Below are 144,179 nucleotides of genomic sequence, written 5' to 3' on the forward strand. Positions count from 1 at the left end.
GTCTCTCTTACTATCTCCCTCTTTTCTCTTAATTTCTTTGTCTCTATTCAAAATATAAAATTAAATATTTAAAAATAGAAAGCAAGAAAATAAGGGCTGGGTAGTAGCACACCTGGTTGAGTACACATGTCACATCGTGCAAGGACTGGGGTTCAAGGGTTCAAGGCCCCATTCCTTACTGGCAGGGGCAAAGTTTTGCAAATGGTGAAGTAGAGCTGCAGGTGTTTCTCTCTCTCTCCCTCTCTCTCCCCCTTCCTCTTAATTTCCAGCTGTTTCTATCCAATAAATAAATAAAGATAATTTTTAAAAATTTTAAAGAAAATATATAGCTTTTAATCAAGTCTATGTAAAAACTAAATGAATTAGACAGATGTATAAGGCAAACATTTAGTTTGAGAAGATAACATAAAAATTAATATTTACAGCAGAAGGTAGAAACTAATAAAGATGAAATCTTAATAAAAGATAATGACTAATGAATAGTAAAAAAATAGACAATTTCTCATTAAGAAAAATGAATTTAAACATAATTCAATTGCCTACAATAATAAAAATACAACTATATATGGAAAATTTTCTAAGATTTTATAAAAATATTGACATGATATATAAAATTTCATTCAATTTATACCAGACTTTAAAATAGAAAGTCTCAACCAGATTAACCTCTAAAAGATAATAACTAAAATTAATTTCAAGGTTTAAGTTTACACAAATTTACAGTTTCAGGGTTAATATTTTATCTGAATACTATTTATCAATACATGGAATATTTTGTGATTTATGGTGACTAAAACAAAATAATAGTACAAGAATTGTAAACTCACTTTCTATAACTTGATGGAAACTCTCCTAGCTACCTGGGCTGCTGTGACCGGCTCTGAAAACCTGTCAGCAGGACCGTGTTATTGCTCTAGGGGACACAGGTCTTTTGGCTTCCCAGGCTTCTAGAGGCTGCCAGCAAGCCCTTGCTTCTGGCCCATACTGTATTCAAAGTCAGAAATGACTGGTACAGTTTTTCAATGTATTGCTTTGCTCCATCTTTTATACTCTCTGAAATTAAATAAATAAATAAACAAACCTCTTCCCTGTAAAATCACATATGTGCAAAGTTCTGGCACTGGAAAAAAAAGTTACTTGATTAACAACCTTAATTCCACTGCCAGATACAGAAAGATTATTTTACTGCATGTAACAATATAAGTTGAGTACATGGTATATATAATACATGGTTGTATTATACCCTGCACTGGATAAGAGTGACAGTTTTTTTAAAATTAATTTATTTATTCATGAGAGAGATAGGAGAGAAAGAACCAGACATCACTATGGCACATGTGCTGCCGGGGACTGAGGGACCTCATGATTGAGGATTCAATGCTTTATCCACTGTGCCACCTCCCAGACCACAAGAGTGAGAGTTTTTAAGCCAGAGGATATAGACGTTCTGCCACTTTGGCTTTTAGCTCTAAAACCTCAAGTTAGCACTGGGATTTGTAAATTGGTTTGCTTCTAAAACCAGGTTAACAGTAGTGCTGGGTACCTAGAAAGGTTGAGAGGATCAAATGAGTTTTTTGGGATAATTCAAAGCCTGGACATAGCAATATCCAGAGGAAATAGTTCATCTGGTAGATCCTGATGCTTCATGTGTTCTAGTGTGTTTTGATCTCTCTGTCTCTCTTGGTCTCTCTTCTCTCTCTTTCTATCATTTTCAGGAACTTGCTTTCTCTTACATGACTTAAATAGTAAGTGCATCTTTAACTTCTAAAACTAAACCTCTGGCAATAATAAATTATCATGCTCAATATATGTTTTATTTTATTTAGTTTACTTACAAAACCACTTTAGAAAAATGTTACCTTCATTGTTCAGGTGAAGAAAATATGGCTTAAAGCAGACACATACTTTCACATATGTTATACAGTATGTTAGTTAAGAAAGCAGGATTTAAGTCCTAAGCAATTAAACACATAAACTTAAATTCTGAACCCTGAAGGTAGCATTACTTAAGTGATTGTATTGTTGCATATACTAGATTTAAAAAACAACATTACTCATCTATATTCTGCTTAAAATATGATATGATATTGAAATTCACTGCCTAAATAAGAGATTTTGTGGGTTTGAGACTCAGAGCCAGCTGATGGAGTCAACAAGAAGGAACTTTATTAATGACAGGAGCTGAGACTGAGTCTCTCTGAAAGCATCCAGTCCAGCTGCAGTTCTGTTTGATTTAAGTCAGGGCTGGGCAAAGCAAATGTTACAAACCAGCAAGTAAGATAGAAATACAAAAGCAGGGAATCTGGCGGTAGCCCAGAGGGTTAAGCTTATATGTCGCCAAGCACAAGGACCAGCGTAAGGATCCCAGTTCAAACCCCCAGCTCCCCACCTGCAGGGTATTCGCTTCACAGGTGGTGAAGCAGGTCTGCAGGTGTCTCTCTTTCTCTCCCCCTCTCTGTCTTCCCCTCCTCTTTCCGTTTCTCTCTGTCTTATCCAACAATGACAATATCAATAACAACAACAACAATAACTACAACAATAAAACAAGGGCAACAAAAGGGAATAAATAAATATTAAAATAAAGAAATACAAAAGCAAAATGTGGCAGTTAACCTTGCCACTACTAATGCAACTAAACACATTCTACTTACTTGTTGCTACTGCTCATTGAGGTTTAGCCTGAGCTCCTTGGTCTCAATTATTTGTTTTCACTTCCTTGACCTTCTTCTTCTTCTTTAATATATATATATATATATATTATTATATATATATATATACAATTAATATATATAATTTTCCTTTTGTTGCCCATTTTCTTTTTATTTTATTGTTGTTGTAGTTATCATTGTTGTTGTCATTGTTAGGACAGAGAGAAATGGAGAGAGATGGGGAAGACAGAGAGGGCTAAAGAAAGATAGACACCTGCAGACCTGCTTCACTGCCTGTGAAGTTACTTCCTTGCAGGTGGGGAGCTAGAGGCTTGAACCGGGATCCTTATGCTGGTCCTTGTGCTTTGTACCACGTGAGTTTAACCACTGCTCAACTCCATTCCTTGACCTTTTGATTAACTGCACAGACTCTAATTCCTGTACATACATACTCATCCCTCTGCACATTCTCAGTCTTTCTATACATCCTCAGTCTTGCTATTCTTTGTCAGACCCAATATCCATTGGTTTTATTTTTTTTTATTTTAATAATAATATCACTTTCAAGGGCCAGGTGGTGGTGCACCTGGTTAAGTGCACTTTGTATGCTACAACATACAAAGATCCAGCTTCTGGGACCCTAATTGGGGAGTCCTGAGATTCCCAAACAGACATGATGGGCCTAGACCTTGAATAAATTCCTCTCTCCATTGTTACCGGTCATCTCTATCAAGAACAACACATTAGACCCCTTTGTGGCCTCCCATAGGACCTTGCCCTCAACTTGGATCAACAGTGTTAGAAAGTGTTCCATCTTCCAAAGGGAGGATGGGCAACATACTCTATGCTCCACCTGAGGAAGATGGGTCCTAAAATTGAGCCAGCTTGGAATGTTCGTATTCATGACCACAGAATGTGAGCTCAGATCTACAGGGATGCAGAGGTTACATAGGCTCCTAAGCTGAATATGGGCCCCAGATCACGTCAAATCGATGGAGTTTACAATCAATAAAATTACGCCTTTCCCATATTAGGGAGCTACCCTCTTCCCTGATCCAGCTTTGTAGTCCTCTTTCCAGCCGTCATCTCCCCAGACAATAACTTGGATCCAACTGCATATCAGATTTCAGGCTCAGGGGAAAAAAGAAAAAAAAACAAACTAGTATAGCCACAAGCCCTTTGGAACTTAACTAAGATATGCCTAGTAGCTATCTACAAAAATGGAGGACCCCTCAACTCTTCAACTGCACTATTCCAGTCCTTAGGTCCATGACTGGTCAACATTTTTTTTGGCTTTGTATGTTAACTCTCTTTTCAACCACCAGGTTCCAGATGTTAGCATGATACCGATCAGACTTCTTCCCTGGACAGACAACCCCACCAGTGTGTCCTGGAGCTCCGCTTCCCCAGAGCCCTTCCTCACTAGGGAAAGAGAGAGACAGGCTGGGAGTATAGATCTACCTGTCAATGCCCATGTTCAATGTGGAAGCAACTACGGAAGTCAGAACTTCAACTTTCTGCATCCCACAATGACCTTAGGTCCATATTCCCAGAGAGTTAAAGAATAGGAAAGCTATCAGGGGAGGGGAAAGGATACAGAATTCTGATGGTGGAAATTGTGGAATTGTATGTAGTTGTACCCCTCTTATCCTATGGTTTAGTCAATGTTTCCTTTTTATGAATAAAAAATTTAAAAAAAAGATCCATTTTCAAGCCCCCTGGATCCTACCTACAGGGGGAAAGCTTCACTAGTGGTGAAGTAGAGGTATGGTGTCTCTCCATTTCTTGCCATCTCTATCTCCCCACTTTCCTCTTAATTCCTCTCTGTCTCTATACAAATAAATAAAATATTTAAATAGTAATAATAATACCATCTTCAGAATTTAGCTGCTGCAATTATCAAAATAGATATGAAGAGAGACAGATCTGACTACCTGAGACTAACATATACTTGAGTCCAGGCAATAGAATGTGAGGTGAGGGATTTATTTAAATTTTATAAATAAATAAATAAATAAATAAATAAATAAATAAGGGGGTGGGCAGTAGCAAAGCGGGTTAAGTGCACCTGGTGCAAAGCGCAAGGACCAGCATAAGGATCCCGGTTCAAGACCTTGGCTCCCTACCTGCAGGGGAGTCACTTCATAGGCAGAGAAGCAGGTCTGCAGGTGTCTATCTTTCTCTACCCCTCTCTGTCTTCCTCTCCCCTCTCCATTTCTCACTGTCCTATCCAACAACGACATCAATAGCAACAACAATAATACATATGACAATAAAACAAGGGCAACAAAGGGGAAAATAAATAAAAATAAAATTAATTAAAAAGTTACCTTCCTGGAGAAAAATAGATGTTTCCTCTGGATTTATCACTTCTGGCTTACTGAAATATTTAGCTATGGAGTCTCCTGGAACATTTAAATAAAGTAACATCTGGGCACTCAGATCAATTTAACTGCTAGCTTCCTGTCCCTGGAGTGTTGTCATGTGTAGGGTTTCTCTGGAAATAAACGATTTTAAGTGTTACTCTCAGCTTGATGTGACTGTTCCACTTGCAATTGTGCAAGAAGTCTAGAAGTAGCTTCTAGAAGATTGTTGTAGAAGTTGAACTGCTTCTAGAGGTGTCAAGCAGTGGGCCAGGTGGTGGTATACCTGGCTAAGTGCACACACTACAGTGTGCAAGGACCACTGTTCAAGTCCCTTGCCTCCACCTGCATGGGAAAAGCTTCATGAGTGATGAAGCAGGGTTGCAGGTGTCTCTCTCTCCCTCTCTATCACCCCTTCCCTCTCAATTTATCTCTGTCTCTATCCAAAAATAAATAAAGATAATAACATTAACAACAACAATAATAATTAGTAGTTTAAAAAAGAAGTGATTCTACCCAGTGTTACTACTAGGCCCCTTGAATTGATTCTTAAAGTTCATTTTATGATTTTTTAATGAGTGGCCTGTAAAGAAAAAAATCTGTAGTGTCAGCAGATAAGCTCGGAAGATAACAGGAAATTGCTAAATCAGACTGAGCTCACTAGAATTTTCAACATGGAAAGGGAAGACAAGACAGAGTCTGTCTGATTTAAAGTAGATATCCCCTTCCCCATTTATAGGAAAATGATAAGGCTCCAAGTAATTTAAAGCATCCCTGTGGTCACAAGACCTCTTGCACTATTGACAGGAGGCAACAAAAAAGAGATGTCAGTGCAGGAACATAAAAATGTGCTAAATCCTATCCTCAGAAGTACTGCAATACAGCCTTGGCTTGAGTGGACTCAGATTGTTTCAATGTACTGTACACATGTCTCCATAGTGGCAGGGGTAGAAAACGTTATCTGGGGAGTCAGGCAGTTAAACATAGGTGGCACAAAGCACAGGGACCAGAGTAAGGATATTAGTTCTAGCCCCCTGCTCCCCACCTGCAGGGGAGTCGCATCACAGGTGGTGAAGCAGGTCTGCAGGTGTTTATATTTCTCTCCCTTTCTCTGTCTTCCCCTCCTCTCTCCACTTCTTTCTGTTCTATCCAACAATAATGACATGCATAACAACAACAATAATAACTACAACAGTAAAGCAACAATGGCAACAAAAGGGAATAAATAAAAGAAAAGAAAAGAAAAGAAAAGAAAAGAAAAGAAAAGAAAACTTTATCTGGGGTAGGAGCTACCTTACTTAGTAGAGTATTCCCAGTCAAAGCCCTGAAAACCTGAGTATGAACCTCAGCACAGACAGTGCACAAGAAAAGTTTCATGAGTGGGGGAGCAGTGCTATGATATCTCTTATTCTTTTTCTTTCTCTCACCCCCTCTCTGTCTCTCACCCTCTAAAATGAATGAATGAATGAATGAATGAGAGTACATCTGGATCAGAGAAATAGTGCAGACAGAGCATTGGTAAAAATCATGGTTAAAAAACATAAGGAAGCAAAACAAAAAAAAAACTTCATTTTTTATTTTTCATTAGTGATTTAATAATGATTAATGAGAGTGTAAAATAATGGGTACAATTCCATACAGTTCCCACCAACAGAGTTCTGTGTCCCATTCCCTCCATTGGAAGCTTCTGTATTCTTTAACCCTATGGGATGACAGAACAACATTATTTATGGGGTACAGAAGGTGGGAGTTCTGGCTTCTGTAATTGCATTGACAGGTGGATCCATACCCCCAGCCTGTTTCTGTCCTTCCCTAGTGGGGCAGGGCTCTGGAGAGAGTGGTTCCAGAACACACTGGTGAGGTCATCTGCATAGGGAAGTCAGATTGGCATCATAGTAACATCAGCAACTTGGTGGCTAAGTAATCAGATATAAAACAGCTCAGACTTATTTATATTTATCACAGAAACTTGTGAAAAACACACAAACAAACAAAGAAAAAACACTCTCTTAAGGCAAACAACAGAAGCTGAAAATCAGTCCATCTTTACCACCAGAGGCATCTGTTGCTATGTTTCATATTGGTTTGTTCCCCTTCCCCCCAACTCTGAGAGTACTGGTTTGGCCCTTGCTAGTTTCGCGCCCCTTTTTCTCCACGCCCCCTATGCTAAGGACGTCCAGAGTCCCAGCAGCAGCCGCAGAGGAAGAATGATAGGGAAGCACATGGTGTGGTGATTTGCCTGTTCGTGAATAAAGTTTAAACTGCAGCTTCTCAGCCCAGCCGTGTGTCCGCGAGTCTCTGTCTCTGTCTACCTCCGCAATGCTAGCCGGGCCTGCTGGAGCCTCCGAACCTTAACAACAAATGGCTCCCACATGGACCTGACCTGCGCATCTCTCAGATAAGTGAAGACAATTTGGCTACCTATGTACTATGGCCTTTTCTTCTGCTTGTGAAGAGATCTCCAAAGGCCTCTGCCCATTCTTCACGAGACTGTTTCACTATTTCTGGAACATTTATCTCTGGACCACTCTGTGGTTTCCGCCCAGCACCAGCCTGCAAGAGCCCAATGCCAGCCCGGGTGAGCCGGCTTTCCGCCAAGTGGTGCGGGGCATTGGGTGTGGGATCCCTCCACGCTGCTCGGCTGCTGGGAACAGGGCAGCAGACATGGCAGGGCCATGGGGCAGGGCTGCGGCGGCCTATCCTGGCGGCCACCCCGTGGCACCTCGGCCTGCACCTTCTGCGTGGCTGGCCTGCCCGCCCTCGTGCTATGAAGTCTGGACAGATCCTGGACCCCCTGGAGACCGCGGGCTCCCTGCCGAAACTGGGCCGCCTGGCCGAGATCTCCAGCTTAGGTCTGAAGGCAGACAAGCTACAATACGCAGCGATTCATCCAGAGATCGCAACCTGCGAATCCTAGAAGTGAAGTTGCCCAAGAGGCCACCGTTGGACAACGCACTCCCCAAACAGCTAAGACAGTACAGATCTAAATTCGTGTTTAAAATGCCATGTCTTCGTAACAAAAGTTTCTCTCCTTGTGTATTAAAGACCATGTGTATGTGTGTGTTTAAAGTTTGGTAAACAGTAACTTTAAGGTTAAAAATGTAACTTTAAGGCTAAATTCTTACCAGGCAAAGTTAAATGAAAAAGGTTTTCAACGTAATTCTCATAAAGATAAAATTAACTTATGTTTAAAGTCTGAGGTAAAAATTAGTTAACAATATATTTTAACTGAGTTGGTCTAAAAAAAAAAACCTGTGCACACCTAAGGTGTGTCTCCATCTTGAATGGGTGTAACAAAAGGTTAAAAAGATGTTGTTGATATGTAAAACTCTCAAATTCCTTCTCAATTAGAAACGTTAGATTGTGCTATGGTTATGCTAATAATTCTCATGCCTGAGGCTTTTTTCTTTCTATGGTTCATGTTTGGCTTTCCACATTTTATTGTTTGAACTTTAAATAGCCTTAGAATCGTGCTGGAAGGGACTTCCAATTGTGATAGAGTTATCAATTGTGGTAAACTTCTATCTTGCTACAAGTTATGGCTGACATTCCCCATCGAGACAGTTGTATAACAATTCACCCCCTGGCAATTCTTCGATGGACATCTTCTTTGGACTTCTATTGGACTCACTGGTACACCTCGGACACTTTGCCCAAAACTAGCAGTTTCCCTTATGCTGCTGGGTTTCTCAAAGACTGGCAGCCATGCCTTGGGACTCTAGGCCTCACCCTCCCCCCATGCTAGAAAATGCTCGTCGAGGCAAGTACGTCCCCAGAGGCAGGAAATTTTTTTTTAAGTTGATAAAGTTTTGCCCACAGAGGCAAAAAATGGCCCCCTCAGGCCTTCCTTTGGCAGCACACTGGTTCTTGTTACTCGCTTACATGTTTCTCCATGTTTGTGCCAGTTTCTTTTTTGAAAATGCCTGTACGATATAGGTTTCTGTTCACCCCACACCCCTGATACTGTGGTCATTTAGTTAAAAACAGAAGGGGGAATTTTTGCTATGTTTCATATTGGTTTGTTCCCCTTCCCCCCAACTCTGAGAGAATTGGTTTGGCCCTTGCTAGTTTCATGCCCCTTTTTCTCCCCACCCCCTATGCTAAGGACGTCCAGAGTCCCAGCAGCAGCCGCAGAGGAAGAATGATAGGGAAGCACATGGTGTGGTGATTTGCCTGTTCGTGAATAAAGTTTAAACTGCAGTTTCTCAGCCCAGCCGTGTGTCCGCGAGTCTCTGTCTCTGTCTACCGCCGCAGCTCTGAACTCTGTCAGATTCTTTATAAAACCTTTGAAGGCTCACAGCAATGCTACAAATTAATTGACTGCTCCTATTTCACATAATTTGAAACCACAGTGTTACTAGGACTACTTTTCTCCATCCCCACCCGCTGCTTCAAAGCCATGCTGTCCTGTTGAACATAACTAGTTCATTCCTCCCTATCCAACCTTCAAACAATCATTGCCTTCTTAAACCCATTTTTATATTTAATAATCATTGAATGACTATTTAGTACATGATTAAACATGGTTTACCCAGAATTCATGTGGCAGTCTTCTTGCTTCATCATTGTTCCAGTAACATTCTCCCATTAATTTCTGTCTGAATTTATGCATCATTTGTGTGTGTGTGTGTGTGTGTGTGTGTGTGTGTGTGTGTGTGTGTTGTAATTTATGGTTGTCCTATCTCCTCCACAATAGAATTAAGAATCTGCTGTTCCACTAAGTACGTAACTCAGTGCTATGTATTCAGTTCTTCTTCTAGCGTTTGCCTGTGTATTCAGTGATTGGAACGAAATAAGTATTAATGAAATAACTGAGGACTGGAAGGATGAGTGAAAGAGTGTGTTTGGTAAGTCCTAAAAACTGAGATAAATGAAGTTAAATTATCGTTAATTCTGTAATTGTCTCTCACTACTACCAGCTGGTATACAGCAGTTCCCAAATGCCCAAACTATATAAACCCAGGAAATTTTAAATTAAAGGTCACCATCTGGAATGAGAGTCACACAGACTTAGCTCCAAAACACTGATTTAGGGATAACTACTATATTCCAAGGATCTTCACTAGTATTTGGTATTTATTTGGTTTACAGAGAAGTAAAAGTTACCATTGGAGACTTACCGAAGGTCAACAGCTCCATCTTGATTCAAGATGGCATCAACCCTACAATCTCATCCTGATCATACATAAATTTATGTATAAGGCAAATATGGACAAACTTTTAAAAAAGGGATGCAATGAATTAAAATTCTACCTTGTTGTGTTAAACATTTATAATGAGTATGCAAGTAAGGAGAATTAAATCATGGAATGAACTAAAAATATATGATCCTTGGGACAACAAAATAAAACACAAGAGTATGCTGCTTTTTCATGTGAAGGACCTGGGTTTGAGCCTAATGCCAACTGAAGCAAGCTTAGCTGCAGTGGTTTCCTTGTTTATTCAGTCTCTGTAGCTTTCTCTTTTTTATTATCTTTATTTATTTGTTGGATAGAGACAGCCAGAAATTGATAGGGAAAGGGGAGATATAGAGGAAGAAAGACAAAGAGACCTGGGTCCTTGTGCATTGTAACATGTGCACATAGCCAGAGGCCCCAGAACCCACCCTCCTCTAAACCTTTCTCTATCTGAGTCAGCCCAGAATAGTGAAACCTCAGATATGAAAAGAGAATAGATACATGAGACTTGTGTTACCCAATAATACCAAAACACTCAATGATTCCACATAACTACATATGCATTATTCATAGTGTCATCTAATATAAAGAGTTATTTTATTGACTTTGTTAATGCTCATATTAACAGTCAAATTTAGTATGGCAGGTACTGGCCTACATACCATTCAAAAAGAGAAAGAATCAATTTCAGAGATACTAGGGAATTTTATGATTTGTCAAGAAGGTGTGTGTGTGCATGCACACACGTGCCTGTATCTGCATGCATGAGGACAGAGTCAGGGTCTCTCACAGGCATGGTTTTATTATTTCTGACCAGACCTTTTCATTCACAGCAACCTAGAGAGAGGGAGAGATATAATGGCACTGGGGTTTCTGCTGGTCTCATGTAACATGGTGCTGGAGCTTGAACTCAGGCCATGCTGTAGAGTAAGGCATATACTGTGGAGTAAGGCCTGCTATCTGAATATTTGTCAAAAACTAACCAAATGCTCACCCAATGCCAAGTAATGAGCAAAACAGATATATTCTCTTTTACCCTGAATGAGAAAAACACACTAACTCATGACATAAAGATTTGCAAAAATATTATTACTAGAGTTCTTTTTTAAATTTATCTTTATTTATTGAATAAAGGAAGCCAGAAATCAAGAGGTTATGGGGATATAAAGGTAGAGAGAGACAGAGAGCCACCTGATACCCTACTTCACCATTCTCAAGCTTTCTCTCTGCAGGTGAGTATTAGGGGCTTGAACCTTGGTCCTTGCACACTGTAATATGTACACTTAACCAAGTGAACTACTGCCCAGCGCCTGCACTGAAGTTCTTATAGTTGTGGTAAAGCAAGATTGCCTGTATTCAGGGAAGCCCATCTTAAGGTAGTGAGATTTGAATTTAAATCTGAATAATAAGGAAAAATTAGCCAGGAAAGGGAGAATAAAATAATTTTTGTATTACAAGCAGAGAAACCAGCAAGTATTAGCAGTCTAACAGAAAAAAGAAAGCTGGTAGCAGAATTTAAATTTTCTCTATTATAATCCAAACCTATGCAATAAAGGGAAATGGTTGGAAATAATTTATCTGAAGCAAATAAGGCAATGAATCAAGGGGTTGGGTTGTTTTCTATATTATTTATAATACAAGCCTGACTACTGCAACAAATATAAAATAACAGCAGAAAACAAAGCACTGTAGTAGCTGTGCACTTAGATGCCTGTTGTTAGAGTTCGGAAGCTCCAGTAGGTAGACAAGTTTGTCTACAAGTTTGGAAATGCTGTCTCTGTTGCCTTTTTCAATGGATTTGCGTTAGAAGAGTCTCTCTCACAGTCCATATGTGGAGTGTTTCCCCTAACAAAATAATGTGAAAACATGCAAACAAAAACCAAACTGAATTTCTGACTCCCTGCTTTTCCATACCTTATACAGCATACATAAATTAAAAGTAAGAAATATCTATTAAAACTTGGTAAAAAAAAAAAAGAAGTATTTCTTGAGAAAGTGGTTGTTTTTATTTATTTAATGGTCCTATGTTTTTCGCTTAGATTCCTATATTTTTATGGCATCATGAGAACAATGATACACAGCTTCATTCAATCCATGAGGATAGGCCCATGTAGTTTTAAATTGGTCCCAATGGAACCAATAATAGAGTCACTGGGGAATATGTTACCAAGATCCAGAAAAGTTTTTCTTTAGACATAGATATAATTCTAAATCAATTTGTTTGTTTCCAACAGGCTTAGTAAGACTATCAAGGGGTATGTACAATATATATATATATATATATATATATATATATATATATATATATATATTCCATCGTATGTTTTTTTTATACACATACGTATATATATAAATTCCTTTTTTTTTCTTAACTGCTCCAGGGTTATCTCTGTGGGGCTAGGTGCCTGAATTATATATCCATGGTTCCTAGAGTCCATTTTTTCTTTTTCTTTTTAATTTTTAAAATAATTATTTTTATATTTTACCTATTTATTATTGGATAGGGTCAGAGAGGAGGGCAAAGACAGAGACACCTGCAGCCCTGCTTTACCACTCATGGAGTCTTGCCTCTGAGGTGTGGAGCAGGGACTTGAACCTGGGCCCTTGAGCACTGTAATGTGTGAGCTTAGCCAGGTGCACCACCACCTGGCCCTAATTTATTTATTAGATATTTATTTATTAGATATGATAGAGAGAAATTGAGAGAAGACAAGGAGACAGAGGGAGGGAGAGAAAGATAGACACCTGTAGACCTTTACCACTTGTGAAGCTTCCCCCTGCAGGTGGGGAATGGGGGCTCAGCACAGGTCCTTGCTCTTGGTAATATGTGCATTTAACCAAGTGCACAACTGCCTGGCCCCTATGCATTAATTTCTATCAATTTATTGGGGATTTAATGGTTTACAGTATGGTTGTTGATATGAGTACAGTTTCTCATATCCCCATGATAAGATGTTTACAGAAAACTCATTATGCATATTAAAATTTTGCATAAATTAATGGTAATGCAAATATCAATAATGGTGTCTATAGACAGACTTAAAGATAATTTAATGTCTATATTTATCATATTCAATATACACACTCAAAGTGAGATTGGAAGTAATGCTTGTGTGGATACATATAAATACAGACTTATGTAAATAAAGATATAGGGTAAAGATGAGTTTATGTCATGCACAAAATTAACATAAGCACACTAAGCACTATTAATTTATTACAGATATACATTTTGCTGTTTTAGAGGGTCATTATCTATTCAGTATTCTCTTAGTTGTCCATACTTGTAAAATATATCAACTGTCAAATGGGAATTTCAACCTTTGAAAAAGACGGTTGAAATAATCTACAGTTAAAGTGGCAAATATGAAAACATTTTAGCAAAATTTGGACACATAAACCCAAGTATAATTATTCTAAAGGTGTAGGAATCTCCATCCTGGTTGACTTCTGTGGTCAATATTTTAAACATTTACAATGTGCAACCATACATTGCTAAAAGTGATAGCATTTCCTTTTCTCTCCAGAAAAATTAATGATTTTTCAAAATTGAAATCAAAAGAAACTACTTAAACAGCAAGTTTCAGATTTAGTTCTGCAACAATGATTTTTTTTTGGCAGATATTTTCTTGCAAAGGATGACAGCAATCCAATAAACAGTTCCCAAAGTGATGTCTGTTTATGGGAATGACTCTGTGTTCCATAGAGAAAAAAAAAGTCTTGGTATTGGTGACTTTAGAATTAAGGACAATAAAGGAAAGCACAAGATGAAACTTGGACTGGATGTGGTGTACTGTACCAAAACAAAGGACTCTTTGATAGGAGGGAGAAGGATGAGATGGAGAGGTATGGGATCCTGGTGGATGATGGTAGAAAAGAATCTTTGCTGAAGGAAAGAGTATCTTGCAGACATCTATTATGGGGAGATGAGAGGCCGTGTCAGCAACTGTATTGTAAGCCATTAACCTCCCCCCACCAATAATGTGGGGAAAAGACATCTTGTCTGGTTCTCTGATCAAAGCTAGTGCTCAGGACTGATATGCACTGCAAGAGGCAAGTACACATAACACAAACAGTAATAGAACTAAATTTTGCTAAGTAACTCTGATATACTGCTGGTAAAGAAGGAAATTCACTATGAATTCAATGAATTGACTGTTTTTCAACTGTAAATATCACTCAAATGAATCACAGCACAGGAGAAAAGAGAAGAGGAAAGTCTTGTAAGAAACTGACCAGGAGGATAAAGACCTACAAACTAATACTCCAGACTCAGGGAAAAATGACAGCTTAGTATTCATCACAGATTATATTTTATTTAAAGATGTATTTATTTATTTATAAAAGAGAGGAAATGAGAGAGCCCACACAAGCACATATGATGCCTGGGATTGAACTTGGGACTTTGTACTTGAAAGTCAAATGTTTTCTCCACTGTGCCACCTTTCCAACTGCACAAATTTATGATAAATTAAAAGTATATGTTTGAAAATTGGTAATTTAAAAATGGAAAATACATAAATCAGCAATATTATTTTACTACAAATCAGAAAACTGATTTGAATACCCAAAGTTATAATTTCCTCCTTTTCAAGGCAAAAATCAAAGCTTCCTTAAAACTAAATAACATGATTTGTATAATTGGAGAGGCAAATTGTCTAAATTTAAAAATCATTTATTTATTTATTTTATAGAGACAGAGAAAAAGTGGGAGGGAAGTGGGGGTTGAGAGGGAAAGAAGAGGAAGTAGAAGAGATAAACAAAGGGGTTTTGTGTGGGAAGAAGCTAGGATGTTTATTTTAGGTATGTTCCAATGGGCCCATGATTAATAATATTTGTCTGAGCCTGCTAACTTGCAGGTGGACTAAAAGTACTGTCTGGGAAAATGGTGTCAGAGTTGAAAATTATTATCACTCTTCCCACATGGTACTGGATAAAACAAATCTAAGGCCAGCATACACAGACACCTTTACCTCTATTATTATCTCAATCTATATCTCTCTATATGATAAAAGTTATGTCCTCTGGAAAAAAAAGATGGGAGAATTGTTATTGACTATATTTGGATGTCATCTCTTATATATGCAGACCACAGAAAGGTTAACAAAAGTAATTTTCAGTCATCTTTCACCTGACAAAGAATAGATCCCTGCTTTTACTTATCACATGTCATCAAACAATCAAAAATTGAAATCTAATTCTTAAACACTTCAGTTTCCAATAAGAAAGCCATATTCAGGCTAGAATGACAATTTGAACTATCTGGGAGGTGGCACAGTAGGTAAAGTATTGGATTTTCTTGTTTAAATTTTTGTTATTATCTTTTATTTATTTATTTATTGGATAGAGAAAGCCAGAAATTGAGAGGAGGAGGGAAGTTAGAGAGGGAGACAGAAAGATTCCTGCAGACCTGCTTCACCACTTGCAAAGCTTTTCCCCTGCAGGTGGGGACCAAGAGCTCAAACCCGGGTCCTTGTGCACTGTAGCATGTGCGCTCAACCAGGTGTGCCACCACCCAGGCCTAAAGCATTGGACTTTCAAGCATTAGTTCCAGAGGTGAATTTCCAGCAGCACATGTACCAGAGTAATGCTTTGATTCTCTTTCCCTCTCTCCTCCTGTCTCTCTTATTAATAAATACATAAATATTAAAGCACAAGGTTAAACACATAGAACAGATGTGGAAAAGCAGAATTAGAGAGGCAGCAGCAGTCATATATGTTGTATAAAGACAGAGAGAAATTGAGAGAGAAGTAAAGATAGAAAAGGAGACAGACAGACACCTGCAGTTCTGCTTCACCATTCCTGAAGCATTTCCCTGCAGGTGGGGACCAAGGGCTTGAACTCAGATCCTTATGTATAGTTGTGTGATTTGAATAAGCTGTACATGTACTTTTTCTGGGTTATACTATTACATTGGTGCTAGGAGAAGAATCTGTGTGGTCATCTTATCATTAGACAATCATGTTCAAGTTCAAGGCTCACAGCAATAGAGAAAGCATGTGTCAAAGATTTATTCAATTCATAAGAGGAAACCAGTAAAATAGCAGCCCTGGTTTGGATTTTATACTTTTTCTTATATAAATTAAGGCACTGTATCTAAAGCAAATTTTATTGGTGAAAGTCACATGGGCAATAAAGGTGACAGGTGGGAATAAAATCTAGGACAAAGTCTCATTTCACTACACAGTCTCCCTAGTGAGGTCATTCAATTTTTGAGGAACTTATTAAATAGGCTTTTGGGCACTTAACAGGGATCATAAGGCCTATAGCTCCTCAGCTCTGCTCTTGAATAACTTTGTTGTACAGTTATGTCTTTTCTTGTTATCTGTTTTCAAAATAGCACTTTTCCACAAGTTACTCTGATAAGAAATATTGTAGGTTTTTTTTTGTAGCATTTGGAATAGCAAAAAGTATTGCAACTAATTGTACGTAGTGCACACTAGTGTTGCTTGGATCTAGTCAACACCTAATGTCATATATTCCTCAATAAAATTCTTTCTCATTTTATATAAGATCAGTGCCTGCTGTCTTCAGAGTTTGAGGTATTCTGATAGTCTATGTATTATACAAACTTGTTAAGGATTAATGAAATGACTTGGTAAACTATGGAGTATCTATATATTGTTCAGGATGACATGTGTACACAGTGTCTTTAGTATAATTATCAATAATTCCTTATGCATACAAATAGTTATATGAATGGCAAATCGTGTATATAATAATATAATAAACATATTTTTTTCTGTACCTAGGTGCTAGCTTTATTGTGTATTACTATTGCACAATAGTAGATAAAAAATCTACTGTGAGCCATGGACACAGCAATGATTTCTATATAAAGACCCTTGTCCCCAAGAAAAAAGATTTGACTTGTCTTACCAGGAAGAGAGGCCTGACCAACAGCACACCACTGACCAGTAATGACCACCACAAAAGGCAGTGAAGATGGAATTTATAAATCAATTTTATTTTTTGTGAACAATAATTCTAACATTCAACAACTCCATCTCTCTGAATCTTGCACATGCCCAAGTTATAACTCACTCCTTTTTCTGTCCACATTTTAGAAATGCAGGGTTCACAAGTAGACCTCTTTACTAGCTTGTCCATAACTTATGTGTGTGGAAACAACATGGAAAGAACAAGTGGAGATATTAGTTATTAGTACTCTGGACTGGAATGAAAAAAGGACTTTCTGTAGCTCTTGGAAAGGTTCTTTGGTTGTACTTTGTGTGGGAGTCTTGATTGTATGTATTTATTTATTTATTGCTCCCATTGTTATTGCTGGGGTTTGGTGCCTGCTAAGTGACCCCATCATTCTTGGCAGTCATTTTTTTCCCTTATTCCTTATTTACTTGTTTACTTATTTATTTTTAATGGAGAGTAAGACATACAGATATAGAGTGAGACCTGCAGCACTGTTCCACCACTCACAAAGCTCCCCCAACAGGTAGGAAATGGAACATGAACCTAGTTCCTTGTGCATGGTGAAATGTGATCTCCATGGGATTTTTTTTTTTTTTTTGCTGTTGTTATTTTAAAATGGAATTGTGAAAGAAAATATATCTGAATAATGCCATCTCTCTAGATAGGTGAATACATTTTTTAATTGGTTTAACAGTCATTGACAAGATTGTGTGATAAGAGGGGATTGAATTCCATACAATTCAGTTCCCACCACCAGAGTTCTATATCTCATCCTCTTCATTAGAAGTTTCCCTATTCTTTACCCCTCTGGGAGTATGAACCAAAGATCTCTATGGCAAGCAGAAGGCCTGGCTTCTGTAATTGCTTCTCTGCTGGGCTTGGGTGTTGACAGGTGGATCCATATCCCCATTCTGTTTCTTGTTGGTAGGATTCTTGAAAGGTGTGGTTCCAGGGCACAATGGTGAGATCATCTGTCCAGGGATATCAGGGTAGAAGCATAGTAGTATCTGCAACTTGGTGACTGAAAGGTAGTAAGATATAAAGCAGGTAATATTGTTTAATAAACGGAAACCCAAAGGTAGGAATAGAATAGATGAAACCAGGAGTTTTTGTGTGGGAAGAAGCTAAGGAGTCTATTTTTGGAATGTTCCAAGGGGCATTTTTTATCCTGACATAACTCTAGCACAAACTTAGAGAATTACCTCTAATGACATAGTGCCACAGATATCAACACTTGTGTTTTCTACTCAAGACCACTGTGGATTTAATAGCAGAGCGATAATAAAGAAATAAAGTATTAAGAGGACACATCAGAGTCCAATTTAAGAGCACAAACTGTGCAATCAAACTACTGGTTTCCTTGGTGCACAGAAAGCTAAGCAAAATCTCTTAAGTATTTGCTTACTTTGGCTAATGTTGTTGAATGCTAAACACACACACACACACACACACACACACACACATACACACACCCACACACAATCTGGGGCCAGGCAGTGGCACACCTCTTTAAGCACACATACGACAGTGAGCAAGAACCTGGGTGCAAGCTCCTGGTCCCGACCAGCAGGGCAAAAGCTTCACAAATGGTGGATCAAGGCTGCAATTCTATCTATCATCTATCTATCTATCTATCTATCTATCTATCTATCTATCTACCTATCTATCATCTATCTATCTTCTAACTATATTTTGGTGAATCAGGGCTGCAGGTCTATCATTTATCTATGTATCTATCTACCATCTATCATCATTATCTATCTATCATCTATCAATTATATATATATCAATCTCCATTTCCTCTCTCAATTTCTTTGTGCCTCTATCCAATAATAAATAAATAATTAAATGTTATCTAAAAGAAGAATCTGGAAATTGGGCAAATTGTATAGCCTCTATTCTGCTAAACAGAGCCTTCCCTGCTGATGCTCAATGTAGTGAAAGATTTGAACCCCTTGGAAACTCACTGCTATTCTTGGAGGCTGAAGTGAACTTGGTCCCACAAGTGTCTCTGTTCATTTATACAGTGCTTGAGCCATAAAATGAGTTACAATATGAAGATCTTGCTTCAGTGATCCATACCCCCGACATACTCAGCCTTTTGACTAGGGATATATCAAACCTCTTTATTTTACTCCAGAGAAGCCAGTCAAGGAAGGAAAACAGGCTATAAAATAGACGACTGCCTTTTGAATTGAACAAACAACCTTCTTTGCTGCTTGGCATTACCCTATGCTCATAGCCAGGTCACTTCCAAATATAGGAGAACACTTTCTTCTCTGTTCCAAAGTCTAGTTCATGATGAAACCCAGATTCTTCAAACAGAGTCAAACTTCACACTGTTGGTATGCGTCTAGTTCTGCTTCTGGGATCCCTTCTGTTACATTGCTTGGCGTTGTGGTCTATTTACATGGTCATTATGTTACATTGGTTTGGTCTCACTCCCCCTGCCTCTGGGAGATTTTGGTTTAGTCCTTGCTAGTTTTGCGCTTCTTCCTTCTCCCTGCCCCCTTTTTCCTAAGGTTCTTCCTTGGTTCTGGACATGGTGGCCGGAGGAGAGAGATGGAGGACAAGTCATGTAATGATTAGGTTGTTGGACTGCTGGCCCGCTCGTGAATAAAGATTAAACTGCATTCTCAGATTAGCCACGAGTTTATGGTCGTCTCTGTCTCCTGCCTGTGAAGCTAGCCTCGGAGAAAACAACATAATGGCGCTCTGAACAGGGACAAGAATCTCGGCTCCACACACATGCAACAGACCAAAGAAGATCAGATAAGTAAAACCACAATGGCCTGCCTTTCTACTTATCGAGAGGTTTATAAAAGCCTCTACTCTTTCTTCATGAGACAGTTTCTCCATCTCTGGAACATTTTGTTATGGGCCACACTTTGGTTTCCTCCCATGGCCAGCCCGCTGGAGCCTACCCGCCTCCAAGGGACGCAGGGCTTTGGCCGCGGGCTCCCTCTATGTTGCTCAGCAGCAGGGAGCAGGGCAGCAGACATGGCAGGCAGAACTGCAGCCCATCCTTGCCACCGCCCTAGGGTGCCTCAGCCTGCGCCTTCTGCATGGCCGGCCTGCCCGCCCTCCTGCTATGAAGTCTGGAGAGATCCTGGACCACCCAGAGACCGTGGGCTCCCTGCTGGGACTGGGCCCCCTGGCCGAGATCCCCAGCTCAGCTCTGAAGGCAGAGGAGCTAGAATACACAGCTGCTGGACAACGCACCCCCCGAACAACTAAGACAGTACAGATCTAAACTCGTGTTTAAAATGACATGTCTTCACAGCAAAAGTTTTTCTCCTTGTGTATTGAAGACCATGTTTATGTGTGTGTTTGAAGTTTGTTAAACATTAACTTTAAGGTTAGAAATGTAAATTTAAGGCTACATTCTTACCAGGCAAAGTTAAATGAAAAAGGTTATCAGCATAATTCTCATAAAGGTAAAATTAACTTACATTTAAAGTCTGAGGTAAAAATTAGTTAAAAATCAATATATTTTAACTAGGTTGGTCTAAAAAACCTGTGCACACCTAGGGTGTGTCTCTACCTTGTATGGGAGTAACAAAGGGTAAAAAAAAAAAAAGACGTTGTTGATATGTGAAGCTCTCAAGTACCTTCTCAACTAGGAATGATGGATTGCACAATGGTTATGCTAATGATTCTCATGCCTGAGGCTCTAGCAGTGGTTCTTTGCCTTACTACATTTTATTGAGCTTAAATTGGTTAAGCAGCCTTAAAATGAAACAAAAAAGACCTTCCAAATTTATGAAGATTCTTAAACCAATTATAATCATTGAGTTACCAATTATAGTAAACTTCTAACTTGTTACACGTTTTATTTTTTTCACAAGTAAGTAAATTGCAGCTGTCAAGTTTTCTACAAAAAAGTGGAATTCCAGTGGCTGACCTTCCTCATGCAACGTTCCACCCCCTGGCATTCTTCCGTGGACATCTGCTTTGGACTAGCACTTCTATCAGACTCACTGGTACACCTCCTGGACATTTTGGACAACTTTATAGCAGCTTCCCTTTATGCTGCTGGGTTTCTCAAAGACTGACTGCAGCCAGCTGCCTTAGGACTCTATAGGTCATACCCCCTCCAGGCTAGGTAATGCCCACAGGGGCAAGAAATATCTGTTGAGGCAAGAGAAGCCCACAGAGGCAAGACATGTCCTTTAGCTTGATAAGAGAAGCCCACAGAGGCAAGAAACACCCCCCTCAGGCCTTCCTTTGGCATCACACTGATTCTTGTTGCTTGCTTACTTGTTCCTCCATGTTTGTGCCAGTTTCTTTTTTGAAAATGCCTGTACGATATAGGTTTCTGTTCACCCCACACTCCTGATACTATGGTCAATTAGTTAAAAAGAAAAGAGGGAATTGTTGTTATGCTTCTAGTTCTTCTTCTGGGATCCCTTCTGTTACATTGCTTGACATTGTGGTCTATTTACATGGTCATTCTCTTACATTGGTTTGGTCTCACTCCCCCTGCCTCCGGGGGATTTTAGTTTAGTTCTTGCTAGTTCTTTGCTTCTTCCTTCTCCCCGCCCCCTATCTGATATAATTCCTTGGTTCTGGACACTGTGGCCAGAGGAGAGAGATGTAGGAGCCCATTGTGTTGTGATTAGGTTGATGGACTGTTTGCCTACTCCTGCATAAAGATTAAACTGTGTTCTCAGCTCAGCCATGAGTTTCTGGTCATCTGTCTCCTGCCACGAAGCTGGTCCGGCATACTGGCGCCCTGAACATAACGACATATGGCGCCCAACGTGGGCTGGTCTTCCAAAATTCAGAATACACATTAAATTACACAGGATTCCTAGAATCCCAGAAATTGGGATTATCTGTGTAAATAATGTGGTGATGGGGCAGGATGAGGAGGACTTATACTTTCGATAACTAGCACCTCAGATTAGTGGTGAATTTAAATTACTGGCAGGATAAAGGTAAATTATTGGATATATGTATGCCCCGTGACACAGAAAGAAGAGTTTTGGGGGCAGGTGGTGAGTACACATGTTACAGTGCACAAGGACCCAGGTTTAAGCCCCCAATTCCCACCTGCAGGAGGAAAGTCCTTTGCTTTGTTGTAATATGCCACACCCCATTCAAGTCTCATCTTGTATTTTCCTTTTCTGTCCTTGATTCTTAAGTTCTGCCTGTAAATTAAACCACCTGGTATTTATCCTCTATTTTGGCATATCTCACTTAGCTTGATCCCTGCAAGAGAAAAGCTGCGATTTATAAATCCCTTCTTCATCATCCTTTGCTGTGTTCATTCCTGTGTGCTATTGGTCAGGGTGTTTGTTTATCTTGGTTAGACAAGTCAAGTCTAATTTCTCAAGGATGAAGCTCTTTATAGATGTTATTGTCCTGTCCAGGACTCACAGTAGACTTTTTATCTAGCATCTATTATGTTGACAAAAAATGGATCCTCTTCTTTTTGTCTCCAGTTGTAAGCAATCAGTATTGAAGCATTTATGAATATGCTAAACTTGTGGTGCACATGGAGAACCTTCCACATGGTTAATACAAAGGGTTGAACTATCAAGTTCATCAATGGAAATTATGAATCTTACCTAAGACACACTTTACTAATAAGTCATTTATATAATATGACATCAAATACAATTGCATTATTTATATAGAGGGAGTTCCAGCTCATCTAAGACAACATCTAAAAAAAAAAAAACAAGCTTTTCCCATTCTTATATATTACTGATAATTTTTAGGTTTCAAGAGAAATATTCTAAACTACATACAAAGGAGTATAATTTCCAAACAAAACCCATTTATTTTGGGACTACAATTGTATTTGATTCATTCAGTACACATAGAGAATCATATGTTTGACTTTTCACTTTCCAACTAGCTGGATGATGTAAATCCATAAATATAGGTGTATTTATAAGTGATCTAGACAGCCCAAGGTATCTCATGCTAAAAAGCACTTTAGATAGAGATATCTCTATCCCTCTGCCAGCAAAATACGTTAGCATGTCTCCGAGGACATCTGGTCAAGGTCAAGTAGGTGTCTCTCCTATGTAGAAATGACATAAGTAGTAGGTTACCAGACTACATTCACCCTATCTTTCCAGAGGAAGAATTTGATGTGGTATGAGATAATATCAAATAAATGTCTTGCAAGTTAAGAGACTCTTATCTTCAAATGATGTACATTAAAAAATTATATTTATTTATTTTCCCTTTTGTCGCCCTTGTTTTTTATTGTTGTTGTAGTTATTAATGTTGTTGTTATTGATTTCATTGCTGTTAGGACAGAGAGAAATGGAGAAAGGAGGGGAAGACAGAGAGAGAGAGAGATAGATAGAAATGACTCCCCTGAACATGGGGAGCAGGGGGCCTCAAATCAGGATCCTTACACTGGTCCTTGCACTTCAAGAAATGATGTACATTTAACTGTGAAGAGGAAAGAGACATGGAAATGTTCTAATAAATAGCAAGCACTGGCTTCTTACCACCACCCCAGTTGTACTGAGAAACAATGATCATACCTCATGACAGAAGATTAAGGAGTAGAATATTGGTTGATTGGAAATTGTGAACTGATTATCGCATTAGGATCACCTAACATCCATCTTCTCTTCCAGTGTAATAAAAGGGGGAAAGTAAAGGGGAAACCCCTACAATTTTCTCTTCCTGATAACTCTTAGAATTTATTATCCTGGCAACTTCTCCATACCAGTGTTTGCCATAGTCATCATTTGTACTCTTTGGTGTTTATTACTGGTTGTTGTTGTGTGTGGGTCAGGGTTTTCTTCTTGATAAGACAAATCAAATCTTATTTCTCAAAGACAAGGACCTTGTCTGCTTACAGATAGTTACCATGGCCGTGTAGTAATTTGACAATGTAAATTCTGGAGTTTTAGTAATGATTTTTATAGGAGAGGACCTGTGGGTCTAAAGCAAGAATAGCAACAAATATAAGTAAGAAAAATTTGTTTTAGGGAATAAAGCCAGAGATAATGCAGAGCAAACATGGACAATTAATAGGTATGAGAGTATAGAGTAGTAAGAGATTAAAAGACAGACAGGCTGTCCAATGTTGAGAAGTTTGTTATCAGAAAAAAAAAAAGTCAGAAGTTAAACAAACTCTGGATCAATCAGTGAGACCAGATGTATACTAGCATGAATTGCCCCTCTTTGAAGACAAAAATTCAACACGACACTTTTGGTCCACCTGCATATGAGCTGTCATTCTTATGCAAAAATTAATAAAGTCAAAAGCCCCTTAAAATATACCTAAAATAGACCTACTAGCTTTTTCCAAAAGGCAGACCCCAAATCTCATCTCCTCTATTCTTACCATTAGGTTCCTGATTATTAAGCAATCTGTTTTGCTTTGTATCTTAATGTTTTAGTCACTAAGTTTCAGATGCTACTAAGACACCAACCTTACTTCCCTGGGCAGATAACCTCACCAACATGTCCTAGAACCCCAACTCTCCAAAGCCCTACCCCACGAAGGAAAGATAGAAATAGGCTGGGGGTATGGATCAACCTGCTAACACCCATGTTTGGTGGGGAAGCAGTTACGGAAGCCAGATCTTCCACCTTCTGCACCCCATAATGATCCTAGGTCCATACTCCCATAAGGACAAAGAATAGGAAATCAGGAGTCGTGCTATAGCACAGCGGGCTAAGCACAGGTGGCACCAAGCGCAGGGACCAGCGTAAAGATACTGGTTCAAACCCCTGGTTCCCCACCTTCCGGGGAGTTGCTTCACAGGTGGTGAAGCAGGTCTGCAGGTGTCTGTCTTTCTCACCCCCTTTCTGTCTCTCCTCTTCTCTACATTTGTCTCTGCCCTATCCAACAACAATGACATCAGTAACAACAACAATAAAACAAGGGTAACAAAAGGGAATAAATAAATAAAATAAAAACAAAATATATTTTTTAAAAATAGGAAATATTTCAATGTAGGGGATAGGATACAGAACTCTGTTGGTGGGAATTGTACTACTTATATCCTATAGTCTTGCCAATCTTTATTAAATCAATAATAAAAAAAAGTATGGCACCAAATTAGGCAGGAAAGACAGACTTCAAGCCTATCATGAAGATGTTACATCAGAGTCACACTGTGGGAGACAAGAAGAACTTGTAGATTTCTGGAAGTAAAGGAAGTTTTACTGGCTGAGAGACTAGTGAGGTCATCAGGAAAAATATGCTGAGAATATGTTTCAAGAAATGAGTTATAAAATATAGGGTGATTCTGGAAATTAAGTCCAAGTAGAAAGATCAACTTGGGGGCAACCCATTAATGACGGGTCCCTGAAGAAGCCAATGAAGTACAGATGACACCCTAGAATGTCATTGGGAACTGAATATGCAGGCTCTCAGCTTTGCCAGTTAATACAGAAAAGTGATAATTGAGTTTATACTCAAAGATACAAATTTCTAATCTACAGAAATGGGTTTAAAAGCATAAAGGACAATACTTAACCCTGAGAGATGTATATTTATGATATCCTTAAAGGAAGAAGTCATAGGAAAACATAAAATTTATCTCTGAGCACTGCTATCTATACAATGTGAATATATATTGGTAAGTTTTGTTATAGATCTGATTTACATATAAAATACAAAATCAGGAGTCCTGAGATTCCCAAACAGACATGATGGGCGTAGACCTCGATTAAATTCCTCTCCCCAATATTACCAGTAATCTCTATCAGGAACAATACAATAGGTCCCTTTGTGGACCCCATAGGACCTATTAATTGGATCAACAATGGTAGAGAGTGTTCCATCCACCTGAGGAACATGAGTTCTGAAATTGTGGCAGCTTAGAATGTTCCTACCCATGACCATAGAATATGAGCTTGGATCTACATGGATACAGAGGTCACATAGGCTCCCAAGCTGATTACAGGTCCCAAATCAGATCAAGTCGAGGAGGTTTACAATCAACAATATTTATACTCCTTTCCCATATTTGGAAGCTACTCTTTTCCCTGATCCAGCTTTTCCCTGATCATTTTTCCAGCGATGACATCATCTCCCCAGACAATAACTTGGATCCACCTGCATATGAGATTTCCTTTTTATAAATAATTTTTTTTTAATTTTTTATTTAAGAAAGGATTAGTGAACAAAAGCATAAGGTAGGAGGGGTACAACTCCACACAATTCCCACCACCCAATCCCCATAACCCACCCCCTCCCATGGTAGCTTTCCCATTCTCTATCCCTCTGGGAGCATGGACCCAGGGTCGTTGAGGGTTGCAGAAGGTAGAAGGTCTGGCTTCTGTAATTGCTTCCCCGCTGAACATGGGCGTTGACTGGTCGGTCCATACCCCCAGTCTGCCTCTCTCTTTCCCTAGTAGGGTGTGACTCTGGGGAAGCTGAGCTCCAGGACACATTGGTGGGGTCTTCAATCCAGGGAAGCCTAGCCAGCATCCTGGTGGCATCTGGAACCTGGTGATTGAAAAGAGAGTTAACATATGAAGCCAAACAATTTGTTGAGCAATCATGGATCCCAAGCTTGGAATAGTGGAGAGGAAGTGTTAGGGAGGTACTCACTGCAAACTCTAGTGTAGTCCTGCTTTCAGGTATATATTTTGCAGTAGTTTATGGATACGTGTACACATAAGCTCTCTCTCACAGAAACTGGTGTATATCTAGGTTATGGGACTTTGTTAGAAAGTGAACTACCTGAGATGAAATTAGAGTGTACTATTAAAGGAAAGGTCTCACCCGAGTAATGAAGCTGAAGGGTTGTCATTCCACACGTGAAGTCTCTGGATACATTCTGATGTGAAGCATGTTGAGGTAGCAATCGTTGCGTTGGTTAGGTTGTGATCGGCAGATGCAATGTTATTTGGTTTGGATTGGGAGATGCATACGGGAAAGTGGGGCCTATCCAAGGGTTCCAGGACTGGGGGAAGTCGGGGCTCTATAGTGAAGATGTGAGGTTCCTGTTGTCTTAGGGTTCAAAAAGACAATCAATAGTTAATATTATCATCACATTATTTGTTAATTGGGTTAACTTTGAAAAGTCCCTTTGTTATGGTTTGCTGGACAGTACCCAGTATCTTGTATATAGCTGTGCTATTGGAAGCTTCTAATCTACTTGGTCTAGGCTTTTGAGAGAGTCCGCATATCAAATACATAGCCTATATATTAAAAAGATTCAGATTGTCTTTTGAGAAACTTTAAGACATACAATTGATTTCCCCCTCTCATATTAATTAGCTACTGATTTATATGTCTACATTTTGCTAGGAGTGTACATAAACACCATTCCCACCACCAAAGGACTGTGACCCATCCCTCCCGCCCACTCCCACCCCCCACTGGCCCAGGAACCTACATGCCTACCCCTCACCACTGGGTTTTTACTTTGGTGCCCTACTTACAATTTGATCAGGTCCTGCTTTTAGTTTCCCTTTCAGATCTTCTTAGTCAGCTTCTGTTGATGAGTGGGATCATCCCATACTCATCTTTATCTTTCTGACTTAGTTCACTTAACATAATTCCTTCTAGCTCTGTCCAAGATGGGTCAGAGAAGGTGGGTTCATTGTTCTTGATAGCTGCATAGTATTCCATTGTGTATATATACCACAGCTTTCTCAGCCACTCATCTGGTGTCGGGCACCTGGGTTGCTTCCAGGTTTTAGCTATTATGAATTGTGCTGCTATGAACATAGGAGTACACACCTCTTTTTGGTTGGGTGTTATGGAGTCCTTGGGGTATAACCCCAGGAGAGGAATTATTGGGTCATATGGAAGGTCCATGTCTAGCCTTCTGAGAGTTGTCCAGACTGCTCTCCACAGAGGCTGTACCAATTTACATTCCCACCAGCAATGTAAAAGGGTTCCTCTGTCCCCACATCCTCTCCAGCATTTGTTGCTGCTGTCCTTTTTGATGTATGCCATTCTTACAGGAGTGAGGTGGTATCTTAGTGTTGTCTTGATTTGCATTTCTCTGATAATCAGTGACCTAGAGCAGTTTTTCATATGTTTGTTAGCCTTTTGGATCTCCTCTGTGGTGAATGTTTTGTTCATATCCTCTGCCCATTTTTGGATGGGGTCATTTGCTTTTTTGGTGCTAAGTTTGCTGAGCTCTTTATATATTTTGGTGATTAGTTTCTTGTCTGATGTCTGGCATGTGAAGATCTTCTCCCATTCTGTGAGGGGTCTCTCTGTTTGTTTAATAGTTTCTTTGGATGTGCAGAAGCTTTTCAATTTGATGTAGTCCCATTGGTTTGTTTCTGCTTTAGTCTTCCTTGCAATTGGGTTTGATTCATCAAAGATGTCCTTGAGGTGTATGTGGGAAAGTGTTTTACCAATGTTTTCCTCTAAGTATTTGATTGTTTCTGGTCTGACATCTAGGTCTTTGATCCATTTGGAGTTGATTTTTGTTTCTGGTGAGATAAAGTGGTTCAATTTCATTCTTCTGCATGTTTCAACCCAGTTTTCCCAGCACCATTTATTGAACAGAGCCTCCTTTTTCCATTTAATCCTTTGGGCCCCCTTATCAAAGATTAGATGCCCATAGGTGTTGGGATTTACTTCTGGGCTTTCAATTCTGTTCCACTGGTCTGTATGCCTATTTTTGTTCCAGTACCATGCTGTTTTGATGATGATGGCTTTATAATATAGTTTAAGGTCTGGGAGTGTGATGCCTCCATTTCTGTTTCTTTTCCTTAAGATGGTTTTGGCAATTCTAGGTGTTTTCAGGTTCCAGATAAATGATTGTAGTGTTTGTTCTATTCTCTTAAAGAAGCCTGGTGGAACTTTGATGGGTATTGCATTAAATTTGTATATGGCTCTGGGGAGAATATTCATTTTGATGATATTTATTCTTCCAATCCATGAGCATGGGATATCTTTCCATTTGTTGGTATCAGTTTCTATCTCCTTGAGTAGCGACTCATAGTTTTCAGTATACAAGTCTTTCACTTCTTTGGTCAACTTTATTCCTAGGTAATTGATTGATTTTGCTGAAACAGTAAGTGGGAGTGATTTCTGGATGTCTTCTTCTTCAGATTTAGTGTTTGCATAAAGAAATGCCACTGATTTTTGTACATTGATTTTGTAGCCTGATACCTTGCTATATTGCCTAACAACTTCCAGTAATTTTCTACTGGATTCTTTAGGTCTTTCTATATATACTATCATATCATCTGCAAATAGTGAGAGCTTGACTTTTCCCCTTCCAATCTGTATCCCTTTGATTTCTTTCTCTTGCCTGATTGCTATGGTAAGAACTTCCAATACTATGTTGAAGAGTAACGGTGACAGTGGACAGCCCTGTCTAGTCCCCGATCTGAGGGGGAATGCTTTCAGCTTCTCTCCATTGAGTATGATGTTGGCTGTAGGTTTGCTATATATAGACTCCACTATCTTGAGGAATTTCCCATCTATTCCCATTTTCTGTAGAGTTTTGAGCTTGAATGGGTGTTGGATTTTGTCAAAGGCTTTCACTGCATCTATTGAGATAATCATGTGGTTTTGGGCTTTGCTTTTATTGATGTGATGAATGACATTGATTGATTTACGGATGTTGAACCAGCCTTGCATTCCTGGGATGAATCCCACTTGGTCATGATGAACAATCTTTTTGATGTGTTGCTGTATCCGGTTGGCCAAGATCTTGTTTAATATTTTGGCATCTATGTTCATCAGAGATATTGATCTGTAGTTTTCCTTTTTTGTTCTGTCCCTATCAGCTTTTGGTATCAGGGTGATGTTGGCTTCATAAAAGGTGGAAGGGAGTAGTCCTGTTTCTTCAATCTTATGGAATAGCTTAAGAAGTATGGGTATTAACTGTTTCCTGAAAGTTTTGTAGAATTCATTTGTGAAGCCATCTGGTCCAGGACTTTTGTTGTTGTGGAGATTCTTAATAACGGTTTCAATTTCTTTGTCTGTGATTGGTGCATTTATATTTTGTAGTTCTTCTTGGTTCAGTTTTGGAAGTGCATAGGTTTCTAGGAATTGTTCCATTTCTTCCAGATTCTTTAGCTTGGTGGCATATAGTTCTTTATAGAAGTTTCGCAGAATTCTCTGGATTTCTGTGGTGTCAGTTGTTATATCTCCTGCATCGTTTACAATTCTATTAATTTGAGTCTTCTCTCTTTTTTGTTTGGTGAGTCTGGCTAGGGGTTTGTCAATTTTGTTTAATCTTTCAAAGAACCAACATTTGGCTTCATTGATCTTTTGTATGGTTCTTTTATTTTCGATGTTGTTTATTTCTGCTCTAACTTTAGTGATTTCTGTCCTTCTGGATGCTTTAGGGTTCCTTTGTTCCTCTTCCTCTAAGTCCTTGAGGTGTGTAGTAATGTCGTTCATTTGGGCTTCTTCTTGGTGTTTAATATGTGATTCTATGGCTATAAGTTTCCCTCTCAGTACTGCTTTCGCTGTGTCCCAAATATTTTGATAGGTTGTGTCTTCATTTTCATTAGTTTCCAGGAACATTTGAATTCTGTTTGAGTGAGTCTCTGACCCAGTGGTTCTTAAGGAGCATGTTGTTTAGTTTCCAAATTCTATGTCTTTTAATAATTTTCCGTTTGTTGTTAAAAGTTAGTTTTACTCCACTGTGGTCTGAGAAGATACTTGGGATGATTTAAATGCTCTTGAATTTATTGATGCTGTCTTTGTGGCCTAACATGTGGTCTATCCTTGAGTATGTGTTGTGTGGATTTGAAAAGAAGGTGTATTCCAGTTTTTTGGGGTGGAGGAGTCTGAAAATGTCCAAGAGGTCTAGTCTGTCAATCTCTTCATTCAATTCTCTTGTATCTTTATTGGTTTTCTGCTTTGTTGATCTGTCTAAGTGTGAGATTGGGGTATTGAAGTCTTCCACTATTATTGTATTACTATTGATGTATTTTTGAAATTCTTTCAATAGGTGTTTAATGTATTTAGATGGTCCCTCGTTGGGTGCATAGATGTTAATAATTGTTAAGTCTTCTTGGCTGATTGATCCTCTAATCATTATGTAATGTCCTTGCCTATCTTTTACTACTTTATTTAATTTAAAATCTATCATTTCTGAGATGAGAATGGCTGTTCCTGCCCTTTTTGTGGACCGTTAGCCTGTATGATAGTTTTCCATCCTTTCACTTTAAGTCTGTGTTTATCTTGTGACAGATGGGATTCTTGCATGCAGCATATGGTTGGGTTATGTTTTCTGATCCATCCCCCCACCCTGTGCCTTTTGATGGGTGAGTTTAAGCCATTGACATTTATTGATATTATGGATTTAATGTATTGTAGTGCCATTGTTCTAAAAAACAATTTGTTTACTCTGATATATTACAAGTATTATAGTGATGTTCTTGTTTATAAGAGGTCTTTTAGTACCTCTTTCAGGGCCGGCTTGGTGATAGTTGCCTCCTTTAACTGTTGTTTGTCTAAGAAGGTTTTGATCCCTCCATCTAGCTTGAATGAAAGTCTAGCAGGATATATTATCCTTGGTTGAAACCCTTTTTCATTCAGGGCTCGATAGATATCTTGCCACTCCCTTCTGGCTTTTAGAGTTTGGGTTGAGAAATCTGAAGAAAGTCTTATGGGTTTTCCCCTGTATGTGACTTTTTGTTTCTCTCTTGCAGCCTTTAGGATCCTTTCTTTATCCTTACTTCTTCTCATTGTGACTATGATGTGTCTTGGTGTCTTCAGGTCTGGGATGATTCTGTTTGGTACTCTCTGGGCCTCTTGCACCTTGATATCCTTTCTGTTATTCAGGTCTGGGAAATTTTCTTGTATTATTTCCTCTAGAATGTTTGCTTCCCCTTCCTCTCTTTCTTCCTCTGGCAGGCCAATTATATGAATGTTACTTCTTTTGAGATCATCCCATATGTCTCTGTTGTTGTTTTCAGTGTCTCTCAATCTCTTTTTAAGCTCTTTCACCTCTTTCTTAGTTTTCTCTAACTCATCCTCTGTCTGACTAATTCTGTTTTCTGCTTCTGTTAGTCTGCTTTCCCTTGCCTCAGCTTCTTTCTTCATTACAGCTATTTCAGCTTTCAGTTCTCTAATTGTCTCAAGATAATCAGTATTTTCCTTGGGGGTCTCAACTGTTGTTTCCCTAATACTGCCATTCCTTTCCTCCAATGTTGTTTTCATTTCTGTGATTAATAAGTTTATTATTGCTTGCATACTTTTCTTATCTATGGTTACTTCTGACTGATTTGTGGTTTCTTCTGGGCTCTTGTCTTCATTCATTGGGTTAGCAGTTTTATTTGTTTTTAATCTACCCATTTTTTTTTATTTATGTGTTTCTCTCTCTCTCTCTTTTTTTTTTAATGCTCTGTTGTTCCTCAGTTGTTGTGTTTTGAGCACAAGTAACACTGTACTAAATACCTTTATGACAATTGCACTCACCAACCTCCGGAATTACATTAGCAACTGAAGTAAGTATTGAAGGAGTTTAATCGTTACCAGTTAGCCAAAAAATTTCTCCAGTCTGTGAAAAAATAGTAACCAAATCCCAGTGAAGAAAGAGAAAAGAAAGAGAGGATAGCAAGAATAGACAGTTATGCAAATCTACTATCCAGTGTATATTCTAGGGGTAACAAGAGTGTAAAGGGAACTAGAGCAGAGATACACACATAGAGAGTCCACTCTGGGTCAGATTTCTTCCCCAAAGTAATTCACAAATTCAGAAAGGCAAAGAAGAAAGAAGTGTATGACAAGATAAAAATAAATAAATAAATAAATAAATAAATAAATAAAAAAGAGATAGAGAGAGATAAGAGATAGAAAAGGGAGAAGATAAGAAGAAGGGTTGTAATTAAAGAGCAGTGCGAGGAACTTCCCAAATGTGTATCAGTGAGTCTAAAAAAAAAAAAAAAAAAAACCCTGTTTGGTGGTATGGGGTATCCTGCTAGTAGCTGATCCCAGGCACTGCTTTTGGGGGGGTGGGGGAGGGGCGGCGGGAAGGATGCATGCTTGAATATTAAAAGGAAGAAAAAAGATTTTTTTTTCCCTATTCTAATTCTTAACCCAAATTAACTTATGGACTCCTCCTTGGTGTCACCGCTATGGCCCCTTATTGGCTGGCCTGCTAAAGGCAGAAAATCCTATTGTTTACACGAGATGTGTCCGGAGCTCAAAGGCTAGCCGCTTCTCAGTCCGCCATCTTCCGGGAAACCCCCCCCCCTCCAGACTTTTTTAAAGGATTTCTCAAAAATGAAAACTAGCTCCAAGTCCTTTGATCCGATGAAAGCTCTACTCAAGAAGTCTTTGGATCTGCTCTCAGGGTCGCGGTGGACCTTGGAGACTCCCAAGAGAAAGCCCCCGAGCTAAAGTGCTCTCTCCGGATCCTCTGCCCGCCGCGCTCTGCAACCGGCGGAGGAGCCGGCTTCCTGGGCGGGCGGAGGACAATGCCCGGCGCACTCGCCTTGCCCGGCGCCCTGGGAATTCTGGAACCCCGCTAGTCCGTGTCACCTTTACTCTAATTCTTAACCCAAATTAAATTGTACTCACTTTTTGGTGTCACCCCTTATTAACTGGCCTGCTAAAGGCAGAAAATCCTACTGTTGCCGACGATGCGATCACAGCGCTAGCTGTTAGCGACTTCTCAGTCCGCCATTTTCCTCTCCCTCCCTATAAATAATTTTTTAAAGTCATTTCTAATTACTTAAGGACATAAGTCTTAGTGAAGGATGGGGGGAGGGGATACAATAAAGGCACTGTGCCCAAATTCCTTTATCTCCTATTCTTTTTCTATAATTTTCTTGGGGAGGTTTAATAGTTTCTAGTATAATGTTGACACGTGGGTAGAATTTCTTATCTTGTTGTAATAGGTGTCTGTATAACATGCTGTCCTCCCTCCCCTCAGTATTTTTCTTTGGTGCAGTACATCAAACACAGTCCAAGTTTTACTTTGTGTTTTCCCTTTCTGTCCATTCATTTTCTATTTTGCAGTTGCAGCTATATTAAGATATTATTTACTTGTTATATAATTTTTCATTTAAAATGTGCAAGTCAGCATTATTAAATTTAGATAGGTTCACTTATCATCAGTCGATTTTACATTTTCATCACCTCAGAAAGTTCTAAATAATTTGTTATGCTTTATATCTATCCTTTCTTAAATTCTGCCTGCGAATGAGATCTGACTCATTCTTGACTGTTGACTTATTTAATATGATTGTTCAAGCTCCATTCAAATTGAGGTGAAGGAGATTATGATATCATTTTTAATGGCTTAATAGCATTTCATTGTGAATATAAAATGCAATTATTTGTAGTCACTAATCCATGTTCATACTAGCACAATTTATAACAGTCCACTTTACTTTCATCTGAAAGTGACAGAATGGAAATATATGACAAAAAATAACCAACATGCTGGGAGCCGGATAGTGGCACAATGGGTTAAGCACACATGGCACGAAGCACAAGGACAGGCCTAAGGATCCTGGTTTGAGCCCCCAGCTCCCCACCTGCAGGGGGGCTGCTTCACAAGTAAAGCAGGTTTGCAGGTGTCTATCTTTCTCTACCCCTCTCTGTCTTCCCCTCTTCTCTAGATTTCTCTCTGTCCTATCCAACAAAAATGGCAGCAATAACAATAGTAAGGTCAATTCTTCTTCTTCTAGCGTTTGCCCTTCTTCCGTAGCCAGTCAACAGCATCAGGTTGAGCCTGATGTAAAGTTTCGTGACCTCCTTTGAATCTGGAGAGGTGGCAGTCGTTGACTATGTGGGTCATAGTCTGTCTGTAGCCACAGGGGCAGTTCGGGTCATCTCTGGCTCCCCAGCGATGGAACATAGCGGCGCACTGGCCATGGCCTGTTCGATAGCGATTGAGGAGGGCCCAATCATAACGTGCTAGGTCAAAGCCGGGTTGACGCTTGCAGGGGTCTGTGATGAGGTGTTTGTTCTTTACCTCAGCTGACTGCCAGCTCTGTTTCCAAGAGACTGGAACAGAGAAGTTCAGTGTAGGCGTAGGGGACCAGACTGGGTGATGAGACGTCAAGCATTGGACAGGGTGGGCGAAGATATCCGTGTATATTGGCAGGTCCGGTCAAGCGTAGACATGGGAAATGAACTTAGATGATGCCGCATCCCGACGAATATCTGGCGGGGCGATGTTGCTAAGAACTGGCAGCCATGGGACCAGGGTGGAACGGATGGTTCCAGAAATTATCCTGATGGAGGAATATAATTTGGAATCGACCAAGTGGACGTGGGGGCTAAGGAACCATACTGGGGCACAGTATTCTGCAGTGGAATAGCATAATGCCAGAGATGATGATCGTAGTGTGGAAGCGCTCGCGCCCCATGAGGAGCTGGCCAGTCTTGCAATGATGTTATTCCTTGCGCCCACCTTTGCTGCAGTTTTTATGAGATATTTGTGAAATGACAGAGTGCGATCGAGAGTAACGCCAAGATAGACTGGCTGGACTTCATGCCGGATTCTCATACCGCCAAGCTGCACATTAAGCTCACGCGAGGCCGAGGCATGGTGTAGATGGAAAACAGATGATACCGTTTTTGCAGTGCTAGGGATTAGTCACCATTTTTTACAGTAATCAGATATCAGAGACATGTCTTTCGTGAGTGTTTCCTCGAGGATGTCGAACTTTGATGCCTGAGTTGCACAGCAGATGTCATCGGCGTAGATGAATAGGTCAATAAACAGGGGTAACAAAAGAGAAGATGAATAAGGTCAATAAACAGGGGTAACAAAAGAGATGAATAAGGTCAATAAACAGGGGTAACAAAAGAGAAAAAAATAACCAACATGCAAATCTTAAATTTAAAGTCCTCCAGGATTGATATCCATTTAACTTAAGAAAAGATTAACATTAAAACATTTAATTTGGGGATGGATATTCCAAAACCATAGATTATATATAAGGATAAAGAGGCAAAATACTTCTTAATATGGTCTTTTGAAATGCATCCTGAGATTTCACAACAATAGCTATTGAAGCAAAAGCAAAACTAAACAAATTGATTGTGTCAAACTTAAAAGCTTCTGCATACGTACAGCTAGTCCAAGAATTCTATATGGGGGAGACCAGAAGGAACTCAGGTGCCATTGGGAACCATTGGGATGATGATGGTGGAGGAAGACTTTACTTGGGGGTGGGCATGGTACATAGACACCTATTAAGTGCACACATTACCCAGGTTCACGCTCCTGGAACTCCTGGTCCCCTCCTGCAGAGGGAAAGCTTCACAAGTGGTGAATCAGGGCTGCAGATGTTTCTTTGTTTCTCTCCTTCTCTATCTCCCTCCTCTCAATTTCTCTCTGCCTCTATCCAATAATAAATACAAATATTTTTTTAAAAACTGTCCTCATGTGACAACTCTCTTGCCAATCATTATCTTCCCCTCAGTGATGTAAGTTGAATATTTCCATAAGTTTCTGCACAGGAAAATAGAGTTTTTTTAAAAAGAGGTTTGAAAAAAATCATTGCCAACAGATCCATTATACGAGTTATGACAAAATATAAAGCACATTAAAATTAAAAAAAAAAAACTGACCGTAAGCCAGAGCTGAGCAGTACTCTAGTAAAATCAACCAATCAATCCATCCATCAATCAATCAATAAAAACAAGAGAGATAGCTCACCAGAGAGTGTCACATCCCTAGCCGTGATCACAGTCCAGGAAAATGTTAAGTAGATTGATGTATGTTAAGCAGATTAGTGAAGACATAGCTATCTGTGGATATTGTTTCAAAATTTGTCTCTATGAGTTCTTCTTTCTTTACAATGTTTGTCTGCCTTGAGTTAAGAATTTTTTTCTTTTTCTTTTTTTATTTTTCTGTCTGCATGGTTATTGCTGGTGCTTGATACTGGCATTATGAATCCATTGCTATTGGAGGCCATTTTTTCCATTTAATTTAATAGACTGGGAGAATTTGAGAAAGGAAAGGGAGAGAGAAAGACAAACACCTGCAGATCTGCTTCACTGCTTGTGAAGTTACCCCCATGCAGATGGGGTGTTAGGGGCTCGAACAAGGATCCTTGAGTCGCCCTTGCGCTTAGTACTATGTGGGCTTAACCCTGTCCCCCAAGATTATTTATTTTTTATTTAGATTATTTTTTAAAGCAGAGACAATCAATAGAAGCTCCTGGGATAGGGAATCACTGTAAACTGACAGGAAGATGTATGTAGAACCAGTAGGTAAATATGGAATTAGTATTTGTGTTCACTTCAGAAGCTAATCTTGACACCATAGAAAATTTTATTTAACAAGACTGCTTCTGTGCACTGTATGTCTTCTTCAAAGGAACATCTGTGTACATCTGATATTAGAACAGTTCACCTTTCATATTTTCTCATAAAACATTCACACTGAATTTTTATCACCGTTATTGTTTCTATTTAAACTCAAGCAGAAGTATATCAAAATAAAGAATTCTTATATAAGGAAAAGACATAGTCACAGAACATGCAACTAAAACAGAAATGCATATAATAATAAGTTAATTTTTCTGTTTGCCAGATGATATAATTCTGACAGGATATACAAGCAATGCATAAATGTATATAACCAGGATAAGTTAAATTATTCATGTGTGTCAGGAAGCATCTCTATAAAGTTTTTAAAAGTGGGAATTTATTTAAGAGTGTTGCAAATGTGGTTGTATATTACTAGAGGATATTAAAGACTTGAGAAATCAATAGATAAGCTGAAGGAGGACATGCTAGGTTGAGTTTCTTGATTCACTACTCTAAACATGCTAGGGAGTTGGTATGGAAAGGAATTTTAGGTTACAAACTGCCATTTCAGACAGTGACAGAGATAGGAATGAAGACTTTATATTTATCTAAAGAAGACAGATGGGTTATTGATATAACTCCCTTGGATGGCATTCTACTTTGGTATGTATGCAACCTAAGTTCAAGACCAAACACATACAAGGAAGAGATGATTCTGTGGTCTCTTTCATTCTCCCTTTACCTGTCTCCCTTTTCTGGTTCTATTGAGAAGAAGGAGGAGGGAGAAGATGAGGTGGTGTTTGAGGAGGAGGGAGAGGGAGAGGAGAAGGAGAAAAAGAAAGAGGAGAAGGAAGAGGAGGAGGAGGAGGAGGACAATACATGCGCTAACTAGATTGCTTTAAGTGTATAGGCCAAAGAATGAAATATCCACCTACAGAAATAAGCCATAATAATTTCATTTTAAATGAGAAAAAGAAAGGTGAGAACATGTTATGATGTTTGTGAGGGTATGAAAGACATAAGATTGCAGAAGAGGGGAACCTGATAGTTCACGAAAATATATTCTATCCCTGAGTTCCAATTATGAATGAGATCATTAGGAATTAGTTCTCCAATTTCTGGCTTGTTCCATTCAACATGTTTCCTTCAAGTTCTGTCCAGGATATGACAAAGGATATGACTGTCATTTTTACAATTACACAGTCTTCCACTGTGTACATATGCTGCAACTTTCTTAGCTACTTACCTGTTGTTGGTTATCTCAGTTGCTTCCAAGTTTGGGCTATTACAAGTTGTGTTGCTTAAAAAAAAAAAATTCTACCTTGTTGGAGACCTAAGTCTCCATAGTAGAACAAGATGAAGATTTAGTTAGGGGTGAAAGGTACTGATGGCTATCTTGGAGAAATGTGGAAATGTACCCTGAGACAGAAAAAAAAAATTCTGTAATTCAGTATTTCCCAAATAAAGTGTTACTGGTGTTAAAAAGATTCTACCTAATTACAATGTTATAAAATGATCATTATATTAAAAGAATGTTAGAATGTTTTAAAATGTTAACTATATATATACATATACATATGAAAAACATGATTGCATGCACTCAAAAACCTAAATTTGTAACTTAATGAAGAGCAGTATGTCTCATTTGATATTTCAAATATAAATGTTAAGAATCATTAATTTGATAATTAGCCAATTTTGCAAGATATTTTTTCTCATTCAACATATGTGTATTTACACATAAAGGTTGCAGTGATTTCAATTAGTCTTCTAGTTGACTGTTTCTGCATTTCCTTGGTAAGATTTAATTAATTTTTAGTAAATTGCTAAGAAGCACTTGTTAAGACATAGTAGGTATTACAGACTCACTGAATATTAATTTCTCATGATTTGAGCTATTAATATGTTATTTCAGCAAGGTTTCTAGACAGCTAATTAAAAATATTGAACAAGACAGTTTACTGTGAAGCACTTAAGAAATAAAAGACAAGCTACCAAAAACCACAAAAGAGTAAAGAAAATACACCTCAATCATGACAGCAACACACAAGTCTTTGTTACATCTAATAAATGTGGATTTTTACATATCATTCTAGTTTCTAATTCTGTAGGGAGCTATCAGTCACTGTGTGGATTTCATCATAACATGGTTGCTGGTATAACTGTACATCCTATGTTCTGATCAAATAAAAAATAACTAGTGTCACCACAGAAACAGAATGTGTTAAGAGATATGACTTAATTACTTTGCACATCCATTTACACTTTCTTATTATGTTCAATCATAATTTTCAAAATATCAGTCTCAATATCATATTAACTGCTTTTAGAACAAAATATGTGCCAACTACTTATCTTTGGGGGGGCTTTATGTCATTAGTATCATTGAAAACTGTGATTATGTTGTAAAAAAAAAGTTCCAGTCAAGGGGTCCGGCAGTAGCGCAGTGGGTTAAGCGCATATGGTGCAAAGCGCAATGACCAGCTGAAGTATCCTGGTTCGAGCCCCCCAGCTTCCCACCTGCAGGGGAGTTGCTTCACAGGAGGTGAAGCAGGTGTTTGTCTTTCTCTCTGTCTTCCCCTCCTACCTCCATTTCTCTGTGCTATCCAACAATGATGACATCAATAACAATGACAACAATAAAACAATAAGGGCAACAGAAGGGGAAATATATAAATAAATAAATAAATAAATAAATAAATAAATAAGTCAGTCAATAGACAAAGAAATTGATAATATTTGGGTTAATTCAGAACATATTTTTGTGTAATCCCAAAGAGCATGATTCAGCTAGAATAGAGAGCTAGAGAATATGAGGATACATGTTCATAAATTACTATTGATAAAGCAAAATTATCTTCATTTTACAGGAGTGTATGGGCTACTTTATGAGTTTGTATCAATTATACTTCAGGAATGTAGTAAAAGAAAAAGTACTAGCCACAATTTAACAAATACCTATTTCACTGGCACAGAAAAGGCTAAAAGTGATAATGTATTTTAAATTATGCTATTCAATTCATGATTCAGCATAGTTTTACATTAGATAACTTATATTATTGGTATTATTTATTTATTTACTTATTTGTTTATTTTTATTTACTTAAATTTTAAAAAATATTTATTTTCCCTTTTGTTGCCTTTGTTTTTTATTGTTGTAGTTATTATTATTGTTGTTATTGATGTCTTTATAGTTGGATAGGACAGAGAGAAATGGAGAAAGGAGGAAAAGACAAAGAGGGGGAGAGAAAGATAGACACCTCCAGACCTCTTCACCGCTTGTGAAGCAACTCCTCTGCAGGTGGGGAGCCGGGGGCTTGAATCAGGCTCCTTACATGGGTCCTTGCGCTTCGCACCATGTGTGCTTAACCTGCTGCACTACCACCCAACCCCCTATTTTTAACATTTTTATAGATGTCAGAGTAGATAAATACTGTATTGTTTTCTGAATTCATCAGTTCACCACCCTATCACCATTCTCACTCTGTCACCTTCACGTTATATTCCCTAATGTATGAGTCCAGCAATTATTAAAGTCTAATGCAAACAGAATAATTCTATGGCATACAATAGTTATTTTCCTTTGGTTTATTTGAAATAATCAAGTAAATTTTAGAGGTAGATTTTAAATTTAATTTTTAAAAAATTTTTATTTATAAAATGGAAATATGATAAGACCATAGGATAAGAGGGGTGAGGGGTACAATTCCACACAATTTTCACCATCAGATCTCCATACCCCATCCCCTCCCCTGATAGCTTTCCTATTCTTTAGGCCTCTGGGAGTATGGACCCACGGTCACTATGTGGTGCAGAAGGTGAAAGGTCTGGCTTCTATAATTGCTTCCTTGGTGAACATGGGCATTGGCAAGTTGATCCACACTCCCAGCCTCCATCTCTCTCTCTCTCTCTCTCTCTCTCTCTCTCTCTCTGTGTCTCTTTCTATTTCTCTCTTTCTCTATCTGCCACTAGTGAGAAGAGCTCTGGGGAAGCAGGGCTCCAGGATATATTAGTGGGGATGTCTACCCAGGGAAGTCAGATTGGCATCATGGTAGCCTCTGGAACCTGGTGGCTGAAAAAGAGTTAAGATAGAAAGCAGAACAAATTGTTGGCTAATCATGAACCTAAAAGCTGGAATGCTGTGGATGAAGATTTGGGGTCTCTGTTTTGGAAAAAGCTTGTAGATATATTTTAGGTATCATGTGGCCCATAACCCAACAAGTTTTTGTCTGCACCTGGCATCTAATATGCAGTTGGACCCAAGTTATTGTCTGGGGGGATGGTGTCATAGTTGGAAAAGGACCAAAAAGCTGGATCAGGGAAGAGAGCTACCTAAATATGAGTAAATTATATAAATATTGTTAACTGTAAACCCCATCAGTTTGATCTGGGGGCCATAGTCAGCACAGAAGCCTATATAACCTCTGCATCCCTATAGGTCTGAGTTCACATCCCATGGTTATGGCTAGGAACATTCCAGGCTACACCAATTTCAGGACCCATCATACTCTGGTTATAGGTAGAATATGCTATTCAACATCCCTTCAGAAAATGGAACATTCCATTACCATTGTTGATCCATGTTGTTGGGTGTCCTCCAGCCAGCTGAGAAGTGGCAGCAACACTGGGAAGCAGGAACCTGCGTGAAGGGTGAGGCGCAGAGGAAAGGACCAAACTCCAGGAGGGCTTCAGAGAAACAGCTCATTTATTGCTCATATACAGGGTTAGATATACTGATCACCATCCAATAGGAACATAGGGGAAGTATGTAGGACCCAATGAAGAAAGTGTGTTAACTTCACACCATGTTAATTTCTTCCAGGTGCACCTTATTCATATTCTTAGGTTATACCTGCTTCTCATATCCATGTTGGGCTCAAAGGCAAGTTACCAGCCTATAAGGACCCAAGTTATGGCCTTGTAAAGGGAGGTTATGCATCTGTCACGCAGATAGGGGCCCACAGATGGGTCCATTATGTTGCTCCTGATGGAGATGACCTGCTGCAGTGTTGAGAGGGATCTGTTGGAGTTCTAGGCCTATCATGTCTGTGTGGGAATCCCAGGAAACCCTGACTAGGGCCCCAGGTGATGGGGTGGCCTGGTGGTGACTAAAGAGTCATCATTAAAGTATGTCAGTCTCTTGCCCTTATTCAACTTTTGTAGTCTTTACTTTGACAAGGATAGCTTTGGAGTGATTAAGGGACATGTAATAGAAAGTAGGTGAGCAGAGTATCTAGGTCAAAGTAGAAACTATTTCATTAGGTACTTTATGGTGTCTTTTTAGGTGTTTCTGCTTGCTTGCTACATTTATTGACTCACTGTAAACTACTTTGCACTTTTGCTTTAAGGTATATGTTTTCCCCCAAAGTCTGGTTATATGTACATATGCCCTATCTCATGAGCCCTGGTTTATACCTTCTAGCTCCAGCCAGGATGGTTCAGAGAAGATGGGTTCATTGTTCTTCATAGCTACATAGTATTCTATTGTGTATATATACTACAGCTTTCTCAGCCGTTCATCTGTTGTTGGGAAACCTGGTTTGCTTCCAGGTTTTAGCTATTACAAATTGTGCTGCTGTGAACATGGGTGTACACATATATTTTTGATTGGGTGTTGTGGAGACCTTAGGATACATCCCTAGGAAAGAAATTACTAGGTCACATGGGAGGCCTATTTCTAGCCTTGTGAGCTTTCTCCAGACTGCTATCAACAGAGGTTGGACCAATTTACATTCCCACCAGCAGTGTAGTACTTTTGTCCCCACAACCTCTCTATCATTTGTTGCTGTTGTCATTTTTGATGTATGACATTCTCACAGGGGTGAGGTTATATCTCAATATTGTCTTTATTTGCATTTTTCTGACTATCAGTGACCTGGAACAATTTTCATATGTTTGTTGGCCTTTTGTATCTCTTCTGTAGTAAATATTCTGTTCAGATCCTCTGCCAAATTTTACATGGGTTCCTGCCCTCACTCTATATTCCCAGGGCTTAAGCAGCTGCTTTTCAGGGAGAAAGTCAAGAGTTGTAATCATGCTGCCATCTTGGCTCTGCCCCTCAGGTGGAGATCTGTTTGTGTTGGGGGATGCTTTATCCTGAGTCCCTGCATTTGGCAATATGTGTGCTCAGCCAGGTGCACCACCGCCCAGACCCCAAAACTTTCATGTTTCTTAACTATTGTATTAATCAGGGTTCTATAGAGAAACAAAAATAAAGTTTTTGGAGTGTATATGTGTGTGTGCATGTATGAGGGTATATATTTATAATGATTAGCTTACACAAGGAAGGAGATACATTTTTTTTTCAAATTGAAAATGTAGAACAGCAGGTTGAGGATTGAGAAAGACTTGTGGTCCAAGTTCAAAAGCAGTTGGCTGGCAGACTTAATTCTTGCTAGGGGCAATTTCAGTATAAGTTTTATTAAGACCTTCACCAGACATATGAGACCAACCTACATCAAGGAGAGTTACTCAGAATCCATAGATTTATATGTTCATTTCACTCACAAACACCTTCATGATTCCCAGAATCCTGTTTGACTTGTGTGATCCAAGCAAACTGGCCCAGACCAATGAACACAGAAAATATGGTTATTTCACAGAAGTTTTTCTAATGTTGATTTTACAAATATATTCATCTAGCTCTTTTCTTTCATTTTTAAAGAAAGTATGTGTTTTCAATACTTGCAGTAAGAAGCAGGAAAGTATGTGGGAAGTAACAGGCAAGTTTATTTAGAGGAAATGTAAAATACATCAGCTTACTAGTTTCAAAATAGTGCTTTTAGAAGTATAGAAAATGTATAAATGAATAACAATCAAAGATGTCAATATTTTTCTGTCTTCTCTTTTAATTTTGTAGTTGGTTTATTTCTAGAAATTGGTCTGAAGCATACGATTGATATAAAAAATTTGTATGAAATCCAAATGTACATTCCTAACACAAAGAACAGAAAACATATTTGAAAATGTAACTGGACATTTAGTTGAGAATTTTAAACAAAATAGAATACAGTATAAAAATTATATAAATTGGGGCAGGATAAATCAAGATGGTGGCTTGAAGACAACACCTGGCAGGATTTTCAGGCCAGTAGGAGAGAAACTGTAGAGAAAGGGACAAAGAGGAATCACTCTGGAATATTATAACTCAGTTATAAATTGGCAAAATGGTACTGAATAGGACAAACACAGTGGGTGCCACCAAGTTGCAGGTGCTACCATGATGCCAGTCTGAAGGAACCCAACCTCCCCAGAGCCCTACCCACTAGGGAAAGATAGAAACAGGCTGGTAGTATGGATTGACCTGCCACCACCCATGTATAGCAGAGAAGAAATTACAGAAACCAGTCCTTCCACTTTATATACCCCATAAAGAATTTTGGTCCATACTCCCAGAGGGATATAGAAGATGGAAACTTCTAATGGAGGGGATGGAACACTGAACTCGAGTGGTGAAAAATGAATTGTATAGAATTGTAACCTTTATACCCCCCAATCTTGTCAATCATTATTAAATCACTAATAGAATAAAAATATATAAAATTATCCTCTGTGAAATTACATGATGTTACATATGCGTATTGATAGAATCTTTAGTATAGACTATGTGATTGGTTGATATATTAATTCATTTTTATGTCTTGGGGGCTTCACTGTTATGGGATGACTTATTAAGACACAGAGAAACAGACAGATGGAGAGAGGAAAAGAGATTATAACATCAAAGCTTCTTAAAATGCAGTGAGGGTAGGCCTTGAACTAGGTTCCAATTTATCAGAACACTGGTACATTATCTAGGGAAGCCCTCTGACTGATACTAAATTCCATTTAAAATATTTCAATAGAGATTTTTTTTCATAAGAGTCAGAGAGGAAAGAGAGAGTGAAAAATGGAGGGAGGGAGATGCCAGGCTAGCAAAGGAAGAGAGATGGCCCAGGAACCGAGCTGCTGGTGGCAGGTTGTTCAAAATCTTTATTCATCTGAGCATCCCAGAGTCACGTGGTAGCACAGAGGGTTAAGTACACATGGTGCAAAGTGCAAAGGCTGGCATAAGGATCTCTGTCTGAGTGCCCCCGCTCTTCACTCTTCAAGGACAGAAAATGGAAATGGCAAGTCTAAAACAGAAGTGACTTGACAATACCATACATGGTTAGGAAAGGGATGGAGAAAGGTAAAAGGGGGCTGGGAAAGGTACAAACTTCCTTAGCAACTGTTGTGAGGGGTTTAACTGGTAGGATTAAGAATACCCTGCAGGCAGGGAGGGTCTTGAGGGTACAAAGAAAATATATCAAATGAACAGAATAGGGAGAAGACCTTAAGTCATTTGTAAGACAAAGCAGAAAATTGATATGTAGATAATAAGAGAGTGGGCCATGTACCAAGGAATGCAGTGTGAAGCAGGGGAGCTGGCTTAATGTTTTAAGGAATGCTGAGCCTCTGGGGGCAGACAAATGCAAGTCTCTGGAGACAGGGAGTAAGCTAACAGAGAGGCAGAGAACTGAGGTCAATACCTCTCCCAAGCTCGACCTCAGAGAGAGAGAGTCTGACAGTTCACAGTTTTTCAATAGGAAAAGCTTTACCACTCTCAACCTGGTTCTTATAGCAGGGAGGGATGGAAGAAAGGAGAGTAAGGGGGGAAGAGAGTGAGGGAGAGAGGTGGAGATAGATATGAGAAAAAGAGGTGGAGATAAAGAGACAGATGAGAGAGAGAGAGAGAGAGAGAGAGAGAGAGAGAGAGAGAGAGGCCAAAGAACTACTCATACATGTAGTACTGGGGATCAAACTCGGAGTCTCAGGCATATTAATTCTGAATTCTACCAGCAGAACTACTGTCTACTTGCTGAAGAATTGATTTCTTTCTTTATCTTTTTTTTTTTTAGTTTTTAAGATTTATTTATTTTTTAAAATCATATGAGTTTAATTTTAGAGATAAAAGCTTGAACTCCACTAAAGAACAAGTGATGCTGGGGACTGGCCAAGAAACTTAAATATGACAGGTGTGCTCTACCAGCTAAGCTCTTCCCTGGTGATGGGTGTTTTTATTATTATTATTATTATTATTATTATTATTATTATTATTATTATTACTATTCAGAAATTAATGGTTTATAGTAAATACGGTTGTTGACACATGTGCAAAATATCTCAATTTTCTGCATGATATCCCCCCCAGCCTAGATCCTCCCCCATCATCATGCAACAGGTCCTGAAAGTACCACTCTCCCTTCAGAGTCTTTTACTTTGGTGCAATATCTCTAACCCAGTTCAAGTTCTCCTTTGTATTTCTGTTTATGTCCTTATTTTTCAACTTTTGTCTATGAGTGAAATTATCCCACATTCATCTTACTCTTTCTGGCTGATCTCACTTCAGTTGGTTCCTTCCAGCTCCATCTGAGATGAGGTAAAGAATGTGAATTCTTTGTTTATAATAGCTGAGTAGTATTCCATTAAGTTTATATTTCACAGCTTTCTCAGCCACTCATCTGTTGTTGGACACCTGGGTTGCTTCCAGGTTTTAGCTATTACACATTGTGCTGCTATGGACATGGGTATACACAGATCTTTTAGTTGGGAGTGTTTGGTTTCTTGGGAATTGCAGGGTCATAGGATAGGTCCATTTTTAACCTTCTAAGTGTACTCCAGACTGCTCTCCACAGGGCTTGAAACAATTTTATATTGCCATAAACAGTGCAGGAGGGTCCCTTTAACCCCCATAGCCTCTCCAGCATTTGTTACTACTATCTCTTCTGATGCATGACATTGAGGAATTAATTTCTAATTGTATCTCCTTTGAGTAGAAGGGAAAACATATCCCTGGCATTTAGTCATTAATGCCATTGTTATTTCTCCAAACTTTCTCCTTTCACACTTTTAAACAAAACAATAAATTAGATGTGGGGTTTTACTATGGACACAGGTAATTTATCAAAGAACTTAGTTGTGCTTTCATGTTGTTGAATCCAAAATGTTTACCCTGTTAAGAAGTGAAAATAAAATCTCTATTATTCACGGCATGGTGACCATAGCAACTAAATTTATTTTGTGATCCCTATAAGCATAACTGACTAGGAACTATTAGCCCAAGGTCAAGCTTTAGTCTTCTCTGAAAAGTAAACAATGAATCTTTTTGAAGCATTCCAACAGGAAAACAATTATTTCCAGTGAAAGGACATATGTATAGGACATGTACATTAGATCAGATGCCAAGATTCAAAGCTGATAGTGGCTTCTGCCTTTAGCCTAAATAGCCTTGAATTAATGTTTCAGGACATTCTAAGTGGACTTGACATCAGAAAACCACATATATATATATATATATATATTACTCTTGCTGGAAGACTTATGATGATAGATAACTTTTGATTCTGTCTATTCCTAAGGAAACAGCCTTCCAAAGTTTTATGGATACCCAAATCTCATGCAACATTTGACTTAGCACTTCGCTATTTCCCACTAGAGACACATGCCCCACTCAGCAACTAGTGTCAAAAACAGCAGAAGGTCTTTAGAGACTGAAACTTAACACTATCCTGCACTCACTGTTGGTATTCCGTAAGTATCTGATACATGAAACAAACCGAATCTGCCTGGTTTTTGAATAATAAATTAGATTATCTTATGTGTGTAATTATTTTTAAATCATATTAAATTTATTGGTGAACTATATATTAGGTATACTGACAAAATTTTTGATAGCTGATGTAGTGTTTATTTATTTTAGCATGTAAAACAGAAGAAAGGGAAAGTTAATGGGACTTCTGGGAGGTGTGACCATGGAATAACTGGGACCAAATTGCCCCTCCTCCCCAAACAACAAATAAAGACAACAAGAGACACAACTAAAGTCATAGTCTACAGCTGAAAATTCTGCAGCCTCAGGTGGATGCTCATGTGTGGTTGGAGAGAAAAGGGATGTGGACTGAAGAACAAATAGTCAGATCAGAGCTCTTGGAAGTGCAGGGGCTCAATTGCCCTATTTTGGCAACTTCACTTTAAGAGCATCAAGCAAGTAACATTGTTCCTAGTGCCTAAAAACAAACAAATAACAAAAAAAAAAAAAAAAAAACGGACATATACAAATCTCAGTAAATTCAGCAACAAAAACCCAAATTACCCCATCCATTAATGGGGAGAGGATATAAACAGAATACTTACCAAAGATGATATCCAAAAGGCCAACAGACATATGAAATAATGCTCTGAGTCATTTATTGTCAGGGAAATACAAAACAAACAAACAAAATCAATGAACTAACACTTCACTCCTATGAGAATGTCATACATCAGAAAGGATAATAACAAATTACAGTACAAGAGGTTAAAAACTCATCACAGAAACCTATCCACACAAAATGACAGGTAGAGACAAATGGACAAAGGATCAACAATTTAAGACAAACTCACAACAAAAATCAGAATGGATGTAAGTAAACTATATATATTAAGTATCACCCTAAATGTGAATGGCCTAAATTTATTCATAGTAGCTAAATGGATTAAAGATAAAGATACATCTATTATATGTCTTCAGGAAATACACATCCAAAGGAAAAACAAAACAAAGAAAGAAAAAAACAGAGACTTAATGTACAAAGCTGAAGCAGATATTCTAAGATAATAATTCAGAAAAAAAATGGCTGTAACAGCTACTCTGTTCTAAGACAAAATAGACTTTCAAGTAAAGAAAGGAAACAGACAGAGGGGAACACTGCAGAATGGTCAAAGGATTAATCCAGTAAGAAGGCATAGCCATTAAAAATATAATGCCCCAAACTTAGGTGCTACCAAATATATAAAAGAAATACTAACTGAACTTAAGGGAGACATTTTTAGCAACAAATTAATTAAAAGTAAGAGATTTTAACACAACACTTACAGCAAGAGACGGATCATCTGGACAAAAAAATCAATAGGGATAGCAGTCTTAAATGAAACCACAGATGAAATGGACTATATATAACATTCCATCCCAGAAATAAAGGAATACACATTCTTCTGAAGTACACATAGAACATTCACAAGTATTGACCATATACTGGGGCACAGGCAGCCTATAAATATGTAAATGCTAAAATTATAAAATGCATCTTCTCAGACCATGATGGTATGAAGCTCAAAATCAATCACAAAAAGAATAAAAAAAACTGCCCCCAAATCTAGAGACTACTACATACTTCTGAATAATACATGGGTCATTGAAGAGAACAAAAAAAAAATAAGAATTATGTCAATACCAGTAAAAATGAAGAAACCAGCTATCAGATTCTATGGGATGCAGCAAAACCAGTCCTGAGAGGGAAGTTCATAGCAATACATACCCATATTAATAAAGAAGATAAATCATTAGTAAACCATCTAACAACCCAACTGAGCCAATTAGAAATGGATCAACAAAGAGACCCAACAGTCAGCAGGAAACAGGAAATGATTAAAATTAGAGCAGAAATCAATGAAATGGAAAACAAAACAAAACAAAAAAGCCTTAAAAATATTAGTGAAACCAAGAGCTGCTTTTTGAAAGTATAAATAAAATAGATAAACCACTAGCTACACTCACTAGAGAAATGAAAGAGAAAAAGCTATGGTAAGATCACTCAGAAATGAAAGAGGAGATATTACAATAGATGAAGTAGAGACACAAAGGATCATGCAATACTATTATAGACACCTCTACGGAAATTTGACAACTTAGAAGAAATGAACATATTTTTAGAGTTATACCTACCGCCAACCTTGACACATGAGGAAGTAGATAAACTTAACAGGCCAACCAATTGTACAGAAATTGAAACAGCAATCAAAAGCCTCCCCAAGAACAAAAGCCCAGGTCCAGATCCAGATGGATAAACTAAAGAATATGTAACATTCAGAGCACTAACACCTAAACTCCTCAAACTCTGCTATAAAATAGAAGAGGGAACAGTCCAAAACACAGTCTATGAACCTATTTTATGACCTCTTGGAGGCAAAGTCAGGACTTGCAGAGGGAACACTAGCAACACAGAAGATTTACTTACTTTCCTATATTTACATAGACTCTGAGCATCTTTGTCCATGTTTATACCAGAAGTGGGGAATTGTTGGGACATGAACACAATTAGCGTGGCTGACTTCAGCCTAATGAGCATACTATGGATTTAGACAAACCCACGAAGTATTGTGGATGTATAGAAAGTTATTGATGTGTGTGTCTGGCAGAAATCAGTCTCCTTCCCTGCTGACTTTGCCTGCTCTCTTTCTCCCCTGGACCTGAACACACATAGCCAAGTACTGGTAAATAGCTGAAAGACTCACAACTCCCTGCCATCATGACTAGCTGATCTTTTCCCCTTTGCTTATTTTGCTGCCACCATTTTTATGTATGTAAATAGCCTGCAATGTAAAAATCCTCTTGTTTGTTAAACCCCAGCCAAAACCTGAGTGAAACTTTTAATTTTTAATTGCTATAATGCACCAGGATCTCAAAGCACCCCTTTCCCCAGCTCTTGCCATCCTTCCCAAAGTTCTTTGCTTTGATGCAATACACCAAGGGTCTGTTATCTTTTCTTCTTTTATTGCTTAGTACCTGCAAAATAACTTCTGTTCCCAGAGATCTTCCCTCCTCCTCTTCCTCCCTCTCCTCCTCTTCCTCCGCCCTCCTCCACTGTATTTTTCTTTTTCCTTCTTTGTTTTAACATAAACTCTGAAGGAAATAGGAGATAGAGAGGGAAAGAGAGAAATACCTGTATTACAGATTCACTACTCTTTAAACTCCTTCCCACTTCCCAGCAGGTAGGGTTGGAAGTTTTAACCTTGGTCCTTACACATGCCTACTAGTGCAGTTTACCCACTGTGCCACCACCCTCAATGTCTAGTTTTCTAACAGTCAGATCTATTTGCACTGCTATGGGGAGTCAGTGTGTGAGGCCATATCAAAAGGTATAGACATAGGAAGAGCTGAGTCAATCATAAAAATGGAATACATTGTAAAAAATAATGAAGCAAATGTATAACTTCAAAAAATTTTGTTTTTTCCCCCACATGGGTACAACATTTTTGTTTTATTTTGCAAATAGTGGTGAATAGGACAAGAGTACGTAGAAGAATTTGGTATCACCCACAAAGAGAATGAAAATCATAATAAAAATGAAAATAACCTGACTTAGTATCCAGGACTGGTGTACAAAGTGCTGTTTTTCTTAAAAATTTTTTTTCTTCTTCTCCATCTTGATCCCAGTGTAAACATTTATAAGCTATTAAGTGCCTGAGTGAGTTGAAATCTAACCCAATCCAGATTATCCTTGCCAATGGATGAGGAAATAATAGCCAGCTGGCCAAATACATTGGAGATAGAAATAAATTAGGATTCTGAAACTCCCTCACAGTTTCTGAAAATCAATTTCAGAATGAAACGGAGCATCTGTCCAGATGGCATTTAGATAATTAATAATGCCACAAATCATTATTTTTTTATGGGAAGAAAAAGTTTACTGCAATCCAACATTAATTATTCAGTAAACACTGCAATTTCAGAACAGCAAACCATAAACCAAACACTGTCATCATTCACTTTTGTTTAATAATATTTTTCAGTGTATTTATATATTCAATTTTTAAAATTTTTTTTATATTTTTATATTACAGAATTACATGTCAACAGAGGTTTGAATCCACACCATTCCCACTACCAGAGTTCTGAATCATCACTCTTCCCCACTGCCATCCACCACTGTTCCCCTAAAGTTTTAGACATGGGCCAACCATCTTCTCTACAACTATTTATCCACATTTATACATAATTGCCCCTTCTTTTTCTGATTCACTCCTCTCTTTCCCTCTAAGCCACTCGTGACATCATAACTACCCCGTGTTTTCCTCTCCTTTTCTTCTCTCAATCTGAGTGCTGATGGAGCTGGAGTGCAGAGTCCTCTTATCTTCATCCTATCACTTCTTCCCTGCTAGGAGTATGGATCAAGGTTGTTTTAGGGGAGCAGAAAATGGGAGTTCTGGCTTCTGTAGCTGCTTCTCCACTGGGCATGGTCATTGACAGATTGATCCATATCCCCAGCCTGACTGATTCCATCTTTCCCTAGTGGACCAGAGCTCCCGAGATTTGAGGGTCCAGGACACATCTGCCCAGAGAGTCATGGTCGCGTCTGTAACTTGGTGTCTGGAAGGTGGCATAGTCTAAGGCTGTGGAGTTTTTTCAGCTGTAGATTATGTGTCCAATTTGCTCTCTTGTTGTGTACAATAGTTGTATTGGGGGAGTGGGAGAGGGGGGAGAGCGAAGGTCTGATTGTAATTATTCCATAAACCTCGCCTCCCGGAACAATTTCTTTATGCGTCATTTGCTTCATGGCAATATTGATGCCACCATAATAGTATAATTGCAAGAAATATTCAATGAATATTTTATGGCATTTGAAAACTGGATATATGATACATACCTTCTGTCCAAAGGCTATTAGGTACATTCTCAAGAAACTATCCATTACAAAATGATCAGTATGATATAAATTGTTTCTGTGGATTAGAAGACATTTTTATATGAAGTAAAAGAAAGTGTTTTTGTATCCATTTCTTTGTAAAAAAAAATGTGCAAAGCTAGTTCAGCATAACTTGTCTGTGTGATAAAAAACTTTTTTTTTCAAATTAGAGGTGTTTCAGAAAATCTCATTCTAACTTGATCAAATCACAATTCACAATTAATTGATCATCTTTTAGCCTAAATTTTTATTAAAACCACACATTCAAATATGCTGACTCACCTACAACTACTTGAAATTTTTAACATAATTACTTTTTTTAAAAATTTCATAGTATATTTAGTCATTAATTTGGAAATACTTTTTCTAAGTACTTCACAGAATATTATGACAATGTCCACATTTTCTACTTTCTTTTCCAGAGTAAATATTCTTGTAGTTTTGGGGATAAATAAAAAGATCATTTAAGAGAAATAATTTTTATGAAAAAGAAATGACAATTTAAATAAAACAGTGTTTTCTGAAATATGTGTGCATGTGTTAGTTTCAAGTCTTTTTTTAGCACTTCCAAGTCCTTTTCAATTCTTATATTAGATTTTTCACAGAGTCTTAGTGTTTAATCTCTGATGCATTGTCCTCTCATAACTAACATAGAATCATTTGTGAGGTGAATGTGATAACCACTACACTACGGAAACCAGATACATAGAATGATTTGTAAAGCTAATATTTGCTCTACAAAAACTTAACAAATTCACATTATATACTTGAGATTTAGTTTCTACTTTTAATATTCACAGTGAGTAATGGACATAAGCTAAGTAGTCTGCATAAATTTACGCAATTATTGTACATTGAATTACAAAAATTGGCTTTTGTTTTAAGGTTGTTGATTCTTATTTATTTATTTGTTTGTTTATTCATTGCCTTTTGTTGTTTTATTGTTGTAGTTATTATTATTGTTGTTATTGATGTTGTCATTGTTGGATAGGACAGAGAGAAAATGGAGAGAGGAGGGGAAGACAGAGAGAGGGAGAGAAAGATAGACACCTGCAGACCTGCTTCACCACTTGTGAAGTGACTACCCTGCAGCTGGGCAGCTGGTGGCTGGAACCAGGCTCCTTACGCCAGTCCTTAAGATTTGTACCACTTACGCTTAACCTCTGTGTTACCACCCGACTCCCAAGGTTGTTGGGTTGTTGATCCTTTCCCCATTTGCTTCTATATTTATTTTGTATGTGTGGATTTTTATGGTGTTGTCCTCACTAATTTTACTTGTACTTTCTGTTGCTCTCTGTTCCTTGTTTCACACTGTGATTATCCTTGTAATAACAAACATATTGTGTCATTTAAGTATTAGACATATTAGTACTGTTCTTTCTATTAATTCCTCCTTTCCTATTCTTTCTTATTTCTGTTGTGTTCTTAGTTCTATTTTGTTGATGTTCACTTCACTTAAACATGTAATCCTTTGTTTCTTCTTTTCCCATAGGACTCCTTTCAGTAATGCCTGCAAGTTGTGGTTGACATTGGCAAATTCCTTTATTTAGATTATTTGAAAAGACTTTTATTTCCCCGTACATTTAAAGGAAAAATTTGCAGGATTGAGATTATGTGGCCAGAAGTTCTTATCTTTTAATATTTTATTTATTTATTCCATTTGTATGTTACAAGGTTGTGTGTTTAAAATGTATAGTTAAATAGGTCATTCCACTCTCTTCTTGCCTCTTGGGTTTGTGAAAAGAAGTATGATGAGAGTCTGTTAACTTTACCTTTGTATGTCACTTCTTTCCTTTCCCTAGCAGCTTGTGAAATTCTTTCATTATTCTTGATTTTGGGTAGTTTCACTATGATATGTCTTAATATTGGTATTTTTTAATTTAGATTCCTGAGTATACACTCTATTTCCAGGAAGTTTATGTTCTGAGGATTGCCTAGGTGTATTGCCTCTCAGCTGTATTTTCCATAAATATAGCTTCTGTTTCTTTCACATGCACATTTCTTTCACAGGTATGCCACCACCTGGCCCCATGTTTCCTAACTTCTTACTAAAATATTCTATCAACTCTACAATATGCTTCTCAATACTGTGATTAGTCTCTTGGAGAGACCCCATAATATAATCTTTCTCTGATAGTTACTCTGTATCTAAGTTTTCCTGGAGTCCTTCTGTTTCATTTCTGTCTTTTTGAGTAGTCATGCTCTGCATTGAGGCCGGTTCTCTTCTGCACATAAGCCAGCAATTGTGGAGGAGGGGGAGACTGGCAACTCTGGGGAGCTGGGGATACTGCTGATGAGAGTGAGCATGAATAGTAAAAGAGAGATTCAGGGAGACATCTTGTTTATTGGGTGTACAAGCAAGCAGATACACTCAAGGGGTTAGGGAAGAAAAGAGGTCATTTACTAATCATTAAGCCACACTCAATACAGGGTTAAGTCTTCGATTTGGTCATTACAGGGAAATTAGTTGCCTTAATAATCATGAAGCCACACACAATATAGGGCTAAGTCTTTGATATGATCATTGCTGGGAAGTTACTGTATAAGTTCTGGTCATGAGCTCACCATGCATAGGCAGGCTTCTCTCTAAAGGTCAATCATCACGAGCACCTCAGGGAAGGGGGGAGGGAGGGCAGTTAAGCAAAACCAGGATGTTTGTGGTGGGTTTCAGTTGGCTGTAACTTATGTCCTTTTTTCAAAGGGAATGAGGAAGCATGTGCAAGAAAGTCCTTGGTCTGGAATTTTCCATCATTAACCATGGGGTCAAGTGGGGACCTTCCTACTACCCCTCCTATGAGAATGGGGCTCTGGGTCAACCCTCTCAGAATCTCATGGATATAATGACCAAGTTTTCCAGACAGTAGGCCTCTCCCACAGGCTCCCCCTTTTTTTTCTTAAATGTAAAATGTAGGGGTGGGTGTGACAGTGGAAAATACCTAGAGCTTGGAATCAATGTAGGGCTACTGAGGATCTGTGGGCAGGGGTTGTAAGGGTAGACAAGAACTTGATTAACAACTACTCTGGTCATCTCTCTAATGCAAAGCTGGATGAACTTAAGTAAGAAGGGGGATAGGAGAAAGAACAAACAAATCAAAGTCAGGGGTCAGACAAGAGGGAGAACCCAAGTGGTCAGTGGGCCTTGTAGCCAGGAGGAGGAGGTGGGGGAGTAGCTGCTGTGAAGGTCCTCACTAAGTTTGGTCAGAGTCTGAATATTTTGTTCTACCAGTCCAGACTCATTTACATAAAAACAGCATGTGCAAGTAAGTCCCTGGTCTGGAATTTTCCATCACCAGCCATGGGATTGAGTGGGGACCTCTCCACCGCCCCTCCTGTGAGAAGAGGGCTCAGGGTTAACCCTCTCAGACTCTCATGGAGATAATGGCCAGGTTTTCCAGACAGTGGGCCTCTCCCCACAGTCCTGAAGTTTGTTTTTGCTATTTATCTGTTGTTTGTGCATTTATTGTGCTGGTTAGTACTGAGTCAATAGCTTGTTTATATTAGATGGTGGGGGTGGGATTAGGGTTATATTTCTTGTTATTCCCTTGAGCTAGTTGTGTGTGAAGAAGTAGAACTCAGTTTACTATTTGGCTGTCAGCTGCCACCTATTACCTTTTAGCTGCTAGCTGCCACAGATTACCTTCTGAATGTCTGTTTTAGTTTAGGGAGGCAGAACAGACTGGTCTTGCAAATTCCTTGCTACTGTGGTATGAAACTACCACCAGTACAGCAGATTCTCAACCCCAAGGTCATGGCCCAAAGCTCAGAGGTTTCCCCCCTCACAGTCAGCATCCTTCTTCATTTCTGTGTTTCAATTCTAATCCACTGGTCTGTTTGTCTATTTTAATCCCAGTACCAGGTATCTTTGATTACAGTGGGCCTGTAGTATAGTTTCAGATCAGGAAGTGTGATTCCTCCATCATATGTGTTCATTTTTCTCAAGATTGTTTGACAATCCTAGAGATTTTCTGGTTCTAGATAAATTTTTGTAGGTTTTGTTCAATTATTTTAAAGAAATATGGTGGTACCTTGATGAGAATGCCATTAAGTCTGTATTTAGAGATAGGTAAATTGGGCATTTTGATGATTTTTAACTCTTCCAACACATGAGCATGGGATATATTTCCATTTCTTGGTATATATTTCTATTTCCTTAAATAGTGACTTACAAATTTTAATGTACAAGTCTTTCATTTAACTTTTTAACTTTTTTCTTAATATCTGATTCTTTTTTGCTGCTATAGTAAAAGAAATTGATGTCCCCATGTCTTCTAGTTGTTTATCTAGAGGAATACCATGGAATTTTGTATGGTGTTTTTATAGCCTATCACTTTGCAATATTGCTCAATAATTTCCAGGAGTTCTCTCCTGGAATTTTTTTTTAGGATTGTCTTTATATATTGTTATATTATCTGCAAGGAGTTATAATTTTACTTCCACTCTTCCAACCTATACCCTCGTAATTACTTTCTCTTCCCTAATTGGAATGGCTATACTTCCAAGTCTATATTGAATAGCCATGGTGATAATGGGCAGCCCTGGATTTTGTCTGATCTAAAAGGGAAAGCTATCATTTTCTCACTGTTGAGTTTGATATTGGCTGTAGGTTTGCTGTCTCATTTGAGGAATTTCATAGATATATATTACAAAAAACCCTGCTCTTTTCAAAATCATACATAATTTTTATGATGAGGTAAAACTGTTTAATGTTTTTGGAAGTCATTTATACTTTATTGCCAGTAGGGTTATTGCTAGGCTCAGTAGGTACCAACACTAAAAAGCCTCTACTCCTGGTGACTATCTTTACCTTTTTTTCTTTCTATTATATTTGACAGGACATAAAAATTAAGAGGGAAGTGGAAGACAGAAAGAGATAGAGAAAGACATCTATAGACATTCCTATCCTCTTGTGAAGCATCCAGCTTGCAGGTGTGGAATGGGGACTCAAAGCCAGGCTCTTACTCATAGTAATTTGTGTGCTCAACCTGGTGCACCACCAGTCATGAAGTCACTTACATTTTAAGAAATATAAATGAATTATAAAACTAACAAATGAGAAAAGGTTGCACGGAAAACTTTCTATTTTGACACTTTATATCCCAGTAAAGTAATATATTTCTCCCTGCCCTATCAATTATAGTGATCATATTCTTTGTTTATTAGTAGATAACTAAAGTATCTGAAGAATAAAAAAGATAGCTTCACTTAGAGAATAATTATTTTTCTGTTAAAATCAATATAAGAAAAACCATCAGAACAAATGTAATTATTATTAGTGTGCAATACACATAATAATTTTAATAAATATATCAAAGTATTAATTGTTGTTAAAATAATAAAGCTACATTGACATGTGTATTTGAAATGTTTTTCATGTTTCATAGCATTGGAGTAGGCAAGCAAAACAAAACACTCCTAAAATACTTCACTGTTTGCCCACAGATTGTTAATCCTGTGTAGTCTCCAAATTATACTTAGAAATGTGAATTTATTATTATTATTAGAGTTCTGTAGAAATAAATATGTACAGAGAAGCATTTATTTCATTTGTCACTTTGGAATAATGATTTTCAAGTTTCTATGTGATCATGCTTACTTTTTAATACTGGAATTAATAATGTATTTGAAGAAATTAAAAATAACATATACCACTTAATAAATGTATGTGGCTTTTTTTTTTCATTTAATAATGTGGGCCTATGTGAAAGCTTGTAGAGCTTAGGGAAGCTCCCCCCACCCTCGGATGGAGGTCTGGAAAGACATGCCACTTGTTAGCTTCTCTCCTTATAGAGATGAACCAAGAGGGAAAAATCTCCCAGACTCAGTTTCTCCTTGTTAGTCTCTCAAGTTCACAGAAATCCTACAGGCCTCGTACAGTTTTCTCTGCTGACAGGCCAAGTGGTTGCCTGCTTTAAGGTTCACTCAAAGTTCATGATAGTCACTCAAAGTTCACACATCCATTTCACCTTCTCATCACAAAGGAGAACACACTCTCTATCATACACCCCTAACACCAGATGGTGAAAAGCCTCAAAATCTTGTTTCCTAGTTTCCTTTGTATCTATGATTCACATCAAGTTTTGTTTTTTTCTTTCTCTACCTCACATTACTGGTTTAACCCTATGCTTCTCTTTAATGCCTTTGGAGAATTAACCCACCTGCATCATGGAGAATAATTGTCTTGACCTTTATGTATCGCATCAATTCTTGTCATACCAGCCCCCTACCATAGGGACAAGCTGACCTTTAATTTCTGATGTGTTTGAAAAATGTTCTATGTTTAACTTTCTATATAAACCCAAACCCACTTTCAAATAAATGAGTGTTTGTACCAGAATACTCCCAATGTCTCCTGTCTAGATCTCTGGGCCCCTTAGAGCCAGAGAGGGAGAGTCGGTGACTTGCCTCCTGGCTGGATTCACTCCAACATCTGGCTCCCAGTGTGGCATAATATGACATAAATACTACTGATTGATAATGCAGTGATGTAAATCTATGCTTAAGTTATAAAACTGTGTGCTAATAGCCATTGATTTGTCTCCTGTCAGCATGCTCTTATCATTTGACCACATCTCTTGTTTACATGTATGTGTAATCATAAGAACCATAAGAACTAGATTAGAATCAAGTCAGTTGATTCTAATCTAGTTTTCTTTCCTAACAGTGTGCTGCTCTGATTTGTATAATAGTGTCTATATTAGTTGTAATAATATCTGAAAATGGTAACGACTAAACACAGAAAACTAGTGCCTAGATTGTGGATGCTCAAATCTGCCTCAATTTGAATATTGTATTTGGCATCATGAACTATTTACAGAAATGCACTTTTGAGCATTATGCTGAAAATTAGAAGACAAAAAAGTCCCCATTTGTCATACACTTTTCTTGAAGGGGTGATCCAATGGGCTCATTTACAAATAGAAGAAAGCACTCAACAAATAATTATGAATTTGAAATTTTAGATACTAGTACACTTTTGATAGATTAGTTAAGTGCTTTCTGTAGACTGGCCTACCACCAAAACTCAAGATGGCTACATTAGTAAATTGATTAGCAAGAAAAAAAAAAGAACTCTAAAAAAATATTTTCTATAGAATAAGGTATTTCAGAAGAATGCCAGAATCTCTCATATACCTATCTGTCTCTCTCTGTACACACACACATGCACACACACACACACACACACACACACACACACACACAGAGTTAATATATTGTTTCCACAAGTTTAGCAAGATGTAGTATGGCATAAACATTTTAATTGATTGGTAATTTATAATCTAAATATTACCTATGAAATAAATGTGCTAATATGGTAAGACTTTTAAGTGAACATATGGACCATATGTTATGCTATTTTTCTAAATACTCAAGAGTTCTTACTAATATTGATGAAAAGAGGAAATACAGTAAGATGTCACAGGATCTTTTGAGTATGATAGCAGACCAAGAGTCCATTAAAAGTACCAAAAAGAAAGACATGGAGTTTCCAAATGTTATTTAGTAACAATTTTCATAACATGCCATTTCACCCACCCACCCCTTTTTTTTTTACAATTTGTTTTTTTCCCTCTTAAGATTATCACTAAAGTTGAATGTCATCATGATTCCATTTGTGGCTGTCATTTTTTTCTTTCCTTTGATATGAAGTGAGAGACATAGAGACAGGGATAGAAAGAGATAAAGGGAGAAAGATACCCCACATCACTACTCACCTTTTCATGAAAATCTCTCCCCTACAGGAACTGCCATGTGGTAGCCTGGGTCTTGAACCCAGGTCCATGCACAAGATGTCAAGTTTTATGTTCCATTGGGTAAGTCACCTGCTGACATTTTTTCCAATTTCTTATGTAAATATTGTGTCATAACAGCCAATTAAAAGCCTCAATTAAAAATGTCAAAAGTTTCCCCAAACTTTTAAGTAAGCTCTTGAAATGATTAAAATCAGCTCAAAAATGTAAAAATAAATAAATAAATAATGAGGGTACTTCTCAATGTAAAACATGGCGGTCTCCTGTCTGCAGTGACGTGTTGCCTGTGTTACCATGTAATTCTAGATAGATAGGGTAGAAGTCTGCATTAGCTGATGGCAAGTACCAAGCAACTTAAAAATAGAGGGTGGGTGGAGCACTTAAGCAGACTTTACCTTTCTCAACAACCTGGGTTAGAGCCCTTGCTCCCCACCAGTGTGGAGATGGTTTAACAAGTACTGTAGGAGGTGTCTTTTCCTCTCAAATTATTTCTGTAAAATAGAATAGAATAGAATAGAATAGAATAGAATAGAATAGAATAGAATAGAATAGAATAGAATAGAATAGAATAGAATAGAATAGAATAGAAAAATAAAATATGGGGGATATAACATAAAGGTGACACAAAAGACTCTCATGCTTGAGGCGTGTGAAGTCTCATTCTCAAACCTCAGCACCACCATAAACCTGAACTGAGCAAGGCTCTGGTCAATCTCTCTGTATCTTGCCTTTTGTATCTCTTTCATTAAGATGAATGAATGAGTGAATGAATGAATGAGTGAATGAAACACATAAGTGCCTGGTAATAGTTCCCTGCCAGCATGTTAGACTCCCATGCCTGGGGAACCCATCTTATCTCCAACGATGTATGTGCTAGGTGGTGCTCTGGAATCTCTCTCTCTCTCTCTCATCTCATATGATGCAAATACATATTTTAAAATAAAATAACTTAAATAGGTAATTCTACCGGTAGTTATAAGAAAAAAAAAATTTAATAAATGCCAAACACTGACATAGAGTGTTCCAAAATATGGTTTTCATGACCTTTATCTTTGTAAAATTTCACATGTTGATTGTACTTTCTCTAACTGAACTTTAAAAACTCAAAGCTAAATGCTTTTGTGAATCTAAGTTAGCTAAAAAACATTGACATAGGGTGTAAGTAGATAGCATAATGGCTATGCAGAGATTACAGTGCCTGAGACTACAAAGTGCCAGATTCAATTCCATTTCATTACCATAAGCCAGAGCTTATCAATGCTCTGGTAAAAACAAAGAACATTGACATATGTGTGTGTGTGTGTGTGTGTGTGTGTGTGTGTGTGTGTGTGTATCACACAATTAAAAGGGCTGAAAACAATTTAAAAATGTAAGTGGGGGACCAGTCAGTAACACACCTGGTTAAGCACACATGCTGTCATGCACAAGGACCTGTGTTCAAGCCCCCAGTCTCCAACTGCAGGGGGAAAGCTTTGGCAGTGGTGAAGCAAGGCTGCCAGTGTCTCTCTGTCTCTTTCCCTCTCTCTTTTTTAGAAATACATTTTATAATTTTTATTTATTTATTGGATAGGGATAGCCAGAAATTGACAGGGAAGGGGGTGATAAAGAAGAAGAGAGACAGAGACACCCCTGCAGCCCCAATTCACCATTCACAAATATTTCCCCCTGAAGGTGGGGACTAGGGCTCCAACCCACCTCCTTGCACACTATAACATGTGCACTCAACCAGGTGTGCCACCACTCGTCCCCCCATCTCTTTCTCTCTCTCTGTCTCCCCTCCCTTTCTCGATTTCTCTGTCTCTACCCATTAATAAAAAGTAAAAATAAAATAAACTATTTTCACACCTTTTAGGACCTGACCCAGAATCTTAAAGCGAGAGTTATAACTGACATGGGAAAGTGTCACTTAACTGTTTATACTGAAAATATATATTGCTGAGAAATAGTATTGAGCTATTGAGCGAGAAGTTTATCCAGTATCACTTTATAACCTATACTAAACTTTATGATTGCAGCTGTCATATTTCTAGAGGTCTGAAACACTGTTGACTAAGCTAGCCAAGAGTATTCTGGATGAGGGAAACGGGTAGGATATTGACATTTCACTGTTACTATTTCCTCAGAGAAAATTATGGAGCGTACGTGGTATTTATAGAAGAGTGACAATATATAGGTTACCATTTCATGGAACTTATAATTCGAGGCCATCCTAAAACATGTCTCTAGGGTTTCTACCCTTCTTGCGTGCTTTGACACTATTAAGGACAAAATTACAAACTGGAGATAAGGCAAGCTTCCCAAGTAATCCAAATTACATCTCATCTTTCTCAGATATCTCCTTTCAATCTGATTTCCACTCACCTAAAGTGAAAATAATAATAATGATAAAAAAAAACCAATGTGATGATGCACTTTATCTTAGATTGCTTTTGCTGTTGGAGCACTGAAGAGTTTGGTGTCTTTGCTGTGGAAATTCTTTGTCTGGACATAGAAGAAGGCAGCATGATTTTCACAGAGACTGTCCCTTTGTGTTAGTTGTAAAGTGAATAATTTCTACAAAAGGCAGCTGCTTTTAATGGACTTCTGCTAAATAACAGAAAGTTTGCAAGGGTATTATTATGCAATCATTTTAAAAAGTTACTGGGAGGGGCCAGGTGGTGGTCTTCTTCTTCTAGCATTTGCCCTTCTTCCGTAGCCAGTCAACAGCGTCAGGTGGTGGTGAACCTGGTTGAATGCATACATTACAATGCACAAGGACCTGGGTTCAGGCTCCTAGTCCCCACATACAGGGGAGAAGCTTCAAGAATGGTGAAACAAGGCTGCAGGTGTCTCTTTGACTCTCCCTCTCTATCTCCCTTTCCCCTTTCAATTTCTCTCTGTCTCTCTCCAATATTAAAGATTTAAAAATAATTACATTATTAATTAATTTTTTAAAAGTTACTGGGAATGTTCATTCCAGTTCATGAGGGAAAAAGTATAGTTTTTTATTTCTAAAATTTATATTTATTTATTTATTTATTTATTTATTTATTTATTAATGAGAAACTTAGGAAGAGAGAGAAAGAACCAGGCATCACTCTGGTACATGTGCTGCCGGGGAATGCACTTAAGACATCATGTTTGAGAGTCCGATGCTTTATCCACTGTGCCACCTCCTGGCCCACCTAAAATTTATATATTTGAAAACTCTGCTATAAAATATGATGGAAAGTCTGCATCATGAGCTTTTCATTATTTTTTCCATAGGACAGTGGCTTCATCTGAGTGGGTCACGGACTATAGATAGCTCACATGTATTCTTGCGAACTGTGTAAGCACTGGGTTGCTGTAGCATTAATATTTCTATTACCATAGCATTTATGCTTCAGATTCTGATATGAATTAATAAACTATTAATTGCAGCTCTCTAGAAGCTCCTCTAAAAGGTCACATTCATTTTGTTGAATTTTTTGGCTATTTTATTTTTATTTATAAAAAGGAAACTTTGACAAAACCATAGGATAAAAGGGGTACAACTCCACACAGTTCCCACCACCAGAACTCCTTATCTCATATCCTCCCCTGGTAGCTTTCCTATTCTTTATCCCTCTGGGAGTATGGACCCAAGGTCATTGTGGGATGCAGAAGGTGGAAAGTCTGGCTTCTGTAATTTCTTCCCCGCTGAACATGGGCGTTGACCGGTAGATCCATACTCCCAGCCTGCCTCTCTCTTTCCCTAGTGGGGTGGGGCTCTTTTTTTTTTTTGTATTATAAAAGGGCCCATGTGGACTGGATAGGCAGCATAAAGGTTATGCAAACAGACTTTCATGCCTTAGGCATCAAAGGTTCTAGCTTGAATCCCTAGTATCACCATAAGTTAGAACTGAGCAGTGAGCAGTGCTCTGTTTTTTGTTTTTTAAAGAACAGTTATACTGATGATGAAGTGAATAATATTTCATATTATGTACTATTCATATGTGATACACCACACAGTTGTTTATATGTAACATTATAATGTACTGTATTTTAGAACTATATGAACACTTCAAAGTAAATTCTCCCAAATGTTTTCCATATCTCCCTTATGCATTAAGGTCATACTTCACCATGACTTTATCCTCTAGAGATGCATCTCATGGCATGGAGCTCATTGCAAGATAGACTATGCACATATTTTATTATTTTTAAGTCCCAGAATTCTTCTCTGAGTTGCATTCCTAGCATCCCATTTTATAAAGACCACAAAGCATGGGGCCTTAGTAACATAGGCAGAACTCAAGAAGTGACAGTCAGCTTTTCATCTTTAGAAACAGCTATGCATATATTTTATCCAAATATCAAAGAATATGCTTTTGGAAGAGGAAATGTGATGTGATAGTGTAGGCATAAATGGATGCACATAAAACCTCTATGCATTCACAATGTCTAGACAATAATAGCAAAGCACAGTTTCCACAATATTATTCAACACATGAGTAAACAGATTATAGAGAATATTTCCTTTGATATTCTCAGTCTTTCCAATTCTGACTCACTGGGTCCTTGTTTTATGTTGTTGTTGTTGTTTGTTTTGTTGTTTCTTTTTTACTCCAGGGTTATTGCTGGGGCTCTGTGCTGGCACTATGAATCCATTGTTCCTGGAGGCCAGATAGAGAGGGATAGAAAGACACCTGTAGACTTGCTTCACCACTTGTGAAGTGACCCTTCAAGTGGGGAACTTGAAGGACTATGTGCATTTAACCCAGTGCATCACTGCCCAGCCCCATGGGTCCTGCTGTTTTTGAAGTCAGTGCTTGCACTAGTCAAGTGTCTCAGTATGAGTCACTTAAAGATCTCTGAAAGGATTAAAGATATTATGACCATGGGTAACAGAAATAATACAAACTTCCCCCATGCCATTGTTTTTTTCTCTTCTTTTAGTTGTACCCCTAATATCTTGTATTTTTGTAAATCAATATTATATCACTAATAACATTCAAAAAAAGCAGAGAGAAAACAAACAAACAAACAAACAAAAAAACCCCAACCCTGACACTTCCTCCAATGTGTTGGGGGTAGAGCTCAAGCCTGGATCTCCTGTAAGGCAAAGCAGTGCACTATCCATTTGAGTCATTTCACTGACCCCAAACCAAATATTCTTTCCATCTCACTGCTGCTTCCATCTTCCCTGTAGGTATGAAAAACAGCCTAGTCACGAACACAGTGCTTTTCTTTCATGAGCAGGGAGTTAGTAAGCTCAGAATTTTTTAAAATACTATTGGTTTCCCACCTGCAGGGGGAAAGCTTTGTGAGTGGTGAAGCAGGGCTGCAGGTATCTTTCTGTCTCTCTGTCTTTATCCCTATCTTCCCCTTCCATCTAGATTTCTGGCCATCTCTATAGAATAAATAAAAATAATGTAATAAAAAATCAATAAACAAAATGCTTTTTTTTAGTTTCCTGTCAGAAGTAGTGTGAACCTTTGGGATAGACATAGAGATCCTAGATCTATTATCATGGTCTTGAGGTGCTGACTGGGTGCATTGGGTACTTTCAGCATTTAGTCATATCACTCCAAATAAGAACCTCCACTTTCTCCAAGAATAATTAAGACAAAAAATTGTATCCCTCCCAAGTCAGACTTGCCCCATTATTTCTAGACTTAGATTCAACCATAGTTGAAATTATTCTGTAGACACAGGGACATGACCTCTCTGTCTCTGACCGGTGTATGAGCTACTGCAAGAAGTAGGAGTGCCAGATTCTGTTCCCCTCTGGGAGTGAAATCTGATGTAGCCAGCTGATATTGTGGGGAATCACCTTGATTAAGTAAAGCTAATAATTAAAGACACCTGCTGTTTTAATTATCAAACTGAGGAAATAGCCATTAAATCGATCCATTCATTTATTTTTATCTTTCCTTATTAAGTCTTAGCTTCTTGGAATCATGTACATGGCCTGGGAGCTAACATAATGGTTCTGCAAAAGACTATCATGCCTGAGGCTCTGAGATCTCAGGTTTAATCCCCAGTTCTACCCTAAGCCAGAGCAGAACAGTGCTCTAGTCTCTGTCTCTCTATCTCTCTCATTAAAATAATGTAAATAAAATATACTTTTTAAAAGGGCTATGCCTGTATTAAATAACCAAGAAACATTAAAAGAATCAACACTGCTGATTTAAGGTAAATTAAAATAATAACATTGAGATAGCTATCAACTTGAATTGTGTAAGCGCACCAGTACTTAGATGCCTTAGTTCCACTTAGTGTTCCACCTAGCCTCTGGTGAATCCCCGTGTGTGGAGACTGACTACAGTTTCCTGAGGTTTCAGTAAGCCATGACTTTCTACTGATAAGGTTCAAGGAATCATGGGATGCTTCCTCACTGTTGTATCTAAAAACATGTCACCTCTTGGAACTGAGAGATGAATCATCATGTGGGGTGTAGGTACTGCCATACTCACAGCCCATGTTGAAGCTTAGGAACAACCTAGCTGTCCCATGACCTGAGATGAAGGTCTAGGGGAGGAGGAGAGATCCAGTGTTATGGTATCTATCTGTCTCTTTGTTTCCAAATGAAAAAATTGACCCAGAAGTAGTGAAATCCGACACATAGGAGGACCTAGACTTTCAAAACTAAAATAAACAATTATGTGTCACTCTACCAAAAATTATCTAGGCTTTCTACTGTTAGTCGGTAGTAGTTAGTTTCATTTACTTTTGTATTGGTATATTTATTGATAGGAAAAGTACAGGGATAAACATTGCCCCCCACCCCACATGTCCATATGACCCATGCCCTACCTCCAGGGAGTTTCAAAGTGTTTCAAACACTGTGGGAGTTTCAAAGTGTTGAATTTGCAAGTATTTGCATCACTATTTTAGAATGTGTATAATGTATGCTTTTATTCACTATTTTATTTTTACATGTGAATGTCTTGCTGCCCAGTACCATTTGTTTTTAAGAATATCTTTGCTTTGCTATATTGTTTTTGCTGTTAGTCATATTTATGTGGGTCTATTTCTAGTCTTTCTATCTGCTTTATTGATCTATCTGTCTAACTTTTTGTCAATACTACAATATCTTGATTCCTGTAGCCATAGCAAGACTTCAAGCTACCAACAGACAGCATCAATCCTCCCACTGTGTTTTTCTAGCTCAATAGTGGACAAGCCATTTCTGGGTTGTTACTTATCTTCTAATATAGCTATCATATCTTTGCTGTCATATCTTTACACAAGACATTATATCTTCTGTTTTCATGCTATTTATTGCAAGTGTTTAAGCGTCATTGTTATTTTCTTCTTGCTTTTTATATTACAAGGTAGAAACAGACACAGACACAGAGTTCAAACATCTCATAAATATCAAACTGAAGTATGTAGTAATGGTAACATAGAAGATGGTTGAGAGTAGAAGGGGTTTCCGGAAGATGGTGGACTGAGAAGCTGCTAGTGGCTTGAGCTCTGATCACATCTTCTGGAAACGGTAGGATTTTCTGCCTTTAGTAGGCCAGTCAATAAGGGGTCCTAGCGGTGACACCAAGGAGGTGACTATAACTTAATTTGGGTTAAAAATTAGAGTAGAGGTGGCGCGGACTAGCGGGCGGGCTGCTCCAGACTTCCCAGGCAGCGGCGGTCAAGGCAGGTGCGCCAAGCACTGTCCTCAGCCCGGGAAGGCGGCTCCTCCACCCGTTGCAGAGCGCTGCTGGGTGGCCAGCAGAGGACCGGGAGGGAGCACTGTATCTCGGGGGCTTTCTCTTGGGAGTCTCCAGGGACCACCGTGGCCCTGAGGGCGGATCCGAGGACATCCTTGAGTACAGCTCTCATTGGATCAAAGGACTTGGAGCTAGTTTTCATTTTTGAGAAATCCTTCAAACAAGCTTGGGGGGGGGGGGTTCCCGGAATATGGCAGACTGAGAAGCTACTAGTGGCTGAGCTCTGACCACATCTCCTGGAAATGGTAGGATTTTCTGCCTTTAGCAGGCCAGCCAATAAGGGGTCCTAGCAGTGACACTAAGGAGGTGACTATAACTTAATTTGGGTTAAGAATTAGAGTAGGGAAAAAAGGGGAAAAATTTTTTTTCTTCCTGTTAATTTTCAAGCATACCTCCTTCCCGCCCATCCCCCACATAACCAGTCCCTGGGGACCAGCTCCTAGCAGTGGAGGGGAGCTCCTTTTCTTTACCAAATTACTGCCCCACCAGGGAGTATCATTAATTCTAAGTCTATACCCTTCTGAAACCTCTGGCCCTTTTTCTTTCTAAGTAGCCAACCCCCCACCTCACCCCACATAGCTAATTAAATAATTAAAAATAAATTTAAAAAAACGCTTTCCTTTCACTGCCCTTTTATGACTGTTCTTTTTCTTATGTTTTTTCTTTTTTTCTCTCTCTCTCTCTCTCTTTTTTTTCTATTTCTCATTCTTGTCATCCCTTCTTCCTTAGTCCTACAGCTTCCAAAGTCACAGCCCCAAGCCCCCACACCAAGTGTGCTTTTTTGAATTCACTGATACAAATTTGGGAATTTCCTTTCACTGCTCTTTTTCTTATCTTTTCCCTTTTATCTCTCTCGTCTCTCTCTCTCTCTCTCTTTTTTTAATCTTGTCATACACTTCTTCCTTCTTCTTTGCCTTTCTGAATTTGTGAATTATTCTGGGGGAACAAATCGGACTCAGAGTGGACTCTCTATGTGTGTATCTCTGCTCTAGTTCCCTTTCCCCTCTTGTTACCCCTAGAATATACAGTGGATAGTAGATATGCATAACTTTCTATTCTTGCTATCCTTTCTTTCTTTTCTCTTTCTTCACTGGGATTTGTTTACTATTTTTTCACGGATTGGAGAAATTGTTTGGCTAACCGGTAACGATTAAACTACTTCAATACTTGCTTCAGTTGCTACTGTAATTCCCGAGCTTGGTGAGTGCAATTGTCATAAAGGTATTTAGTACAGTTTTACTTGTACTCAAGACACAACGACTGAGGAACAACAGAGCATAAAAAAAGGAAACACATAAATCAAAAAAATGGGTAGATCAAAAACAAATAAAACTGCTACTCCAATGAATGAAAACAAGAGCCCAGAAGAAACTACAAATCAGCCAGAAGTAACCATAGATAAGAAAAGTATGCAAACAATAATAAACTTATTAATCTCAGAAATGAAAACAACATTGGAGGAAAGGAATGGCAGTATTAGGGAAACAACAGTTGAGACCCCCAAGGAAAATACTGACTATCTTGAGGCAATAAGAGAACTGAAAGCAGAAATAGCTATAATGCAGAAAGAAGCTGAGGCAAGGGAAAGCAGACTAACAGAAGCAGAAAACAGAATTAGTCAGACAGAGGATGAGTTAAAGAAAACGAAGAAAGAGGTGAAAGAGCTTAAAGAGATTGAGAGACACTGAAAACAACAACAGAGACATATGGGATGATCACAAAAGAAGTAACATTCGTATAATTGGCTTGCTAGAGGAAGAAAGAGAGGAAGGGGAAGGAAACATTTTAGAGGAAATAATAGAAGAAAACTTCCCAGAACTGAAAAACAGAAGGACATCAAGATTCAAGAGGCCCAGAGAGTACCAAACAGAATCAACCCAGACCTGAAGACACTAAGACACATCATAGTCACAATGAGAAGAAGTAAGGATAAAGAAAGGATCCTAAAGGCTGCAAGAGAGAAACAAAAAGTAACATACAAGGGAAAACCCATAAGATTATCTGTAGACTTCTCCACTCAAACTCTAAGGCCAGAAGGGAGTGGCAAGATATCTATGGAGCCCAAATGAAAAAGAGTTTCAACCAAGGATAATATATCCTGCTAGACTTTCATTCAAACTAGATGGAGGGATCAAAACCTTCTTAGATAAACAACAGTTAAAGGAGGCAACCATCACCAAGCCGGCCCTGAAAGTGGTTCTGAAAGACCTCTTATAAACAAGAACATCATTATAATACTTGTAATATATCAGAGCAAACAATTTTTTTTGAACAATGGCACTACAATACATTAAATCCATAATATCAATAAATGTCAATGGCTTAAACTCACCCATCAAAAGGCACAGGGTGGGGGGATGGATCAGAAAACATAACCCAACCATATGCTGCTTGCAAGAATCCCATCTGTCACAATAAGATAAAAACAGACTTAAAGTGAAAGGGTGGAAAACTATCATACAGGCTAACGGAACACAAAAAAGGGCAGGAACAGCCATTCTCATCTCAGACACGATAGATTTTAAATTAAATAAAGTAATAAAAGATGGGCAAGGACATTACATAATGATTAGAGGATCAATCAGCCAAGAAGACTTAAAAATTATTAACATCTATGCACCCAATGATGGACCATCTAAATACATTAGCACCTACTGAAAGAATTTAAAAAATACATCAATAGTAATACAATAATAGTGGGAGACTTCAATACCCCACTCTCACACTTAGACAGATCAACAAAGCAGAGAACCAACAAAGATACAAGAGAATTGAATGAAGAGATTGACAGACTATACCTCTTGGACATTTTCAGACTCCTCCACCCCCCCAAAACTGGAATACACCTTCTTTTCAAATCCACTTAACACATAGTCAAGAATAGACCACATGTTAGGCCACAAAGACAGCATCAATAAATTCAAGAACATTGAAATCATCCCAAGTATCTTCTCAGACCACATTGGAGTAAAACTAACATTAAACAACAAAAAGAAAATTATTAAAAGACACAGAATTTGGAAACTAAACAACATGCTCCTTAAGAACCACTGGGTCAGAGACTCAGTCAAGCAGGAAATTCAAATTTTCCTATAAAAAAATGAAAATGAAGACACAACCTATCAAAATATTTGGGACACAGCGAAAGCAGTACTGAGAGGGAAACTTATAGCCATACAATCATATATTAAACACCAAGAAGAAGCTCAAATCAATGACCTTACTGCACACCTCAAGGACTTAGAGGAAGAGGAACAAAGGAACCCTAAAGCAACCAGAAGGACAGAAATCACTAAGGTTAAAGCAGAAATAAACAACATCAAAAATAAAAGAACCAAACAAAAGATCAATGAATCCAAATGTTGGTTCTTTGAAAGATTAAACAAAATTGACAAACCCCTAGCCAGACTCACCAAACAAAAAAGAGAAAAGACTCAAATTAATAGAATTGTAAACGATGGAGGAGATATCACAACTGACACCACAGAAATCCAGAGAATCCTGCGAAACTTCTATAAAGAACTATATGCCACCAAGCAAGAGAATCTGGAAGAAATGGAACAGTTCCTAGAAACATGTGCCCTTCCAAAACTGAACCAAGAAGAACTACAAAATCTGAATGCACCAATCACAGACAAATTGAAACAGTTATTAAGAATCTTCCCAACAACAAAAGTCCTGGACCAGATGGCTTCACAAATGAATTCTACAAATCTTTCAGGAAACAGTTAGTACCCATACTTCTTAAGGTTTTCCATAAGATTGAAGAAACAGGAATACTCCCTTCAACCTTCTATGAAGCCAACATGACCCTGATACCAAAAGCTGATAGGGACACAACAAAAAAGGAAAACTACAGACCAATATCTCTGATGAACATAGATGCCAAAATATTAAACAAGATCTTGGCCAACCGGATACAGCAACATATCAAAAAGATTGTTCATCATGACCAAGTGGGATTCATCCCAGGAATGCAAGGCTGGTTCAACATCAGTAAGTCAATCAATGTCATTCACCACATAAATAAAAGCAAAGACAAAAACCACATGATTATCTCAATAGAAGCAGAGAAAGCCTTTGACAAAATCCAACAACCATTCATGCTGAAAACTACAAAAAATGGGAATAGATGGGAACTTCCTCAAGATAATGGAGTCTCTATATAGCAAACCTACAGCCAACATCATACTCAATGGACAGAAGTTGAAAGCATTCCCCCTCAGATCGGGGACTAGACAGGTCTGTCCACTGTCACCGTTACTCTTCAACATAGTATTGGAAGTTCTTGCCATAGCAATCAGGCAAGAGAAAGAAATCAAAGGAATACAGATTGGAAGGGAGGAAGTCAAGCTCTCACTATTTGCAGATGATATGATAGTATACATAGGACGACCTAAAGAATCCAGCAGAAAATTACTGGAAGTTATTAGGCAATATAGCAAGGTATCAGGCTACAAAACCAATGTACAAAAATCAGTGGCATTTCTTTATGCAAACACTAAATCTGAAGAAGAAGACATCCAGAAATCACTCCCATTTACTGTTTCAGTAAAATCAATCAAATACCTAGGAATAAAGTTGACCAAATAAGTGAAAGACTTGTATGCTGAAAACTATGAGTCGCTACTCAAGGAAATAGAAACTGATACCAAGAAATGGAAATATATACCATGCTCATGGATTGGAAGAATAAATATCATCAAAATGAATATTCTACCCAGAGCCATATACAAATTTAATGCAATACCCATCAAAGTTCCACCAAGCTTCTTTAAGAGAATAGAACAAACACTACAATCATTTATCTGGAACCTGAAAACACCTAGAATTGCCAAAACCATCTTGAGGAAAAGAAACAGAAATGGAGGCATCACACTCCCAGACCTTAAACTATATTATAAAGCCATCATCATCAAAACATCATGGTACTGGAACAAAAATAGGCACACATACCAGTGGAACAGAATTGAAAGCCCAGAAATAAATCCCAACACCTATGGGCATCTAATTTTTGATAAGGGGCCCCAAGGGATTAAATGGAAAAATTGGGCTCTCTTCAATAAATGGTGCTGGGAAAACTGGGTTGTAACATGCAGAAGACTGAAATTGAATCACTTTCTCTCACCAGAAACAAAAATCAACTCCAAATGGATCAAAGACCTAGATGTCAGACCAGAAACAATCAAATACTTAGAGGAAAACATTGTTATAACACTTTCCCACCTACACCTCAAGGACTTCTTTGATGAATCAAACCCAATTGCAAGGAAGACTAAAGCAGAAGCTAACCAATTGGACTACATCAAATTGAAAAGCTTCTGCACATCCAAAGAAACTATTAAACAAACAGAGAGACCCCTCAAAGAATGGGAGAAGATCTTCACATGCCATACATCAGACAAGAAACTAATCACCAAAATATATAAAGAGCTCAGCAAACTTAGCACCAAAAAAGCAAATGACGCCATCCAAAAATGGGCAGAGGATATGAACAAAACATTCACTACAGAGGAGATCCAAAAGGCTAACAAACATATGAAAAACTGCTCTAGGTCACTGATTGTCAGAGAAATGCAAATTGAGACAACACTAATATACCACCTCACTCCTGTAAGAATGGCATACATCAAAAAGGACAGCAGCAACAAATGCTGGAGAGGATGTGGGGACAGAGGAACCCTTTTACATTGCTGGTGGGAATGTAAATTGGTACAGCCTCTGTGGAGAGCAGTCTGTTAAACTCTCAGAAGGCTAGACATGGACCTTCCATATGATCCAGTTATTCCTCTCCTGGGGTTATACCCCAAGGACTCCATAACACCCAACCAAAAAAAGGTATGTACTCCTATGTTCATAGCAGCACCATTCATAATAGCTAAAACCTGGAAGCAACCCAGGTTCCCAACATAGATGAGTGGCTGAGAAAGCTGTGGTATATATACACAATGGAATACTATGCAGCTATCAAGAACAATGAACCCACCTTCTCTGACCCATCTTGGACAGAGCTAGAAGGAATTATGTTAAGTGAGCTAAGTCAGAAAGATAAAGATGAGTATGGGATGATCCTACTCATCAACAGAAGTTGACTAAAAAGATCTGAAAGGGAAACTAAAAGCAGGACCTGATCAAATTGTAAGTAGGGCACCAAAGTAAAAACCCTGTGGTGAGGGGTAGACATTGCAGCTTCCTGGGCCAGTGGGGGGTGGGAGTGGGTGGGATTTTGGGTCACAGTCTTTTGGTGGTGGGAATGGTGTTTATGTATACTCCTAGCAAAATGTAGACATATAAATCAGTAGTTGATTAATATGAGAGGGGGAAAATCAATTGTCTGTCTCAAAGTTTCTCAAAACACAAACTGAATCTTTTTAATATATAGGCTGTGTATTTGATATGCGGGCTCTCTCAAAAGCCTAAACCAAGTAGATTAAAAGCATCCAATAACACAGCTATATACAAGATACTGGATACTGTACAACAAACCAAAACAAAATGACTTTTCAAAGTTAACCCAATTACCAAATAACATGATGATAACATTAACTATCGATTGTCTTTTTGAACCCTAAGACAGCAGGAACCTCACATCTCTACTATAGAGCCCCTACTTCCCCCAGTCCTGGAACCCTTGGATAGGGCCCACTTTCCCGTATGCGTCTCCCAATCCATACCAAATAATATTGCATCTGCCGATCACAACCTAACCAACGCAACGATTGCCACCTCAACATGCTTCACCTCAGACTGTGTCCAGAGACTTCACGAGTGGAATGACAGCCCTTCAGCTTCATTACTCGGGTGAGACCTTTCCTTTTATAGTACACTCTAATTTCATCTCAGGTTGTTCACTGTCTAACAAAGTCCCAAAACCTAGATATACACCAGTTTCTGTGGAAGAGAGCTTATGTTCACACGTATCCATAAACTACTGCAAAATATATACCTGAAAGCAGAAGTACACTAGAGTTTGCAGTGAGTACCCCCCTAACACTTCCTCTCCACTATTCCAAGCTTTGGGTCCATGATTGCTCAACAATTTGTTTGGCTTCTCATGTTAACTCTCTTTTCAATCACCAGGTTCCAGATGCCATCAGGATGCTGGCCAGGCTTCCCTAGACTGAAGACCCCACCAAGGTGTCCTGGAGCTCTGCTTCCCCAGAGACACACCCTACTAGGGAAAGAGAGAGGCAGACTGGGAGTATGGACTGACCAGTCAACGCCCATGTTCAGCGGGGAAGCAATTACAGAAGCCAGACCTTCTACCTTCTGCAACCCTCAATGACCCTGGGTCCATGCTCCCAGAGGGATAGAGAATGGGAAAGCTAGGAGGGGTCGGGGTCAGTTATGGAGATTGGGTGGTGGGAATTGTGTGGATTTCTACCCCTCCTACCTTATGGTTTTGTTAATTAATCCTTTCTTAAATAAAAAAAATAAAAATAAAAGAAGATGGTTGAATATAACCTGCTGTCTAAAACAGGTTAAACACTTAAGTAAGATGGAAAAAATAAAAGTTAAATTTAACCTTGCACCACCTGATTACTTTTGGCTATGTCAGTAAAACAATACTGATGACTGCCCAGGTATTTCGTGCTGAAAGAACACCATGGTTTATTAGCCACTGTTCATATTTCTGGTCATAAAGGTCACCTGTTGTTAGTCATTCAGTGATTTCATAGACTGCCTGTAATGTCGAAATCGTGCTTTCTGCTTTTTCCTTGTCTTCATCCACTAGTGTCATTAGAAAACCCAGTGCAATAAGGTAACTCTTGTTTCAGAAATTTTTATTAGTAATTTAATAATGATTAACAAGATTGTAAGATAACAGGGGTACAATTTCCACAGAGTTCCCACCATTAGAGTTCCATGTACCATCACCTCCATTGAAAGCGTCCCCATTCTTTATCCCTTTAGGAGGATCAACCAAAATTATTTATGGGGTTTAGAAGGTGGGAGTTTTGGCTTCTGTAGTTGCTTCTTTGCTGAGTATGGATGTTGGCAGGTAGATGCACACTCTCAGCTGTTTTTATATTTCCCTATTGGGGTAGATCTCTGGAGAGGTGAGGTTCCAGGACACACTGGTGAAGGCAGTTCTCTTTATCAGGCTTGACTTTCAGGACCTCATGGTTATGAAACAAACAAACAAACAAACAAACAAGCAAACAGAAACTTTAACTCTTAAACTGTTTTAAGTTTTCTACACCTTGTATTATATTCTGGTCCCATATCCAACCTTTTAAAAATGTCTCACTGTCTTTTCTTCTGCAGGTATATATTATTCAAATTTTAAATCTAGCAGGGGAGGGGCCAGACAGTGGTGCACCTGGCTAAGTGCACACATTACAGTGCACAAGGACCTGGATTCAAGCCCCTGGTCCCCACCTGCAGGGGCAGATCTTCACAAGTGGTGAAGTAGAGCTGCAGGCGTCTCTCCGTCTCTTTCCCTCACTATTGCCCCTCCCTTCTCAATTTCTCTCTGCCTATATATAATACAAATAAGTAAATGAAATTTAAATCTAACAGGAAAAACTTGTGTTCCATAAGAGTGCCATGTTGATAACTGACAGAAATTACTATTGTAGACAAAGTGGGCAGAGGAGGCAGCAGTTTTTGAGAACAAACATCATCGTAAAATGAGTTAGCATGTCATTAGATTTTAATTTGTTTTTGTTCTTTTGGGAGGCATGCAGTGGTGCACTTAGCTAAGTGCACACATTACAGTGTGCAAGGATGCGGGTTCAAATCTCTTGTCTCCATCTGCAGGGGAAAGCATCAAGAGTTGCGAAGAGTCGTGCAGATGTCTCTCTGTCTGTTCCCCACTCTGTCTCCCTTTTCAACTTTTGCCTTTATTCAATAATGAATGAGTAATAAATAGTTAAAAAATATTTTTCTTTGAGAAAGATAAAGGAAGAGAGAAGGAGGGAGGGAGGGAGAGAGAAGAAAGGGAGGAGTGTTCAGCTCTGGCTTATGGTGGTGCTGGAAATTGAACCTGGGGCCTCACAGTCTTAGGTGTGAAAGCCCTTTGCATAGCCATTATGCTGTCTCCCCAATTTATAGTAATTTTACAGTTTTTGAGCAGTTGGAAATCTTTAGCATAGGTTTCTCATAGAAGCATCTAGAGTGTTAAGATTATTGAATATTTTCTGATCTTATGTTTCATGTCTTTTTCAGGATATTATTACTTTTGTTGTTGTTGTTATTGATGTTGTCATTGTTAGATAGGGCAGAGAGAAATGGAGAGAGGAGGGCAAGACAGAGAGGGGGAGAGAAAGACAAACACCTGCAGACCTGCTTCACCACCTCTGAAGCGATGCCCCTGCAGGTAGGGAGACGGGGGCTCCAACCTGGATCCGTGAGCCTGTCCTTAAGCTTTGTGCCATGTGCACTTAACCCTCTGTGCTACAGCCTGACTCTCCAGGATATTATTACTTTTATACTAGGCCTTGGATTTTCTTTTCTTTTTTTTAAATTTTTTTTTATTTTTTATTTAAGAAAGGATTAACAAAACCATAGGGTAGGAGGGGTACAATTCCACACAATTCCCACCACCCAATCTCCATATCCCACCCCCTCCCCTAATAGCTTTCCCATTCTCTATCCCTCTGGGAGCATGGACCCAGGGTCATTGTGGGTTGCAGAAGGTAGAAGGTCTGGCTTCTGTAATTGCTTCCCCGCTGAACATGGGTGTTACTGGTCGGTCCATACTCCTAGTCTGCCTCTCTCTTTCCCTAGTAGAGTGTGTCTCTGGGGAAGCAGAGCTCCAGGACACCTTGGTGGGGTCTTCAGTCTAGGGAAGCCTGGCCGGCATCCTGATGGCATCTGGAACCTGGTGACTGAAAAGAGAATTAACATGAGAAGCCAAACAAATTGTTGAGCAATCATGGACCCAAAGCTTGGAATAGTGGAGAGGAAGTGTTAGGGGGATACTCACTGCAAACTTTAGTGTACTTCTACTTTCAGGTATATATTTTACATTAGTTTACGGATACGTGTGAACATATGCTCTCTCTCACAGAAACTGGTGTATATCTAGGTTTTGGGACTTTGTTAGAAAGTGAACCACCTGAGATGGAATTAGAGTATACTATCAAAGGAAAGGTCTCACCCGAGTAATGAAGCTGAAGGGTTGTCATTCCACTCGTGAAGTCTCTGGACACAGTCTGAAGTGAAGCATGTTGAGGTGGCAGTCGTTGTGTTGGTTAGGTTGTGATCGGCAGATGCAATATTATTTGATATGGATTGGGAGAGGCATACGGGAAAGTGGGCCCTATCCAAGGGTTCCAGGACTGGGGGAATTAGAGGCTCTATAGTGGAGATGTGAGGTTCCTGCTGTCTTAGGGTTCAAAAAGACAATAGATAGTTAATGTTATCATCACATTATTTGGTAATTGGGTTAACTTTGAAAAGTCCTTTTGTTAGGGTTTGCTGTACAATACCCAGTATCTTGTATATAGCTGTGCTATTGATTGCTTCTGATCTACTTCGTCTAGGCTTTTGAGAGAGTCTGCATATCAATTACACAGCCTATATATTGAATAGATTCAGTTTGAGTTTTGAAAAACTTTGAGACATACAATTAATTTTCCCCCTCTTGTATTAATTAACTAGTGACTTATATGACTACATTTTACTAGGAGTGTACATAAACACCATTCCCACCACCAAAAGACTGTGACCCATCCCTTCCACCCACTCCCACCCCCCACTGTCCCAGGAAGCTGCATGTCTACCCCTCACCACAGGGTTTTTACTTTGATGCCCTACTTACAATTTGGTCAGGTCCTGCTTTTAGTTTCCCTTTCAGATCTTCTTACTCAACTTCTGTTGATGAGTAGGATCATCCCATACTCATCTTTATCTTTCTGACTTAGCTCACTTAACATAATTCCTTCTAGCTCTGTCCAAGATGGGTCAGAGAAGGTGGGTTCATTGTTCTTGATAGCTGCATAGTATAGGTCTTGGATTTTAAAGCAGTATATTTTCCAGTGCTATGAATTCAGTTTTTTTTTTTAAATCTTTAACACAAGTACTATTAGATCTTGGAGATGATTTTCAGCAATCTACTCTTGCACTGCAGGAAAAACGAGAGAGAGAGAGAGAGGTGAAAGACTATTATTCTTTTTCTCCAGAGTCATAATAGATATTACAATAGTGAGATACTTGACCTTTCTACTTGAACTTTTTAGATATTCTGGTTTCCATACTCTCTCAATTTCTAGAGTTGTTTGTATAGTCGAGCACATGACTTGCCGCCAGTACCCTATCTTATCCTAAACAGTTGAAAGTATGAACACATGGGAACCCCCAGTAATAAGCAATTCTGGCCACTGCAGTGGTTCTCAGTAAAAGTATCCTTGTTGAATATGCCTGGCAAGTAATACAGTTCTAGAAGTCCATTCTAGAAGTCTAGTCCTGAAAACCTCCTTCTAGTCCCAGAGAGAAGTAGATTCTAGCCATTGGCATGGTGGGTATTAAGAGGATATGACACGAGGTTACTGCCCATTGAATCTGGATCAGATTCTATAGCCACAGAATTTAACAATGTCCCATTAGAGTTCAAAATAAAATGTTCCTAAGACTAGACTTCAGATTTTGGCATTTCTGACAACTGAAGATAAGTTTAGAGAGCAAGACTATATACAGAGCAGACTTCCTTCTCAAAGTTTAATTTTTTACTTTAAGAGATTGACCCTTCTATATCTCTGATGCCAGAAATAATATCATTCAGACTTACTTTTAGAACATATTTATTTACTTGCTTATTTATTTATCTTGGATAGAGACAGAAAAATTGAGAAGAAAGGGGAGATAGAGACACCTGCAGATCTACTTTAGCACTCAGGAAGCTTCTCTCCTGCAGGTGACTCAAAGTGACTTTTTAAAAATATTTTATTTTATTTATTTATTCCCTTTTGTTGCCCTTGTTGTTTTATTGTTGTAGTTATTATTGTTGTCATTGTTGGATAGGACAGAGAAAAACGGAGAGAGGAAGGGAAGACAGAGAGGGGGAGAGAAAGACAGACACCTGCAGACCTGCTTCACCGCCTGTGAAGCGACTCCCCTGCAGGTGGGGAGCCGGGGTTCGAACCGGGATCCTTATGCCGGTCCTTGTGCTTTGCGCCACCTGCGCTTAACCCGCTACACTACAGCCCGACTCCCAAAGTGACTTTTTTTAACCTCTACTCTGAAAAATTTTTTTTTTCACTTTTTGTTGATTCTATTGAAGAATGAAGATGAGGTGTCAGGTAGTGGTATACCAGGTTAAGCGTACATATTGTAGTGTTCAAGGATGCCGGTTCAGGCACCTGATTCCCACCTGCAGAGGAGAAGCTTCACAAGTGGTGAAGCAGGGCTGCAGATGTCTCTCTGTCTCTCTCCTTCTCTAACTCTCCCCCTCCTTCTCAATTTCTAGGATTCTATCCAATAATAAATAAATAAGTACATTTTATAAAAGAAAAAGCTGGGAATGAAAATGATAGCAACATGAAACATCCTTATGAGCTGTTGTCTTTCTTCTTGTTAAAGTCAGCCAGCTTAAAGGCATGTAAGGCTGCACCAATAAATAAAAAGAAAAAAAAACGTGTTTGATTATTGCGCATATTCTGTAAGGTGCAGCCTTACATGCGTTTACGTTTTTTTTTTTCTTCTTTATTGGTGAGACTAATGGTTTATAGACGACAGTAAAATACAATAGTACATGTGTAACAATTCTGTTTTCCACATAACACTCTAATCCTCCACCCAGGTCCTCCTCTGCCATCATGTTCTGGGAATTGAACACTTCCTCCTGCCCCAGAGTCTTGCAATACACCAAGCCAAATGTTTTAAACATTGCCTCTTTTTCATGGATTGTTGAAGAATTATAAGCTTTTGTTGCTACATAGATTTATTATGATTAATAATCATATATATTACCAAAGTACTACTCAGCTCTGGCTTATGATGTTTATAGGAATTGAACCTGAGATCTCTGGTGACTCAGGTATAAATGTGTCTCTGCATAGTCATTATGGAACATCCCCAGCCCATCCTGAACATGGGTTTTGGATCAATGCAGTCATACCGTAACTGTACTCAACTGTCTTGAGTGTATACTGAGATCTATCCACATGAAAAGGGAGATAGTAAACCCAAGATTAAACAGCTGCTGGTTTCAAGAGGCTGAGGAACACTGTCCATGTCTATAAGATTGTAAAATGAAGGGCAGCACAAGTGGTGTAAAGACCTACAGTTCCTTTCCCCAGCCTCCTGCTGCTTCTAATAAAGATTACCTGCTTAAACAGTGATCGACATCTGCAAGTTGCCATAGCTACAAGCCTGACTTTTAGGGAACTTCTGAAGAGTTGATTCTGTTAATTGCAAGGTCCTTAGCATTTCTGTCTCCATGTAATTCAGGCTAATGATTCCAAGTCTCCTGGAAGGCATTGCTTCCTTTTACTCCTCTACCTCTCAATGTGTAAAGAAAACAAGAAAGTCATGCTAGAAATACATGTGCCCTTCATGCTTTCCTCAGTTGTTTTTTCTCTTTGTTGACTGATGGAAGAAATAAAAAGATAAGTCACTTCCCAAGTGTGCAGTATTCCTAAATGAGAACAGCTCAGTGATGGTGTTCAATATTTAGGAAGATACTTTGCACTTCCAGTTTGCGTTTAGGAAACTTTATCATCTTGAAGACAGTTTTCTTGTGTTTATATTTCTTGCTTTCGTTTAACCTAAGTTTTTTGGTTTAGGTGGGAAATATTTGCCTCTAACTCACTTGCCCTTCTGGGAGTGATTATTATCAAGATTAAGTAAGAACACACATCATAACTTTTGTAACTTTCATTATTTTTATTATATTTATTTATTGGGTAGAGACAAGAGAAATTGAGAGGGGAGGAAGAGATAGAGAAGGGAAGAGACAGAGAGACACCTGCAGCCCTACTTCACCTCTGGTGTAATTGCCATCCTATAGGTGGGGAAAGGAGCTTGAATCTGGATCCCTGGCATTGTAACATGTGCACTCAACCAGGTAAACTATCACCTGGCTTCTCCCATTCTCTCTTTCTCTGTCTCTCTGTCTCTCTCTCTCCTCTTTCTCTTCATTCTTTCCCTCTTCATCCTTTCTTTCTCCCCCCTTCCTTCATTCCTTTCTTCCTTTTCATGGAATAAGAGTCTAATGCATGTGCAGTTTTACTGATTTTTTTTTTCTGATTTTTCAATTCAGAGACAAAGAGAGACAGGGAGAGGTAATATGCCTTTTCCTCTTATGAGAGCTTCCTCTAACACCAAAGTGCCTTCCCTGTGGTGCTAGGATTAGAGCCTGAGTTGCATGTGTGGCAAAAACACCAGCCAGACAAGCTAGCATGGTGACCTCTATAATGAACATTTAAATGGTGTGGATTTCTGGGTCCAAAAGATGTTCACTTGGAAAAAAAAATCCTGTTGGGGTCAGGTGGTGGTGCACCTGGTTGAGTGCACATGTTACAATGTGCAAGGACCCAGGTTCTAGCCCCTGGTCCCCACCTGCAGGGGGAAAGCTTTACAAGTGGTGAAGCACGGCTGCAGATGATTCTCTTTCTCTCTCCCTCTCTATCTCCCTCTACCCTCTTGACTACTGTCTCTATCTAATAAATAAAGATAATAAAAAATAAAAAATATAAAAAATCTCCAAGCTTTCTGAATAATTTCAGCACAACAATATTGTCAGTACCTGCTTTGGCTTCAGATGTGTCTCTGGTCTGCCTCCTAAATCTCTTTGTAAACAGAGATCACTCCAATCAGCCATGCCTGAGATCCAACACACCATTTGCTTAGCCATCTGTTAAATTTACATAACCAGTGTCCAAGCTGCTCCCTGGGGCACTACAACTTCATCAAGTGCTCTATTTACATAGCCTTGCATTCCCTGAGAACTGCCTCTGGCAATGGAGTCTGCATTGCTAAATCTATCAATTAACTCTAGTTGGTGGCCAATCCTTGGATAAAACTGGAAAGCCAGGTCAGAGAGGAAGACCTTAGTGGGAGCTCCTGGCACTTTTGTTTGTTTGTTTGGTTGTTTACTTATTAGTGATTAAATAATGATAGACAAGACTGTAGGATAAGAGTGCTACAATTCCATAAATGTTCCCACCATCAGAGTTCCCAGTCCCATCCCCACTATTGGAAGTTTCCTTATTCTTTATCCCTCTGGGATTATGGATAAGAATTCTTTATATGGAGTAGAAGGTGGAAATTCTGTAATTGCTTCTCCAGTAGATATGGATGATGGTAGGTGGATCCATACCCTCTAGCTTGTTTCTATCTTTCCCTAGTGGAGTAGGGCTCTGGAGAGGTGAGGTTCCTGGACACCTTGGTGATGTTGTCTACCTAGGAAGGTCAGAATGAAATTATAGTAGCATTTTCAACTTGTTGGATGAAAAACAGTAAGAGAAAAAGCAGGGCACGTTTTTTTAATAATCAGGAAACTAAAGGTAAAAATAGAGCTGATAGAACTAAGGGTCTTCCTGTGGGAAGAAGCTAGAAAGACTATTTTAGATATATTTCAGTACTTTAATAATTTTAATAATACTTTATTTTTAATATTTAATAATACTTTAATAATTTTTCCTGAGCTCAACAGCTAAAATGCTGTCATAATAATAAAACTATTGTCTGGTAAGATAGTGTCAGAGTTGAGAATAGGAATAGAAAGCTGGATCAGAGCAGAAAATATCTTCCAAATATGAGGAAAGTATGTAAATATGGTTAACTGTAAAACCCGTCAATCTGACCTAGGGCTGCACTTTTAAAATACTAATTTAAAATGCCCAAACTAGCTTATTCCTTTATTCATGCACTGGGTAGTTTGATCATTCTGGACAGTGTAACTGGTAAAGAGTTAGCTAAAGTAGTGACAAAGAAAGGGACAAGTGTAATTGTCTGTAGAGAACTTAAAAACTGTCTGAACACTAAGAGCAGGAGCTCTTCCATTGCAAGAGTGCCCATTTTATTTTCTTTGGGACTTGCTTACCAAGAAGGGAAACAGTGGAAATTCCCCTAGAAAAGTAAAGAACATGCTGGTTTCTCACTCACAGGAACATCTGGGCCATCTGGGCAGCTATAGATAACTCCTTTGAACTTGCAAGAGGGATGATGCAAAATGAATGTTTATGTGACAGTTTGAATTTGGAAGTTCCTGCTCAACTTTACTCACTCATTTTGCTTTTGTATGCCTGCTTTGCTGAGATAAAGACTGGAGTCATAGATAGAGATTAGAGTGTGTTTAGATAAAGATTAGGGTGGAATGTGCCCTTTGCTTTGCTCAAGATAAAGATTAGAATGTAATGAGCATCTGTTTTCCTTAGATAAAGACATCTGCTTGTGTAACCCCCCATCCCTTAAGACATCCTACTTATGTAACCCCCATTCCTTAAAAGTATAAAACTGAGGGTCTCAGAGTTGCCCAGGGGTTCCTAGCCCAGAGAGCAGTCCTACCTAGCAAACCTCTCAGCACTGAGATTCCCCATGTATGTATGTCTTGTGTGTCTGTGTGAATAAATTTTTGAACATAGTTACTCTGTCTGTGTCTGCCTTGGTTTTCTGTTGGGCTAAGTCAGTGGCTTCCTAAAAGCACTACTACAAGTCAAGCTATTTTATCACCAACAGTAGGCATGTTCAGTGATAAAACACATTCACAGACATCTCAAAAGGTGTGCTATCCATTCTCACTAAATTAATCAGTACACACATTGTTTAGTTATAGTTCTGCAGGCATCTCTATTTTTTTTTCTTTGTTTTCACTTCCAGGGGTATTGCTGGGGCTTGGTGCCAGGACTACAAATCCACTGTTCCTGGAGGATATTCTTTCCCTTTTGTTGCCCTTGTTGTTTATCATTGTTGTTATTATTATTGTTGTCATTGCTGGAATTGTTGGGTAAGGCAGAGAGAAATCCAGAGGAAAGGTGAAGACAGAGATGGGGAGAGAAAGATAGATATCTGCAGACCTGCTTCACTGCTTGTAACGCATCCTACCTGTAAGTAAGGAGTTGGGGCTTGAACCTGGGTCCTTGAGCTTCAGTAGTATGTGCACTTACCTGGGTGGCCACTGCCCATCCCCATCTGTACTTTTTATAAACATAGCATATAAATATATATATATATATATATATGTATATAATAACAACAGTAATAACTGTAACAACAAAAAAAAGCAAGGGTAAGAAAAGGGAAAATAAATAAAAAAATAAAACAAAAATTATAAAAAAATATATATGCATAGATACATGTAGAAAACAGTACTGTTCTAAAATTTTTTGCATGTGTATTCTTCCTGAAGGACTAACAGAAATACTGGCGGCTGTCACCCACCCCATCCTCACCCCAGAGCCCAGACTTTTATGCATATTTTCTTTGGACTAGTAAAGATGTATAAAGACAATGAACAAAGAATTACTGACTTCAGTGTTATTATTCTGTTTGACTATGTGGTGATTTTTTTTAAAGAATGAATAAATTTTTTTGTTAGTTTGTTTTTGTTATCTTTATTTACTTATCTGATACAGAAATAGAGAGGGAAGGAGGACACAGAGAGGAGAGAGACAGAGAGAACCTGAAGCCCTGATTCAACACTCACAAATCTTTCCCCCCTGCAGGTGGGGACTGGGGACTCGAACCCAGGTCCTTGAGCATTGTAACATGTAACCCTGTACTTCAGGGTCCTTTACTTTGGTGCAATACACTAAACCCAGTTTAAGTTCTACTTTGTGTTTTCCATTCTGTTATTATTTTTCACATTTGTCTATGAGTGAGATCGTCTCATATTCATCTTTCTCTTTCCAACTTATCTCTTACTCTCTGTCTTCCCCTCCTCTTTTCATTTCTCTCTGTCCTATCCAACAACGATGTCATCAGTAACAATAATAATAGTAACTACAGCAGTAAAACAAGGGCAACAAAAGGGAATAAACAAATAAATATTTTTAAAAACTATTCATTGATTGATTAAAGAAAAAGTGTTGGAGAACTGGAACATGTGATTTCACTATCAAACTCAGGACCTCATGCTTGAGTGTCCATCTTTATTCCCTGTGTCTCCTTCTGGACTCTGAGTAGTATCTGCACAATCCCATCCTCCGCACAATTATCCTATCATTTAGCATCTCTATTACTTTGATGCATTTGTCACAAACTGGACAGATATGATTAGCTGATTGTTACCTACAATTCATGGTTTTCATTGGGGTTCACTCTGTCATTAAAATTTCATGATTTTTCAAATGGAGAAACCGCCAGAAGGGAAGAAGGAAAGAAGGAAAGAACACTCCATGATTCCATCTGGACTTCCCGGGGAAGATGACCTCACCAATGTGTTCTGGAACCTCAACCTTCCAGAGCCCTATCCCAACAGGGAAAGATAAAGATCGACTGGGGGTATGCAACCACCTGCCAACATCCAGGTTCAGTGGAGAAGCAATAATAGAAGCCAGACTCCCACCTTCTCCAACTCATAAAGAATTTTGGTCCATACTCCCAAAGGGGAGAAATGATGGTGGTGGGGGGACTCTAACTCCATCAAAACCAAAAGAGAGAAAAGGAAAAAGGGAGGGACATCTGGATGTAGTACTAGGTGTATATATGACTTGGAAAGGAAAATAAGATGGGACTTTGCAAAAAAGTCAGATGTATGCAAATATAGACAGATGCTTGTAGAAATAATAATTAACCTATATCTACAACCTTGGGATAACTGCTTTATCTTCCAATGGAGGGATTGGGAATCCAGAACTCTCTTGGTGGGAATGGTGAGGAGTTGTACCACTGTTACGGGGTAATTTTGTAAATCAATATTAAATCATCTTGAGAAAGAGAGAGAGAGGAGAGGAGAGGAGAGGAGAGGAGAGGAGAGGAGAGGAGAGGAGAGGAGAGGAGAGGAGAGGAGAGGAGAGGAGAGGAGAGGAGAGGAGAGAAACACATCTGCTGCTACTAGCAGTAGTACTGAAGCCTCCTTAGAGCTTCGGAGGCTGGGCTAGAACCTGGGTCATATGAATGGCAACAGAGGTGCCCTCCCAGGTAAGCTATCTTGTCTGCTCTTTTATTTATTTATCCATTTATTTTTTGCCACCTGAACTTTTGGGGGGGTTCTTCACCAGTACAATTTCACCTTTCCTGGATTTTTTTTTCCCTCCAGACAGAGTGTGAGAAGCAGAGAAGAAAAGAAAAAAAATAGAGAGACACCAGAACACTGCATCACAGCTTGTGAAGTTCCTCTTTCTATGTTTCCCCCAGGAGATTGCTAGGGCCCTGAACCTAGATCCTCAGGCATGCTTCCCCTCTACCCCTGCAGTCTTTTAACTTTTTTTTTTTTGAAGGCAAAACCCCCTGTGTTGCTGAAGGGTTCCTCTTGTGTTGTAGTCCTCTGGCTGAGGCAGCTGGAAAGGGAACCAGCATCTTTGCTCCCCAGTGGGCTTGTGGATGCAGGGCTAGTGTTCTGGGCAAGACTTATAGCAGGTACAACTTCATGTGTGCTGTCTGTGGGGATACCTGACCCCAGGGCTTCCCAACCTCACCTCTACCTACAACCTGATGAGAATGGTGCTTTAGGTCATTAACATTATCCCACTATGGATTATATGTGTGTATATGTATATATATAACAAAGACTTTTAAAAAATTATTTATTTATTACTGGATAAAAGCAGAGAGAAATTGAGAAGGGAGGAGGAAATAAAAAGGGAGAGAGACAGAAAGACTCCTACAGCCTTATGTCACCACTTGTAAAGCTCTCCTCCTGCATGTGGGGTTCAGGGGCTTGAATCTGTGTCCTCATGCACTGTAATGTAATGTGCCTGGGCCTGGGGACAAATATTTTTTAATTGAGTTTAGTTCCACTTAATCTAATCTTTTTAAATACTTTCTTTTTATTCCTTCCATCTTTCCACCTTTCTTTCTCTCTTTCTTTCTTTCTTTCTTTCTTTCTTTCTTTCCTTCTTTCATTAGAAATAGAGAGGGAAGGGGGAGACTATGAAGAAGATTGAGAGACACCTGCATATCTGTCTCATCACTAGTGAAGCCTCCTCCCTGCAGGTGAGGAGCAGGGGCTTGAACCTGGATCCAATAGTCACGCATAAGTTCAGCTGGGTGTACCACCACTTACCCCCTACATTTAGTTTTTTAGTAATACATTAACTAATGGTACAGAAAAGCAGAGTAACACTCCAGGATATGTAGCAGAAGGTCAAAGTTGGGGTATCATGCTTACAGATCCTCTACTTGAGCCCCGTACCATCTCCCTAGTCAAATTCAAATATTTCATAGCATAAAATATGCAACTTATGATTTCAGTACATTTTCTTTTTTAATATGATGGGTTTTGTTTGCTTGCTTTTTGTTGATTTTTTTTTTCACAGCACTGCTCAGCCCTGGCTTGCAGTGGTGCTGGGAATTGAACCAGTGAACCAGAAACTTAGGCATTAAAGTCTTATTCCATAATCATTATGCTGTCTCTGAAGCCCTCACATAATATATTTTCAAGTTGCACACCCCCTCAAATGTGTATGGAATCTACAGAAACTCCAAAGTCACAGAGCTTCTGAAGTAAAAATATTTTCCTAGGGGTACTTTGTTTCAGAAGTATGGGCTCTCGCATCTATCAAGATACACAAAAACAAAACAAAATGAACCAAAAAGGAATTCCTTGAATTGGGTAAAAAGGACTCAAGAAAGAAGTGGCTGCAAAATAATAATGTTTTGATAGTTTTCAAGAAATTCTTTCTGATATCTATCCTCCTTCCTTATTTTTTTCTTATCAATAATAAAGAATGAGGGAGGCTGGGAGACAACATAGGTTCTTCAAAAGACTCTCATGCTTGAATCTCTGAGGTCCCAGGTTCAATCCCCAACACCTTTGTCAGCCAGAATTGAGCAGGGCTCTAAAATAAATAAAAGGAAAATAAGACATGTGGATGCAGCTCAAAAAGAGAACATGAAGTAAAAGTCAGCAGAGACAATGAAAACTTTACCCTTCTGGTAAGTGAGTGAACAAAGGCTCAGGGAACCATGCACAGAACACATGCACAGGACTGACCTTCCTCAGGCCAGCCTACTTTGCTGACCTTCCTCAGGCCAGCAAAGTAGGCTCCCCCCCCCCCCATCACTTCCCTCTCCTTCTCCCTCTCCCTCATCTTTTTTTCTCCCTTTCTTTCTCCCTCTTTTTCTTTTTCTCCCTCTCCTCCCTCTCTCCCTATTCTTCCTCTACCCTCCTCCCATGCCCTCCTTCTTTCCCCTTCTTTCTTCCCCTCTCCCTCCCCTTTCCTCTTCTGCTTCCATTCCCTCCCCTCTCTCTCCCCTTCTCCCTCCTCCTCCCCTCCCACTTCCTTTCTCCTCTTCACCCTCTCATTCTCTTTCTCCTTCTCTTACCTCCTTTCTCTCTCTCTCCCACCACCTTTCTCTCTTTCCTGGGAGTACTGCTTTCTCTAGAACAGAATTCTCTCTCTCTCTCTCTCTCTCCCTCCCTCATGAACTATCAGGCATACTGATATGCCTTTTCCCTTTATATTTATGATTAGCTAACATTCCCCAGGGAATGAATTACTCAAGATAATTTAAAAGAGAAAGTAGTGGTCTGAAACATGGAGCACTAAGGCTCACTCTAGATAAAATGAAGAAATTTTCAGTCATGAGGTCAATGAGGCAAGCTAATAGGGTACCCAGGGAGGAAGTGAAGATGGCATCAATAAACTCTATTTAGACTTGGGGCTGGGGAAATGAAAGAGACAAGCTCCAAGTGAGAGAAAGTGAAACAATCCATTAGTAAGAAAGGAATAAATCATCAGTTATAGGCAACCGAAAACACATCTTTTAGATGGTCAAGCTATTTAAAAATGTGAATTCTCATTGAGATCAAAACATCATAGTATAATAATTAACTGTCTTTTGCAATTTCCAAAATATTTCTTTTTCTTTTTACCACCAGAGTTAACACTGGAATTCCATGCCTGCAATTTCCTTTCTTTCCTAGAAGGTAAGAGACAAAGCCAGAGAGGAAGGAAGGGAGGAAGGGAGGGAGGGAGGGAGGGAGGGAGAGAGAGAGAGAGAGAGAGAGAGAGAGAGAGAGGGAGAAGGAGAGAGAGAGAGAGAGAGAGAGAGAGAGACCTGCTTTACCACTTTGAAGTTTACCACTTGTGGTGAAGACCCTGCATTTGAACCCTGGTCCTTATGCACAGTAACATGTGCTATTAACTGGGGAGACTCAGTCCCTCAAAAAATACTTTTGTAATGTTTTCAGACATTAATTATTTACTAGTTTGTTTTTTTTAACTTAGATCTTCAAGGCACCAGAGACTTTTGAAGGCTTATTTAATATGACCTTATTTAATATGTTTTATATAGTGATTGGAATATTGGTTGCACAGTATATATGACAAAGTATACCAACAGCCTCTGTAGGGAGTCTCATATAACATAAATTGTGGAAATATACTGAATGCCTCACTGCTCAGGCAGTACGTATTAACAGAAGATGGTGTGTAGTTTTTTAATACATTAAATTTTATCAGTCAAAATTGTCTAATTTTTCCTGCTGTTTCATTCTGCTATTTATTCAATAGAGTTCACTAATAGTTTATACTTTAATTGTGCAGAATGATTTTACTATCCTATATAATTACATGTGAAACCTGTATTTATAAAATAAAATGATCCTATGGAAGTAATGTAATATTTCACACACAGAAAATATTATGTAAAATTAAAGTGAAATTTCAGATATCAAAACTATCAGAAATTGATGCAAATATTTGAGAAATTCAGTTGATTAGCTTTGAGAGCTGTGTATGCCTTGAGGTGACTGCAGTTACCGTAGTGATCATGACCACCACATCATGTCACAAAAATCCCTTTTATTTATGTTTTATTTTTTTAGAAAACCTTTTATTTATTTTTAAAATGTTTATCTAACTACTTATTTTTGGATAGAGACAGAGTGAAATCAAGGGGGAAGGGAAATATAGAGGGGGGAGAGAGAGACAGAGAGAAACCTATAGCCCTGCTTCACTGCTTATGAAGCTTCCCTCCCTGCAGGTGGGGACCAGGATCTTGAGCCCAGGTCCTTGAACATAGTGACATGGGCACTCAACAAGGGGCACCACCATCTAAATAATTTTCTTCGTCATAATTCCTTTGGGATTTCTGAATGAATTTAAATATAACAATAGCTCATTCCTTTTAGATTGGCAAGTAATTTTCTTTTGCATGTGTACAGACTTATTTATTTGTCTACTTACCTGTTCCTTCTGTTTTGGCAATTCTAAGCAGTTTGGGGCTATTAAAATATGCATTGTGCATATAGGTATAGGCACATAAAGCCTTTCTATGAATGGATGCTTTCATTTATTTTGCTACATGTCTTGTAGGAGAATATCAAGGAAATACAATTAACATTCGAGAGAGAGTTTGAAGCTGTTTCCAAATTCCTGTACCATTTTACTTCCTCACTAGTAGTTTTACATCTTGCTGTGGACTCACTCTACTCTTACCTATTGTGGAATCTCACCATGGGTTTAAATGGCATTTTCCTAAATGACTAATGGTGCTGAACAACTTTGATAAACTTTTCTGTGATCCCCGCATCTGCATTCATAAGTGGTTTGTTGTACGCTTTACATTGGGTAGTTCTCCCCCGCCAAGAGAATTGGATCAGTCCAGTTGGGCCCACTTGGCCCCGCCCCTAAGAACCCCGCCAGAGTTGCGGAGTTGGAGAGTTGTAGATTTAGAGAGAGTGCCTGCGCCACCGCAAAGAGACAGCAGAGTTCTGTCTGGTGATTAGTTTGTCTTAGTTTATGAATCGTTGTTCCTGAATAAAGAAATACAGCTTCCCTGTCCAGCCATATGTCTCTGGTTGTCTCTGTTACCCGCCCGGCTGGAGCCTACGAAATTTTAACAACAGTGGTTCTTCAAAACTTTAGCGTAGGACTAATGGCTTATAGCTTGTCAGGTACGTAACTTGAATTTTTCTTTTTATATGCTTATCTTTCTAAGATCTTACCTTTGATGAAGTTTCATCTATAATATTTTATTTCTTGGATTGTATGCTAGAAGGCTATGGACAACACAGCTCAAGTTCACAAACATTTTCTCCTATAGATTTCCCCTCAAATGTTATTTTATTTTACTTTATTTTATTTTATTTCAGTTCTGGCTTATGGTGGTGCAGGCTACTGAACCTCGAACCTCAGAGCCTCAGAGAGTCTCTTTGTATAACCATATGCAATGTGCCCCTGCCCCCAATTTTGTTCTGATTATACACATAATTCATTTAGAGTTATATTTTGCAAGTGGTGATAATGATGGATCAAGATTTGTTTATGTATCCATCTACATTTAAGCATAGCATATTTACTATTTATATTGTTGTGTGCATAGGTGCATGTGGCCATATGTGTGTATATGCTGCATTTATGTACACCACAGGCACATTTATAGATGTAGCACATGTGCATATTGCATTGTTGACACTGTGTATAGTTATAGATGTATATCAGCATCTTCTGGAAGAAGTGTTTTCTTACCAAGAATTCCCTCTACACTTGGTCAAAAATAAACTCTTTATGTGTGGGTTCCTTCGTTGACACAGTATGGTTTCACTATTCCATTTGCTGACCACGGAAGGTTTGCATTCCTATTGTTTGTGCTCAGTGCACTTGTCAGTGTCTACAGAGCTTAGTGGGATGGTGATGGAGACATGACACTAGACATTGGTGCACTGACACCACCCATTTCACCAGGTGTTTGTCTTCCTTCTCTACTTGCTCTAGCCAGATTTTAGTGTACACATGCTTCTTTCACAGCTTTAGTCGTATTCATTCCCAATTATCTCAAGTATAAGTGTTTTCTTAAAAGCATCACTGCATTGGGGATACAGATGCTTTGTAGATACTTTTCCTGGTTAGATGAAAAAATGCACCAATGTGACATGAACTGGACTGTAAACATCAGTCCCACAATGAAGTGAAAATAATGCATTGCCTATGTGTTTACTTTTCATGGTTCATTGCTCTTATTTAGAATTTCTTTCTTTCTTTTTTATTTATTTTTCCCAAGGCATTACTTGGTTTTGACTATTGTTGCTTCCTGGGGTATGGTAATCCTTTGTACTACAGGCAAACTATTTTTTTTTTATGTGTTAACTTTACTGATATTTTCTATTTTATTTTCGAGGGGGGGTATCTCCAGCATTTCTCCATACTGGGCTGACTTTTTCAAATAGAACAGGAGAAGAGGAAAGAAAAGGATACAAAGGGAGATGGAGAAGGAGAGAGAGAAAGAGAAGGAAAGAGGAAGAAGGGGAAGAAAAGGGAGAGGGAGAAGAGGAGGGGGAGTGTGAGTGAGAGAGGCACTTCAAGACTGAACTGTTCTTTAATATGGTGAGAGTCAGATTCAAACACATGGCAAAGCAGTGAATTATCCAAGTCAGTTAGTTTGCTGACCTTAAATGCTGATGTATCATAAAACATGAACAAATTCATTTTGTATTTCTAATAACTATTCACATGTTTTATAGGATCTACATAATTGTTAAGGTTATCTGCAAATAAGATTTTGCTTCTTCCTTTCTAAAACTGATATTTAAACTTTATTTCCTTGTATATTACAGTATCTGGAAGTACAACATAGTGCTTCACATAATTTTGACAGAAGCCATCTTTTATTGATTCCTGAACTATGCAGAATACCACTGACTTTTCCCTAATGAGGATGTGAAGAGACAGAAATATGAAAGTTTTCTCTAGCTTTCCTTTATATGGTTGGGGAATTGCCCACATACCTGAGGGAGTTTATTAGTAGGAACATTGCATTTTATTAAATATAATGACAGTTACAGTTGCAATGGACCAGTTGTCTAAATAGCCAACATTTTTTATAGTTTCCCAAGTCAGAATCCCAATCTAAGCACATTTTATCACTTACTGAATCATAGGGGAAATGGTTATAGAATTTTGAATGCTATCATGAGTGAACATAAGTATTAACATTCTTCTTGTTGGATCCCTTAAATATAACCAGAATCTTAAGAAAAAGAGGCACTATAAATGACAAAAGAAACCACAGAGTTAGATATGGTCATTTTGAAGCACAACTATAAAAATATATCACAAAGATAACAATGCTAATAAGTACGACTATTTGGGCAAGTCTGTAAATAGATTTCATTGCACTGTTGGGATGCATTGGATCGACCTTCTCGTGGTGCATCCCGTGAGTACCCATTCATTGGGGAAACTGACGATCCTTCCTAGCCGACTGAATCCACATGGATCCCAGTTACTTTCAAAGCCAGCAACAAGCAACTCCTGACAGCTTTCAACCTGATGCTGTTGACTGGCTACGGAAGAAGGGCAAACACTAGAAGAAGAAGAAATTGCACGGCTGTTGATCCCATTGTAGTAAGTAAAACACTTTCAGAAACAACTGTTAGTACAACTAACTGATGTTTGGAGATATAGGTGTACTGTGTGTGTGTGTGTGTGCATAAATTTGTGTAAACCCAATTTGCAAAACAAAGCATGGCATATGATCATACTTTCTGTGGAGAAGGAATGATAAACTCATCTCAAAGAAATTATTATTCAAATTAGGCAGGAAAATAGCTCCCCTGGAGTGTGCATATTGTCAACCATGTGTCATGTTGTTGACTCCTTGACCCAGGTTTGAATTCTGCCCCCACCACATGGTATTGTAGTGCTGTTCCATTGCTGTCTCTGTCTCTTTCATCTATCTAAGAAAACTCACCTTGGGGAGTGAAATCCTAGGGATATCCAAAAAGTGTGTGTTTGGGGGGGGGGGTAACTAAGCAGGATATATTAGTCTAGGTTGTAGTCCTTTCTCATTTAGCACTCTAGCTGTCTTTTAGAATTCTCACTTTTAGAATTTCTGTTGAGAAATATGCAGAGAGTCTTATAAATTTACCTTTTTGTGTTACTCTTTGTTTTCTTCCTCTGGCTGCTTTCAGTATCTTTGATTTGGCTTTGTTAGTTTAATTATGATGTCAATTTTTCTCCTTCAAAGCAGTTTTTGTTTGTTTGTTTGCTTTTCCTGCTTCTTCAGACTTGTTAATTATTTCTTCCATCTGTCCTATTCTACTTTCAAACAAGTTTGTCAGTCCTGAGGTAATGTTTGTGTATTAACTTTTAGTCATGAAAACTACTCAAGAGTTCATAATGAGGACAAAGCCCATGCAAAGATCCAGATTTGAGACCCAGCACCCACATGCAGGGAGGGCACTTCACAATCAGTGAAGTAGGTCTTCATCTATCTATCTTTTTCTCTCCCTATCTACCCTACTCTTCTCTCAATTTCTCTCTGTCCTATGCAGTAAAATGTAAAAAAAAAAAAAAAAAAAAAAAGGCTACCAGAAGCAGAGGATTCATAGTGCTGGCATCAAGCTTCAGTGATAAACCTGGAGACAAAAAAAAAAAAAGATGTAGTGCCTACAACAAGGATAAGAAACTTTGCCAGATAAACATCTGATAGCTCTTAGTGCTAATTTGATACAAAATAAACATAATAAAATAATGCTTTCTAAGTGTTTTATTGGAATCACACTGAAATATCTGTGAGGAAAATCCTGCTCATCAGACATAAAATGACCTTGAGGTCTCTTGTCACTCAGATCCAAGGCTTTTTCTTCTTTTGATGCCAGTAGGGAAGTGTTAAAAAGGTGCCCATATTTTAGCATGTGACAAAATAAAATCAATCTGTAAAACTAATTGTTAAAAATCATATTTTTCATAACACAAGTGCTGGAGAGATTATGGGGCAAAAGATCCCTCCTGTACAGCTGGTGGGAATGTTAATTGGCCCAACCCCTGTGAAGAGCAGTCTGGTGAACTCTCACAAGGTTAGAAATGACCCTGCAATTCCTCTCCTAGGGATACATCCTAAGGAATCAAACACACTCATCTGAAAAAGATCACTGTACACCTTTGTTCATAGCAGCACAATTTGTAAAAGTCAAAACCTGTAAGCCCAGGTATCCAACAACAGATGAATAGCTGATCAAGTTGTGGTATATATACACAGTGGAATACTACTCAGCTATTAAAGATGGTGAATTCAACTTCTTCACCCCATCTTTGATGGAGCTTCAAGGAATCATGTGAAGTTAGATAATACAGAGAGTGAAGGATAAAAATAAGATGATCTCACTAATGGACAGAAGGTAGTAAATAGGAACAGAAATGGAAACACAAAATAAAACTTGATTGAGTTTGGTGTATTACACCAAAGTAAAAGACTGAGGAGAAACTGGGGTTTTCGATCCACTGCAGGAGGTGAGGGCACAGACACAGACCTTTAGTTGTGGGAGTGGTGTGAAATTAAACTTCTATTAATTTATAATCTTATAAATCACTATTAATTCAATATGTCAGGAAAATAGATTGAATATTTCATATCCTTTATATGTCTATATTTTATCTCTGAGTATATATTTCTTTATTCTAAGCAGTTAGTGTTTCTAGTTTGTGATCTGGTTGAATTCTCACACTGGTCTTCAATTGTTTAATCATTTCTAAAAGAAAAACTTTTTTTAATACTAAGTTACCTAATCCTTAGACCAATAAATCAAGATAATTTGGTCCTGTCAGTATCTAAGATATTGGTATTAGTAGGCATCATTGATGGCATAAAACATGGTGATTACAAGTATAGTAAAGTTTAACCATATGAATTTAAAAGAAAAACAAACTCTCAACTAACTTGGTAATAATAATTATGGCCTTTTTAAATTTTAATGCCATGAGAAAGTTTCCCCTATCCTTTTATTTTAATTTTTATTTGTAAAAAGGGAACACTGACAAAAAATATAGGATAAGAGGGGTACAAATTCACATAATTCCCACCACCAGAACTTTGTATCTCATCCCCTTCCTTGATACCTTTCCTATTCTTTAACCCTCTGGGAGTATGGACCCAGGGTTATTATGTGGTGCAGAAGGTGGAAGGTCTGGCGTCTGTAATTGCTTCCCCACTGAACATGGGTTTTGACAGGTTTATCCATACTCCCAGCCTAGTGGGGCATGGCTCTGGGGAAGCAGGGCCCCACCTCCCAGTTCCATATCCCATTAGGGAAAGTGTGGATCAACATGTCAATATCCATGTTCACCGGGGAAGAAATTACAGAAGACAGACCTCCCACCTTCTGCACCCCATAATGATCTTGGGTCCATACTCCTAGAGGGATAAAGAACAGAGTTCTAGTGGTGGGAATTGTGTGGCATTGTACCCCTCTTATCCTATGGTTTTTTCAATATTTCCATTTTATAAATAAAAATTTAAAAAGGAAGACACCATAAATTTTCATTTTCTAATCATATATTTATTACTTAGGTCTAGACACCATTCTATCCTACCCCCATTTCACTTCCCTCAATCACTCTGTCTATATAAGTAACTATACAAAAGAAAGTAAGATGTATCTGTTAATCTCTTCTGACAGCTTCAGCATTATTGTCACTTCTTGATAACCATTAGAAGAAACATTGTATACAATTGGCCAAGAGATAAACTGGCAAAAAATATTTGTCAATTAATGGACATTTATTGTCTCTATGACAAGCTTTATTAGAATCAGCAAATAAATGCAGTAAAAACTGAGGTTAACATAGATCTTACTAAAATTCTAGGTATATTTCCTCCCCAACTTGAGGCCAGACCCCATAAACCTAATACTGCTTTGGGTACACAAATTACATTTAGTACTTTAACAACTGTGAGAAAAATATAAGCTCATCAGATAAAGAAGAAACTACAAAAGTTGGATAAGGAAAAGAGACTCACAATTTAATGATAGCCTTGATTTTTTTTTTTGTTTTGTTATTTTTTTGTCAATACCAAATCAAATCATCATGTGGGGCCTAAGTTAGATATACAAATATATATATATATATATATATATATATATATATATATATATATATATTTATTAGTCAACTCATATCTGTGACCTTGGGAGAACTACTTCACTTCCAGTGGAGAAAATGGGGACACGGAACTCTGGTTGTCTGGAAAAGAGTGTAATTATACCCCTTTTATCTTATAATTTTCTAAATCAATATTAAATCACTAATTAAAAAAATTTTAAGCTGAGGCCCTAGTTGGGGAGTCCTGAGATTTCCAAACAGACAAGATGGTCCTAGATTTTGAATAAATCTCACTCTCCATTGTTACTGGTTATCTCTATTAGAAACAACACAATAGAGCCCTCCATGGGCCCCCATATGACCTTGCCCTCAACATGGATCAATCACAGTAGAGAATGTTCCATCTTTTGAAGGGAGGCCGGACAACATATTCTATCTTCCATTTGAGGAAGATGGGTTCTGTGGGAAATTGTGAGGCTGAAGTCGAACATGGTGTGGACCACTCGCTGGGACCACTCTCAAGTGCCTGGAAGTACAGTCACCCGTCAGTCTACCCTACCGGGGGTTTGAGGAGAACCTAATAGGTTTCAGTCCCCCTGTCAGTTTCTCTCCCCTACACAAAGACCCACCTCCCCTCTCTGTGCTAGCTGGAGGTTTCACTTCCTTGTTCCCCAAACTGACTCACCCAGTGGTTACTGGAAAGACCCTCACCATTTCTCTATCCCCTGCTATCTTGACCATATAAAGTATGAATAAGATGCTTCCCCCTACCACCCTTTAAAAGCTCTGCTCTGCCACACAATAAATGCACTATTCCTGCAATGGTGTCTTGAGTGATCTCTGACTCTGTCTCTTGCCCCCGGTCTCCAGAGAGAGAGATCTCAGCGTACTTATCCCTGCTGCCTCAGGTCTGACTCTCGCTAGCACCGTCTCTGGTGGCCAACATAATGGTCATGCTGGGTGATTCAGAACTGAGATAGGCTCCCTAAAGAAAACGTCCCATTGGGTTATGAAATTGAGGCAGTTTAGAATGTTCCTACTTATGACCACAGAATGTGAGCTCAGATCTACAGGGATGCAGAGGTCACATAAGCTCCTAAGCTGAATATGGGCCCCAGATCACATAAAATTGATGGGTTTACAGTAAAAAATATTTATACACCTTTCCCTGTTTGGGAGCTACTCTTTTCTCTGATCCAGATTTCTGGTTCTTTTCCCAGCCATGGCATCATCTTTGAAGACAATAACTTAGTTCCACCTGCATATCAGATGTCAGGCTCAGAAAAAAAGAAAACAAGCAAACACGAGTATAGTCATAGGCTCTTTGGAATATCACTAAAATAGGCCTACTAATGATCTACAAAACAGAGACCTCCAAATCTTCATCTGAACTAATCCAGCCTTTACGTTCATGATTAGTTAACAATTTGTTTGGCTTTATATATTTAACTATTTTTTCAGCCACTAAGTTCCAGATGCTACCATGATGCCAACTTCCCTGGGCAGACAATGCCACCAATGTGTCCTGGAGCCCTGCTTCCCCAGAACCCCATCCCACTAGTGAAAGAGAGAGACAGGCTGGGAGTATGGATTGACCTCTCATGGCCCAAGTTCAGCGGGGAAGCAATTACAGAAGCCAGACCTTCCACCTTCTGCACCTCATAATTTCCCTTGGTCCATACTCCCATAGGGATAAAGAATAGGAAAGCTATCAGGAGAGGGGATGGGCTACGGGGTTCTGGTGGTGGGAATTGTGTGGAGTTTTACCCTCTTATCCTATGGTTTTGTCAGTGTTTCCTTTTTATAAACAAAAATTATAAAAAAATCTTAAGTAATAGAATGACCTTTTTCCAATTATGTCAATAACAGCAATTGAAAATTTTATTCTTTAAAATGTTTCTACTTTATTAATATTAAATTTAATTTTACCAGAGTAGCACTGCCATAAATTTGGACATAAGTAAAGTGGTCTCAAGAGGCAATGACCAAATTCCACACCAGTGCAATGGAGCAAATTTGAGACAGATAGTAATACTCCCATTATATGATGACTACTGATAACTTCAATCCTGAACATACCTGAGTTGTGTGTTTTCTGTTATGTGAATATGTTTATTTATCTGCTTATGCTGGTAGCCTTCTCGTTACTGTGAGGATTGCAAGTCCTTGGCTAACAAGGAAAATTAAGCAACAGTAGGATGAAAGAAACAGAGGTCTTTGATCATACTATCAATTCACTATCTAGATTTCCAATTATACCAGATAAGAAATATTTTTATTGTTGATGGCATTTGAAATGATTTTTTGTGATATCCATCTCAGAATCCTGTATAAATAATTCATTTTCTTCTCTTTGTAAAACAAAATGAAAACATTTTTGATGACAGTAATATGTAGTTTTTAAAATTTATTTTACTTGTTCATTTAAAAATGGAAACATTAACAAAACCATAGCATAAGAGGGATAAACTCCACGCAATTCCCACCACCAGATCTCCGTATCCTATCCCCTCCCCTAATAGCTTTCCTATTCTTTATCGCTCTGGGAGTATGGACCCAAGAATATGTAGTTTTTAAGCAAACACTGGTACATTTTAATTAAGAATGCTTTCTGGTCCCGGAGAGCTAGCATAATTGGTATACCAAAAGACTCCTACTTCCTATACCGATGGTCCTAGGTTCAATCCCAGCACCACCATAAGTCACAGCTAAGCAGTGCTCTGGTAAAAATCAAAACAAGAAATCAGTATATAAATACTAAATAAATAAATATTAAAACTGAAAAATAATACCCTCTACTGCAATTTAAGTGACCTATTTAATAATAGAAGACTAATTCAGAACATCTATAAAATGAACTATGTAATTCTTAGATCTGTATGTTCTGTAAGTTAGAGTCCCTACTTTGTTACACTGCTGGTGGGATGCAGTCTGGTGCACCCAATTTGGAAGACTATATGTATAATTCTTAAACAAATAGAATAGAATTACCTTATGATGCTACAATATCACTCATAAGCAGCTGTCTGAAGGACATTCAGACACTAATTTGAAATAATATATGTACCTCGTGCTTATAGCTGCATTATTCAAAATAGCCAGAGTGGAAGCAACCATCATCAGATGACTGGCTAAAGAAGTTATGGAATATATACTCTACAGAATACTATACTGCAATCAAAAAAGATGATACTGTGTCAATAATGGAACAAAATGGATAGAACTGGAGGTGATTATGCTTAGGGAAATAAGAGTTGAAAGACAACTACTAGATGGTTTCACGGTATGTGTAACCTAGAGAACCAATAGACATGAACTTGCAGGACAAAACAAAACAAAAGAAACAAAAAATAAAACACAGAATCAAACTATCTTTAAGACCTTGTGAGAAGTATAGTGGCTATTTCTGAGAGGTGGGTGTACAGATCTCTGGTGTGGGTGTGGGATAAACCTATATACTGTAATCACACAATCTTGTAACCTATTATTAATTACACACATGCGTGCACATGCATGCAACATGCAAGTGTGTGCACATCACTGTACTCTTACAGTATCTATTGAATCTATGGTGTTTTGTTTTGTTTCATTTTTTATATTTATTGAACTTGTGCCTTGTCATGCACACAGCCCTGCGATAGTTGAGCACTAGAATGACATGAGAGCATTATGACACCAGGGTAAATTATGAAGATGAACTGTCTCTCTTTCTATGTCTATCTCTTTCTATGTCTTCATATCCCCCTGAAATAAAGTGATTGACTAAAAGCAGTTCCAGGACTTGAACTTATGCAATAAGCACAACAATGTAGGCACCCTGCCCAGTGAAATAATTCTCATATTACCAGTGTTCTTATTTTTTAAGCAATTAATTTGATGCTAGAAAAAAAAAAAGAAAGCTATTTGTCACATTAGTAATTGAGATAGCATTGTTTGCATACATACATACATATCGATTTATAAATAAGTAAACATCAGATTCATTTAGAAATACAATTTGCATTAATAAAAATATTGAAGAAAAATTAATATTTGTTTATTCTTCTTGCAGTGTTTAATCAACACTGCATCTCAGTTTACACAAGTGTTACTTCATTAAGGGGTTTTTGATTCAGAGAAAATCCCCATTACAAATAAATCATTAAGAATTATCTCATGGCCCAATACCCTACAAAACACACAATGATATTCAATTAAGTACTTGTGTTTATGGCAGATTGATAGAAAGCTTTGGATATATCAATTCCTAACAGATTAGATACTTTCTATAATGCTTATGAGAAGTAAAAAACACAATGTATTTATTTCTCATCTAATTAGTGTGCATAAACTTATTTTAGTACACATTTAAATTAGAGCTAATTGGTAGTTTAAATTTCTACCTAATATGAATTCAGGAAAATGTAGCATTAGATATCTATTAATTATCATGTTATATGCTGAACATTTATACATTTAAATGAAAATATAGTCATTTAAATGTTTTATTTTTACTTTATTATTTTATTATTTTATTCTTATCATTTTCCTTAAATTAGTTTATTATCTTTATTTAATTAATTGAATGGACACAGCCAGGAATTGAGAGAGTGGGGGAGATGGAGAAGGAGAAATACCTGTAGCCCTGCTTCACCACGTGTAGGTGGGGACCAGGGACTTGAACCTGAGTTCTTGTGCATTGTAACATGTGTGCTCAACCCGTTGCACCACCATCCGTCCCCCTTTTTCCTTTTTTTTTTTTTCCTCCAGAGTTATTGCTGGGCTCGGTGCCTGCACCACGAATCCACCGCTCCTGGAGTCCATTTCCCCCCCCTTTGCTGCCCCTGTTGTTGTAGCCTCGTTGTGGTTACCATCATTGCCATTGTTGTTCGTTGTTGTTGTTCGTTGTTGGATAGGACAGAATGAAATGGAGGAGGGGAAGACAGAGAGGGGGAGAGAAAGGTAGACACCTGCAGACCTGCTTCACCTCCTGTGAAGCGACTCCCATGCAGGTGGGGAGCCGGGGGGCTGGAACCGGGATCCTTAGCCGGTTCTTGCACTTTGTGTCACATGCGCTTAACCCACTGCGCCACTGCCCACCCCACCCCCCTTTTTCCTTTTTGATAGAGACAGAAAAAATTGATGGTGTGGGGTAGAGAGGAGGAGAGCCACCTGAAGCTCTACTTTACCACAATGATGATTCTTCTGTGCAAAGGTGGGTACTGGGTCTTGAACCTGGTTCTTTGTGCACAGTACCGTGTGAATTCCACAAGTTGTTTCACTACTTGGTACTTATTAATATTTTTAGATAGAGACAGAAGGCAGAATGAGAGAGAGAGAGAGAGAGAGAGTGGGTACTGGGTCTTGAACCTGGTTCTTTGTGCACAGTACGGTGTGAATTCCACAAGTTGTTTCACTACTTGGTACTTATTAATATTTTTAGATAGAGACAGAAGGCAGAATGAGAGAGAGAGAGAGAGAGAGTGTGTTATCACAGTACCAAGTTCCCTTCAACACAGTAGGGGCCACTGAACAGATGGCATATACAACAGAGCAGCACACTATTCAGGGAGTACTGTTCACCTTTGACTCATGCTGGTGCCAGGCATTGAACCTGAGAGCCCAGAGTCTAAGGCTTGAAGGTCTTTCACATAAACAGGATGTTCCTGACCCTATTTAGCTATTTTAAAAACTTTAGAAACATTTCCAGATAGTTCTTGTATTTTTACCTGTGAAAGTCATATTGTTCCTTTAATCACTCTGTAGAAATAAATATGGACTGCTTTGATAAGAAAAGATTGGTCTCAAGTCAAGAAAATCTATATTTACTTGGTGAAAATGAAACTATTATAAGCTAACTTACCTATATCTCTGAAACTCTCATTACTTCATTATTCAGTAAAAATGGGAGGGAAATGGCATGTTACAGTAAATCATAGGTTATTTTTTAAAAAGGCAATAGATTTGGAAATTAGGATATTTGCAGTTCTCATAAAGAAATTTCTTTATAATTTATGAATGAAATATTAAGTATTAAACACTTTTAATCTCAATCAAAAAGAACCTCTTTTACTAAAGTATTCATACTTTCAGTATTTTGTTTACTGAGTTCACAATGGCAAGAGGATTCTCTAATACAGAAAAGAGAGGAATCAATAAAGTAGTTTAACCTGTTCTAGTAATTTCTAAATTTTTGTTTTTAACAACAGACTAAATTCTTAATATCTCTGAGGATAAGTCATTTGCCTCTCTACAGTGACAATGTTATTATTTTAATCATTTTTTACTTATTATGATAGTAGATTACAAGACTAGAATTGTAGGGTATAGTTCTACACTACACCAACAACCAGAATTCTGTATCTCCACCCTCCCACCTCCCAGAGATAACCACCAGAATTCTCACAAGTCTTACAGTTTCCTTGTTTCTGTTTTGTTTGGATGTTTCCTGGCACATTCATGTAAATCAGATCTCTAGATTCTACATATGAGTGAAACCATCTTGTCTTTCACCACTTTACTTATTTAAGTAAACATAATACCCTCCAGTTTCATCCATTTTGTCCCAGAGGACACAATATCATCTTTTTTTTTTCTTTTATTGTAGAGTAGTATTCCATGGAGTATATAGAAATATACAGTGGTGTTTGGTTATGTGAGACTGTAATGACAGAATATTTTCTTCAATAGCATGCTAAGTATATATTAGCAACTGATATAAAAAACTTTTCACAACATGAAGCTTTCTCTTTACTGTATCAGTAATTATTGCAGAAGTGCTATAGAAAATATTAAATTCTGGGAACAAATATTGTCATACCCAGAAATGTAGTGGAATTTTATAAAAACTGATTATATGTTGGGAAATTGTGAGGAGCCTCACAAAGCACCCTGTATTCCTGATACTATGGCCTATCTACATAAAATCATTGTTTTTCCTGAAAGATCCCCACCCATTTCATTCCTTTGATCTATCTTCTTTCTATCCTCAAGACACTCCTTGCCTGCATGGTATGATTAAACCCACCAGTTAAAACCCTCGCAACAGTTGATAAGGAAGTTTCTACCTTCCCAGCCCCTTTTGCCTTTCTCCTCCCCTTTCCTAGCCATTTCCTTTTCCGACTTGCCACTTCTAGGTCTGCCCTTTAAAAGCCTTGGCTCTCTGATCAATAAAGATATTGCATTGTCTCACCATGAGTCTGTTCCTGAGTCATCTCCCTCGCGTCGCTGAGTGAGTAGCACCCAAGGCTTTCTTTTCTCCTGCTACTTTCTTTCTTTTTTTTTTTTAATGGAATTCTCATTATATTGTATTTCTTTGTTTTATGTTTTAATTTTTATTAATAATTTAATAATGAGTAACATGATTTTAAGATAACAGAGGTATAATTCCACAAAGTTCCCACTAACAGAGTTCCATATACCATCCCCTCCATTGGAAACTTACCTATTCTTTATCCTTCTGGGAGTATGGGACAAATTCTATATGGGGTGCAGAAGGTGGGAGGTCTGGCTTCTGTAATTGCTCCTCCACTGGACATGGACATTGACAGATAGACCCATAACCCCAGCTTGTTTCTATCTTTTCTTAGTGGGGTAGGGCTCTGAAGAGGTGAGGTACCAGAGTGTATTGCTGAGGTCATCTGCTCAGGGAAGTCAGGATGGTGTCATTGTAGTGTCTACAGTTTGGTGGCTGAAAGGCAGTAAGATACAAACAGGACAAAATATTTAATAAACAGGAACCAAACATAGAAATGGAGCAAATGAAACTAGGGATCTTCATGTGGGAAACTAGTAAGTCTATTCTAGGTATGTTCTAAGGTACACATGACTTCAGCAATTTTTGCCTGATCCTGATAGCTAACATGTAGGTAGACTAAAAGTTCTGGAAAGATGGTGTCAAAGTTGAGAATAGGACTAGAAAGCTGGAATAGGGCAAAGGGTAGCTCCCAAACTAGTGGAAAGTATATAAATAACATTAACTGTTTCTTTGATCTGACCTAAGGCCCATACCTATTCATATTTAGGCAGGAACCTGTGTAACTTCTGAGTCCCTGCCAGTCTGAGTTCACAGTTCATGGCCACAGCTGGGAGCATGCTAGGCTGGCTCATTTTAAGGATCAGGCTTCCTCAAGTAACACAGTAAATTGACCCAGCTGAATTTTCTTACTTAGAGTACTACGTTCAGATCCTTCATCATTAATATTCTTTTCTGATCCATGATACCAGTTAAGGGATATTTTGGTAGTACAGCCTCACTTAAATTTGCTATGATTAGTGCTGATGCATAATTTTGCACTACTTTATGGATGTAGGTGTGGGTGAGACAGGATTAGCATTCTTTTTTATTGAAATTATATATAGAGATGTATTTATGTATGATTTTTTTTTTTTGCCTCCAGGGTTAGTGCTGTGGCTTAGTGCCAACACTACAAATAAACTCCTCCTGGCATACTTTTTTTTCCCACTTTATTGAATAGGACAGTGAGAAATTGAGAGAGAAGGAGATAATAGAGAGGGAGAAAGATAAACACCTGCAGACTTGCTTCACCACTTATGAAGTGACCCTGCTGCAGGTCCTTGCATGTTCCTTACACTAGTACTATGTGCACTTAAACAGGTGCACCACTACACAGTTGCCGTAACATATCATTATAACATAATTTTCATGTCTGAAATCAATACACATATGCTACTCTAAATTAAATTGGCTACTCAAAGTTCAATTCGATTTTAGGGCAGGTTTCTCCACACAAACACTAAAAGCCAGAATGGAAAGATATATAGATATAGATATAGATGTTTTATATATATAATTTTATTATATATGTATATATATATATATATATATATATTTGCTCAATGAGAAAGACTTTCAACCAAGACAATTATATCTTACTAGACTGTCATTCAGACTAGACTGAGGCATAAAACTCTTGGACAAGCAAGAGTTGAAGGAATCTAATATCACCAAACCCTCCCTGCAATAAATTCTAAAAGATCTCCTATAAATGATAGCAACATCACAAAAAGCATGGCATATATCAGAGTACTCATAGAAGTTGTGAATCATAGCCATAACATATCTTAAATATATAATATCAATAAATGTCAGTGGCCTGAATTCACCCATTAATAGGCACAGAGTAGGAAGATAGATAAAAAAACACAACCCAACCACATGCTGTCTGCATGAATCCTACCAAACTCAAAAGACAAACAGACTGAAAGTAAAAGGATCCACAAAAATAAGGGGGGCAGGAACATTTATTTTCATATCTGAAATAGACTTTAAAATAAACAAAGTAATAAAAATAGGGATTGGGCATTATTTTATGCTCAGAGGATCAGTCAACCAAGAGGACACCACCTCCCAGATAATACCTTTGGCCCACTGGCATGTTAGCTGCCAGACACAGACAAAAACTGGTAAAGTCATGGGCCCCTTCGAATATGCCTAAAATAAACCAACTAGCTTTTTCCAAAATGTAGACCCCCAAATCTTATCTGCTATATTATTAAATTTAGGGTCCTAATGATTAAACATTTTGTTTTGCTTTGTATCTTAATTCTGTTTAGCCATCAAGCTGCAGATGCTACCATGAAGCTAATGTGACTTTCCTGGGCAGAAGACCTCACCAATACATCCTGGAACTCCACGTCTCCCACTAGGGAAAGGTAAGAGACAGGCTGAGAGTATGGATTGGCCACTGCTCATGTCCAGCAAAGAAGTAGTTACAAAAGCCAGACCTTCCACCTTCTGTACACCATAAAGATCTTTGGTCCATACTCACAGAGGGATAAAAAATAGGGAAGCTTCCAATGGGGAGATGGGTTGCAGAATTCTGGTGGTGGCAATTGTGTGGAATTGTGCCCCTCTTACCCTACAGTCTTTTCATTATTATTACATTACTACTACTACTACTACTACTACTACTACTACTACTACTACTACTACTACTACTAATGAAAGATCCCTCACCTTAACACATGAATATACAAGAGTTAGAGGATATAATGAGATAGTGCAAGGGAGACAGTATAATGGCCAAGCAAAAAAGCCTCAATAAATTGTGCTTCTAGTGAATTCTGATGTATTGCAACTAAAAATGAAGTAATTTTAAACATTAAAATCTCAAAAATACTTTATGTTAGTAGATTAGAAATTTTTTTATAATGAGTGAAATGTTATACTTTTCTTGTAAAGTCAGTTTTTGATAGATGAAGTAGGAGCTTTTTCTTTTTAGAATTAATGTTACATACATACTACATTTTCATGATGGGCATTTTTTTTCCTTTATTGGGGGAGTACTGTTTTACATTTTACATTTACATTTGACAGTAAATACAACATTATGTACATGCACAACACGTCTCAATTTTCCACATAACAATACAATCCCTACTAGGTCCACCGTCATCACTTTCCAGGACCTGTATTCTACCCTCATGGTGGGCTTTTTAATATACAGAAAGTCATTATAGTAATTCAATTTAAAACTATATATTCATATATGAATTTTAGTAATCATAAAGATCACAATAACCCAAACCAAAAAATTTTTATATATTTTTTGTTTATGAAGACATGTAAATCTAATACTATCTCTGTTGGCTTTCTGGCGGGGTGATCTCCAGGAGAAAGGTAACGGACCGGTTCTTTCTCGCTATTGCAATGGACAACACGAAGTAAAGACACTGGGGAAACTGCAGCATGCTCAGATCTCAGATCTCCTTTATTAGCAGGTAGGCAAAGGTTTAAATAGAAAACCAAACAAAAAACATTATTCAAATATGTCAGAAATTACAGGTTTCTTAAAGGTCAGCTTGCCCCTATGGTAGGGAGCTGGTATGACAAGAATTGATGCAGATACATAAAGTTCAAGATAATTAGTCTCCTGATGCAGGCATTTAATTACCCAAAGGTGTTTGAGGGGAGAATAGGGACTGAACCAGTTAAGGCAATATAGAAGACAAGGAAATTAAGGACATCAAAGGGCACTGCTAGGAGTGTGTGATAAGGTGTGTTCTCCTCTGTGATCAGATAGTGAGGTGAACTTTGAGTAAATGAACCTTAAAGCAGAGGCCATGTGGCCTGCATTAATGAAGAGAGGTCGTGAGGTTTCGTGGGCCTGAGAGTCAAGAAGGAAAGAACTAAGTCTGAGTTTCTCCCCTTTGCTCACCTCGGTTGAAAGAGACTCACAAGAGGGTACCTGCTCAGACCTCCATCCAAGGATGGGGCGTTCTCCCTAAGCTCTTTCAAGCTTACACGCAGCCCCACATATCTTCTGTTGATATTTTTCATAATTATAGAAGAAAATTTTATTAACAAGATGAGGCAGTATATACAAGGACATTAATATTTCAAAGAAAGAACATGTGAATAAAGAATGAACTTTTAAAGTTCGTAATAGTTGGAGTGAAATATCGATGATGTAGAGGTGTGCTCAATTATAGAAAGAGTTTCAACTTAAATTTCATTAAAAACTGAGTATGTTGGGAGTTGGGCGGTGGTGCAGCAGGTTAAGCTCACGTGGCGCAAAGCGCAAGGACTAGCTTAAGAATCCCAGTTCGAGCCCCTGGTTCCCCACCTGCAGGGGAGTTGCTTCACAAGTGGTGAAGCAGGTCTGCAGGTGTCTTTCTCTACCCCTCTCTGTCTTCCTCTCATCTCTCCATTTCTCTCTGTCCTATATAACAACAACAACATCAATAACAACATAATAACCACTACAATGTTAAAAAAACAAGGGCAACAAAAGGAAAAATAAATAAATAAATAAATAAAATATTTTTTTAAAAAACTGAGTATGTGTTGCAAAGTTTATTAATGAAACTGAGTTGAAGCCAGATAAATCTCTGAACAGTGTGAAGTTATTTTTAAAATTATGTTTATAAATCTAATCCACTGCATTGTGTATCAAATACAGATAGAGTTACACATAATTTGAGCTATAAATCCTTCTTCAGTTGAAGCAACTTTAGAGTTATAACAGATGCAATCATCACTTTCCTTCCATTAAAACACTGCAGCCAGATGCAAAATCAGAGTGAGAAATAAAGACAAAGACACAGAGAAAACTAATAGAAAGTATTCCTTAGATAGCTCAACAATGTATTATAGCTGGTGTGAAGCTGTTGTAACATACTTCACGGATAATTCTGCAAACAAAATCTGCCATTTGGTGATTGTAAAAGTATGCAGAATTGTCAAAGTAACAGGAATTTCAGGAGGACATGAAGGAGAAAATAGTGACAGAATTTTTTCAAACCTGTCAGAAGCAATAAGAAAGTCTAATTTACAATCATGTAATGTACATATGTCTTGGAAACGGCTCCCAAACTGACTTGCATTCTATGCTCTGTAGTAGCTATTCTGGAGTGAGCTACAATATTTCTTATACATACAAAAAATAAGATATTTTGGCAAATGGGAGTGGAATTATGTAGGTTAAAGTTCTAAGTATTGCCTATGGATAGGAAAACACAAATGTGCATATTTATAAACTGAAATTATATGATACTTCACATTCAGGCTAGCTCAGTTCATTCCCCAGTGTTCTTAAAAATTGTTTGGAGATACTATTTTTGAAAATATGTACAGAAAGCTGTCATGGAAATAGCTCAATGGGAAAGGCTATGTGGTGGCATACATGACTAAGTACGTGAGTCACCAGGATCAAAGATTCAGGTTTAAGCACCAAGTCCCCTGTTCCAGGAGGGAAACTTCATGAGCAGTGAAGCATTGCTACAGATGTCTCTCTACCTCTTTGTCTCTCTGTCTCCCTTTCTCCTCTCAGTTTCTTTCTGTCCTGTCAAATTAATTAAATAAATAAAATTAAAAAGCTAGAAATAGGACAACAGGTAGAGCACTAGACTTCATGGCTATGGTTCATATCTCCTTTCCCAAAATTCCATGTATCACTGATGTACTGTCTTCTCTCGCTTTCTCACTATCTCATGTAAGACTCAATCTCTCTTATGTAACAATAAGACACAGTTTTAAAATAGAAGCTCAGAAAAACATCACTAGTAAACTGACTAGCTTCATGGCATGATGCTACATCCTCTGCTTACACATAGCATTTAGTCACAAACACATTTGCAAGAAGTGGCAAGATGGAGAATTAGGGCTATGGATTTCTTTATTAAAATCATTTTCTAGGATGATTATTGTAAAAATTTTGAAAAAGGTTCTTTTGGGGGGGAGGTGTATCAAATTGGCAGATGTATTAAGTTCTTAAAAATCATGGTAAGGAAATCAATAAAGAAGGAAAAGACTTAAAACCACAAGCCACTAACACACAACATGAATTATTTTGGCAGGAAGTCCCTTCTCTAGTCATCATCTTCTAAGACATGAGGCTTCTGGGAAAAGCAGGAGACTCACTGAGAGACCAGGAACCAAGGGCAGCAAAACAGAGAGAAATTAACTCCAGTTCCTTCCTTAAATATCTTCAATTATTTTGTGTGTGACATCTGTCTCTGCTAATGACATCTGCAAATAACACCCACCCACGTGGCCCAGCCTTCCTCTTTGTTTACAGACAGAAAGAACATTGCATATTCCCAACAGGTGGTGAAAGGAGTTTTGCTTATTTTAGTAGCTCTATACTATCCCAGTAAATCTCTGTTGGATAATATAGCAGTGTTGTTTCACTGCATGCCATGATTTGATTCAATTATCTCAGAATAAAAATCACAGTAAAATTCACATTGCACATGTTTTTATACAATTCTTACATGATCCCTTCAGGACACAAAAGATTCAAGAAATGGTATTTTGGTATTGGGAAGAGAAGGAAAAAGATGTGGTTTTATTTTATTTTATTTTTATTTTAATCAGAGATACAGAGGGAGATAGATAGTTTAGATAGGTAGGCAGGTAGGAAGATAAGTGATAGGGAGATAGAAAGGGTGATAGGGAAATATAAATATAGATAGATAGATAGATAGATAGATAGTGAGAGAGAATCTAGAGTGCGTTTATGATGGTGTGAGGGACTGAACCTGGGACTTTGGAGCCTCAGGCATAAAAAATCTCTTCATATCACCATGATGCTATCTCCCCCACCCATAATGCAGTATTTTAAATCAAACGTATTGCACATCATACTTTAGTTAGTATTGATTGGTTTTAATTTCAACTGTAAGTGATAGATAGGAAAAAAACTTCATGTTAAATATTTTTCTTTTATTTTTAAATTAAGAAACTGTTGTTATTTATAGTTTGTTACAAGATTGTAAGATTGCAGTGTATATTTCTACACCACACCACACCAACCACTAGAGTTCAGTATCCCCACCCTCTCAACTTCAGATTAAATATTTTACAAATTATTAAATGACAAGCATTTTTACAAGATTTTAAAAATTATGTCACTCCATCTGCACCTAGTGCTCTTTATGGTGTTATGATATGTGTAGGGAAATAGAACATCAAAATATAATACATGGACCTTACCACCAGAAAATTCTGGGAGAGAACTAGATAAATGGAAAGAATTTAAATGTAACAATAAACTAATATCTAGCCTTTCAAGGGTTCTCCAGACTGCTTTCCAAAGGAGTTGGGCCCAATTTACAGTCCCACTAGCAGTGCAAGAGGGTTCTTTTGCCCATACAACCTCCTTAGCATTTGTTGTTATTGTCATTCCTTATGTAAGACATTCTCACAGGGGTGAAGTGGTATCTAATTGCTATCTGTATTTGTATTTCATTTATTACCCATGACTTTGAATAGTGTTTGATATGTCTGTTAACGCTGTGCTTCTCTTCTTTGGTAATATTCTGTCCATATCCTCTCCCCAGCTTTTGAATGGGGTCATATTTTTTTTTGTCTCTGATTTTGGTGAGTTCCTTGTATATTTTTGTTATTAACTTCTTGTCTGATATATGGCTTGTAAAGATTTCCCATTCTGTAAGGAGTTTTTCTGTTTGGGTGGTAGCTTCTTTTGCTTTGCAGAAGTTTTTCAGTTTGATGTAATACTACTCTGGTTTTTTTTTTTATTTCTTTGTTTTTGTTTTCCTTGAGAGAACAAACACATTCATCCAAAGAGATGTAGTAACACCTATGTTTATAACAGCTCAAGTTGTAATAGCCCAAGCTTGTAGGCAATGTAGGTGTCCAACAATAGATGAGTGGCTGAGAAAGTTGTGGTGTATATACACAATGGAATAATACTCAGCTATTAAGAATGTTAAATTACCTTCTCCCCCTTTATGGGATGGAGCTCAAAAGGATTATGCTAAGTGAGATAAGTCAAAAAGAGAAGGATGACTATGGGATAACCTCACTCATGGATAGAACTTAAATAAGTTTTCTGCACTTTTCTGCATGCTGCTCTCAATCCAAATCAAATAATATTGCATCTGCGGATCGCAACCTAATCAACACAATGAGTGCCACCCCAGCATGCTTAACTTCAGACTGTGACCAGAGACTTCAGGTGTGGAATGACAGCCCTTCAGCTTCATCACTCAGGTGAGACCTTTCCTTTCATAGTATTCTATAATTCCATTCCAGGTGGTTCACTCCGTAATAAAGTCCCCAAGCCTAGATATAGTCCAGGTCCCCTGAGATAGAGCATAGGTTCACCCATGCCCATAAACTAGGGGAAAAATATATACCTGAAAGCAGAAGTACACAAGAGCATGCAGGGAATACCTCCCAACACTTCATCTGTACTATTCCAGTCTTTAGGTCCATCATTGTTCAACAGTTTGTTTGGCTTTGTATGTTAACTCTCTTTTCAGCCCCCAGGTTCCGGATGCCAACAAGATGCTGACCAGACTTCCCTGGACAGAGGACCCCATCAATGTATACTGGAGTTCCACTTCCTCAGAGCCCCACCCTACTAGGGAAAGAGAGGCAGACTGGGAGTATGGATTGACCAGTCAATGCCCATGTTCAGCGGGGAAGCAATTACAGAAGCCAGACCTTCCACCCTCTGCAACCCACAACAACCCTGGATCCATATTCCCAGAGAGATAGAGAATGGGAAGGCTATCAGGGGAGGGGGTGGGATATGGAGATCAGGTTATGGGAATTGTGCGGAATTGCACCCCTCTTATTCTATGGTTTTGTTAGTGTTTCTTTTCTTAAATAAAAAAAAAGAACTTAAGAAATAAGAACAAAAATGGGAAACAGAAAGTAAAACTTGAACTTATTTGATGTATTACACCAAAGCAAAATAGTGGGGAGGAAGGAATGGCAGGAAGTGGTGGGATTAGGATCTCTTTGAGTTCCTGGCACATGATATAGCTGAAAAGTTCCTATGTTTGGGGAAAGACTGCTTTGCAGACACTTATTGTGGCAAAATGAGAAATTGTACCTATGTGCCAACCACTGTACTGTAAACCATTAACCTACCAATAAAAAAGTAAAAATAAAGTAGTCTATTGAACCTAAGAAAATGATCTGATGTATAATAATCATGGTTCTTTTTCTAAGCACCTAGTAATTCCCTGGCCATCCCCAACTGTACCTGTCAAAATAATTGCAATTCGCGTATCTATAGCCAGTTGCTATCTAAGACTATGACTAACCATGACTCCTCAAGATTTGTTCCAGTCCCAGAAATCCAGTACAAGTTTTTGTTAAATATATTTTCAACATTAATGTGCTGAGGGAAGAAGAATTGACTAATGGGAAGAGGTAGAGGAGCTTATGTGAAGAGATAACATACAGCACAAACTCTGAGGGATCAAAGCTTGAAAATATGAAAATGTATTTCAACTAAAGAAATGACATGGATCAGCTGATAAGTGTGCTGTTAATATGTGTTGGTTATAGCCAAGACTGTAATTCAAATAAGTTCTACTTTCATAATGACATAGAATGTTAGCAGTCTTGGAGAAGATATGGATCATATTTCAAAGGTCTATTCTAATAACTGAATCAGAAGCTCAAGCCACTTTGAAATGGAGAAACCATTTAATTTACTTTTACTTTTATTTTATTAGTGATTTAATATTGATTTATAGAATTATAAGATAACAAGGGTACAACTCTACACTGTTGATACCACCAGAGTTCTGTGTCCCCATCCCCTCCATTGGAAACTGCAGTAGTTCTCCCAAGGTTATAGATATGGGTTGATTATTATTTCTGCAACTATCTATTTATATCTTCAAATATTTGTCCATTTTTGTCTATGCTACCATCTGCTCTTCATTTCAAAGTCATGCATACATCTATTTGTACATCCATGTGTTCCTCCTTTTGCCCTTTTCTCTCTCCTAGGTTCTTATGGAGTTAGAGTTAAAAGCCCTCTGGTCATCTTCCCCCAATCACTTCTCCCCCACTGGGAGTATGTACCAAAATAGAAAGAAATATAATTTATATGTATGTATCAATTTAGTAGGGGGGTATTAATGGTTTATAGTAGAGTTGTTGATACAACTTCTCATCTCACCCTGATCAGAGTCTGCAAAACACTCTCATCCCCCATACTTAAGTTCTTTTTCACAACCACACACCTGGACCTCATCCTCATTCCCACCTCCTTTCCCAGGGTCCTTTGATGTAATATGCCAAACCCAGTGAAAGTTTTATTTTGTGTTTTTCCTTTCTGTCCTAGTTTCTTAAGTTCCATCTATGAGTGAGATCCTTTAGTTTTTCAAGAGAAATCAGGTGCAGGATGTGGCATGCCTGGCTAAGTACACACATTATAGTGCACAAGGACCCAGGATCAACTCCCTGGCCCCCACCTGCAGAAGGAAAGCTTCACAAGTGGTGAAGCCCCCCTTTCATTCCCCCCTCTCCTCTACATTTCTCTATGTCTATATACAACAGTAAATAAATTAATTTTTAAAAGTCTAAATATTTTAACACTTGCTTATAACTGTAGTAAAATATTTCTCTACTAAGTCGCTGTCATGTACCACTATAAAGTAATTCTTCCTACCTTCTCCATTTAATCCTTACAACATCCCAGCATAATTCTAAGAGATAATTCACTTACATTTAACATTCAGTTAGCTGAAACTCTACTTTGAAAAGCTGAAATCCCTCCCAATGTCCCCTGACTACAATATGTATTCTGAGTTTGCCCTCAAGCATTCAGCATTTGAAATATTCTTCTTGTATTATCAAAGCAATTCCAAAACCCAATTAAAAAGAAAATCAAGCAATTAAGAGGAAAGCATGTTTTTGACACATGGCAGACATAGTATTTGGATGCACAGTTACCTCTAATTAAAGCGGCATCCAGAGAACTTCACGAATTGCCATTTTTATTTATTAACTGAACTCACTATTCTTGCTCTATGAAAATCAATGTCTGAAGGTATCTTTGTTCATTTCCTAATTAATTTGTACGGGATCATTACAATCATCTCTTTGAAAAAAATACACGAGAATATGTTTTTACCTTGCTTATAAAAGTGTAAGATCAATTTATTGAAATAAGATAAAATGTTCTTGATATAAAATTATTTCTTATATGCATGAATTATACATTGAATATCTACCAAGGTGACATTATTTTCATCAAATTTTAGTTTCTTCAAGTTTTAGTACTCCTCAGTGATAAAAGAAAAAAAAAACAACTGAAGGGTGAATTAGCTCATGCTTTGGTAAAGGATATTTTGACATTCAAACTGAATAGATACTACCAAAATTATATACTTCACAATCAATAAATATATTGGCAGAAGGGAAGAAAGAAACCGCTGCACTGAAGCTTCCTTCAATGTGCTGAGGAATAAGCTTAAACCCGAGTCTCACATGGGGCAAAGCAGCACACTTTCCAAATGAGTTATCTTGCTGGGCTAAGAATTCAATACCTTGACATCTCAAAATTGGCAAGTTGATAAGAGAAAAAAGATTTTGGTTACTGATATCTTGTTGTTTCACATTATATGGAGGAAAATGTTGAAATTTTTATCATCTTTCTTTACTGGATAGAGATAGCCAGAAATTAAGAGGGAAGGGGGAGATAGAGAGGGAGAGAGATATATAGAGACACCTGAAACACTGTTTTACCACTGGCAGAGATTTGCTCCTGTAGGTGGGGAGTGGGGCCTCAAAACCAGGTCTTTGTAGCATGTGTGTTCATCCTCATCCAGGTGCACCACCACCTAGCTCTCCCAAATATTGACATTTTAAAATATAAACACTGACTGACCAGAGAGATAGCACAAGGGTTGTTCAAAAGAGTTCCATGCCTGGTATTCTGAAATATCAGGTTCAGTCTCCAACATCATCATAGGCTAGAACTGAGAAATGGTTTGGTTTCTCTCCATATATATCTGTATCCCTACCATTACCCTAACATTAAAATAAATAAATGAATATTTAAGTGCTATATTTATTTTTAACCTTTTTTATTTACCATTTATTGTACAGAGATAGAGAAGGACCAGGCATGATGAAACTAGTTAAGTGCACACAATACAGTGTTCAAGGACCTGGGTTCAAGCCCCTGGTCCCCACCTGTAGAAGGAAAGCTTCACATGTGGTGGAGTAGAACTGCAGGTGTCTCTGTCTCTTTCCCTCTCTATCTCCCCTCCCCTCTCAATCTCTCTCCGTTACTATCCAATAACAAATAAATAAATAAAATTTTTTAAAATAATTTATTTCTTTATTGGGGAATTAATGCTTTACATTCAACAGTAAATACAATAGTTTGTACATGCATAACATTCCCCAGATTCCCATTTAACAATACAACCCCCACTATGTCATTCATCATCTTTCATGGACCTGTATTCTCCCCACCCACCCACCCACCCCAGAGTCTTTTACTTTGGTGCAATACGCCAACTCCAGTTCAGGTTCTAATTGTGTTTTCTTTTCTAATCTTGTTTTTCAACTTCGGCCTGAGAATGAGATAATCCCATATTCATCCTTCTGTTTCTGACTTATTTCACTCAACATGATTTTTTCAAGGTCCATCCAAGATCGGCTGAAAACGGTGAAGTCACCATTTTTTACAGCTGAGTAGTATTCCATTGTGTATATATACCACAACTTGTTCAGCCACTCATCTGTTGTTGGACACCTGGGTTGCTTCCAGGTTTGGTTATTACAAATTGTGCTGCCAAGAACATATGTGAACACAGATCTTTTTGGATGGATGTGTTGGGTTCCTTAGGATATATCCCCAGGAGGGGAATTGCAGGATCATAGGGTAGGTCCATTTCTAGCCTTCTGTGAGTTCTCCAGACTGTTCTCCAAAGAGGTTGAACCAATTGACATTCCCACAGTGCAGTGCAGGAGGGTTCCTTTGACCCCACACCCTCTCCAGCATTTGCTGCTGTTACCTTTTCTGATGTATGACATTCTCACAGGAGTGAAGTGATATCTCATTGTTGTCTTGATTTGCATTTCTCTGACAATCAGAGACTTGGAGCATTTTTTCATGTGTTTCTCGGCCTTTTGGATCTCTTCTGTGGTGAATATTCTGTCCAAGTCCTCCCCCCATTTTTGGATGGGGTTATTTGTTGTCTTGTTGTTGAGTCTGGCAAGCTCTTTATATATGTTGGTTATTAAACTCTTATCTGATGTATGGCATGTAAAGATCTTCTCCCATTCTGTGAGGGGTCTCTTGGTTTGGGTAGTGGTTTCTTTTGCTTTGAAGAAGCTTTTTAATTTGATGTAGTCCCATAGGTTTATACTTGCCTTAGTCTTCCTTGTAATTGGATTCGTTTCATTGAAAATGTCTTTAAAATTTATGCGGAAAAAAGTTCTGCCAATATTTTCCTCTAAATATCTGATAGTTTGTGGTCTAACATCCAAGTCCTTGATCCACTTGGAATTTACTTTTGTATTTGGTGAAATACAGTGATTCAGTTTCATTCTTCTACATGTTTCAACCCATTGTTTCCAACACCATTTGTTGAAGAGACTCTGCTTTCCCCATGTAATAGTCTGGGCCCTTTTGTCAAAGATTAGATGTCCATACGTGTGGGGCCTCATTTCTGGGCTCTCAATTCTATTCCACTGGTCAGTGTGTCTGTTCATGTTCCAGTACCAAGCAGTTTTGATGACAATGGCCGTATAATACAGTTTGAGATCTGGGAGTGTGATGCCTCCGGTTCTGTTTTTTTTTTTTTTCTCAAGATTGTTTTGGCAATTCTAGGTCTTTTCTGGTTCCAGATAAACATTTGTAGCACTTTTTCTATTCTCCTAAAAAATGTGCTTGGGATCTTGATGGGGATAGCATTAAATTTGTAGATGGCTCTGTATAATATATTCATTTTGATGATGTTAATTCTTCCAACCCATGAACATGGAATATCTTTCCACTTCTTTGTGTCTTTTTCAATTTCTTTGAGGAGTGACTCACAATTTTCAGTATATAAGTCTTTCCCTTCTTCGGTTAGGTTTACTCCTAGATATTTTATTGTATTTGTTGCTATAGAAAAAAGAACTGATTTCTGGATTTCAATTTCTTCTAACTTAGTGTTTGCATAGAGGAATGCCACTGACTTTTGAATGTTAATTTTATAGCCTGACACCGTACTGTATTGCCTGATGATTTCCAAAAGCTTCTTGCTGGATTCCTTAGGTTTTTCCATGTATACTATCATGTCATCTACAAATAAGGAGAGTTTGACTTCTTCTCTTCCAATCTGTATCCCTTTAATTCCTTGCTCCTGCCTGATTGCTATGGCAAGAACTTCCAACACTATGTTGAATAGTAATGGTGATACTGTCTAGTACCTGATCTGAGGGGAAATGCTTCCAGTTTTTCACCATTGTTGGCTGTAGGTTTGCTATATATAGACTCCACTATCTTCAGGAATTTTCCATCTATTCCCATTTTTTGTAGTGTTTTGATCATAAAGGGATGTTGTATTTTGTCAAAGGCTTTCTTTGCATCTATTGATATGACCATGTGGTTTTTGGTCTTGCTTTTGTTGATGTGGTGGATCACATTGATTGATTTACATATATTAAACCAACCTTGCATGCCTGGAATAAACCCCACTTGGTCATGATGAACAATCTTTTTGATATACTGCTGTATCCGGTTGGCTAGAATTTTGTTCAATATTTTTGCATCTATGTTCATCAGAGATATTGGTCTGTAGTTTTCTTTTTTGGTTGTGTCCCTGTCTGCTTTTGGTATCAGGGTGATGTTGGCTTCATAGAAGCTGGCAGGGAGTATTCCAGTGTCTTCAATCTTCTGGAAGACTTTTAAAAGTAGAGGTATTAGTTCTTCTTTGAAAGTTTTGTAGAATTCATTTGTAAAACCATCTGGTCCAGGACTTTTATTTTTGGGCAGATTTTTGATAACTGTTTCAATTTCATTAGCTGTGATGGGGCTGTTCATGCTATTCACTTCCTCTTTACTTAGTTTTGGAAGTTGGTAGGTATCTAGGAAATCATTCATTTCTTCTAGGTTCTCTAGCTTGGTGGCATATAGTTGTTCATAGAAGCCTCGCATGATATGTTGAATTTCTGCAGTGTCTGTTGTGATATCTCCTCTTTCATTTACTATCCGATTTATTTGGGTCTTCTCCATTTTTTGTTTTGTGAGTCTGGCTAAAGGTTTGTCGATTTTGTTTACTCTTTCAAAGAACCAACATTTACTTTCATTGATCTTTTGTATGGTTTTCCTATTCTCAATGTTATTTATTTCTGCCCTAACTTTAGTGATTTCTGTCTTTCTGATTGCTTTAGGATTCCTTTGTTGTTCTTCTTCTAGGTCTTTAAGATGTGCAATCAGGCTGTTTATTTGTGCCTTTTCTTGTTTCCTAATGTGTGCTTGTATAGCTATGAACTTCCCTCTTAGGACTGCTTTAGCTGTGAAATTTTTTTAAATGTTACAAGAAAGAAGATATAAGAGAGAAATTGAGAGAGAAAGGGGAGATAGAAAGGAAAACACCTGCAGCCCTGCTTCCACACTGAAGTTTCCCCTGCAGTTGGAGTTTAGGGACTTGATCCTAGGTCCTTGAACATTATAACATGTGTGCTCAACCAGGTGTGCCAATGCTAGCATCCAAAATGCTATATTTACTAAAAACCAAAACAACAACAACAACAAAAAAAACAACAAAGATAGAGAAATGTGTTGGAACTCATACCTTATATTCATGAAGTCTGGATTCAATCTTTGACACTCCTAAAGATATTCTCATTGCAAAGCATGAATGTCTTCTGTGTGTCTCTCTTGCTTGAAGGAAAAGCAAACACTGACAAATGCCATATTCATGGGGAAATGGGTGCTCCTTTTCTTAAATAAAGCAACTTTCTTTCAGAAATGTATTTATGTGGTGTATATCTAAAACCCAACTGGTTACTTACAAAACAAGCTACTATAAGAAATCTTGGTGGGAAGGAAGTACTAAGAGGTCAGCAAGAAAGCCAATAGGGGAGACTGCCTGCTTTGCTCTGGGTGGAACTATCACCCAGAGCTGAGCAATGCTCTGGTTAAATGACAAGTACAACACTATTTTATAGTGTTTATTTTATAAATAAAGTAAGTGAAAAGGAAATACTGTCTCATAATAGTTATTTAGTAAGTATTTTTAGATTGAATAAGCAAAATTTTTATTATAGAAAAATATTTATTTTTAAAAGATATTAAAAACTGAATGAGTGAAAACTATTTATTAATGCTGAAAATTAGGCCACAATTTGAGAAGTCTAAACAAAAGCATATTTTATGCTTTTCAAACCATTTAATTTTTCATATGCAGCCTTAATTTAAAAATTATATTAGTGACTTAATATTGATTAACAAAATTATAAGATAACAAGGGTATAATTTCACATCATTCCCACCACCAGAATTTTGTGTCCCATTTCCTTCACTGGAAATAAACTGCAGTAGTACACCCAAGGTCACAGATATGGGTTGATTATTATTTCTATAATTACACACACACACACACATATATATATCCCATTATTAAAAAAATTAGTGTTTGAATAATGATTGACAAGATTATGCTTTAAGAGGGGTACAACTCCAAATAATACCGAGTTCCATATTGCCTCCCCTCCACTGGAAGTTTCCCTATTCTTTTTGCCCTACTTGCACATTTTTTCTATGGTCCTGTCTTCAGTATGTTTCAAAGTCACACATACACCTATTACTATTTCTGGATGTCCTTCCCTTTATACTCTTCTTTCGCTGGGTCCTAATGGATTTGGAGTTAAGAGCCCTTTGGTCATCTTCCCTAACATTTTTCTCCCACTGGGAATATAGACCAAAATTTGTCTTTGGGTGCAGAAGGTGGGAGTTCTGTAATTGTGAAGCCTTAATTTTTCAAACCAATATGTACTCATTCTTTTGATGTGAAATATATATATATATGACTGCTTATATATTTTTCACATTTCTAAAAGACAGAGAAAATTAGTTGAGCTGGGAACTTGCCTTAGTCATTGAATAGCTGTATTATTAACCAACTAATAATTCGCTACACTAAGTCTTACATTTTGTTCACCAGTGATGATAATAGCATATGTAAACAAATTGGGTGACAGGTGGGTACTTAGTAAGGAGGCAGGTAGTGGAATCCTAAGGAACTTTCAAATTGAAAGTCCACAAACTTGCCTCACATTATATCACTGTGTGAACTACCCCTAGATCTCAGAGGTACAATTCTGATAATATTTTTAATAGAATTATTGGGGCCAAGATGGTTGCACATGAGGCAGAGCAAATGCATTTGAATTACGATGTTTGAAGAGGGAGGTTCAAGCCCCTTGTTTCCCATCCACAGAGGGGAGGATTCACAAGTGATCAAGCAGGGGTGCAGGAAGTGCAGAGGGGTGCAGGCATTTAGCTCTCTGTCTGCCTGTTTCAACTCATCATCTACCAAAAGAAAACCAAATGGCCACAAGGAGCACTGATGTGGTCATGTAGCCACCAAGCTCCAGTGATATTTTCTTTATCTCTTGGTCAGGAGTGAGGGATTAAGCTAAGAAACCTACTTATAGTTTAAGAGCTCTCAGGCTTCCATATCCTACAGGGAAGAAAAAAGAACAAAAGAGGCTTTTAATCCACTGAGCTCCAACTCATGGATTAAAGTAATATTGAAACAACTGTCAAATTCCACAACTGTGAACCCTTTAACTACCTTACTTAGAAACAAGTCAGTCTAGGCAAGAGTGATCAATAATTTTAAAAGTACTGAGAGAGGGACTTCATAACATACTATATAGAATGGTTAAGCCAACAAGAAGAAATATTGGAGAAATGAACCAGGACAAGAATCCAGCTAAAAGACCCCCAAAGGTAGAAGCACAAAATAATGAAGTCAATATCCAAACACTAGTTAAGGAAATAATCATAGTAGTCAGTAAAGAGTCTGAAAGAATTGTCACCAGAAATACAGAAACAACAAATGAGACCCTGGAAGAAAACACTAATTATCTCAAGGTTATTATAGAGCTGAATGCTGAAATAGCTTAGTTAAGAACACAACTAGCTGAACAAGCTAAAACAGTATCAGAACAAAGTAACAAAATAGATGAACTCCAGAAAACAGTAGAGGGAGAGAGAATAGAATAAATGAGGCTGAAGAGAGAATTAGTGAGACAGGACAAACAAGAGACAACTAAAAATGAAGTAAGAGAACTCAGAAAGAGATTAGGAGATTCTGAAAACAAAAAAAGACCTATGGGATGACTTCAAAAGAAATAATATACACATTATTGTCTTATCAGAGGAAGAGGAAGAGAGGGAGAGGAATAAAGCATTCTTCAGAACATGATAGCTGATAACTTCTCTAGTCTAGACAATATCAAAGACTGAAAAGTTCAAGAAGCCCAGAGGGTTCTAGACAGAATTAAGCCAGACTTAAAGACAACAAGACACATCATATTTAAAATGGAAAAGAATAAGGATAAAGAAAGGATCCTGAAGGCTGCAAGAGAAAAACCAAGAGTCACCTACAGAGGAAAACCCATAATATTAGCAGCAGACATCTTCACATATAAACTACAGGCCAGAAGAGAATGGCAAGACATCTATCAAGTGCTCAATAAGAAAGGCTTTCAACCAAGACTACTGTACCCTGCTAGATTGTCATTCAGACTAGATGGAGACATAAAAACTTTCTCAGACAAGCAACAGTTGGAAGAATCAACTGTCACCAAGCCTGCCCTGAACGAAGATCTGAAAGGTCTCCTATAGACAGTCAGACCACCATAAATATGCCATATATGAGAACGCTCTAAAAATCTACAAGAATGGCATTAAAATATCTTCAATCTTTGATATCAATAAATATCAGTGGCCTGAATTCACCTTTTAAAAGGCACAGAGTAGGAAGATGGATCATAAAACAATACCCAACAATATGCTGACTACAGGAAACCCACCTAACTAGACAAGACAAACACAGACTCAAAGTGAAAGGATGGAAAACTATCGTATAGGCCAATGGCCCAGAAAAAAAGCAGGAACAGCAATTCTCATATCTGACATGATAGATTTTAAAGTAAGTAAAATTAAAAAAAGAAACGGATGGACATTACTTAATGCTCAGAGAATCCATCAATCAGAGGCCTTAACAATCATTAACATATCTACACCCAATGAGAAGCCATCTAAATACGTCAGACATCTACTGAAAGAGCTACAGCAATATATTCACAACAACACAGTCATAGTAGGGGACTTCAGCACCCCACTCCCTCAACTTGACAGATCATCCAGGCAGAAAAACAATAAAGACATGAGGGAGCTAAATGAGGAGATAGATAAGCTAGAACTACTGGGCAGTTTCAGAGTCATTCATACAGTGAAATTGGAATACCCATTTTACTCAAGTCCACATGGGTCATTCTCAAGGATAGACTATATATTAGGCCACAAAGACAGCATCAGCAAATTCAAGAGCATTGAAATCATCCCAAGCACCTTTTCAGATCACAGTGGAATTAAACTAACACTTAACAATCAACAAAAGATTAGTAATAGTCCTAAAATGTGGACACTCAGCAGTACACTACTTAACAACTACTGGGTCAAAGATTGTGGAAATAAAGGAAGAAATCAAAGTGTTTTGAGAGTTCAATGAAAATGAAGACACAAGCTATCAAAATATTTGGGACACAGCTAAGTCAGTACTGAGAGGGAAGTGCATAGTCATACAAGCACACATTAGGAAACAAGAAAAAGCATAAAGAGCTTGATTGCACATCTTAAAGTCCTAGAAGAAGAACAACAACAAAGGAACCCTAAAGCAACCAGAAGGACATAAATCACTAAAGTTAGGGCAGAAATCAATAACTTTGAAAATAAGAAAACCATACAAAAGATCAAAGAAGTAAATGTTTGTTGTTTGAAAGAGTGAACAAAATTGACAAATATTAGCCAGACTCATAAAACAAGAAAGGGAGACGACCCAAATAAATTAGATCATAAATGAAAGAGGAGGCTTTACAACAGACACCACAGAATTTCAACATATCATGTGAGGCTTCTATGTCACAAAACCAGAGAACCTGGAAGAAATGGACAATTTCCTAGATACCTAAAAATTTCCAAAATTAAATAAAGAGGAAGTAGATAACATGATCAGGCTCATCACAGCTAATGAAATTAAAACAGTTATCAAAAAATTTCCCAAGAACAAAAGTCCTGGACCAGGTTTTACAAATGAATTTTACAAAATCTTCAAGGAAGAGTTAATACCTCTATTTTTCAAAGTCTTCCAGAAGATTGAAGACACTGGAAAATTCCCTTCTATTTTCTTTGAAGCCAACATTACTCTGATACCAAAAGCAGACAGGGACACAACCGAAAAATAAAACTACAGACCAATATCTTTGATGAACATAGATGCTAAAATATTGAACAAAATTCTAGCCAGCTGGATACAGCAGAATATTAAAAAGATTGTTCATCATGACCAAGTGGGGCACGCAAGTCGGTTTTATATATGTAAATCATACAACATGATCCACCAAATCAATAAAAGCAAGAACAAAAACCACATGGTCATATTAACAGATGCGGAGAAATCCTTTGACAAAATACAACATCCCTTTATGATTAGAACACTACAAAAATGGGAATAGATGGAAAATTCCTGAAGAGAGTGGAGTCTATATATAACAAACCTACAGCCAACATCATACTCAATGGTGAAAAAACTGGAGGTATTTTCCCTCAGATCAGGTACTAGACAGGGCTGCCCACTATCACCATTATTATTCAACATAGTGTTGGAAGTTCTTGCCATAGCAATCAGGCAGGAGCAAGGAATTAAAGGGATACAGATCGGAAGAGAAGTCAAACTCTCCCTATTTGCAGATGACATGACAGTATACATAAAAAAAGACTAAGGAATCAGCAAAAAGCTTTTGGAAATTATTAGGCAATACAGTAAATTGTCAGGGTACACAATTAACACTTAAAAGTCAGTGGCATTCCTCTATGCAAACATTAAGTTAAAAGAAGTTGAAATCCAGGAATCAATTCCTTTTACTATAGCAACAAAAATAATAAAATATCTAGGAATAAATCTAACTGAAGAAGTGAAAGACTTGTATACTGAAAATTATGAATCACTACTCAAGGAAATTGAAAAAGACACAAAGAAGTGGAAAGATATTCCATGTTCATGGGTTGGAAGAATTAACATCATCAAAATGCACAGCAAGAGTAACCAATACATAAACCAAGAGACCCCTTACAGAATGGGAGAAGATCTTTACATGCCATACATCAGACAAGAGGCTAATAACCAAAATATATAAAGAGCTTGCCAAACTCAACAAGAAGAAAACAAATAACCCCATCCAAAAATGGGGAGAGGTCATGGACAGAATATTCACTGCAGAAGAGATCCAAAAGGCTGAGAAACACATGAAAAAATTCTCCAAGTCTTTGATTGTCAGAGAAATGCAAATAAAGACAACAATGAGATACCACTTCACTCCTGTGAGAATGTCATACATCAGAAAGATAACATCAGCAAATGCTGGAGAGGTTGTGGGGTCAAAAGTACCCTCCTGCATTGCTGGTGGGAATGTCAATTGGTCCAACCTCTATGGAGAACAGTCTCGAGAACTCTGAGAACTCTCAGAAGTCTAGAAATGGACCTACCATATGATCCTGCAGTTCCTCTCCTGGGGATATATCCTAAGGAATACAAGACACCCATCCAAAAAGCTCTGTGTACACATATGTTCTTAGCAGAACAATTTCTAATAGCCAAAATCTGGAAGCAACCCAGGTGTCCAACAATAGATGAGTGGCTAAGCAAGTGTGGTATATATACACAATGGGATACTACTCACCTATTAAAAATGGTGACTTCACCATTTTCAGCTAATCTTGGATGGAGCTTGATAAAATCATGTTAAGTGAAGTCAGAAAGAGAAGGATGAATATGGGATGATCTCACTCTCAGGACGAAGTTGAAAAACAAGGTCAGAAGAGAAAACACAAATAGAACCTGAACTGGAATTGGGGTATTGCGCCAAAGTGAAAAGACTCTTGGGTGGGAGGTTGGCGGGGAGAATACATGTCCAAAAAGGGTGACAGAGGACCTAGTGGGGGTTGTATTGTTACATGGAAAACTGGGAAATGTTATGCATGTACAAACTATTGTATTTACTGTCAAATGTAAAACATGAATTCCCCAATAAAGTAATTAAACAAACAAAAAAGATCAACTCCTTGATGTCCCAGCAAAGTATAAAAACAAGGACATTTTTTTTGAAAAATTCAGACATTATATTACTTAAACATCAGAAGCTAGAAGATGTGCGTGCAAGATTTACCACATGAAAAATGTTAAGTGGTTTGAAAATTAAACTCAGACATTTTATAATCCCTCTCTCTCATTAAATTATATATATTTCAGCTGAAATAAATAAAATAAATCTTGAGATATGGTCAATGCATGGAGAGGTATGCCTACTGGTGCTATTTATTATAAGTTGCTTCTGGGAGCCTTAACATTTTGCCATATAAACTGAGAACAAACTTGAAAAAGATGATTCATCATCCATAACAGCACACTTACCTTTTAGGATTTCTAGAAATGGGCCGGCCAGCCATCCAAGTCTGCCCTGGACGGAAACTTTTCCCAGAACTGTAGGCTTTGAGTGCTGAAACCAAGTGGAACTATCCAGACAAGAAAGAGGTTGAGTCACCCTCTCAAGAGCCAGTCTCTGTACTGCTGTAGTTTTGTATGCCACTGAAACTGAGCCATCATGTTATTCTTTAACCTCCCATGCTTTAACAGCCTGGCTTTACATTCCCAGAGACTTAGGTGGCCTTTCCACATGCAAGCATATATCTATTGCTATTACTCCAAAGTTATTTTGCCTGTGTCCCTTTGAACAGACTCTCAGATGTCTTTTCTTCAAGAACTCTGTAACTATTATTGATGAAGACAGTAAAATATATTTGATCTTTTGTCAAAAGCCTTTTGAAAGCAGAAATGTACATCTTCCTAAACTGCTTTTTTTGTTATTTATGAATGTTCATTTAAATTGCTAGTCCTAGTAATTGTGGATTCAACTAGAAAAGGAATTATGAATACAGAGGAGTCTTGTTAGGCCATAGAAATATGGAATATTCTGGTTTTTTGTTGTTGTTTCTTTGTTTGATTTTGTCATGGTCAGGGCTTCATAGCTCTGCATCAACTTTTTCAGTCAGAGAGAGAGACAGAAAAAAGAGGGGGGAGAAGAAAGAGACAGGGAGAAGAGAGAGATATCTAACAAGCAGCACTGATAACTGAATGCAATTGGGTACAGCTTCAAACCTGAGTTGTATACACGGCAAAACAGGCACCCTCCCAGAACTATCTTGCCTGGCCAGGAAATACCTGTTGTTTTTACCTAGCATGGTCGGCAGCAAGCTTTTCCTTCCCTCTCACCTGCATTCCAATTTGCTTCAGTGACTAAAAACACTGGGAAGACTAGGAGTCCATTTGTCTAAACAAGTTTTTTGTTCTTAACGTTCAAGTTCCTCTTACCTAGAGTGGAGTTTATTCTCCAGGTGAGCATATATGACAGACCCTTGTGAGTGTGGGATCTTGTGATTGGGAGACATTGAGTGTTATCTCACCAGGATGGCAGCAAAGATCCTATGTAGAAGCTACTAGTTAAAGAGAGCCCATGGATGCTCTAGGAACAAGCCCAGTGATGCCAATATGCCATATGGAGCTTAGCTACTATCCACCCATATCACTCTCCTGAGCCAAACCAGTCTCCTCAAAACCCCATTCACTGGCTGAGATGTGGAGTGGGGTATGGAGACACCTTTGGAATATAACTAAAATAGGCCAACTAGCTATCTACAAATTGGAGACCCCCAACTTGTCATCTGCACTATTCGAGCCTTTAGGTTCATGATTGGGCAAAAATTTGTTTGGCTTTATATATCATCTCTTTTTTCAGCCACCAGGTTCCAGATGCTAATGCCAATCAGACTTCCCTGGGCAGACAACCCCACCAAACTGCCCTGGAGTCCCACTTCTCCAGAGCCCTGCCCCACCAGGGAAAGAGAGAGACAGGCTGGGAGTATGGATCGTCCTGCAAATGCCCATGTTCAGCGGGAAAGCAATTACAGAGGCCAGACCTCTCACCTTCTGCACCCCATAATGATGCTGGGTCCATATTCCCAGAGGGATAAAGAATAGGAAAGCTATCAGGGGAGAGGATGGACTACGAAGTTCTGGTGGTGGCAATTGTATGGAGTTGTACCCCTCTTATCCTATGGTTTTTGTCAGTGTTTTGTTTTAATAAATAAAAATAAAAATAATAAAAAACACTTTCAACCCCTACCTAGGTCCTTTTCCACTATTAAAAAAAAGTTTAGATAATGTAATATTTTATATCACTGGAGACTTTTCTTAACGGAAGCTGTGATTCATGAATCAAATCTCATAGACTTGTGAGGACTATGCTGGTTATGGGAGTTGGACTTTGAGAATGGGTGCAGTGGTTTATACAATATATGGGTGTGAAACAAAACCCTTGAAGTCTTATACTTTTGCAAACCATTGTTAAGTCACAAACAGTAAAAATGACCAAATCAAATCCCTTATGTCCAGTGTTCACTTAAATAGAGTGGGCTGAATAACTTAACCATGCCACTTGAGTGTTTTGGCTTCAGTTCTCTCTATTATAAAAATAGGAATTCAAAAGATATTTTATGCACATCTAAAACTGACTTCAAAGAGAACATCCTTGGAGATTCTACCTGCTATCTCAGGTTCATTTGCTTAATTGTTCTCTTTGGGGCAGTGTTCTATCAAGAAAAGTGGCCTTGAATCTCTTCCTAATTATTGTAAGAAAGAATATATATCATCTCTTCTATCCACAGTTGAGTGAAGCATAACTGTAGTATCATGAAATGCAAACATTTAAAAACTTTAGATTATGGTTAGACATTTTTTAGCAATAAGATTTTTTATTTTATTTTCCCTTTTGTTGCCCTTGCTTTTTTTTTATTGTTGTTGTAGTTATTATTGTTGTTGTTGATGTCATTGTTGTTGAATAGCACAGAGAGAAATGGAGAGAGGAGGGGAAGACAGAGAGGGGGAGAGAAAGAGAGACACCTGCAGATCTGCTTCACCATCTGTGAAGCGACTCCCCTGCAGGTGGGGAGCCAGGGGCTCTAACCAGAATCCTTACTCCGGTCCTTGTGCTTGCGCGCCAAGTGTGCTTAACCCGGGCGCTACTGCCCAACTTCCAGCAATAAGATTTTATTAAATTAATTAATTTTACCTTGGTTTGAGTCCCAGCCCTCTTGTCAATGGGTGGAGGAAAGCTTAGGCATTGTGGTGATCTCTTTCCAACTGTCTCCTTCTATCTCAAAAGGTCAGTTCAGAACAGTCAAACTCAGGTGACTACACGGTTAATTATTAAAAAATAGTGCAGGGGGCTAGGCAGTGGTGGTTGTAGTTGAGCACACACATTACCATGTGTAAGGACCTGGCTTGAGCTTCATGAATGGTGAAGCTGTTCTACAGATTTCTTTCTCTCGCTTTCATGTCTGTCTCCCCAACTATACAATTTTTTTATACAACTATATATTTTTTCCTCTGTTCTATCCAGTAAAATAGGAAAGAGAAAACAGGGAGTTGGGCTGTAGCGCAGCAGGTTAAGCACACATGGCGCAAAGCACAAGTACTGGAGTAAGGATCCTGGTTCGAGTCCCTGGCTCCCCACCTGCAGGGGAGTCGCTTCACAAGTGGTGAAGCAGGTCTGCAGGCGTCTATCCTTCTCTCCCCCTCTCTATCTTCCCCTCCTCTCTCCATTTCTCTCTGTCCTATTCAACATTGATGGTATCAACAACAACAATAATAACTACAACAATAAATCAACTAGGGCAACAAAAAGGAATAAATAAATAAATATTTTAAAAAAGAAAGAAAGAAAAGAGAAAATAATGGGCACCAGTAGTGGTGGATTGAGAGCGCAGGCACCAAGTGTCAGTGATAATCCTGGTGGCAGAATCAAAACAGTGTGAATCCAGAATGTCTGTTCTTTAATCATTTTTCAAGAGGCTGAAGAAATCTTCCATCAATTCAAACAACTGGGCACTAGTGGAGGATAATTTTCAAATGGATATGAGCTTAAGGAAGTATTTAGTTCTCTTTTATCTATTTGAACCTTATAATTTAGAGATTAGAGATTACAGGGAAATCTGGGAAAAGAAAGTATCAACATTAAGAAATTGAAATTACCCTTAAACTTACACATGCTGCCCAGAATTTTAGTAGCTTCTTAGAATTTGTACTAATTCCAGATAGCCCAGGAGTAATTTTCATTCACTGCAAAGTCTTCTAACAGCTCTTGTTAGCAGAAGGAGAAAATAGATTTTTGTCTACTTATTCATTAAAATTGCACTACCTGGAAAGAATTTCTGAGACACTTATACTTCCTCATAGAAAGTCTAGTCATTCTGGTTAATATCATATGGATAGAATATGTCCTTTTCTAACTGGACTGAATTTACAAAAAAAAAAAAATCTTTGAGTAAAGGAGAACAAAGACTTGCTTATAATAACTTCCAGGCATTTATTAAAATCATCTTAAAGGAAGAAAAGCAGCAGGACCAGGGTTATTAGGTTCACTGAAAACTCCTTTTTATACAGTTTTTCCTCCTACTAGCTAACAGTCTTTTATTTGTGGAGTCGGCAACATAAAAAAGACTATTTCTCATAACATGTGAGAGACACTCTGAAAAAATATCTCAGAGTATTAGGTATGAAAGGAATCAAGGGAAATGTCTAGTCCAATATTTTCAGTTTTATAGATGATAAAATTGAGTTGAGTTCTCACTGAAGATATTTTTTCGATTGTTCTTTTTTAAAAGAAAACTATTATTTTAAAATTATTTTTATTAATTGGTGAGATAGAGACAGCCAGAAACTGAGAGGAAGGGGAAAGCAGAGAAGAAGAGAGACAGAGAGACACCAGCAGTACTGTTCCACCACTCACAAAGTTTTCCCCCTGCAAAAGGGGACCAAGTGCCTGAATCCAAGTCCTTGTGCATTGGAACATGTGTGCTCAACCAGGTGTGTCACTTCCCAGCCCTTCAATTTTTCCTATCTCCCCTTTTCCTTGTCTTTTTCTCTTTAGCCTAATCACATTGCACATTGAAATGATTTTGTGTATCACTATTGGTGTTTAATTTAAATTTTTTTTAATTGCTACCAGTATTATCTCTGGGGCTCAGTGCCTATACTACTGCTCCTGAAGGCCATTATTTTTCTCCTTCCTTCCTTCCTTCCTTCCTTCCTTCCTTTCTTTCTTTCTTTCTTTCTTTCTTTCTTTCTTTCTTTCTTTCTTCTTTTCTCTCTCTCTCTCTCTCTCTCTCTCTCTCTCTCTTTCTTCATATCTTCCTTCCTTTATTTCTTTGCCCCTTGGTAGAGAGACAGAGAGAAATAGTTAGGAGAGGGGGTGATAGAGATGGAGAAAGAAAGTGAGACATCTGAAACACTGCTTCACCACTCCTGAAGTTTTGCCCTCCAGGTGGGAACCTGCGACTTGAACCTAGGTCGTTGTTCACATTAACATGTTTAATCGACCAGGTGTGACACTACCTGGCTCCCTAGTATTGGTCTGAGAGAGTTGTTCACATGCAGGGTGGTGGCAAAGCATTTAACACAGGAATTGCAAGTGAGACATCCTAAATTCAATAACCCGGACTGTTTGTGTCAGAGTGGTGCTCTTGCCCTCCTTCTCTTTCTCACTTGTAAATCCCAAATTTAAAAAGGAAAATAAAGATAATGACATAAACTTAAAATTTATCGGGCCTGGCGGTAGCTCAGTGCGTTAAGTGCACGTGGCGCCAAGTGCAATAACCAGTGTAAGAAACCTAGTTTAAGCCCCCGGTTCCCTACCTGCAGGGGGTCACTTCAGAAGACATGAAGCGGATCTGTAGGTATCTATCTTCCTCTTTTCCTCTCTGTCTTCCCCTCCTCTCTCCATTTTCTCTGCCCTATCCAACAATAATGATAGCACTAACAATAATAATAAAAAACAAAAACCAACAAAATTTATCAATTCTGTTTTGAATTTCAGTAGTGGTGTTCACTAATCAGAGTGTGCTATTATTTTATAGTAAAATAAATGTAATTGTAGTCTTACTTTGTTGTGTTCTTTATCACAAGTCATACAAATATCGTTAGGCAGTGGAAGTTGTTTCTTTCAATTACTCATTGTCCCTATAGGTCAAACACATGGTGCCTTTTTTTTTTATTTTCCACTTTTATTACAATATTGAGAAATTTTTGTTTGACAGGACAGCTATTGTCACAGGGGGGCAGTTCCACATTCCCATGCACACACACATACACACACACACACACATACACACTGGAGTCTTCCACTTATCTGCAAGGACAGTTGAAATCCTATCATTTGCTTGAGTAGAACCTGAACTGAATGAGATCAGGCAACATAAAATAACTTAGGGCAGATTTCCATTCATCTCACTAATATGTGGAATAAAAGAAAATAAATTTGGCTGGGGAGATAGCTATCATGGTAAAGTGTGTTCCCTGCTATAACAAAGACTGGATTCCAACCCAGACACCTCTTGGTAGCACCATGACACCAGAGGAAGCGGTGGCTTTTATCCCTCTCTCTTTCTCTGATATAAAGTGAACAAAATATTGATTTGTGGGCAGTGGAATCAGACATATGACAGGCACAGCCAAAGCACAAATAAATAAAAAGTAACATACAGAAACAAAGAAACAATTCAAGGGAACAGATAAAGTAAAACAGTGTCTTATCTCTATGTACATACAGCATTGCTTACATAAAGGGAAAGACAGAGTGAGTTGACAGGAGAGAGTGGGTTTCACGGACTTTGCTTGAGGCAAACTGAAACCTTGGTAGTGTGATAACACACATAATGAAGGGCTATGGAATGAAGATATACAGACTTGTGACCCATATTAATTCAATTTAAAAGTTACCTCCAGAGTTAGTGCTTGCACAACAAATCTACAGTGGCCATTTTATTTTTTATTTTGTTTTTGTTTTTTGATAGAGAGAGAGAGAAATTGGAAGGGGAGGGGATATTGAGATGGAGAGAAAGACAGAGACACCTGCAGTCCTACTTCACCTTTTGTGAAACTTCCTCCCTATAGTGAGGACCAGAAACTTGAATCTAGGTCCTTGTGTACTGTAATGGGTGTGCTCAGTTGTGCATGTCGCCACTACTCTCCCCCAATTTCTTTTTTGAGACCCCTTTTGATTCAATGGATATTATCTTTATTTGGGCACACTGCACTAATTACTTATTCATATACTTTCATAAGTACTGGAAGTTCATAGCTTCTATTGTCTATGGTGACCTGTCTACAAAGTTAAGAATTATTAGCATCAGTCAAGAACTCTATTGATTCATCAGAGCCACCATATTGGAATCAGCCCTCAGTGGAGAAAGCAGACACTCTTTAGCAGCTGCATTCGTTATTCAGTTTCTTTCCCATGACCTTTAAATTTCATTCTTTCTTCTCTTACACCTTCTTATGACTTGAAAGATGAAGTCCAGCTACAATTCCTGTTTATGAATTGCCTTCTCATTGAAGATAAAACAATTAGTCATTTTGTAGGAAATGGAAAAGGAGTCCCAGACCCAGAACTCTGCTTTTCTTATATGTGGATTCAGTACAGGGAGCACCACCCATGAGTTTCATCCAAGTAAACTGAAAATAGTCATAGTTAAAACAAAATAAACACATATCATTTAAATTAAGTATATGCAATGGAAATTGTAACCCTTGCCTTTCTTTATTTTTGTTAATCATTTATTTATTAGCTAGAGACAGAGAGAAATTGAGAGGGGAGGGTGAGAGATAGAGAGACAAAGAGACAGAGTTACTGACTCTTGTAGCCCTGATTCACCACTTATGAAGCTTTCTTCCTGCAGGTGAGGACCAGAGACTTGCACATAGGTCAAGTAACATGTGTGCTTAATCAGGTGCTCCACTCTCTGGCCCCTACTTTTTCATTTTCAAACAGTACTAACCTGAATTATATGCACCAAATCTGGCCTAGAGACTTTATTATAACTTAGACTTTATTTGTGGAAATTTGGAGTATAAAACCTGTAGACATCGAGATATGACAAGGTTAAGATGAGGGAAACTGGTTCCATGTGAATAGCTTGTCATCATAAGTCCTATCTAAAGATCTATGGTAAATTCATTTGGACATAGACCAGCAAGTACATGCCATCAAGAATAGCCAAAATATTTCATGTTTGGGAACTACTCTCTGACCTAGTCCAGCTTTCTAGTCCTTTTCTCAACTCTGACACCATCTTCCCAAACAATAGTTTTAGTCTTCCTGCATGTTAGCTAGCAGAGTCAGGCAAAAATTATTAAAGTCATAGGCCCCTTGGAACATACCTAAATATATATTTTCCAGCTTCTTTCAAATGAATACCTCTAGTTTCACTTGCTCTATTCCTACCTTTGGATTCCTGTTTATTAAACAATTTGTCCTGCTTTATATCTTGCCACTTTTCAGCTGCCAAGTTGCAGACACTGCTATGATGCCATCCTGACTTCCCTGGGCATATGACCTCAACAATGTGTCCTGGAACCTCCCTTCTCCAGAACTAGGAAAGAAAGATATGGATTGACCTACCAACATCCATATCCAGTGGAGAAGCAATTACAGAAGCCAGACATCCCACTTTTTGCACCCTGTAAAGAATTTTGGTCCATACACGCAGAGGGATAAAGAATAAGGAAGTTTCCAATGGAGGGCATGGGATATGAAACTCTGTTGGTGGGAACTATGTGAAACTATACCCCTGTTATTTAATAATTTTATAAATCAATATTAAATCACTAATTAAAACAAAAATAATTTCCATGCATCCCTCCAGATAAAGAATAAGAAATCTTCCAATGGAGGGGATAGAACACAGAACTTTGGTGGTGGGAATTGTGTGGAATTGTATACCTGTTATCTTACAATGTTGTTAATGATAATTAAACAACTATTTTAAAAAAATGATGGCCAAAATGAAAAGAAAGTGTGTTACTCTTAGAACAAATATATGGAAGGTAATGTCTTCATGAAGCACAGAAGCCGGTAGCAACACAGCTGTTCCTTATTCACACCATGCCAATATCCTGGTTGGCTCTGGATAGAATTTTACAGAGTGGTTTTTGTAGTAAGTTCTTCTGGATTGATGAGGGGAAAAGAAATGTTAATCTCTGTGTGAACTCTGTTGACATTTATTCTGCAAATAAAAACAATCAGGAAACAAAAATGCTCTTAAGACAATATAGTGGTTATCTCTGGGTAATAGGTCAATTTTATAGTGGAAGATGGAATCTAGACTTTTGATGGTGTATATTGTATAGTCTATGCAGATGTTCTATAATATTGAATGAAACCTATAAAATGTCTTAAACCAATGTTATTTCATTAAGACTTTTTTAAAGTTGAAAAATCCAAGTTAAAAAATTCACCTAAACAAATTCCCCCATGTAACATAAAACAATGATGGCTGGGATAAAAAAAAATGTCTTCAATATTTACTGTGCAAAGCTTTAAAAGAAGGATGTCAGTGGAAAACAGATCATCATTTCTCAATTTTCTCCAGGGGAAGGAAAAAGAATTGTTATTACAATAAACCACAGTTTGATGAAGGGATGAAAAATCGATGAGAAGAAAAAGTAGCTAAGCAGAACAACACACCTTAGTAATTATCAAACTCATCAATAACTCTGTCATTTCACTGGAATTACTGTGGCCATCTCTAATCTTCCCTGAACTTGCCTACTTAAAAATAGCCATTAGAAATATTTCAGTTGTATTAAATCACCTGTTTGTTGTTGTTGCTGTTCTTGTGGTAGCTATTGAAACAGATCTTTCTATCTTTTCATCTCATCCATATGAAGGGTTTTTGCCACAAAACAACAACAGGCATGGAGTAAAGTATTATTCTAAGACTTTCTTATTTCCATTGTCTATTTTGCAAGTGAGATGCCAGTGGAACTTTTGCTCCATTACAGAGAATTTTTTTTTCAGTGATAGTTTTACAATCAGTTTAGAGTACATGACTTGTTAACAGTTTTTAATCTGAAAGTAAGTTTCACAATTTTACATGTATCTCTATGCTCCCATTTACAGACTTACTTCAAATGACTTGAATGATGAGGTCAAGATACAATTTCAGTTTAGGAATTTCCTCCACAGGGAATATCAAAAGTTAGTCCAATTGTGGATCACGGAAAGGGGGTCCCATATCCCAGAATTCTGATGTATTTAAAAAAATAATAATATTCAGGTCCCCAGGTCACTAATATGTAAAGTGCTTGAAATTAATTACTCCAATTCTCACAACAAGGAATTAGCCAAGCAAAAGAGACAATCTAGTAGCTAACAGATATATCAAACAGTTGACACAGAGCAAAATGGTGCCCTCAAAGCCTAAAGACAGGTGGGGTCAGGTTCACAGGTGACAAAGGACACTGGCCTCAGCAGAAAGTTTTATGTTGTAATTGACAATCTGCTAGAAATGAACTATGGACTGGCCTGAGCTTGAAGCATGTGGGGTGCCTAGGTCTAGGGACTATGCTTTTGTTTCCAATCCCTGACCTTCTTCTAGGGGTCTTCACTATGGTGAAAATCAGAGGGGAAATATTCTTATGATTTCAGTACTCCATGGGGATAAAGCAACTGCTTCAGATAAATTCAGGATGAACACAATCATTTAAAAAATGCTGTTCATGTTGTTCTCATTTTATCCAAAAAGAAAATTACTTAATCAGAGACTAGGATCCAGCCTGTGTAGAGAAAGTTCATGCCAAAGCCAACACCTTTTGCCTGTGAGTCTCTTCTGAGGGAGGAAAGGCAGAGGCACACTGGTGACAGGTTATGCACTGAGCACAGACCTGGTAGGAGGAGTAGACCCACTCACCCATGCACATTAAGATTTCTTGGTCCATTACACCATACCAACAAGACTTCCTGCAAAACACCAGAATCATAGTGGAAAAACCTGCAAGGCTCAGGATGTTTAAAATTAGTTGTTTGAGGGCAGGGAGATAGCATAATGTTTATGCTAAGCAGACTCTCATGCCTGAGGCTCTGAGACTCTGAGGCTCCAGGTTCAATTTACCTTTAGCAGCTAAAAAAAAAGAGGTGATGATGCTTAGCAAAATAAGTAAAGACAGACAACTACCAGATGGTTTCCTGCCTTTTTCTTCAATAAACACACTATCCTCTGCCATAGTGTCCAGACTCCTCACTCTGTATGCTCACCCCCACCGTGGCCTGTTCTCCTCTAAGACACCTCTCTGGTGACCAAAAGACTGGTGGGTGTGGGATGGTCAAGGCAGGCCTTCCAGAGCTTGCATCGAAACAAGCAAAGCTATGCACTACGTAAGTGAGCTATTTTATCACCCCTACAATAAAAAAATGTTTTCCCAACAGATGAACATATAAAAAATAAAAAATATGGAGCCAAGGAGATAATATCAATATTACCACACAGGGCTTTCATCCTTGAAGCTCCAGAAGCATAAGGTTTAATCCCTAGCACCTCCATAAGGCAGAGCTGAGCAGTGCTCTGATAACTAAACAAAAGGCCCCCAACAATAAGAATATGGCCTCTCTAATTAAAAAAAAAAACCTCAAATATTTGAACAGACATATAGACAGAGTACATAAATAATGACAAATAAACACATTTAAAATAGCCTCAACAACATATGACATTAGATAACTTTAAATTAAAACATGAATGAGGGGTTCATGTAAAGGCACACCAGGCTGAGAACTCATATGACCAGGCACAAGGACCCCAGTTCAAGAGCCAGCTCCCCACCCAAAGAGGAGAAGTTTTATGAGCAGTGAAGCAGAGCTGTAGGTTTTTCTCTATCATTCTGTCTCCCCCACACCCCCTCTCACTCACTCTCTCCTCTTTCTCCTTGCCCCCTCTCAATTTCTCTCTGTCCTATCAAATAAGAGAAAAAAAGAAAAAAAAAAAGACTACTAGGAGCCCAAGAGATAACCCTGGTGCTAATAAAAAGGAAACAAAAGAAGTAGTGATATATAAATGTATGCTTACTATGATGGTGAGGATGCAGAGTAATCAGAGTGCTCCCACAGCCTACTCTAAGCAAGGCATGGAATATCATGGACCCCATGGAAGCTCTGTGCTGGCAAATTGTGCTGATGCAGTCACATCTGCCATGTTGTCCCCTCAGGCTACTGCTAGTTCCCGCGAGAGTTGGGACATTCTCGGAGTGCCATGTTGTGCCCTCAGGGCATTGTCTATATCCCCGCGATATTTGGAGTGCTTTGGTTACTCCTCCCCCCTCTCATTCTCATGAGAGTTATTATCCTATCCTGGAGTGCTATGGTTAGTCCTCTCCCTTCCCATTCTCGCGAAAGCTATTCCTATAAAAGCCCTTCTTCTTCCTCACCTCGCTCTCTTGCCAGCACTTCACTCTGGTGTTCAGATGCAGGAAAGGTTACTGTGTGACGTGGCCATTTTCGCTACCACCACATGGCCCAACCTGCCTCTCTAGCACCAAACTCTGAGGTGCCAGCACAAATAAAGATTTGTGTTTCCTCTTTGCTCCAGACCCCCTCTCTCTCTTCTCCGCGGCCCGCGCACAACAACATCTGGTGCCTGATGTGTCCCACACTCATGCCCGGCCTGAGGTCCAGAAAAGCCTCCCAGACACAGGTAAGTGGCAACCACCTGACTCTGTGGCCCTGCGTTTCCCCTCACCATGGGATTTTTTTCGTTTTATGAGGAGGTGTCCCAGACATTATTTCCTTCTCTCCCGGGACAGGTTCTCGCTCTCAGAGACACTTAAATTTTCGCTACACCCTGGGTTCTCATAGCTATAATTGCCACTTACAAGATATGTACAATGTGGTCTGCCATGAGGATAAGCGACCCTGAGGCTAAGATACGAGAGTTAAAGCACATGTGCTTAAGACTTAGAAGCCCTAAGCGATCAGAGGCTAGACCCAAAAATTCCATTCCCACAGACACGAACACATGTTCGGAAGCTCCTCCTCTGACCCCGCCCCCTGCTGCCCCAGGTTCAGCTTCTCCTGAGGCTTCCGCCTCTCTGGCCCCAACCCCTGCTTGCTCTGAGGCTTCCGGTTCTCTGACCCCACCCCCTGCTGATACGTCATCATTAAGAGACCTTGTGGGAGGGGAGAGGAAGATGGCGGACAGAGAAGTCGCTGACAGCGAGCGCTCTGACCGCATCGTCAGCAACGGTAGGATTTTCTGCCTTTAGCAGGCCAGTTAATAAGGGATGACACCAAAAAGTGAGGACAATTTAATTTGGGTTAAGAATTAGAGTAAAGGTGACACGGACTAGCAGGGCTCCAGAATTCCCAGGGTGCCGGGCAAGGCGAGTGCGCCGGGCATTGTCCTCCGCCCGCCCAGGAAGGCGGCTCCTCCGCCGGTTGCAGAGCGCAGCGGGCAGAGGAACCGGAGAGAGCACTTTAGCTCGGGGGCTTTCTCTTGGGAGTCTGCAGGGTCCACCGCGGCCCTGAGAGCAGATCCAAAGACTTCTTGAGTATAGCTCTCATTGGATCAAAGGATTTGGAGCTAGTTTTCATTTTTGAGAAATCCTTTAAAAAAGTCTGGAGGGAGGGGTTTCCCGGAAGATGGCGGACTGAGAAGCGGCTAGCCTTGGAGCTCCGGACACATCTCGTGTAAACAATAGTATTTTCTGCCTTTAGCAGGCCAGCCAATAAGGGGCCATAGCGGTCATACCAAGGATGTGTCTATAACTTAATTTGGGTTAAGAATTAGAATAGGGGAAAAAAATTCTTTTTTCTTCCTTTTAATTTTCAAGCATACATCCTTCCCGCCGCCCCACCCCCCCATAAGCAGTGCCTGGGACCAGCTACTAGCAGGATACCCCATACCACCAAACAGGGTTTTTTTTGTTTTTTTTTTAAACTCACTGATACACATTTGGGAAGTTCCTCGCACTGCTCTTTAAATACAACCCTTCTTCTTATCTTCTCCCTTTTCTCTCTCTTATCTCTCTCTATCTCTTTTTTTATTATTATTTTTTATCTTATCATACACTTCTTTCTTCTTTGCCTTTCTGAATTTGTGAATTACTTTGGGGAAGAAATCTGACCCAGAGTGGACTCTCTATGTGTGTATATCTGCTCTAGTTCCCTTTACACTCTTGTTACCCCTAGAATATACACTGGATAGTAGATTTGCATAACTGTCTATTCTTGCTATCCTTTCTTTCTTTTCTCTTTCTTCACTGGGATTTGGTTACTATTTTTTCATGGACTGGAGAAATTGTTTGGCTAACTGGTAACGATTAAACTCCTTCAATACTTACTTCAGTTGCTACTGTAATTCCGGAGGTTGGTGAGTGCAATTGTCATAAAGGTATTTAGTACAGTGTTACTTGTGCTCAAAACACAACAACTGAGGAACAACAGAGCATTAAAAAAAGAGAGAGAGAGAAACACATAAATAAAAAAATGGGTAGATTAAAAACAAATAAAACTGCTACCCCAATGAATGAAGACAAGAGCCCAAAAGAAACCACAAATCAGTCAGAAGTAACCATAGATAAGAAAAGTATGCAAGCAATAATAAACTTATTAATCACAGAAATGAAAACAACATTGGAGGAAAGGAATGGCAGTATTAGGGAAACAACAGTTGAGACCCCCAAGGAAAATACTGATTATCTTGAGACAAATAGAGAACTGAAAGCTGAAATAGCTGTAATGAAGAAAGAAGCTGAGGCAAGGGAAAGCAGACTAACAGAAGCAGAAAACAGAATTAGTCAGACAGAGGATGAGTTAGAGAAAACTAAGAAAGAGGTGAAAGAGCTTAAAAAGAGATTGAGAGATCTCTAGATGGAGGGATCAAAACCTTCCTAAACAAACAATAGTTAAAGGAGGCAACTATCACCAAGCCGGCCCTGAAAGAGGTACTAAAAGACCTCTTATAAACAAGAACATCACTATAATACTTGCAATATATCAGAGTAAACAAATCGTTTTTTAGAACAATGGCACTACAATACATTAAATCCATAATATCAATAAATGTCAATGGCTTAAACTCACCCATCAAAAGGCACAGGGTGGGGGGATGGATCAGAAAACATAACCCAACCATATGCTGCTTGCAAGAATCCCATCTGTCACAACAAGATAAACACAGACTTAAAGTGAAAGGATGAAAAACTATCATACAGGCTAACGGTCCACAAAAAAGGGCAGGAACAGCCATTCTCATCTCAGACACGATAGATTTTAAATTAAATAAAGTAATAAAAGATAGGCAAGGACATTACATAATGATTAGAGGATCAATCAGCCAAGAAGACTTAACAATTATTAACATCTATGCACCCAACGAGGGACCATCTAAATACATTAAACACCTATTGAAAGAATTTCAAAAATACATCAATAGTAATACAATAATAGTGGGAGACTTCAACCCCACTCTCACACTTAGACAGATCAACAAAGAAGAGAACCAATAAAGATACAAGAGAATTGAATGAAGAGATTGACAGACTAGACCTCTTGGACATTTTCAGACTCCTCCACCCCAAAAAACTGGAATACACCTTCTTTTCAAATCCACACAACACATACTCAAGGATAGACCACATGTTAGGCCACAAAGACAGCATCAATAAATTCAAGAGCATTGAAATCATCCCAAGTATCTTCTCAGACATCAGTGGAGTAAAACTAACTTTTAACAACAAACGGAAAATTATTAAAAGACATAGAATTTGGAAACTAAACAACATGCTCCTTAAGAACCACTGGGTCAGAGACTCACTCAAACAGGAAATTCAAATGTTCCTGGAAACTAATGAAAATGAAGACACAACCTATCAAAATATTTGGGACACAGCGAAAGCAGTACTGAGAGGGAAACTTATAGCTATACAATCACATATTAAACACCAAGAAGAAGCCCAAATGAACGACCTTACTACACACCTCAAGGACTTAGAGGAAGAGGAACAAAGGAACCCTAAAGCAACCAGAAGGACAGAAATCACTAAAGTTAGAGCAGAAATAAACAACATCGAAAATAAAAGAACCATACAAAAGATCAATGAAGCCAAATGTTGGTTCTTTGAAAGATTAAACAAAATTGACAAACCCCTAGCCAGACTCACCAAACAAAAAAGAGAGAAGACTCAAATTAATATAATTGTAAACAATGCAGGAGATATCACAACTGACAACACAGAAATCCAGAGAATTCTGCGAAACTTCTATAAAGAACTATATGCCACCAAGCTAGAGAATCTGGAAGAAATGGAACAATTCCTAGAAACCTATGCCCTTCCAAAACTGAACCAAGAAGAACTACAAAATCTAAATGCACCAATCACAGACAAAGAAATTGAAACCGTTATTAAGAATCTCCCCAACAACAAAAGTCCTGTACCAGATGGCTTCACAAATGAATTCTACAAAACTTTCAGGAAACAGTTAATACCCATACTTCTTAAGCTATTCCATAAGATTGAAGAAACAGGAATACTCACTTCCACCTTTTATGAAGCCAACATCACCCTGATACCAAAAGCTGACAGGGACAGAACAAAAAAGGAAAACTACAGACCAATATCTCTGATGAACATAGATGCCAAAATATTAAACAAGATCTTGGCCAACCGGATACAGCAATACATCAAAAAGATTGTTCATCATGACCAAGTGGGATTCATCCCAGGAATGCAAGGCTGGTTCAACATCCATAAATCAATCAATGTCATTCATCAC

Source organism: Erinaceus europaeus, chromosome 3 (genome assembly GCF_950295315.1).
Source record: "Erinaceus europaeus chromosome 3, mEriEur2.1, whole genome shotgun sequence".
Lineage (NCBI taxonomy): Eukaryota > Metazoa > Chordata > Mammalia > Eulipotyphla > Erinaceidae > Erinaceus > Erinaceus europaeus.